Source organism: Vombatus ursinus, unplaced genomic scaffold (genome assembly GCF_900497805.2).
Source record: "Vombatus ursinus unplaced genomic scaffold, bare-nosed wombat genome assembly UNPS02013950.1, whole genome shotgun sequence".
Classification (NCBI taxonomy): Eukaryota; Metazoa; Chordata; class Mammalia; order Diprotodontia; family Vombatidae; genus Vombatus; species Vombatus ursinus.
The window spans coordinates 2404333-2548511 of NW_020953728.1; the positions used below are offsets into that span (position 1 = coordinate 2404333).

A 144179-nucleotide genomic window follows, 5' to 3' on the forward strand; every position below is an offset into this window, starting at 1 on the left:
CATAGAAAGTAAATATAGTGACAGGGAAGATCAGAATACAAATTCAGAAGAAGACAACAAAGTAAAAAATTCTACTTTCATAGCCTCAAAGAAAAATATGGCCCTAAGGCCTGCTCCTGGTTTGCTGGGGCACCACCTTCACTGGTGAAAACATGCTCCGCTTTCAGTGGCAGGCACCGGGGCAGGCAGTAGTTAAAAGCAAAACACTTTTGAGGATGGACAGGGTAAAAGGAGAAAGAGAGAAAGAGAGAGAGAGAGAGAGAGAGAGAGAGAGAGAACAGAATGGAGTAAAATATAGTTACTAATCATAACTGTGAAAAAAATTACAGCAAGTGTCTCAAGGCCTCATTTCTCAAATATATAGAGAACTGAGTCAAATTTGTAAGAATGTAAGTCATTCCCCAGTGACAAATGGGCAAAAGTTATGAACAGGCAATTTTCAAAGTAATCAAAGCTATCTATAGCCATATGAAAAAAGCTCTAAATCTAAATTAAAGCAATTCAGGGGGTATCATCTCACACCTATCAGATTGGCTAGTATGACAGAAAAAGAAAATGACAAATGTTAGAGAGGATATGGGACAATTGAGACACTAATGCATTGTTGGTGTAGTTGGAACTATTTCTAAAGGACTATAAAATTAAGCATACCTTTTGACCTTGCAGTACTGGTACCAGGTCTATATCCAAAAGAGATAAAAAACGAAAAGGAAAAGGACCTATATGTACAAAAATATTTGTAGTCTCTCTTTTAGTGGTGGCAAAGAATTGGAAATTGGGGGGTTACCCATCAATTGGGGAGTGACTGAGTAAGTTGTGGAATATTATTTTATTGTGCTATAAGAAATGATTAGCAGGAGTCTCTCAGAAAAACCTGTGAAGTGAGCAGAACCAGGAGAACACAATAACAGCAATATTGTATGAAGATTAACTGTGAATGACTTAACTATTCTCAGCAATGCAATGACACAAGACAATTCAGAAGGACGTATGATGAAAAATGCTATCCATCTCCAGAGAAAGAACTGATGGAGTCTTAATGCAAATTGAAGCATTTATTTTTTACTTTTTTTGGTCTCTATTTTCTTTTATAACATGACTAATATAATAATATGTTTTGCATGACTGCACACATATAACCTATATCAAATTGCTTGCCTTCTCAATGAGAGGGACATGGAGGGAAGGACAGAATTTGGAAATCTGAATGTTAAAATTGTTTTTATTTGTAATTGGGGAAAAAATGAAATACTAAAACAGAAAAGACTCCAATTGGAGGTCCACACAAAATCAACAGGTATCTGCTTCTACAAAAGGAACAGTCATCTCAAATTTCTCCAATTGATACCTCCCACTGCAAGGCTAATCAAATAAAATTTCAAACTCACCTAAAAACATAATAGACTCAGTTAAAGAGGCAAGAAAAGAGAATCAAGTGAGCCCAGAAAACATATGAATTTCCCAAAAAGGGATTTTGCATGTAGGGTTTATTCAGGGTTTTTAGGTCAGCAGGCAAACTTTACCCTATGGACTTGCAGTTCATAAGGATCTCATAGTTAAGTCAAAAGTCTAAGTATTTTTAAAAGTTTAAGAAGGCATATAAAGAACGGCGACAGCTGGAAGCAGTCAGCTGATAGAAAGCTTCAACTAAGTTTTTCCTGATTGCTTGGAGAGAACTGATTTCATTGCCTGAGTTCCAACGATGTCTATTGTCCTGAAGGGCCAAAATTGTAGCTTTTTTGCAGGCTGTTTGACTTTGGATGTCAATTCTGGCTTGAAAAATAAAAGCAAAAGATTTTGAAACTGCTATGATTTACTGGGTTCTGGCTTATAGAAAGAACCTGAAATCTGTCCACATATTTCTATGCTTATGTAAAGGGCTGAAACTTCTGTTCTGATTGGACAGCGTATCTTCTAGGTAAGTGAATAACTGGTTGGACTAGTCTTCATAGCCCAGAGATAGCCAGTTCAATGACTTTTTGTGGTTCTTTAAGACAGAGACAGCTACCATTCACATTAAGAGCTAACAATTTCTAATATGCTCTTAAGGATGATAGCTAATTGACACTACACAAGATTTTCTCTCCAAAATCCCAAAATTCCTGTCTAAATTCTATCTAAAAGCTGTTTTTTCATATACATATATTAGCAATGTATAATAAAACAAAGTTCTTTTTCTATTTGTATTAGGTATCAAAATGTCTATCCATAACAATGATAACATCTCACATTATTAGAAAATTAATATCAATTTCTTCCATTATACAAAAATACTTTTTCTGCCCTTTTCATCATTTACTGTTCTTCAGGGAAAAGGCCTTAAAGAAACAGTATTTTATACCTCTCTGCTTTTAATCATCTTTGGCCCTTCACTCTTAACTGATGTGTTGCATTAATATAAATTTCCCTTCCTTTGCTTCTGTTGCCCACATTGGAGAAAAGGATTCTGGGCCAGTAGAGGGTGAGTATTTTTTATCAGGAGGAATTTTTTTCTATGTTTATATGTTCCAGCAGTGGTTGTTCTGTCTGCAAAGTAGAGATAATTTTGGGCAGATCAGAGTTGTGCATCATATTTCTTCATACTTGTTGTAGCACAACCAAGTCAGTTTTCTGAGGCCCCAATGCACCTCTATGCTGAAATTTTGCTAAATGAATGTCTACTATTATGGAAATTTTTTATTGCGGTAAGACGAGAGATATCTTTAGTCTCTTCAGGTTGTCCAGTCTCTTTGCATTCTTCTAGTCTCCAGCTTTGAGAGAAGAGATGGACAATGTCAACCCTATTTCAGTTTGCTGAAGGAAATGAGACTCAAGAAAGAAGCTGACCAGGAACTAATAGTCTCCTTCGTGTCTCTATACCCAACTTACTACACTTAGAGACGTCAGAGAATTTCTGCTTTGTTTTAAATCTGAGGCTTTCTCTTTCTTAGTTGAACTGAGTAACTTGCTTTCATTGAGAAAGTTCTTTTATTTTGTATTGTTTGGTATATGTTCTCCTCTATGTACTTTCTCTGATTTCTATTTTGCTATCAACTTGGCTAAATGTGTTTCTTTGCCATCTGCTATGTGTGCTCATTGTGGAACTGGTGTGTGGTGAGAAAGGGATCAAGTTTTGGATAAAATGCTTGGTGCTCTCCTTCTCTATGAAGAAATAGAGATTAGGAGTAGATCTTGAACATGAAAACTACATTCCCATTACTAATATTTAAGTGAGCAGAGAATTTTAGCCTGGTACCATTCCTTCTGAGGAGAGCAGAATGATTGATCAGCTTCTGCCCTCCCCTTCCTGCTTCCTCTATGGCAGGAATTAATCTCCATTGTGAGAGAAGGGGGAGGGGGATGGAGATACTAAAGATATATCTACACTTGCCTCCCTGTGAGCCAAATCAAGATAGCTTTGCTACATGTATCTTCATTATATTAGGAGTTTTCTTCTGTTTACATAAGAGTAAACAGCCTCACTTCTTGCATTAGAACTTTGTGCCAGGCCTAAACTCTACCTCCTCCCTGTCTCCTGTTCTACTTGGTCCTATGCCTTTTGTGGTCTGAAGGCTACCAATTATACCCTGCCTCAGTTTTAGATGATGTGGCTAGGGCCAGATCCTGCTTTACCTCTCTCTCTCCTGGTAGCCCACCACAGATTCTGGCCATGGCTCACTCTCTGTATCCTTTTCCTTGGGCAATCATTAACTGGAGGTTGGCTTTGTCCCTTGGTGAAGATCTCATGAAGTATCAGAGATAACAATGGTTTCAGGCCTTCTGGAACACCCCCTCTCTTAGTGTCGTATAGACTGCCTGGAAGCTTTAGCTCTTCTTTTCTGGGGGAATTTCCCTTGGGCTTTGTCACCTGTTGCAGAGAGTATGTTGACTTCAGGCATTGACTTCAGGAGGACCCTGAGATACACTGCCTCAAGTAAAGCCATCTTTGTCTTCATGGGAAATCCCTTCATGTTCTAGCTTCATTCTCTGCTCTGGCTCTAACAGGCCAAAGTTGAGGTCCTTTTGGCTTCAAGTTCCATTTACCAGAGATCATACTAGATTCGGCCTTCCTCCTCAACTCCCCTCACCTTCACCCAGACATCTCCTTCCACAGCAGTAGCAGGAATTTTGTCCATCTTCTTGAGGAACTTACTGGTGTTCCTTTCGGTTTTGTTGATCTTTGCTTTATCTGGCAATCAAGGGCAGTTCACGTCATTCTCTATCTTAATCAGAACTTCTTCCCTTGAAATATTGCAGAGCCTCCTAAGAAGTCTCCCTGCCTCAAGTCTTTCACGTTTCCTCTGCTCACATACCAATGTAATAATTCTAAAAAGCAGAATTGGCTATATTACTTCCCTATTCAATAAACTCCAGTAATTCCATTTTACTTCTAGAATCTAAAGCAAATACTAGGAAGAGAATATGACAATTAGAGAGCTCAGGAGACTTGAAGATTCAGGAGCTAGCAAGCAGGGTGGAATCTAGTTCTTCATTTTTTGTGGAGTAGGAGGAACTTTTTCTTTCTTCCATCCCACTGGCTATGATATCTAAAAAAAGAAATCTAAAGGAAGAAATCTCATCCAGCAGTAGAGAGTCTGAGTTTGAGGTGAAATTGAGGGAACAAAGACATACATTTCTTTCTTTGCAGGATTAATGTATCTTCCCTCTACAATTTCCATTATGCTTTTTTCTAAAGTTGAAAGTCCAAAAAGTGCTAATTTTCCTGCTTGAAAAAATGACTAAATGCCTATTTATTTACAGAAATTGTATATGTAAATACTCATCAAAAATGAACTTTTCATGTTTTTTCTAATCTGATTTTAGTTGTAGTGATCAGTAGATGGCAGTACATCATTACTTGATTACAACAGAGAAAAATAATTAATCTATTTTTGAAATGTAATGTGAACCAGGGCATTTAAAAATGTTCCATGATTGTCTTACTTATTTCACAAATATAGTGATTTAGTTCTACCAACTTGTAATCCTAGATTTGATAACTTCAATTACAGTGATAATCTCACCTCACATTCAGATCTGTGAATCATCAGTATTTACAGTATATACCAACTTAATTGTAGTTAGGTCTTGACCAATCTAATCTGATCATCTTTTATAAATTAAAATCCAGTTAGGATATTATAGCCTAGGTTATTTCAGTGTGTATAGCTGGACTTAGCATTGGGTTCAAGTTACCACATTTTAGATTTTCAGTTTACAGGCTTTATGGTTTTGGGAAAGTTCACTGGACCAGAGTATACTAATCTGAAAAATGAGGCAGTGGATTAGCCATGCTTTTAGAAAGAAATGTCGGAAGAATGGACTTCCAGGAGCAAAGATGGCAGAGTAAGCAGGAAATCACCTGAATGCTCTGCCTCCAACTAACTATAAAAAATACTCCAAAATAAATTCTGGAATGGCAAAACCAGCAAAAACAAAAACAAAACTGTGGTAGAAGAATCTTCTAGCCCAAGAAACTTGGAAGGCTGGTAGGAAAAGACTATCTCACTTGGGTGAAAGGAGAGCATAGTCTAGGATAGAAAGTGTCCTGGCAAGCCAGCAGCAGGCTCTGCCTCAACAAGCCAGTGGGAGGCCCTGAGCCCCAGTGTGGCTCCAGGTAAGCAGGTAAACACCAATACCTCCCACATGCCTCAATGTAGCACCAGACAGATACCAGTGCTACCCCTCCCCACATCACATGCCTCAGTGTAGCTCCTGGCAAATGGGAAGGCACCAGTGCCAAGATGATCCCTCCCCCGAATTTCTGCCGCATGCACAGCACCAGGTGAATTGCTGGAGCCTTGCAGTATAGCAGCACAAGAGTCCCCCATGGGCCTCAGGGCAGCACCAGTGTGGCACCATGCAAACTGTTATGGCCTGCAGCATCTCACACAAGAAGTTTGGGACAGTGCCCCTTCCACCCCAGGAGCACAGTTCAAATTTAAAAGTAAGGAAAAAGGCAGGAAAAAAGCAAAGAAAGATATTCTAATCATAGAAAGTTAAGGCGGCAAGAAAGATTAAGACACAAATTCAGAAGAGGACAAAAATGTCAAAATGCCTATATGCAAAGCCCTCCAAAGAAAAATGTGAATCGAACTCAAGCCAAAAAAGAACTCTCGGAAGAGCTCAAAAAAGACCTTAAAAATCAAATAAGAGAGGTAGAAGAAAAATTCAGAAAAGAAATGAGAATGATGCAAGAGAATCATGAAAGAAACAGTCAAGAGCTTTGGAAAAGAAAACAACTCCTTAAAAAGTAGAATTGGCCAAATGGAAAAGGAGGTGAAAAAGGCTTACTGAAGAACATAACTCCTTAAAGATTAGAATTGGACAAATAGAAGCTAAAGACTGTGCAAGACATTAAGAATCAATGAAACAAAATCAAAAGAATGAAAAAATAGAAGAAAATGTAAAGTACTCATTGGAAAAACAACTGACCTGAATAACAGACCCAGGAAATATAATTTAAGAATCACTGGACTACCTGAAAGCCATGATCAAAAAGAGGACCTGGACATCATACTTCAAGAAAGTATCAAAGAAAATTGCCTTGATGTCCTAGAACCAGAGGGTAAAATAGATATTGAAAGAATCCACTGGTCACCTCTGGAAAGATCCCAAAATGACAACTCCCAGGAACATTATAGTCAAATTCAACAACTCCCAGGTCAAGGAAAAAATATTGCAAGCAACCAGATAGAAACAATTCAAATATTGAGAAACGATAGTCAGGATTACACAGGACTTAGCAGCTGCAACATTAAGGTGTCAGAGATCATGAAATATGATATTCTGGAAGGCAAAGGAGCTAGGATTACAACCGAGAATCACCTACCCAGAGCATTTTAATTTCCTCATTAGCAAGGAATCTGTCTACCCCTAATGCCCTATAACATGGGTTTTTAACCTAAACTTTTATTTTGAATATTTTTATAACTATTTCAATATAGTTTCCTTTGTAATCCTATGTCTTTTATGTTATGCATGTAAAAATATTATTCTGAGAAGGAATCAGTAGGCTTCATCAGACCGCTGAGTCCATGACGCAAAGAGTTAAGAATCCCTGCCCAACATATCTTTGAAGGTCTCTCAAGAATACTAGCTATTTGATCCTTGGCAATACTACTGTGTTATGGTAGTAAACAAAGGCAAACTGAGGTATAGAGTTTCCAGCACTATTAGTTTATTAATAAACTGTGAATTTATTAATAAAGAGGGTTAATGGATACTTCAATTATGCCAGAGACAAAAATGAGGAGGGCTCATTTTTTTTGGCTAGAGGTAGAGTTTAGGTAGAGTAGAGGTAGAGTTTAGGCCTGGCACAAAGCTCTAATGCAAGAAGTGAGGCTGTTTACTCTCATGTGGGTTAGTACCTGTTGGGTTAGTGACCACTTCACTCTGTCATTAAAAAACGCTGACTGATTTATGAGATCCATCTGTATCCTGTAATTTTTGCTGGTGGATCAAAGTTAGCCACTCCTCGGCACCAAGAAAGGTTTGTTAGGAAGGTACAGCTTTCCTTAGTGTTCAGGGACAACATATTTCTTTCTTTCTTTCTTTTTTTTTTTTACAAGATTGACGTCAGGTATTTCATTAAACATGAACATCTTATTCAACCTAAAAAGACAGGTTGATTAAGAATTTAAAATGCAGTAAAAATACACTCATGAAAATTTAGCACTATGGACAGATGCATGCAGAAGGTGAACAAAGGTAAAGTTATATACATTTATTAACTATGGTGCCAAGGTCAAGTAATATTATTTTTCTCCATGAGAGTAAATTATTTTCGCTAACAGGACAACATATTTCTTAGAGTTAGCTAATATAGAGATAACAATGGATGTTTTGGTAGAGAAGATGATAATCCTTTTCTTTTAATTATAGTGACTTAGGGTCAGGCTGATCTTTAAACTAGCTCTGAGGGGAAAGCTAAATTTCTGAACTTAATTAAAAGACATAGAGAGGGGACCTAAGTAGATACAGAAACAAATATGAAATCAATACAACATAGAATCAATTACAAAGTAGAATTAATTTGAATTTCTCAACTGATTAGGTTGTGTGATGAGTTAGTGTGATGAAACTGCTTCTACGAATCTACAAATTAAATGGGGCAACATAACGTTGCTGGCCCTGCTCAAAGCTGTTGTGATAGGAAATTGGACCTAAAGACTGGTGAAATAAATAGTTTTTATTTTCATGTTTTGGACCGCCAAGAAGTAGTACACATTGAAATCAGAGATGACAAAAATTCCCATCTGCATTAAAAACTTTTAATATAAATGGTACTGACTACTAAGGCAGGAAAATTATGAGGAGAATAAAACATTTGAACATTTTTATTATGTGCCAGTAGTGCATCACAATAAAATTGGAAACAGATCTTACTACTATAGCAAAAATTTGAATAGCTATTCAGGAGGACACGCACTAGTAACTCCCCAGGAAACTTCAAGGACATAGGCATTTGGCTTATCAGAAATGAATTTCCTTGCTGCCTCCAGTAATGTGATGGCTTAGTGCTGAAGGACATGAGTGCTTTCTTTTTTTAATTTTTCATTAATTAATTAATTAATTTTAAGTTTTCAACATTCACTTCCACAAGATTTTGAGTTCCAAATTTTCTTCCCATCTCATCCCTCCCCCACCCCAAGATGGCATGCATTCTGCATACCCCTTCCCCTAATCTGCCCTCCCTTCTATCTCTCCTCCCCTTCTCTTATCCCCTTCCTCTTCAACTTCTCTGTAGGGCAGGATAGATTTCTATCCCCATTTCCTATATATTTTATTTCCCAGTTGCATGTGAAAATTTTTTTTAAACATTTGTTTTTAAAACTTTGGGTTCCAAATTTTCTCCCTTCTTCCCTCCCCACCCACCCTCATTGAGAAGGCAAGTAACTCGATTTAAGTTATACATGTGCAGTCATGCAAAACACTTCCAATAGTGGTTGTGTTGTGAAAAACTAAGTATATTTCCTTTAATTCTATACTGCCCCCCATTTATTTTATTCTCTCTTTTGACCCTGTCCCTCCTTAGAAGCGTTTTCTTCTGATTATCCCCTCCCCAAATCTGCCCTCCCCTCTATCATCCCCCTGTTCTCTTGTCCCCTTCTCCCCCTACTTTCCTGAAGGGTAAGATAGATTTCCATACCCAATTGAGTGTGTATGTTATTCCCTCCATAAGCCAAATTTGATGAGAATAAGATTCACTTGACGTGAGTGCTTTCAAATGACAAAGTGACTCCCCACACTGTGTGCTGAGCCAGAGAAGCAGATGACTCCATGGATTTTTTTTTTAAAGGAGAGTTAGCTTCTGGCTATATTTGCTATCTTGTTCCCTCTTTCAATTTTCTCCCACTCCCACCTCGTTTGCAAAAAGTATACCCTCTGAATTCCCTGTGAGGTGATGAGGTGGGTAGGTAGCTATGCTCCTTCATCCTACTGCACCTCTGTACCTATAGACTTATCTAAGCGATCTTGTGTTTAGGATTCTGGATGCCTTTTCTGTTTTGTGTTTCCTTTCTTAAGTAGCCTAGAGGTGGTAATGTCTAGGCTTGGAGGTGACCTCATGAGTTTGAGAGGTTCAGAGGTTCTGGGCCCAGTGAGTAAAACAGCCTGGTAGTAAGGGAAGTTTATTTGCATTAGAAAGGAATGGTGAGGATTGGTCAAGTCTGGCTGCTTTACCAGTAGATATGTATTAGGACTTATTTGGACAAGGAAGAGTAAAGTGAAATCTAAAATACCTAATGAGTAATCCCAGAAACTACTCTATGTTCTGCTAAGGTTTAAGTATTAACTTCCCAAGGGATATAACTGTAGTTACAAGATGTTACTGAATCTTGTTTTAAATTTTATTATCAGTGAGTATTTATGAGATTTTTTTTCTGCTCTTCACTGGTGTGCAGGAAATTAAAAAACAAAACAAAACAAAACACTCTCATACCTAATTCATATTGTACTTTGACAACCTTTTCTTATTCCTTTAAGAAAACCATAGGGATAAAACTAAACTCAAGCTGTAATCAAATCATCTCCAAGGCACTATGATAGGGGTTTAATGAACTGAGACTTAAAATAAAGTATTACAGCAGAATTTATTATGCTTCATTGGAAGTAAAAAATGCAAGGATAACAATCATGATCTCAGACAAAGCAAAAGTAAAAATAAACCTAATTAAAAGAGATTAATAAGAGAAACTACATTTTGCTAAAAAGTACCATAGACAATGAGTATAAAAATGTTTACATCAAATGTCTCTGATAAAGGCCCCATTTCTCAAATATTTAGGGAACTGAGTCAACTTTATAAAAATAAGAGCCATTCCCCAAGTAATAAATGGTCAAAGAATAGGAACAAGTGGTTTTTAGAAGAAGGAATCAAAGCTATCTATAGCCATATGAAAAAAATGCTCTAAATCACTAATGGTGGTTATTTAGCTGTTTTAGTCATAGCCAACTCTTCATCATTCTATTTAGGTTCTCTTGACAAAGATATTAGAGTGGCTTGCTATTTCCTTCTCCAACCCATTTTACAGATGAGGAAATGAGGCAAACAGAGTTAAGTGACTTTTCTAGGGTCATATAGCTAGTAAGTGCCTGAGATCAGATTTGAACTCAGAAAGATGTGTCTTCCTGACTTCAGGCCCATCAGTCTATCCACTCTGCCATCTAGCTGCTCCCACTAATGATTAGAGAAAGACAAATTGAGACAGATTGCTTAGAATTCTATCCCCCAACTAACTATTAGAGAAAGACAAATTGATTAGAGAAAAACAACTCTGAGAAACTATCTCACACCTATCAGAAATGACAAATGATGGAAGGAATGAGGGAAAATAGGTACACTAATGAATAGGGAACCAGTCCAACCATTTTGGAGAACAATTTGGAACTACGCCCAAAGGGTAATAAAAATGTGCATACCCTTTGACCCAGCAATACTACCAAAGAGATCTGCGCTTCAAAGTAATCAAAGAAAAAGGAAAGGGACCTACATGTACAAAAATATTTATAACAGCCTTTTTTTTAGTGGCAGATTGAGAGGATGCCTGTCAATTGGAAAATGGCTGAACAAATTGTGGCATATGATTGTGATGGAGTAGTATTATTGTGCCCTAAGAAATGACAAAGGGGATGGTTTCAGAAAAATATGGGAAGACCTAATATGAACTGATACAAAGTGAAGTGAGCAGAACCAGGAGATCGTTGCATAAGGTAGTAACAATATTTTGATGATGAACAACTGTGGAAGACTTAGTAACTTTCATCAAGACAATGATCTAAGACAGTTCCAAAGGACTGATGATAAAAAAATGTTATCCACCTCCAGAGAAAGAACTGATGAACTCTGAGTACAAATTGAAGGATAATCTTCTCTCTTTTTCTCCCCTTTTTGTGATATGGCTATGTTTTACATGATTCATATGTGTAACTGATATATTATTTGCCTTCTCAGTAAGTTGGGTTAGGGGTAAGAAAGCGATAGAATTTGGAACTCAAAAAAAATTTTTTTAAAAGAATGTTAAAAATAAATAATTTAAAAAAGGAAAAGAAAACACACGCTAACATCTCAGATTTTCATGGTGTTTTTTTATATATAATGATAAAATTACCACTATGCATAAAAAAATAAAGTATTCAGCACAGTTGGGTCAAGGTTTTACTATAATCTTTGTGAGACTTAGAACATAAAATTATTATTTATATGGGCTTTGTATTTTCCTAGGGAGTCTAAGTGAAAAAAGAAAGGTGGAAGGGAAAGCATAGTATACCCGTAAAAAAAACATCCTTAGGAAACCTAAGAGGTGTGTATCTGTGTGTGTGTGTGTGTGTGTGTGTGTGTGTGTGTGTGTGTGCTTCATAGACCAGAGCACAAAATTCTTGTAAAACTGTATTTTGTTCTTACAGAAAAGGAGAAAAAAAAAGGCAGCAGGAAGCCAATTTTGCTTTGATTCTAAGGAAAAAAAGAAAGGGAATTGCCTAGAGAGTCAACCTGTTATAAGAAATGCCCTTAAGGCATCAAAAGCCCACTGAAGACTATTACTCTTGACTTGCACATACAAATACTAGGTACCCCCAGAAATCCTCTCTCTTCCTTTCAATTTCTATAAATTGTAGCAGGTGTTGCTGAGTGAGGGGAATGGAGAAATGGAATGTGTGGATAGATAGCTGCTTAAATACAGGAAGACCTGGATTCGTGTCCTGCCTCTGATACACACTGGTTTGTGTGTGGCCCTGAGTAAGACACTTAACTTCCTAGTGCTCTAGGCAGTCCTCTAAAGATTATAAATTGCAGAGAAGGTACAGTAATTATAAAGGAGTTCTAAATTTGAATTGTGAGACTTATGTTGTTCACAGGAGTGGACAACATATCAACTAAAGGAAATCATGCCACCTATTACTAAGATACAGTACTTCTGTCCCTAGAATCTATTTAATTTAGGAAAGGAACTTGCATAAAACTTTACTGTGTTAGGTTCTAGTCATCTGTGACATGCATTTTTGATTACATGTTTGCTATTTTGAATAAAAATAATATACCAGTATACTTTATAGCTAGTCCAGCACAATAATGCTATTCATCAGTGATATTTGACAAATTCACTGTTGTTGTTTAGTCATTTTCAGTTGTGTTTGACTCCTCATGACCCAGTTTGAAGTTTTCTTGGCAAAGATACTGGAATGGTTTGCCAACTTATTTTACAGATAAAGAACTGAGGCAAATGGGATTAAAAGACTTGCCCAGGGTCATACAACTAGTAAGTGTCTGAGGCTAGATTTGAACTCAGGAAGATGAGTCTTTTTTACTTCAGGCCTGGCACTCTATCCACTATCTATGCCATCTAGCTGCTCAAATATACTAAATTACATTGTGGTATATTAATTGTGCTAAGAGTAAATAAAGAAACACAGAAAGCAGATTAAAAATATTGCAGCATAGATCAACAAACTCAAACTTCTTGCTAAATAAATATTTTAAATCATTTTTAATATTTTTATTATTTTTAAACACTTACTTATTTTTAGTTTTCAACATTCACTTCCACAAGATTTTAAGTTCCAAATTTTCTTCCCATCTCTCCCTTCCCCCTACCCCAAGATGGCATGCATTCTGGGTATTCCCTTTCCCCTAATCTGCCCTCCCTTCTATCACCCCCTCCCTTCTCTTATGCACTTCCCCTTCTATTTTCCTGTAGGGCAGGATAGATTTCTATACCTCATTGCCTGTATTATTTCCCAGTTGCACGTGAAAACAATTTTTTAATATTTATTTTTAAAACTTTGGGTTCCAAATTTTCTCCCTTCCTTCCTCCCCACCCACCCTCATTGAGAAGGCAAGCAACCTGATACAGGTTATACATGTGTAGTCATGTGAAACACTTCCATAGTAGTTATGTTGTGAAAGATTAACTATATTTCTCTTCATCCTATCCCACCTACCCATTTATTCTATTCTCTCTTTAAACCCTGTCTTTTAACCCTCAGAAGTATTTGCTTCTGATTACCCCCTTCTCCAATCTGCCCGTCTTTCTATCATCCCCCCAGTCTCTTATCCCTTTCCCCCTTATTTTCCTGTAGGGTAAGATAGATTTCTGTGCCCAATTAAGTGTGTTTTTCCCTCCTTAAGCCAAATCTGATGAGAATAAGATTCACTCATTCCCTCTCACCTACCCCCACTTCCCCTCCACTGTAAAAGCTTTTTATTGTCTGTTTTATGTGAGATAATTTACCCCATTCTATCTCTCTCTTTCTCCTTCTCCCAGTATAATCCTCTCTCACCCTTTCATGTTATTTTTAGGTATCACCCCTTCATCTTCAACTCACCCTGTGCCCTCTATTTATCTCTCTATATATACATACATATAATTTTTTCCCTCCAACTACTCTAATACTGACAAAGGTCTCATGGGTTATAAATACCATCTTTCCATGTAGGAATGTAAATAGTTCAATTTTAATAAGTCCCTTATGATTTCTCTTTCCTGTTTACCTTTTCATGCTTCTCTTGAGTCTTGTATTTGAAAGTCAAAGTCTTCTATTTCACTGAATGTCCATTTTTTCCCCTGAAGGTTTATACTCAGTTTTGTTGGGTAAGTGATTCTTGGTTGTAATCTTATCTCCTTTGACCCCCAGAATATTATATTCCAAGCCCTCTGGTTCTTTAATGTAGAATCTGCTAAAACTTATGTGATCCTGATGGTGTTTCCACAATACTTGAATTGTTTCTTTCTGGTTGCTTGCAATATTTTCTCTTTGACCTGGGAGTTCAGGGATTTGGCTATAATATTCCTGGGACTTTTCCTTTTGGGATCTCTTTCAGGAGGTGATTCTTTCCATTTCCATTTTATCTTCTGGTTCTAAAATATCAGGGCAGTTTTCCTTGATGATTTCTTGCAAGATGATGTTTAGGCTCTTTTTTTGATTGTGACTTTCAGGTAGTCCAATAATTTTTAAATTATCTCTCCCAGATCTATTTTCCAGGTCAGTTGTTTTTCCAATGAAATATTCCACATTGTTTTCTATTTTTTCATTCTTTTGGTTTTGTTTTACAATTTGATTTCTCAAAAAGTCATTAGCTTCCATTTGCTCCATTCTAATTTTTAAGGAAGTATTTTCTTCAGTGAGGTTTTGGACTTCCTTTTCCATTTGGCCAGTTTTGTTTTTTAAGACATTCTTCTCCTCAATAGCGTTTTGGACCTCTTTTGTCATTTGGGTTAGTCTATTTTTTAAGGTGTTATTTTCTTCAGTATTTTTTGGGTCTCCTTTAGCAAGTTGATGATTTTCTTGGATCGTTCTCATTTCTCTTCCCAGCTTTTCCTCTACTTCTCTTACTTGTTTCTCAAAATCCTTTTTGAGCTCTTCCATGGCCTGGGACTGATTCCCATTTTTCTTGGAGGCTTTGAATGTAGAAGCTTTGACTTTGTTGTCTTCTTCTGGTTGTATGTTTTGATCTTCTTTGTCATCAAAGTAAGATTCTATGGTCTGACTTTTTTTTTTTGCACTGTTTGCTCATGATCTTAGCCAATTACCTGACTTTTAAACTCTTTGTTAAGGTAGGGATCTGCTTCCAGTGTGGAGAATGCACTGTCCCAAGCTTCGGGGGTTTTGTGCTGCTGTTTTCAGAGATACTTCTAGGGACCTGTAAATTTTCAGTTCTTCCAAGGTGGTATGATCAAGGGTGAGGTGTTTATTCCTTTCCTGGCCTGTGCTCTGGTCTATGAGTGACCACAAGCACTCTTTTCTGCCTTGGAACTATGAGGAGGATTCCCTCTCCACTGCCACCACAAGTTGCACCATGCCAGTGCTCCTCCTTGCCCCAGGACCACCACCCAGAACTTCGACCCAGATCCAAGCATGGGCAAAGCAAGAGAATCCTTCCTCAGCAGCAGCAAACAGATCCCTGCAATCCCTCTCTGATCAGCCCCTCAATCCCCCCTCTGTCCTTGGGCTGAGAGCTCTGGAAGCAGCCACAACCCCAGGGCTGCACCAGGACTAGAATGGGACCAAGCTCCTCTGTCACCGAGGTCCAACAGATATTTCCTACTGACCTTCTAAATTGTCTTTGACATTTGTGGGTTGAGAAGTCTGAAAACTGCCATAACTCCCCTTGATTCAGTCCCCTGAGGACTGTTTCAGGTTTGCTGAGGCCCAGTCTTTGCCAATGTGGCCCACACTAACTGTGCTCTTCTCCCAGCCTGGCACAATAGACCTTTCCAATCAACCATTCAGGTTGTTTTGGGCTGGAAATTTGTTTCACTCTTTTTTTAGGTTCTGCTGCTTTAGAATTTGTTTAGTCATTTTTTACAGGTATTTGGAGGGCTTTAGGGGACAGCTCAAGCAAGTCACTGCTTGGTGATGTAGTGAATAGAGTGCTGGACTTGGAATCAGGCAGATTCATTTTCATGATGACATTTCATACATTGTACAGTACAAAAGCTAGGGGGTATGAATAAAGCTTTAGGGCTTATATTTTAATCAGTGTTTACTTTTTTTCCTTTCTCTCTTTAACAACATAGTTGTAGCAAGGTAGATCACTTTGCATCAACATAATATTTTCTAGACATCCTAGAAAAAAGGTTAAATGACTCTTTATCTGTGCATCACTGCAAAGGCACATAAGCAGATAAAAGTGTTATATTTTGTCATTTGTGAGGAAATGACACCAAATTTGAAGTTTAAGATATGTTCCAAAATTATCTTTCCTGATTTAAGAGATCACTTGCCACAGAACATGCCTGTGTATAGGAGTGTGATAATGTATTTATTATCAGCTAAGTTACTGGGCTGGCCATCCTCACTATTTTCCAGAAGAGTCTCAAGTATTGGGCACAATCTGGTACTGGCACTTTCCTTGTAGAAAAAGTATTTCATAACCTGGATGTGTAATAAATAAAATTCCTGGCTTAGTGATTGAGAATTGTTTTCAAAGTCCTAAGAGACTATGAAATCTCAAAATCTAGAGATGGACAAATTAAAAGTAATTGGTTATGAAAAATAATAAGCAGGATTATAAAGAAATATGAAAAACTAATGACAAAATCCTTAAAGTGATTCCAAACAACTGAGAGATATAACTGTATTTCAAATGAGTATCTGGTTATACATTCTTAACTGTTTACAATTTTTTTTCACTGTGTAAACTGGTAAACAAAGCAATGGAGGAGATGATTTGATTGAAGTCAAGTTGGATAAGCAACAAACAAGAATATATTGTTTTTCCAAATCCAGTGTGCTCTCATCCTGTTTCAGGTAGATCTGCAGAAGTTGCCCAATCATAGATGACCAAAGGAATGCTGATGGTGGAGAATATGATTCCTAATCCTAAGAGAGACATAGCCTGGGAGGAAAATAAAGTACATGTTTTTAGGTAATTTTATTTTTTAATTTAATTTAACTTAATTTATTTTTTAATTTTAGGCATTTTCTTAAAAGAAATATTTTTGATAAAGTAAGAATACTTTCCCTGTTCCCTGATCTTGCTTTTTCCTTGTTAAAATGAAAAGCTGGAAAAAGGATGAGAGCAATTCTGGTCAGGGAAGAAGGAAGGGTGAATAAAGTCAAAAAATACAAAGCAATCAGCTTTTATTGGAAAAGGAAGGTGGCTTGATTAACAGGATTTATGGATAACACGCCTTCACCATTTTAAAATTTAATCTCCACACAATTTGATGCTAAATCAATTGATCAATCTATAAGCATTTATAAATGTTCTAGGTACTATGCTAGGCACTGGGGATACAAATACGAAAAGATAAAACAATTCCTACTCTGAAGGAGCTTACATCCTATAGAGGAGACAACATTTATATAGCTAAATATACACAGAATAAACAAAATAAATACAGGGGAGATGAGGAGGGAGGTCACTAGTAGTTAAAGAAGATCAGGGATGGATTCTATTAGAACTCTTGCATTTTCCCCACTAACTCCTACTGGTCATCTTTAGTAAATCGTTAGCAGCTAGGGGCAGCTAGGTAGCACAGTGGATAGAACACTGGGTCTGGAGTCAGGATGATCTTAATTCAAACTGGGGCTTAGACACTTACTAGTTCTTTGTGACTCTGGGCTAGTCACTTAACCCTTATTTTCCCCATCTGTAAAATGGGGATACATTAGAAAAAGAGATGGAAAACCACTTCATTATATTTGCCAAGAAAAACCCCATTATCTATGGGGTCACAAAGAGTGGGACATGACTGAAAGACCCAACAACAAGAAGTCGCTTGGGATCTAGCTACAAGTCTCTTATTTTATCAAGTGCAGATAATGTTTTTCAAATCCATGTGAAAATATGTACTATTAATTTATTTTGAATAGCAGTATAGATTCATTCAAAGAAGCTAGCCCTGTGCTCATTTTGTGACAACTATTGTCTCAGGTAACACATGTAGTCACCATGTTTACACTAGTTGGAAAAGAACCTGAGAAACCTTTCTCAGGATAACAAAAATGGTGCTCTAGAAGCTATTCATTGTAGCAGCCACTGCACACTTGCTGTCCTTACTGTCTAGTCCCCAAGTATAAGAAATTCAAGATGCCATTGAACTTAATCAGATTTGGAAACAAGCTTCCCGAATATAGAAAAGTAGTTTCAGAATCCAGGCCTGGATTCACACAAAGCACTTTTGTCAATCTACTTCCTTAAATTTTTAAGGATCTGTAGTCTTATCAGCGTGGGCATTTCTTCTACCGATGAAGATCATAATATCTTTGCACTTTAGTGGACAGTTTCCTTAAGTTGCCATGGCTAGAATAAAAACATAATGGCCAATCATCTGAATTTACAAGCCTGTCCTTAGACAACAATCATTCATTCCTTTACTTGTCTGTATTTACATTCTTTCCAGATTGGCAGCACCTGCCTGTCAGAACTTGTGCTCTCCTAGCAGAGCCTTTTAATAGCCAGTGTCATCTTCATGCCACAATCAGGCATCAAAGTATGGATTTACTGATAGTTGTCTTATTTATTTACCATAGGAAGATTGTTTTAACTAATTAATATATTTCATTTAAGTCATATAACTTTATGTTCTTTTGGCTGTATGAGGTATCCTTATGGAGATAGCTTGGCCTAAAGTTTGTTTAGAACTATTTATTGCCCTATAGATACACAAAGAGTTGTAACTAACGTGGATGCTTTCCCTATAATGTAAGTTAAATCTGATAAACATTTTCTGAGGGAACTGAGAAGAATAATGTTCTATTTTAACTTGACTAATCAGTGCTGTGCATCCCATCAAGGCAATAGTAATTTACAACGTATTTGCAGTATGACTATATATTTTCCAAACTAATTGTTTGGTAAGTTTTAATGATGTACAAAATGAAAATATAAATAAATAGCAGCCATAAAACATACCCCAAGTCTTTCATTTTTTTTGTCACTATCCTGGCTTGTGATTTTTAAAAACAGAATTGTAGGAATAATGAAGATCAACATATTGGCAGTTGTTGTCCCTATAAAGTGATAAAAAAAAAAACCAGTTTTCTGTTATTATGGAATGTAAACTCCCTAGAAGTTGCTATTGAACAATTAATATAAAATTGCCATATTGTACCCAGGACTCCAAAAATGTCTTTCATGGTGGGTACGCAGATTACCAAAAGGTCAACCAAACCTAAGATTACCACAGCAATCACAATACGTTCACCTAAATTGAAATATGCTTTCTTAAGTAGTTCAGCCAGAGATTCACGAGACTGTAGGAAAAGAAAGCAAAGAATTCTGTCAGTACATAGCATACAACATTCAAATATTTTCTACAATGCATAAACTGTTACACTTGTGGAATCTCAGAATTATGGAATATCAGAGTTAGAAGGGACCTCAGAAGTCATCTGAGCCTATGTCTGAACAGATCTCTCCTTTATAGCATCTTTTACAAGTGATCATTTGGCCTTTTCTATTTTTTCCTTTTTTATTAATTAATTTTAGTTTTCAATATTCACTTCTATAAGATTTTGAGTTCTAAATTTTTCCCCTTTCCAAGACAGCATCCAATCTGATATAGCCTATATATGTACAATCGTATTAAGCATATTTCCACATCAGTCATGTTGTGAAAGAAGAATCAGGGGAAAAACACAAGAAAGAAAAAACAAAAAAAAGAGAAAATAGTATGCTTCAATCTGCATTTAGACTCTGTAGTTCTTTCTCTGAATGTGGATAGCATTTTCTAACATGAGTCTTTTGGAATTGTCTTAGATCATTGCATTGCTCAGAAGAGCTATCTATGAATGTAGCTCATCACACAATGTTGCTGTTACTGTATACAATGTTCTTCTGGTTCTGCTCACTTCACTCAACATCAGTTCACACAAGTCTTTCCAGGTTTTTCTGAAGTACATCTACTCATTTCTTATGGAACAATAGTACTCCATTACATTTATATACTACAACTTGTTCAGCCATTCTCCAATTGATGGGCATCCCCTCAATTTCCAATTCTTGGCCACCACAAAAAGAGCTGCTGTAAATATTTTTATACATGTGAGTCCTTTCCCCTTTTTTATCATCTCTTTGGGATATAGAACTAGTAGTAGCATTGCTGGATCAAACGGCAGTCACAGTTTTATAGCCCTTTGGGCATAGTTTTTTCCTGTTTTCTCATGTTAGCCAATCTAATGAGTGTGATGTGGTATCTCAGAGTTGTTTTAATTTGCATTTCTCCAATCAAAAATGATTTGATTTGACTATATTTGATTTGACTTCCTATGACTCTAGATAGCTTTAATTTCTTCAACTGAAAATTGCTTGTTCATATCCTTTGACCATTTATAAATTGAGGAATGACTTATACTCTTACAAATTTGACTCAGTTTTCTATATATTTTAGAAATGAAGCCTTTATCTGAGACACTGGATATAAAAATTATTTCTCAGTTTTCTGCCTCCCTTCTCTTGTGTGCATTGGTTTTGTTTGTGCAAAATCTTTTTAATTTAATGTAATCAATATTATCCATTTTGTATTTCATAATGTTCTCTGTCTCTTGTTTGGTCATAAATTCTTCCCTTATCCATAGATCCGACAGGTAAACTATTCCTTGATCTCCTAATAGTATCACCCTTTTTGTCTAAATCATGCACCCTTTTTGATCTTATCTTGGTATATGGTGTGAGATGTTGGTCTGTGCCTACTTTATGCCATACTATTTTCCATTTTTCCCAGCATTTTCACCAAATAGTGAGTTCTTATCCCAGAAGCTGGAGTCTGAGGGTTTATCAAACTGTAGATTACTGTATCTTGTGTACCTAACCTATTCCATTGATCCACTGCTCTATTTCTTAGCCAGTACCAATTAGTTTTGATGACTGCTGCTTTATGATACAGTTTTAGATCTGGTACATCTAGGCATTTGGCCTTTTCTTGATAACCTCCAGTGATAGAGAAGGGGAGTCCATTTCATTTTGGATTCTATTTGTTAGGAAGTTTTAATAGACATTGAGCCAAAATTTATCTCTTTTTGTATCTTTTCCATATGACAATCATTTAAATTCATGAAGAATAGCTGTCATGTTTCCCCTAAGTTTTTTATTCTCTAGGCAACATATCCTTAGGTCCTTCAATCAATCCTCATATGGCATAGTGTCTAGTCTTGCCACTCTAGCTGATAGGACAAATTTCACTTTTCAGGATAACACTCTGACTTGTCTGACTTGTCCTCCTAAAATGTAGTATTCAAAATTGAACACTAATCTTTAGATTTGGTTTGCCTAGATCATAATATAATAAAACTACCACCTCTCTAGAAATAATATTGCTCTGTAACTTACAATCATTTTCACTTTCTTTTGGCTGCCCTTAACTCTGCTGACTTGCATTGAGTTTGCAGTACACTAAAACACCTATATATCTTACTAACCATACTCTTATTCTTATGAATTTGATCTTTTGAATCTAAGTCTGGAACTTTGCTTATATCTCTATTGAATGTCATCTTATTGGTGAATAGGATTCTGCCTATCATTATAGCCAAAAATATCCTTTTGGGTCCTGATTGCCATTCAATATGTTAATTATCCATACATCTTTTTTCATCATTAAATAAATGAACACAGTGTCTTTGCTTTCATCCAAACTTTTGGTAAAAATATTGACGAGCATCACACCAGATGCCAGATGGACAGACTCACTGAAAGAGTGCAACAGAGAATTTCTCCTCTAGATTTAAAGCAAGCAATTAACCATTTATTTTGTTAACTTTAATCTAATCTTATTTCATAGTAGTTGTGAAGGTTGTTAACAATTTCATATTAGTTGTTATGTCTTTTAAGATAATCTTATAAGTTATTTTTTTTAATGTCCATGGATACTCAAAGAAGGTAGGAAATGTACATTTATTTTCAAAATCTTTCCATTATTTTGAAGGTCATAGCCTAGTTTTTCAATCTGTGAAATAATAGTGATAACAACCACAATAACAATTTCAACAGATTTTAGAGTCCTAAAGAGTCTCTAGAACAAAGGATATCTAATAAACTATGAATCAAAATATTCTTGAGTTGGGCATAAAAAAATTAAGTATGTTTTGTTCCAAGTTTTTTACTATTTATTTACTATTATTACTATTTTACTATTTATTTACTATTTTACTATTTATAAAGTTAACAAGTCTACAAGCATTATTAAGCACTTATTAATTATTTTAATTAAGTGATGAAGACACAAATACGAAAAAGATAGTCCCTCATGCCTTTAAAATATTTTTATTATTTATTTCTTAAATTTAATTTTTTAATCAATGAAGTCCTGCTTTCTCTCCACTCTATCTCCTTTTTTTCCCTCACCATTGAAAAAAGCAAGAAAAACAAAACACTGATAATAAACATGTATAGCCAAGGAGAACAAATTATTGCATAGGTGATTTCCAAAAGAAAGTATGTCTCATTCTGCACTCTGGGTCCATCACCTCTGTATTTGGAGATGGGTAGCATATTTCATCATGAGTCTTCTGGAATAGTAGTTGGTTATTGCATTGATCAGAGTCCCTAAGTCTTTCAAGGTTGCTTGTCTTTACAATATTGTTGTTTTTTAAAATTATTTTTATTTCATTAAATATTTCCTAATAGTACATAATTTTTTTAGGAATTTCCAGGAATGGAGCTAAGAGGGTAGAGTAGAGAATGTGCTCAGCTGATCTGAACTCTCTCTACATTCCCCTCCAAACAACTTTAAAATAATGCCTCAAATTGAATTCTGGAGTGGCAGAGTTAACAAAAGGTCAGAGGGAAACATTCTTCCAGCCCAAGACAACATAGGAGATTAGAAAGAAAGATCTGTGACGTGGAGGAGGAGGCTGACCTGGAGCCCAAGTGGATGATACACCAGTGGTGGAACTAGGTGTTGGCAACAGAAGCAGCAGCAGATTCAGGTCTTCTCAGGCCAGAGATGGTAAGGAGACCTGGCAACTGCTCAGAGATGACAGGGGACTTCTGTCTCCTGGACATAGACCAGATGCTATTTGGCAACTCCATTGTTTATATCCACTTCTAGGTCATTGTTGAAGGGTGGAGAGAAGCATTTTCTGTCAAGAGGGAGCAGGAATCCTGAAGGGCAATTGTTTGGCAACTCCATTGCTTACTTCTGAGTCATAACTTGAGGGTAGAGATGAGCACTTTTGGTAAAGAGGGAGCAGAAGTCCCTGGGGGCCCTAAAGAACAGCATCATTTCCAGTCCCAATGGAGGGGAGACCTGGAGTAGTAGTATTGATTGCGATCCTGACATGATAGAGACCCTTTGTGGGTAAGGTCCACAGTGCATACCAGACAAGCAGGACTACATTTCTCCCTAGATCACATCACCTTGGAAGGACCAAAAATTTTCAACCTCCCAAAACTAACTCTGAAAATTGCAAAAAAAAGTCTAGAGCTTGGAGCAGTGCTCCTACTCCTGCCCATATGCAGAGAACAGAGTTAAACTTTAAGATAAAGTTTAAAGTTAAGAAATAGGCTGGAAAAATGCACAAACGACAACAAGAACTTGACTTTACTGTAAAAAACTACCGTGGTGACAGGGAAGATCAAGATACAAATTCAGAAGACAATGAAATCAAAACAGCTACAAGCTAAGTCTCAAAAAATGTGAATTGGATACAAGCCCAAAAAGAATTCTTGGAAGGGCTTAAAAATTTTGATTTTCAAAAGGAAATAAGAGTGGTAGAGGAAAACATGGGTAAAAAATTACAGCAAAGGAATAAAATTATGAAAAGATAATTAACAGCTTGATAAAGAGGACACAAAAATACTGAAGAAAATAACATCTTAAAAACAGAACTGGCTGAATAGAAAAAGAAGTCCAAAAATTTACTGAAGATGAGATCTCTTTAAAAAGCAAAATTGGTCAAGTGGAAAAAGAGATACAAAATTTCATAGAAGAAAATGATTAGAATTGGGCAATTGAAAGCTAATGAATCTGTGAGATACCTAGCAAGAATAAAACAAAACCAAAAGAATGAAAAAATAGAATAAAATGTAAAATATCTCACTGGAAAACATCTGAACCAGAAAATAGAACAAGGAGAGAGAATTTCAGAATTATTGGATCAACTGAAAGCCGTGATCAAAGAAAGATGCTAGACATCATATTTCAAGAAATTGTTAAGGAAAATTGCCCTGATATCCTCAAACTAAGAGGTTAAAAAATCAAAGAATCTGCTGATTACCTCCTGAAAGAGATCCCAAAATGAAAACCCCCAGCAATATTATAGCCAAATTTCAGAGCTCCCAGGTCAAAGAGAAAATACTTCAAGTAGCCAGGAAAATAAAACTTTCTAACAATGTGGAGCCATAGTTAGACTTATACAAGATTTAGCAGCTACCACATTAAAGAAGTGAAGGGCTTGGAATCTGATGATCTGGAAGGCAAAAGAGCTGGGATTACAATCCAGTATAATCCTTCAAGGGAAAAATGAATATTTGATGATGAAAAGAACAGAGCTATATAGAAATTTGACTTTGAAATACAAGACTCAAGAGAAGCATAAAAAGATAAACATGAAAGAGAAATCATAAAGGACTCAAAATATTAAACTTTGCCTTTATATAAGGGAGTATGAAACTTGTATCTTCTAAGAACCTTACTATTCTTAGGGCAATTAGGAGGATTCTACACAGAAGGATGATGCAAGAATGAATAGATTATGTTTGGATGATGTAAAAAAATGGATGGGTGAGAAAGAGGGATGCCCTGGAAGAAGGAGGAAGAGAGAGAAAAAATGGGGGAAAATTATCTCATATAAAAGAGGTGCACAAGGAAGAGTTTTTACATTGGAGAGGAAAATAGGATGGGCCTCATTTGCATTTAAATTGGTTCAAAGAGAGAAAATATATATACATTCTCAACTCATAATAGAAATCTATCTTACTCAGTACCCTGCTGGGGTAGGGAGGAAAGGTAAGGAGATGAGAAAAAAGAGGGGAGGGGATTGATAAAAGAGAGGGTAGATAAAAGAAAGTAGTGGTCAGAATCAAAACAGACTTGAGAGAAAGGACAAGACAAAAAGAGAAAGATAAACAGAAAAAAACAGGATGGAAGGAAATGCACAATTAGTAATCACAACTGTAAAAGTGAATGGGATGAACTCACCCATAAAATGGAAGCAGAGAGCAGAATGGATTAAGAAACAAGAATCCAACAATATGTTGTTTACAAGAAACACTTGAAAACAGAGAGACACATGGAGAGTAAAAATAAGGGGCTGGCGCAGAATCTATTATGCATCAGCTGAAGTGAAAAAAGGTAAGGGTAGTAATCATGATCTCAGATAAAGCAAAAGCAAAAATATACCTAATTAAAAGAGATAATCAGGGAAACTATATTTTGCTAAAAGGAAATATGTAATATCAATTCTGAACATATACACACCAAATTAAAAATTAATTGAATTACAGGAGGAAATAAACAATAAAACTATACCAGTGGGGAACCTCAACCTTCCCCTATTAGAGCTAGATAAATCTAAAACCATAAAATAAATAAGAAAAGTCAAATAGATGAATAGAATTTTAGAAAAGTTTTACATGATAGGCCTCTGGAAAATATCTCTCCTTGATCTATTTTCCAGATCAATTGTTCTTCTGATGAGATATTTCATATTTTCTTCCTTTTTTGTTTTTTTCCCTTTGCTTTATTGTTTCTTGATGTCTCATGGAGTCATTAGCTTCCACTTGCCCAATTCTAATTTTTAAGGAATGTTTTTGTTCATTGAGGTTTTTAACCTGTTTTTCCATTTGGCCAATTCTACTTCTTAAGGAATTATTTTCTTCAGCGAATTTTTGTATATCTTTTTCCATTTTGCCAATTCTGCTTTTTAAGGCATTCTTCTCTTCAGTGGATGTTTGTACCTCTTTTACCATTTGGCCAATTCTGTTTTTTTACAATGTTATTTTTTTTTTCAGTATTTTTTGTGCCTCTTTTTATCAAGCTGTTGACTCTCTTTTCATAATTTTGTTGAATCATTCTCATTTCTTTTCCCAATTTTTCCTCTACCTCTCTTATTTGATTTTTAAAATCCATTTTGAGCTCTTCTAGGAATTTTTGTTGGGGTTGTATCCAATTTAGATTTTTCTTTGAGGCTTTGCATGTAGCTACTTTGATATAGTTGTTTTCTTTTGGGTTTGTGTCTTGATCTTCACTGTCATCTTTAATAACTTGTTATGGTCAGGTTCTTTTTTGTTGTTGTTTGCTCATTTCCCCAGCCTCTTTCTTGACTTTTAACTCTATGTTCAAGTTGAGGTCTGCTCCCAGGGTGAAGGGGCCATTGTACCAAAGTTCAGATCTTTCTTGCTGCTGTTTTCAGTGTTAGCTCAGGGCGTCTATAGCTTTTCAGTGCTTCCAAAGTGGTATGATCTAAGGAGAGGTGTGATTAGTTATCTCCTGGCTTGTGCTCTGGGCTTTACCCAGGAAGGGATCTTGTTGCCCTATATCCACCAGCACTAGCACTCCTCCTGGCCCTGAGTCTACGACCAGGGACCCTGCTTTGCTGCAACCAGAATTGCTAGTGCTCCTCTCTATCTTGCATTGAGGCCAGAGCTCCTATGCCCCTGTGAGTGACCACAAGCACTCCTCTCTCACCTGGAACTATGCCTGGGGTCCCTGCTCCCTTATGGCCACAAGTGCTATCACTCCTTTTGGCCCTGGGACTGGAATGGGAACTGTGTATGGGCAAATGCAACAAGTCCTGAACCCAGTGCCAGCAAAAAGTCCCTTGCAATCTCCTTCCAATCACTTGTCCAACCCCACCCCCTTTCATGTCCATGGGCTGAGAGCTACCAAAGCTGCTGTTGCTGCTTAGTATTTCTCATTGTTTCATGGAGTCAACAGCTTTATTTGCTCCATTCTAATCTTTAGGGAGTGTGCTTCTTGGATAAAATTTTTGCCAAGCTATTAATTCTTTTTCCAACTCTTTTTTCCATAAAACTTTCACTTCTTTTTCAATTTTTTTCCCTCTAGCACTCTCATTTGATTTTGAAAATTATTTTTAACACCTATTTTAAATCCTTGTTTCATTTCTTCTGAGAATTCTGGTTAAACTTGTAACAAAGCTATGTTTTTATTTGGGGTTTTATTTGCAGATATTTTGGGGTCCTTCTCTTCTTCTGGATTTACGGTTGTCATAATCACTCTTTAAGGTAGAATTCTCCTTCTCCCCCCCAATTTGGTAATTCTTTCCGTCAGCCTGATTTCTGACTTCAGATTTTATGTTAGGGCTAAGCACTTCAACCAGGGTTGGGGAATCTGTGGCTTTGAGGCCACACGTGGCCACTTCTGTGAAGTCTAGATTCAGTCAAATGGCCACATTTGAGGAGCTAGAGAGCCATATGTGGCCTTGATGCTGTAGGTTCCCCATCCCTGCACACAGTTCTGGAGGGAATATCTAGGTTAAGTTTTTATCCTATTGGATCCTTGCTGCTTTCTTAAGAGTATTAAGTGTCACATTATTCTAGGATCTCAGGGACAGCTGGGGACCTACAAGCTTTCAGTCTTCCCAAAGTAGTCTAATCTTAGGCATAGTATGATCACTGCTCTCATAGTTGGACCTCTGCAAGTCTCTGACCTAGTTTTGGGTCTGAGGAGCACAACTGTGGGCTCGTCTTTCATCGGATTTCCGTTAGACTAATTGCTGGATTAAGTCAGTATCAGCCAGCTGGAAAATTCTGCTGGTTCTGAGTTGCAGAACTGAAGGCTTTTGTGATTCCTTTCCTGGTTATTCCGTTTAAGGCTTCAGACTTGACTGGAAACTGGAACTGAGACCTCTCTCCACTCCTGGGATCAGAGTTATACAATTGTTACTTGTTTTTGAACCTCCTTTTTTCTTAGCACTCAACCTAAAGCCTACAACCAATCCTGTTCTTGGAACTGTACCCCAAGGAGTATATCCCTTCTTTAATCTGCTCTGCATAAATAACCAAAATGAGTAGTGATCAACCAAGCTGCCAATTGCCACCCCTTCTTCATCTCACAGAGCTGTGTCTCTTCATGTTGATTTGGAACCTTTTCTTGCCCTAGCGCTCTGCATGATGTGCTCCTGGTTAGTCCCCTGTCCTCAGTGTCTGCAGCCCTTTCTATCTGTCTCCATGTGCCAACCTGGGCTGGAAAAATTACAATGATTTTTTTCCTTTGATTTCCTGGTCAGAACTTAGTCTGGAATATTTTCTAAATCTTTGTAGAATTGTGTTAAAGTTGACTATACTTTTTCTAGCTACTCCAATGTCTTGGCTCTGCTCCTATTAATTATTGTTATATATAGCTCAAAATTAGTGATTTGAGAGTGGATTGTCTTAAGACTAAAGGCATCTTTGTTTATAAATGTTTGTGGGAGTAGGTAAATAGATATTTATTTTCCCTGAATACCAAATTTAAAACTTATTTCTCTTTTATTCTTTCCATTTTTGTCTTATTATTTGTGACCTTGGATCTAATTACTTTATGCAATAAAGTTACTATTAAATAGAGAATAGACAGAATATTAGAACTATCATCTATTATAGAGCAAACTTATTATCTACCACTTTTGTTTTCCCAAATAGACTTAAACGCCCTTAGGACCCTTTATCTGTTATAGTTTCAATGGCCTAGGAACCTTACCCAATGTGGCTTCTCTTGGCAATTTCCTAAATATAGATGGAAAGGTAATACCTTTGCTTTTCCCAGATTGCACACGACTTTAACTTACTGTGAGAAATAATACTGGAATTGTGAGGGTGACTGCCATCATTACTGACAATCGAACTATTAGGATGAGAATATCGTCATCTGGGTATTTATGAAGCAGACTTGAATGTACCTTACCTAAAAAGGAAAAAATGAGACAAATATTTTTAAAAGAGACAAGTCATTCACATCACTTTATACCTTTTCCTGAAAAACTAGTGATTTAGAAGCAAACAACAGGGCAGGGAATTAAACAATTTGAACTTGGAAGATAATTTTTAACCCTATGAAGACTAATTATCAATGAAAGAGACTCTATTATTTAAACAAATAAGATTTTAAGGGCTATTTGGAAATTTACTTCCATTTAAAGTAATCACTGAAAGAAATCACATAGAGGTGGGAATATACGAACTGAGGATTATAAAGAAAAGTTTTACTAAAAAACAATAAACTGGTATTTTTAAGTGGGTATTTCCTCTTGTCCACGGGTTTTTCTTGGAAAAGATACTAGAGTGGTTTGCCATTTCCTTTCCAGTGTGCCTCTATTTCAGAGTTGAGGAACTAAAGCAAAGAGGGTTAAGTTATTTGCCCAGGGTCACACAGATAGTGAGCATCTGAGGCTAGATTTGAATTCAGAAAGATGAGTCTTTCTGACTTCAGGCCCGGCATTCTATATGCTGTGCCACCTACTTGCCCAATGACTACCTCAGTTTAGATCAAAAGACTCTAAGATGGAGATGCTGACACAGTCCCATCTTAGCCCATCTTTGCCCAATTAAAAGTGGTCTTATCTCGTTTCCAGGAGCTAGTAAATCTACTCTCCCTGGTGCACTATCAATAGCCTCATGAAGCATCTGGGTCCCATAAATCAATAAAGTATTCCTCTAAGACAGAGAGGGATGATCTTGTCTTCACATGTGTTTGCCCATTTTCCTTAATGTAACCAATCAGTTGTCCTTATCTCCTTGATACTGCCGAACCTGTAACCAATTATATTATTTCTTTTCTTATCCTGCTCTGTTCTTTGTTCTATGGGTATAGATGGTAAGGGGGTTGAACAGCTGGTCAGAAGGAGATTACAGGGGTGTCTTTGCTAGCACTGTGGCAAGACTCTGTTGCTTTGCCCATACTTGGATCTGGGTTGCAGTCTTGAGTGGCAGTCCCAGGGTGAGAAGGAGCACACCACATTAGAGTTTGCAACTGCAGTGGAGTGGAGACCATCCTCACAGTTCTAAGGCAAAAAACAATTCTGAGGTACTACCTCATACCTCTTAGATTGGCTAATAGGACAGAAAAGGAAAACGACAAATGTTGGAGGGGATGTGGGGAAAAATGAGACATTAATGAATTATTGGTGGAGTGAGCTCATTCAGCCATCCTGTAGAGCGATTTGGAAGTATGCCTAAAGGGCTATAAAACCACAAAACCCTTTGGCCTGGCAATACCACTGCTAGGTCTGTATCCCAAAAGAAATTTTACAAAAAGGAAAAGCACCTATATGTGCAAAAATATTTATAACAGCTCTTTCCTGGTGGCAAAGAATTGGAAATTGAGAGGATGCTCACCAATTGAGGAGTTGCTGAACAAATTTTGGTATGTGATTATGATGAAATATTATTGTGCTATAAGAAATGATGTGCAAGATTCTCTCAGAAAAACCTGGAAAGATTTACATGAGTTGATGGAAAGTGAATGTACTGTGTACAAAATAACAGCAATACTTGAGGATATCAGCTGTGAATGAATTAGTTATTCTCAGCAATACAATGATCCAAGATAACCCCAAAGGGCTTGTGATGAAAAATGCTATCCATCCCCAGAGAAAGAAGTTACGGTGTCTAAATACAGATCAAAACATATTTTTAACTTCATTTTTCTCGAAGTTTTTTTTTTGTTCTATGTTTTCTTTCACAACTAATATGGAAATATTTTGTATGATTAAATATGTATAACCTATATAGAATTGCTTGCCTTCTTAAGAAGGGAGGGGGGATGGGGAAGGAGGAAGGGAGAGTATTTGGAACTCAAAGTTTCAAAAACGAATGTTAAAAATTGTTTTTGCATGTAACTAGTGAACAATAAAATACTAAATAAAATTTTTTCACAAAATTCCTTTTGTGAAAGGAATCGAGTTTATAGTAAATCCTTAGTGATATTGAGATGATGTTGACCTGTGTTCAGAATTCATCGTCACTTAGAAATTCATGCAGATGTATTAAGGAAATAAATCATGTAAACAAGAATAAATATTTAAACAATTTTTAAGCTCTCATACCAAACTTTACAAGCAATTTTGAAGGAACACCACAATAAAATAAAATAAATGTGTTAATTACCAACCAATCTTGTTATGCTATGTGATTAAAAATAATACACTTAAAATATAATGTACTTAAAAGCATTTTTCTTAAAACATTCTAAAATGCAGACTATTGAGTAGTCCATGCAGGCCTGCTTTCATCTTTATTGATGGAAGCTTTATTCTATAATACTGAGGAATATTCAAGTTTTACTGAAAAATTATAATTTCTTTGACCTAATAAAAAAAATAAGTCTTCAACATTAAATAAGCCAAAGAACAGAAGGCACTAATGATTGCCTGAATAGCTAGAGTAGTGAAAAGAGAAGTAAGACAAGTGGGCCTAGGTTCAATGGAGCCAATAAAATGAAAATATTTTATTTTCTTTTCCAAAGAACATTTCTTTTAACTTCCTATTTCCTTCTTCAAAGCATTTGTGATGTTTTCATTTCCAGTGAACAATTAGGAATTTTATTTTTAATTGAAGTATAGTATCTTAAGTATTGTCACTGGTCTTTCTAGCTTTCAACACATATTTCAGCACTGCTTTTCTATTAAAGTGGTTTGTTCTAATTTGCAAGTATCAATTAAGGGAGTCTTCCTTTATATTTTTCAACATATTAGCAAGTTTTCTCAGTAAAGATATCTATTAAAAAACCCAATTTGTGTCTATGGAAATTCCTAAGAAAAAATAGTATAGCGTATAAATATTCAGCTTAATGCATATATAAAAATTGTCACCTCTTTTCTTTAAGAAGAAGAAAAATCACAATCAAGTAACACTTAATTACTTTCTTTGACTTAAATGGTGCTGATTCTTTTGTTTACTATTCCTTACTAAATTAAATACATAGAAATTTATATAATTTAAATAAAAATAAATGTATTTATTTAAATACATAGGTAATATACATATCTAAATGTTTAAAAAAGTTACTTGCTTACCATAGAATGTCAGGTAGCCAAAAAATGCAGTCATGAGATACAGAAAACACATGGACAAAATGGAAACATTGGTAACAATCTTCATATTTTTCAATGAACGTCTGTTAAAAAATTTTTGAAGCATTAAAAAGTATGTGCATGGTATTTGTTCAATGGTATTAACATTGTAGAACATGTACTTAAATTCCAGAAAAAGTAATTAATGTTTTTCCATAAACTTAGAGTAAAGATTCACAGATGGAATCACCTAGGTATTTATTTGCAAATTCAGGTAAATGCAAAAACTTATATCTGATTTCCCATAGTGTATCTATATTGATTAGATATTTTAAAATGTCTAGTGTGGTTATTGTGAGAAAAAGAACCCATGATACTAGCAATCTCCTATGTGAACTTTTCCTTTTTTTTTAAAGGGCTTTATTTGGGGATCTGAAAGTACTGTTTTAATATTTATATTTGATAGTAATTTTTTGTGTAAAAAACTGGCATAATACATTCAAAATGTTCTTCTACAATTCCCAGTAGAGATCAATGAGAGTTGGAACTCCTTTTTTTTTTTTTTTTTTTGAAGATTCTTGTAAAAAGATATTCCTGGTACTCCAGATAGTCTCCACAACAATGGCTAGAAAGCTTTAAAGTTTCCCTAATGATTCAGGGCAATTTCTACTGCAAATATGACTCTGTTGTTGTTGTGTGCCCTAAAATTTACTAGACTGCCCAAATACACATTTCTGTCTTTTGAGAAAATGGCAAACTTGGCAAATTGGTAAGTCACAAATATTTGGAGGACAATTACAAAGGATGTGCCAAAATCAAAGTCCACATTGAAGAAAAACAGAAGAAACTAAAATTTTTAGTTTGAGCATTTTTTTTTGAAAGTCAAGGGCACACCTGAATTTAAATCACAGAAAAAAAGTAGGGTTGTTCCATATATGTTTCAAAAGTTGAAAGAAAAATTTCATTGAAAAATATCAGAGTACATTTTCTGCCAAATTTATGGCAACTTATTTTTTTACTTTCTTGAGAACTTATAATGAAGAAAAGATTCATGTGTAATATTGCTGCCACAACACTATAATACCTAGGTACTTTTACATATCAAACTAGAAAAAGAATATATGAGAACTCATAATTCTCAAATGGAAAGGCAATTGGTGATAGTAGCATGGCAGAATCTGTTATACAGTTCAGGGTTGGAAATATTATTTTTTCTATTGCTATGCCTTATGTTTATTGTTCAGTTGGTGAAGTACTGGAAAATAGTTCTAATTATATTAGCATATTTAGACATTAAGTTTAATAAATACCTCTGCAGATTTATGAAACAAACATGAGTAACTTACAGAATCACAATCCCTTAGCATTGGAAGGGACCTTAGAGGTTATTTATTTTTTTTCCTTAAAGGCTATTTAATCTATCTCCTTACCAACTAGATCAATGTTTAAAATAACATCCTTGACAACGACCATTTAGTATCTGTTAGAACTCCTTGATGTGTAGCAATACAAGGAACTTAATTCTCCAAAATCAATATAATTAAAACAAAAACCAAAAAACCTATGACCTACACACTTCAAATTTTTCCTATAGCCTCAACTCATGCATCCTACAGATTTTTTATTATTTTCATTTTCACATTTCACTGAAACAGTAGCAAGGGGAAGTAGCACTGCAAAGAAATTGTATTTCCAAGGAAAACTATTTAGTCATAAAAATTAAATTACATGTCTTACTCTTTAAGATCTTTGTAAACTGGAAGGACTGCTTGATGGCACACATATGCAAAGGCAATAGTGGGTAAAGCATAAACACTCTGAGAGAAAAGAAGTTAATATATTAGGTAAAGTCATTTTTTTCCCACACAAATTATGTAGCTTTGATTTTCTGGGGTTCTCATTTTATTTCTCACCCTTTCCAAGGCTCTTAAGTTATTATTCGGAAGTATTTGATCTACTTAACATCAGTATCTCTTTCAAGAAAGTTAATCTATCATGAAGTTTTTTTCATATAGACTTTGATGTTAAAATTGAGCAAGGTAATTTCTGTGCAGGTGTATATTTGTGTATAAATATGCACATAGATTTTATCTTGTACTATTTTAACACTAAAGTCTATATGAAAAAATATGTACTAACTAAAGGAAATTTTTAGAATAAAACATTTCAAGATATTATGACATTCTTTCATTCCTTTTATGTCTTATGGCTCTTATCCTATTATTATCTTTTTTTTTAATTTTTGACCATGTAGCATTTCACCGAATAAAAACTCAAGATTTCTCAGTCTACCTTTCTGTTTAAAAAAAAAAAGAACATCCAGCATTTAACAAAAGATATTACTAAGAATTCAGTTTGGAATCCACTTTCTAGTTACATAGGAGGAAATTAAAACTGTGCCTATACACTAACAAAACAATTTGTAGATTTGGCTAATTCATGGAAGCAACAAATCAACTCAATGAAAAAATTAGTCAAATTGAGTTTCATCCTGAATTGCTGATTGGTTGATGAAATTCAGACACCTCAAACAGTCGTATCTTGAATGATAAATACAACCCAAATCATGGATAATTTAAATTAAGACTGTAGAGACACCAGTTCTAAGGGTTTAGAAAAACAAAAAGGGCAAACATAAGAAACAAAAACATGAAGAATTAATTCAGAAAAGTACATGAAGACTTACATGAACTAATGCCAGAGGACCCAAAAAGCAGTATACAAAATAATTACCACAATGTGAATGAAAATAACACAAAAAGAAGGAAAAGAAAAAGAGAGGAAAGAAGAAAGAAAACACTACACAATTTTCATGGCTGCAAGACATTGCATATACTATTTGACTCAGTTGATTTATTGATTACACTTACTGAACTGCCTTTTTTTCTCTTTCTTTTTTATTCTTTATTGCAAGGGATAGCTAAATTTAGATTAAGAAACACTGGGTAGGGAAACAGGGAGATATATATATGGAAACAAAAGATAAAATTTTTCTAAACAAAACAATGGCACATCACAGACGTTGGTCATCTGTCATTATTCTCATGGGATTTATCTTCAAAATGCTGCTGCTCAGGTTCCTTATCACACAACACCAAAATGCTTCGTCTGTGTTAGCTCTGATGATTTCATTGAGCACCTTCTGAATGCCACACATACTCATTCAATTCTTCACTCTGATATAATTGAGTTTGTAGTTTTTAGGTTGAAAATCCTTTAGTAATAATCACTCATTGTTAGATGATACTCAAAATTTGTACACCACTTTCCTTAAAACAGCTCTGTGAGATTAGGAATTCAAATACTGCTATCCCTATTTTATAGATGATGAAACAACTTCAGAGAGATCAAGCAACTTGCCCATCCACCAATGTCACCATTTAGATTGCAGAATAAATCTTTTGACATTAGGACAATTGTGCTCACCACCACACCCTGAATCTTTCCAGTATCCTTTCTCCATCAACCTAAGTGCTTAGCAGAAAGAGAGGAAAAGGGAACTGCCCACACCTCCAAACAATTTTACAAGGAGTTGATTAATAATGTTAATAATAATTAATACAAAATAAATTTTATATTAAAAAACATACCTTAAAGTTGAGCACAATGTATCTTGATGTACACATTTCCTTAATTGTTGCATTAGAAAGTGTTGATTCATCTATTCCTGGCATGGGGCAACTTAATTTAAATTTCTCATAGATAATCTTTAATTACATAAAACAAGAAATGTGGTAGATTATATTTTATAAAGCAAGAATAGTTATTAAATGGAACTGTCATGGAAACTTCAATCCAATTCTTTCAACAAAAACTTACCACTATGAGAAAGAAAAGCATGCATGTTAAAGAAAGTCCACTGGTATATCCAATAATCCCTAAATGAAACAATAGTTAAAAAATTACTATTATGTCATTTCTCACCTTTCTTCATGCACTTTTTAGTTCAGAATTCCAAAATGTAGCTGAAGTTCTAACGTTACACATGTCTGCCAAATAATCACAGGAACTATCAAATGTATTATTTCATAATACTACCTTATTAAGCAGAAATTAAGACACTAATCTCAAACATTGAAATATGGGTTTATAATGAATCCAATTCTTCCTCTACACTGAGGAGCATGGATTTCCAAACCTATATGAGAAAGAAAGTCCCTAAAGATTGGGCCAAAGATCTTGGTTATTTGTCCTGTAGTTGAAGATCTATGTTCAGATCAATCTGTCTAAGAAATTTTTGTTAAGACACTTATTTGCCAATCCGGGTTACATTCAAAGAGAAAGAGCAAATTGTTAGGGACCAACCTGATCACAGTGGACTGCCTGGTTATTTCTAGACATTTTTTTTTCTTTTGAGAGCAGTTTCAGCTATCAAGAAGCATTATCAGTTATCATTTGGAAGTTACTCCACTCTCTCCAACTTCAGGAAGAAAAATTCCCTCTGCTGGTCCCTCAGCCCCAACACATAAATGCATAAAAAAGAACCCTGAGGATTGGAGACCTGGGCAGCACTAAGTTTTATCTTCTTGAAGATATTTTGACATAATAGATATGGGAAATATTTCTCAGTAAAACAAGTCATAAAATTTTTTAGCAACTTTGGACAGATAGTCAAGAATTAAAAAAAATTAAAAGTTATCTATAGTCATATGAAAAAATGCTCTAAATCACTATTGATTAGAGGAATACAAATCAAAACAACTCTGAGGTACCACATCACACTTATCAGATTGGCCAATATGACAAAACAGGAAAATGATAAATGTTGGAGAAGATGTGGGAAAATTGGAACACTAATGCATTGTTGGTGGAGTTGTGAAATGATCCAACCATTTTGGAGAGCAATTTGGAACTATGCTCAAAGGGCTATAAAAATGTGCCTACCCTTTGATCCAGCAATAGCACTTCTAGGGCTGTATCCCAAAGAGATCATAACAATGGGAAAAGGACCCACATGTACAAAAATATTTATAGCAGCTCTTTTGTGGTGACAAAGAATTGGAAATTGAGGGAATGTCCATCAATTAGGGAATGGTTGAACAAGTTGTGGTATATAAACGTAATGGAATACTATTGTACTATAATATAAGAAATGATGAGCAGGCAGACTTCAGAAAAACCTGGAAAGACTTCTATGGACTGATGCTGAGTGAAGTGAACAGAACCAGAAGAATGTTGTACACAGTAACAGCAACACTGTGTGATGACTAAATTTCATAGACTTGGCTGTTCTCAGCAATACAAGGATCTAAGACATCTACAAAAGTCTCATGATGGAAAATGCTATCCATGTGCAAAGAAAGAACAAAGGAGTTTGAATGCATACTATTTGCTTTTTTTTCTTTCTGTTTTGTTTTGTTTCCTCTTACTTGTGGTTCTTCCTATTGGTTCTAGTTCTTTCTTACAACATGACTAATATGAAAATATGTTTAATAGGAATGTATATGTATAGCCTATATCAGATTATGCACCGTCTTGGGGATGGAGAGGGGGAAGGAAGGGGAGAAAAATTTAAAACTCAAAAGCTTATGGAAGTGATTGTTGATAACTCAAAATAAATTAATAAAAAATAAAAAAATAAAAAACAAACAAAAACCAATTTGAGAAGATGAATCTTAAATACCACAACTCAGACATTGATTGCACAGCTTTTGTGCTACCTGACTTTGCCTGCCTGAGTGATATGTGAAATCAGAATATAATGGAGAGGATTTCTGGGAAGATGGCAGATTAGGTCAGAAAATTGCTAGCACTCAAGATTTTTCCCCAAAAAAAGAAATGAAATAGAGCTTCAGGGAGAATGTAGAATGGTAAAAATAAATAAGAGTAAGGGCAGAACAAAGGTCCTCCTGGGACAATTGGAGAAGATCTGAAGAAAAGGTTCAGGATGAGGTTTGGTTCCTGTGAAGAGTGAATACCTCCAGCCTAGGTCATAAATCCACTTAAACAATAAGCAGCAAGCCCTGGGGTTAACTGGGTTGGGAGGCTAACTCAGCCCCAACCACAGGAACTTTCACCCCTGGGACAGTGAAGGGAGTTGGGCATCTGAGCTGGGGAAAATTGAGAGAACCTCTGCTGACAAGGAACACCAGACCCAGCTGTGCTGCGGAGATGCAGACTGGGGTGAGAAGGAACCAGCTCACACCTGGTGAGTGCAGAAGCTTTGGGGCAGGAGGCCATTTGCTGTGGGCACTTACTTACTGTGGGCTGGAGGTCTTGATTTGGGTTCAAGGTTAGAGGGGAGAACTGAAAGAGGATCTTAGGCCAGGGGTATCATCCCCTATATCCCAGAACTAGAGGTGATTACAAAAACTAAACTATTACCAAAAAATGTACAAGCAAAAGAGAAAGAATACAACTATAGAGAGTTACTATGAGAATAGAGAAAATCAGGGTTCATCTTCAGAGGAGGATACTGAAACAAAGAAACCCTCTTCTACCCCAAAGAGTACTGTCAAATGGTCACGTGTCCAAAAAGAATTCATAGAAGAACTTAAAAAAAAGACTTTAAAAATCAAATGAGAGAGATTGAGGAAAAACTTTTTAAAAAATCCAAGAAAAACAAGATTATGAAAAGAAAGTCGACCAATTAGAAAAGGAGATCCAGAATCTTAAGGAAGAAAATGACTCCTTGAAAATTAGAATTGGACAAAGGGAAGCCAGTGAAGTTATAAGAGATCAAGAAATAATAAAACAAAACACAAAGAATGAAAAAAATAGAAGAGAATGTGAAACATCTCATAAGGGGTCTCAATAAGGACAGACCATTTACCTTTTACATATGTAAAATGTAAAACGTGTATCTAAGATTGTTATTGGTAATTGGGTGGTTCATAAGAAATATTGGGGTAGACCTGAGCATGATATAACTTCAAAAAGTAAAACTGTTAAGGAAGAGCTAAACGAGTCATTATCTTATACAAATGAGGTGTGAGAAGAAGAATGGATACAGAGGAATTAGATGGGGGACTAAGGCTGTTAGTTCTGGAAACCTACTTTCATTGGGAATAGATTCAAGAGGGAGCAATATATATATACATCTAGAGGAATATAAAAGTCTTCTAAATTTAGAAAGAATAAAATGCTAAAGGGATAGAGAGCGGGGAGAAGATAAAGGAGGGATCTGTAGAGGAGAGAGCGAAGGAATTGGTCAAAGGAGCATATAAAAGGGTATTTAGATTCATGGGAATAGGTGGATAAGGGAGGAATCCTTGGAGGTGGGGTAAGTTAAGTAATAGGAGGGCAAGGTATGGGTAGAAGTAAAGTAGAGGAGTCAGGAAGGACAGGAAATAAGAGATGCACACAAACATAAAAATAAAGATTAGGAGTAGAATCTGTTAGGGACAGTATATGTTTATATATGTATGTATGTATGTGTATGTATACATTTATGTGTATTTCTGTATTTATATATAAACATATTCATGCTTAATGCTTGGGGGAAGGAAGAAGGGAAAAGAACAAAGTAAAAAGCATACAGCAGAGAACAAAAGAATACAAGGAAACAAAGAAAAGATGAACAGCTCTCATCACAATGTGTAGTATTTATTATATAGGCTTTATTGAAATGGAAATTTATTGCTGTATATTTTGAATACTCTGTTATGGTCTGCTGTATACATGATGTTTTTTCTTTTCTTATTTTATATTTAAGTTTTAATATTTAAGTTTATAATATGTTTCTTTTTTTCTCATTATGTATTAAAGTTTTAGTATGTAAGTCTAAAATAAAAAAAGATAAAAAAGAAATCAGAACAGAATGCTGCTGCCCCTCTAAGGGGCTTCAAATCACAACTGCTCATTACCTGGTGCTCTTCTCACTGCCTCTGAAAGCAATAACTAGAACTTAGTCTCTCTTCTGGACAAAATTCTACCCCTCTGCCCAGTATTCTACTGAGCAATTGTTATCAAACTTAAGATATGCTTAAGGCCCTTTATTCCATACTCTAGTGGAGGCAGCAATGGGAGGGAGGAAGGTAGAGTGGGGAGAGTGCAAAGTGTCTACCTGTCTTTGTCTCTGTTGAGTTTGGCCAATGACAGTTGATTAATATTGATCACTTTTTTAAATAGAATGCTACTTCTCTCCTCTAAAATCCCTCTCAATAAACAGTGCAATTACAACTGGAAAAAATGGGGAAAAATAAAATAAATGAGTGCTTTAAAGGTAAGTCATAGAAGGAGATTTAATAGAGTAGTATAAGAGATACAAAACCTTACCCAAGCAAGAGACTGTTTGAATATTTGAATGGACCTAAGAGAAGTTAATGACTCCATGAGAAAACAAGTCAATGAGTCAGTTAAGTAAGAAATATTAAAAACAAAGTCAAAAGACTGAAAAAAGGAGAATATGAAAGGCATCTCATGTAAGAAACATCTGACCTGAAAATAAAAAAAATCAACTAAAGATAATTTAAGAATCATTGGACTACCTGAAAGCCAGGGTCAAAAAGAACTTGGACATTATATTTCAAGAGAACAAGAAAGAAAACTGCCAAGAGCTATTAGAACTAGAGGGAAAAGTAAAAACAGAAAAAATACACTGGTCACTTCCTGAAAGAAAATCCAAAATGAAAACTCCCAGAAACTTCACAGTCACAATCCAGAGCTTCCAGGTCAAAGAAGAAGCACTATGATCAGATCCAAGCTCTGAGGAGCTATTGAGTATCACAGAAGATTTAATAAAAAAAAAGGGGGGGTGCAGCTGGGTGATGCAGTGGATAGAGCACTGGCCTTGGAGTCGGGAGGACCTGAGTTCAAATCCAGCCTCAGACCAAACACTTGACACTTACTAGCTGTGTGACCCTGGGCAAGTCACTTAACACCAATTGCCTAAAAATTTTTTAAAAATTTAAAAAAAAGACAATAAAAAAGGAGTGAAGAGCTTGGAATATGAAATTCCAAAAGGCAAAAGATATGGGTTCACAACCAAGAAAATCTTACCTAGTGAAACTAAATATAATCCTACAGGGAGAAATGGATTTTTAATGAAATAGAAGTCCAAGCATTCCTGATGAAAATACCATAGCTGAGTAAGAACTTTCAAATACAAACAAATGCAGGAGCAGAGAAATACAAACAGGTAAATACAGTAAGCAATTAGAAAAAACTAAACAACGAATTAGGGATTGCATTCTAATAATTACATTACATATTTAGTGCTTACATTTTAATAGAATGAAGTATTTGTCCACTAAGAATCCTAATGCCATCATGAGTCATAGACAGTTAACTAAGACAGAAGGCCCAAGAGTGGTTTTGGTGTGTTTCAATGATGTTTAAAAAAGAGGAAAGAGGAATACAGTAAAGAAGAAATGGGGAGGAAGGATGGAGAAAAATATCTAAGATAATCAGGTTACTTAAGCCTATGCAAGTAAGGATGATCAGCAGAGGAGGAATGGGCAACATTTGAACCTCACTTTCATCTGAACTGGTCAAAGAAAGGTAGAAGTGTGAGGGATTGTCTGATGTTGGCTACTGCCACGTGAAGGTTATGGCAAGATGGGGCAGGGACAGGATATTAGGAAGTAACCGGAGCTCACGCTCCCGAGGCAGGGGGCTGTACTATGTGGAGTTGTGGTGAACTGGAATGGGAACTGGATACGGGGAAGTAACCAGAGCTCACGCTCCCGAGGCAGGGGGCGGTGCCATGTGGAGTTGTGGTGAACTGGGGTAGGAACAGGATACAAGGAAGTAGCCAGAGCATGTGCTCTTGAGGCAGGGGGCTATGCCACGTGGGAGTGGGATGGCAGAGAACGAGCTCCCTTTGTCTAGTCCTCTCCCTAGGTGCAGCGCTAACCCCAGACGTCTCCTTCCGGTATCTGGGCCTAGCTTCCTTTGTCACGTCCTCTCCCTTGGTGCAGTGCTAACCCCAGACATCCCCTTCCAGTATCTGATCCTACAATCAATGACTAGTAGACGGGCTGAGGAGGAGGGGCTAGGAAGGTATATAAGGGGCGGTAGGGGTCAGAGCTCGCTCTCTCTCTCTCTTGCCTGCTCTCTTGCTCCTTGCTCGTGCTTTCCTGCTTGGCCTTGCTGTGATGGCCTCTGAATAAAGTTCGAGTGCTTGCACCTCCCAATCGGCTCATCTCTATGTTTATCCGGGTGGGCTCTGAAGACTGGTAAGTATGACCCTGGCAGCCTGCTCCTGTTAGGAGGAGAGTGCACGGCCCGACCGGCACATGGAAGAGACACACAGAATTGTGTGGCAGAAAGGTTTTCACTCAACAGAGGAAAAAGAGAAAACAGGGAGAGATGAGAGTAAAGGATAAAAGATAGGACAGTTTCAAGGCAACTGAATCAAAGCAAACTGACACTGGAAGGGTGGATTGAGCAGAGGGATTTAAAAGGAAAGAAATAAAGGTTATGAATTTGTGATTAGGTTCTGGTCAAGGGAAAGAGAGGAGGGAAAGAAGCAGATTGAGTCTAGCAGAGACCACTGTTACTGAACACACTGTCCTTCACACCACTCTTTTCTTGTGAAGAGATGGCAGAAAATAAAGATAAGAAAAAGTACAAAAGAAAAGGATGGAGGGAAGTACACTCCCTTCATCCCATTTTGTGGGATAAACTCACTCATAAAATAAATCATAATGAATTAGAAAATGGAATTCATCACGTTATTTACATGAAACACATTCAAAACACAAATTCACAAAGAGTAGAAATAAGGGGCTGAAACAAAATCTATTATGCTTTAGCTGAACTCAAAATGGTAGTGAAAGTGATCATGATCTTAGACAAAGCAAAAACAGACTCAGTTAAAAATAAACAGAGAAACTAAACTTTGCTGAAAAGCAATATCAATGCTAAACACATATGCATCAAGAGTTAAAACATCTAAATATTTAATGGAAAAGTTCAATGAGAAATAGACAAAAAACTGTAATAGTGGAGGAACTCAATGAATCACTTACATACCTAGAAAACTCGAACAAAAAAGGACAAAGAATTTAAGAATCTGAAGAGAATTTGACAAATTTTTGGTGATTACTGAATGGAAACAGAAAGGAGTGCACATATTTCTCAACTATCCATGGAACTTTTACAAAAATTGACTCACAAGCTTATGGTGAAAAGCAGAAACATTGCACACATTCTTATTGACAACAATGAAATAAAATTATATTAAAATAATGGTCATACAGCTAATGCCTTATCAATTTTATTGTTTTTTTAAAATAAAAACAGCTCTTGGTGTATTAACTATTTAATTAATTGGGTTTCTTGTTTTCAATTTTGTAAATCTGTTGAGTTCCAGAATTTTTATACAGAGGGCACAGGGTAAGTTGAATATGAAGGGATGATGTCTAAAACATAAAATTAAGGGGTGAGAGAGGATTGTACTGGGAGAAAGAGAAAGGGAGAGGTAGAATGGGGTGAATTATCTCACATAAAAGAGGCAAGAAAAAGCTTTTACAATGGAGGGAAAGAGGGGGGAGGTGAGAGGGAATGAGTGAATCTTACTCTTATTTTGGTTTGGAAATCTATCTTACCCTACAGGAAAATAGAGGAGAAGGGGATAAGGGCAGGGAATGATAGAAGGGAGGACAGATTGGGGGGAGGAGGTAATCAGAAGCAAACACTTTTGAGGAGGGACAGGGACAAAGGAGAGAATAGAATAAGTGGGGACCAGGATAGGATGGAGGGAAATATAGTCTTTCACAACATGACTATTATGGAAGTGTTTTGCATGACTACACATGTATAACCTATATTGAATTGCTTGCCTTCTCAATGAGGATGGGTGGGGAGGGAGAAGAGAGAGAATTTGAAATTCAAAGTTTAAAAATGAACATTAAAAATTGTTTTAACATGCAACTGGGAAATAAGATATACAGGCAAAGGGGTATAGAAATCTATCCTGCCCTAAAGAAAAATAGAAGGGGAAAGCTATAAGAGAAGGGGGGGAAGTGATAGAAGGGAGGGCAGATTTGGGAAAGGAATATTCAGAATGTATGCCACCTTGGGGTGAGGGAAGGAGAGAGATGGAGAGAAATTTTGGAACTCAAAATCTTGTGGAAGTGAATGTTTAAAACTAAAAATAAATAAATTAATAAAAAATTAGAATTGGGCAAGAGGAAGCTAATGACTTTATGAGATATCAAGAAACAATAAAATCAAATCAAAAGAATGAAAAAAATTGAATAAAATGTGAAGTATCTCATTGGAAAAACAACTGACCTGGAAAATAGATCCAAGAGAGATAATTTAAGAATTATTGGACTACCTGAAAGCCATGATCAAAAAAAGAGCCTAGGCATCATCTTTCAAGAAATTATCGAGGTAAACTGCCCTGATACTCCAAAACCAGAGGGTAAAATAGAAATGGAAAGAATCCACTGATCATCTCCTGAAAGAGATCTCAAAATGAAATCTCACAGGAATATTATAGCCAAATTCCAGAGTTCCAAGGTCAAGGAGAAAATATTGCAAGTAACCAGAAAGAAAAAAATTCAAACATCATGGAGTTACCTTGTCAAGGTAACACAAGATTTAGCAGCTTTTACACTAAAGGATCAGAGGGCTTGGAATATTACATTCTGGAGGGCAAAGGAGGTAGGATTGCAACCAAGAATTACCTACCCATTAACACTGAGTATAATCCTTCAGGGGGAAAAATTAATATTAAATTAAATTGAGGACTTTTAAGCATTCTTGATGAAAAGACTAGAGCTGAATAGAAAATTTGACTTTCAAATATAAGACTCAAAAGAAGCATAAAAAGGCAAACAGGAAAGAGAAATCATAAGGGATTCAACAAGTTTAAACTGTTTTGATACTTGTGAATCTTAAAAACTTTCTCATTATTAGAGCAGTTAGAAGGAGTACACACAAACAGGAGGCATGGGTATGAGCTGAATATAATTGGATAGTTACCTAAAAAATAAAATTAAGTGGTGAGAAGGAAGAATGCACTGGGAGAAGGGGGAAGGGAGAGATAGAATGGGGTAAATTATCTGACATTAAAGAGGCATGAAAGAGATTTTACAGTGGATGGGGAAGAAAGAGGAAGTGGTGGAGGTGGGGGGAGCACATGAACCTTACTCTCATCAGAATTGGCTCAAAGTGGGAATAACATACACACTCAGGGGGTTATACAAATCTATCTTATCATATAGGAAAGTAGGAGGGGAAGGGGAGAAGAGAAGGATAGGGATGATAGAAGAGAGGTCAGATTAAGGGAGGTAAAAGTCAGAAGCAACATATTTTTGAGAATGTATAGGGTGAAAGGAGACAGAGAGAGTAGGATAAACAGGGGGAAATAGCATGGAGGGAAATACATAGTTAGTCATCATTACTGTGAAAAACATTTTTACAGAAAGTTTTGCAGATAAAGACCTCATTTGTCAAACAGATAGAAAACTGAGTCAAATGTATAGAAATAAGAGCCATTTCTCAATTGATAAATGGTCAAAGGATGTGAACAGGCAGTTTTCAGAAGAAGAAATCAAAGCTATCCATAGTCATATGAAAAATTCCTCTAAATTTATTGATTAGAGAAAAGCAAATTAAAACAATTCTGAGCTACCACCACACACTTATCAGATTGGCTAACATGACAGAAATGGAAAATAATAAATGTTGGAGAGGATGTGGGAAAATTAAAACCCTAATACACTGTTGGTAAGTATGTATATTAATTCACCCATTCTGGAAAGTAATTTGGAACTATACCTAAAGAGCTATAAAACCATGCATATCCTTTGACCCAGCAATACTAGCAATACTATCCCAAAGGGATAAAAACCAAAAATATATTAAAAAAACATTTATAGCAGCTCTTTTAGTGGTGACAAAAATTTGGAAATTGAGGGTAGATCCATCAATTGAGGAATGGCTGAACAAGTTGTTGTATATTGTTGTGATGGAATACTATTGTGCTATAAAAAATGACGAGCAGGATGTTCGCAGAAAAATCTGGAAAGACTTACATGAACTGATGTAAAGTGAAAGGAGTAGGGCCAGGAGAACATTGTACATGGTAACAGCAATATTGTATGATGATCTATTGTGAATAACTTAGCTATTCTCAGCAATACAATGATCAAAGACAATTCTGAAGGACTTAAGATAAAAGGTGTTGTCCATCTCCAGAGAAAGAACTGGTGGAGCCTGAACACAGTTTGAAGATACTTTTTCTTTACTTCCTTTATTTTTGGTTATAAAAATTTTCTGTGTTTTCTTTCATGGCATGACTTACATGGAAATATGGTTTGCATGACTAAACATGTATAATCTATATGAAATTGCTTGTTTTCTCAATGGGTGAAGGAGAGAGAGGGAGAGAATTTTGAACTCAAAATATTTAAAAAAGATTGTTAAAATTGTTTTTATGTGTAATTGGGGAAAAATAAATTATTACATTTTTTAAAAGATGAAATGGGCAATTTAATTACATAAAATTAAAATTTTACACAAACAAAATCAAAGAAGTTAAAATTGGGAGGGAAGCAGGTAACTGGGGAAAAGCTTTGCAGTGAATGTCTTGATTAGGAGTTCATTTCCAACCTTGTAAGAATAGGAACCATTCCCAAGTTAATAAATGATCAAGAATGTGTATAAACAGTGTTCTAAAGAAGAAATCCAACTTACCAAGAGTCATAAACGAAAACACTCCAAACTACTAATAATCAGAGAAATGTAAATTAAACCAACTCTAGGTTTCCACCTCACACCCATGGGGATCGGCAACTTGAAAAAAGGGGGGGCACATTTCAAATGCTAGAGGGTATGTGGAAAAACAGGCATATTAATGCACTACTGGTAGACTTGTGAATTGGCTCAGTTATACTAGGAAGCAATTTGCAGCTATAACCAAAAAGTTATTAAATTGCATACAACTACTATGTCAGCATACCAGAGATCAAGAAAGAAGGAAATATGTACAACATAATAACTATTTGGGTGTAGCAAAGAACTAGAAATTAAGGGGATACCTATCAATTGATGAATGTATGAAAAATAATGGTATATGAATATATGGAATAATGTTCTGCTGTAAGAAACTATGAAAAGGGCAGTTTCAGAAAAATCTGAGAAGATTTGTATGAAATGACACAGTGAAGTGAGTAGAACCAGGAAAACCATAATAACAACACTGTATAGACAAAGAACTTTGAAAGATTTAAGAACTTTGTTCCCACGTAATGACCAACCACAATTCCAGATGAAGCATGTTACTTTAACTCCTAAGGGTACAGATTGAGACATATATTTTTTTAACATGACCAATGTGAGAATTTGTTTTGCTTAACTATGCACATTTGTTAAGTGTTTTGTTTTTGGTTTTGGTTTTGTTTTTGTTTTCCAATGGTGGGAGGGAGATAGAAGGCAGACAAAGTAGATTTTTGTTATTTGAAAAAATAAAATTATATTAAAAAAGAAACTAAGAGGCCCAATTGAGGAAGGAGAGCATTCTAAGCATGTGTGACAACTAGTTCAAGGCACAGAGATAGGAAATAAAGTGAACTGTTAGAGGAAATGCAAGTAGACCAATGTAACTGGATCATAAGTGTGCATGAGAAATATAGTAATATATAGGCTGAAAAGATAGGAAAAGTACAGGTTAGATAGTGCTTTAGATGCCAAATAGAGGAGTTTATATTTGATCCTAAAGATAATAGGAATATACTCAAGACAGTTCCCTGAAGGGGGGCAGAGCAGTAATGTGGTCTAGACCTACATTTTAGGGAGAAAAAAAAACCACCTTGGTGGCTGACTGGAGAATGGACTGGAATGGGGAGAGACTTGAGGAAGAGAAAACTTTAGAAGGCTATTGTAGTCGTATCAGAGAGAAGTGATCAAGGTGTGACCTAGGGGTTTGGTTGTTTCATCAGAAAAGAAGAGATGCATATGACAGATGTTGTGAAGGTAGAAGTAAGATTTTTCTGTGAATTAGATATTTGGGGTCAGAGTGAGGAGTCAACAATGAACTAAATTTGTGAGCCTAGGAGACTGGGAGGATGATGGTTCCCTCCAAAGTAAAAGGAAAGTTCAGAAGATGGAAGAGTATAGGTGCAGAAAGATAATAATTTTTGTTTTAGACATGTTGATTTTGAGATATTCAAGAAGCAGCTGGAAATGGGTGACCTTAGCTTAGTAGAGAGACTAAGGATGGATACATAGATCTGGAAATCATCTACACAGAGATGATAATTGAACCTATGGGAGCCAATAAGAACTCCAACTGAGATATTATATATCATAACATGAAGGGAGGCCAGGACAAAACCTTCAGAGAAACTCACTGTTAGTGGGTATGGCATGGATGAAGAAACAGCAAAGACTAAAGAATAGTCAGAAAGAGAACCAGAAGAGAGCACTGTCATGAAAATCTGGAGAGGAGAGAATATCTAGAAGGAGGTGTTCAACAGTACCACGAGTGATCAGGATAAAATAAAAAAAGCTATTAGATATGACAATTAAGATAAGACTATAACTCTAAAGAAGACATTTTCAGTTGTGAAGAACAGAAACGAGATTGCAGAAGGAATAGAACAGAGAGAGAGGAAAGGAATTGAGGCACCAATTGTAAACAATTTTCTTGAGGAATTTAACCATGAAGGGAAGGAAAAATGTGGGAGGGTAGTTATTGTGAATGATCAGATCAGGTGAGGGTTTTTAAGGGATGAAGAAAACAAGGCATGTTTTTATTTAGCAGAAAGGAGACAGTACAAATGAAGGTACTGAAAATAAGGGAGAGGAGAAATGATAGTGAGAACAACTTGCTAGAGAAGTCATGCAAGAATGAGATCAAGGGCACATGCAGAGGCATTTCTTTCTCAAGCAGAGGGCCACTTCTCCATCTAAGAGGAGATAGTGGAGGAAGATGTCTTAGTAATGAAAAATGAAGGAGCAGCGAGGTGGTGCAGTGTATAGACCTTCGGCCTTGGAGTCAGGAGGACCTCGGTTCAAATCTGGCCTCAGACACATGACACTTACTAGCTGTGTGACCCTAGACAAGTCACTTAACCCCATTGCCTCACCAAAAAAAAAAAAGTAATGAGAAATGAGAAAGAGTGGGCATAAAAGATGTATTATAGCAGAGGGCACAAATTTCAAGATTTTCAAGATTGAATCTGACATGCATGTTTCCTCTTTTTACTACTAATAACAGACATGAAAGTAGCTGCATTTTTCTAGGTCTTTAATTCACTTAGGCACAATTAAAAGTAGTATAATACAGAATCTTTCCTTACCTAAGTGCTTCATGAGACAGAGAGGAAAAATAATAGCAATGGTAATTAATATAATAAGTATTCGACCATCCAAATACCATATTCTGTAAGATATTTTAAATTAAAAAAAAACATTTTGTTAGAAACTTATTTTCACTCAAAACAATTTTATAGTATATTTCCTATTCCTTTTCCATGATTTAAGATTTTATATAATTCTACCTTTCTAATACTCTATTTTTCTTACCTACTGTTTGAAATATGGCATCCATTTTGAATTATTGAAATGACTTCAAAATTGAATGCACACATCAAATTCAGTCAGATTATAAGACATGCATACTATCAATTATTAAAGGAAAATGCTTTTTTTGTGTGTGTGTTTTGTAAAGTAAATGTCAGCAAGTAAAAATTCATGAGAGGTATTTTTTTCCCACTGCTTCCTTATGTTTAGCATGTTACTATAAGAATGAGTGGTTTGGAATTATGGGCTTCTATAATTTTCCCTTGAAGGAAAATAGGAAAAAAATAACAATGAAAGGGAATTGCTAAACAAAATGGAATCAAAGTATGACTTGTAGGTCAGATGTGTCTAAGATTATTTGAATCTTTTGTGGGAAGGTCCAGATCACATAAAACACTCATTCCTAGAATGTCCTTTCTTCAACAATGTGGTTTTACCTTTCCATTGAAAATACTTCAATAAATTTCATTCCATGTAAACTAGATACAGGCTTCAGTTTAGGGTCCTATAAAATTCCAACAGCATTTCTTTGTTGCATGTTAAATGAGTTTTCATATACCAAACCTTTTAAGTTTTCTACCTGTGTGACTTGCTTTTTTCCCTTTATTTTTCTCATCCCAAATCAGTCTACCAAAAGTTCAGTCAACTAGAATTTTATTAAGATCAAAACTTTGATTAGTCTACATATAAATTTAAAGTTAGAACATAAAAAAATAGCCTTTTAACTTACGGAAATTCTTCTTCCTTTCCTATAAGAACTTTTATGACACCAGGCAGTTCACTTTTTATTATAAAAAGGTAGCTCAGAATGGCTAAGGAGGAAAATAAAAATATTTTTTAGAAAGGAGACACTATAGTTCATATTGCAAGTCATACAAAAGGTTATAAAGCCTTGTCCTTAGGTTAAGGCATTAAGATAGAAAGCCAGCATTGCCAAATCCTAGCAATTTAATTGGCTATAAGCAAAAGATGAGACTAGTCTATTCTGCACATCACACACCATTTTAGCTATAAGGGCAGGTAATGACCATGGTTTTGTCACCATGAGGCCACCAAAACACAACTACTAAAAGGAAAAATATTTTTAGTCACACTGTTTTAAAGTGTGTACAGAGACATGCTTGTTAGGGAGTGGGTTAGGGCAGGGAGACAAGGGGAGAAGATTGTGTTGCATTTACCTCCCATGTTCTGGAGAAAGGTGGTTCCAAATATGATATACTTCCCTTTGATGCTATAGATTTTCTCACCCATCTTTTCAAAATTCAAACATCCTGAATGAATTTAAAGGAACATAAAAAGTGACAAAAGTCATAAAATCAAAACAACCAAAATCCAGTGATCATTCTTCAACCCTGTTATTCCTATCCTGCCAAAATCAAGCAGTGTTCTAAGCTGTCATAAGGATGAAGGAAATATTATTTCAAAACTTATTAAAAATATTTAAGTGTCAAGAATGATCACTATTTCTCCTTTTTGATTTGACTGTAAAAGCATAAAAAGTGATCTAATGGCTTATTTTTAATTGTTTCAAATAAGCAGAGCTCTATTTTGGACATTCTTACTGTTTAAATCTTATTCCTAGGCCCAGTCTACCTAGTAAAAATGAAATAGAGGACTGACGCAATTACACTGATGCCCTTCCCCTCCCCCCACCACAAAAAAAGTATTTTGCTTTAGGTTGCTCAAATTGTCAAGCTTAGACTGAATTTTTTGCCTTGACTAAAGTAATTGAAGTTGTATGGAATTGGATCTTTTTCCTATTATTTTTGGGTTGACTTGTTTTTTCTTATTTTCATTCTATCAAGGACTATGCTTGATAAATACAAAAATTTATTTGGGGTGTTCATAGAAGTCATGACACTAGGAATCATGCAATTTTGATAATGGTCTCAATTAAAATCAAGCTATCAAAATACTGAGGAAGACAAAATGAGAATGACAGATAATGTCTGCTAGAGCACAATGCAGACAAACTGAAATTCGAAGCATTTAAGGTACTGATCTAAATGGTTATGGGAAGACAAATTCGTTCTTTTTTTTTATCTTGTTTACATTTCTTTATGACTTATGCTCAAAATGTTTATGTTTTCCAAACCTAGTGCTCAAAGAAAAAAAACAGCTAGATCCTCTATTTAGAACCAAATGTTCCAGGTTTTTGTAATATAATGCTCTGGCTAACATAGGAAATATATTGCAAATATAATTCAGTATGAAACAAAACTAGAAAATAAACCTTCAGGAATTACAATCTTAAGGTAATTTAATAGTAGATACTTTGAGGTTAGCTCAGAAGTAATGTTTTCTCTTTGGAACTTGCCCAAGAGAGAATGAATAAATACGTTTCCTTTTAAAACCTGGAAATTACAACTTGAAGACATAGGACACTTGTTCTTAAATATAGTATGAACTGAGGGATAAAGTAGAACTCAAGAGTAAGATAATCAACTGAAAAAAATAAACCCTAATTGAAAGTTCTCTTTAAATTGCACTTCTCACTTGCTTTATGTACCACTGAAAAAATGCAATTGATATTGCATTTTGCCTTGGCCCCAGGTGAGCACCAAAGACATTCCTTTACTGCTGTTCCAGTTGCTGTTTCTATATAATCAGGCTGCTGAAAGAGCAAAAGGAAATTCAGCTAATAAAATCATTATGAAAATCTTTCCCTCTGACCTTCTTCCACTTAACTAAATTGGATCTTGTCTCAACTTACCTGTTTTCTCTGAACAAGCCAACATAAGATTGATTGAATAACCAGTCAGGATTGTTACTAAAATAAAAAGGAACCTAAAACAAAGGAAAAAATATTTTGTTATAATTAGCTAAAAAGAAAAATGTCTTTGGAATTGGACTTTTAGACAGGCAAAGGTTAATTTAAATGGGCAAAATCATTCTGCTAAGAGAATCCAAAGTTTACAGTCTATTACTCATTCCCTCTTTAAAAATCTATATTAAGAGGAGTGGAGCCAAGATGGCAGAGGGAAAGCAGTGACTTGCTAGAGCTCTCCCCCAAACCCCTACACATACCTACCAAAAATGGCTCTAAACAAATTCTAAAGCAGCAGAACCCACAAAAAAACAGAGTAAAACAAATTTCTAGCCCAAGACAACCTGGATGGCTGATTGGAAAGGTATATCGCGCCGGGCTGGGAGAAGAGCACAGTTCGGTGTGGGTGCGCAGGCCGCAGCGACCCTGGAGCAGGCCTCAGAGGGCTGAATCGCAGGCAGCTGTGGCGGTTTCCAGAGTTCTCAACCCATGAATGCCAAAGACAACTTAGGTCAGTGGGAAGACAACTTAGAAGGTCAGTGGGAAAAGTCTGTTTCTGCGGTGAGAGAAGAAGCTAGATCTCAGCCGCCCCTAGGGCAGCGGCTGCGTTCTGAGCTTCTGGCCCACAGACTGAAAGGGAATAGAGTGGCTGATCAGGGGGGGATTGCAGGAATCTCTTTGCCAGGGCTGAGGCAGGAATCTCTTGCTTTACTGGTGCTTGGATCTGGGTCACAGTTCTGAGGGGCGGTCCTGGGGCGAGGAGGAGAGCTAGCATGGTGGAGCTTGTTGTGGCGGTGGAGAGGAAACACCTCGCCCCTTATCATAGCACCTTGGAAGAACTGACACTTTTCAGGTCCCTAGAAGTATCTCTGAAAACAGCTGTACAAACCCCCAAAGCTTGGAACAGTACATTCTCCACACTGGAAACAGACTCTTGCCTTAACAAAGAGTTTAAAACTCAAGTAATTGGTTGGGATCATGAGCAAGCAGCGTAAAAAGAGTCAGACTATATTATCTTACTTTGGTGACAAAGAAGATCAAAACATACAACCAGAAGAAGAAAACAAAGTCAAAGCTCCTACATCCAAAACTTCCAAGAAAAATATGAATCAGTCCCAGGCCTTGGAAGAGCTCAAAACGGATTTTGAGAAGCAAGTTAAGACAAGTAGAGGAAAAACTGGGAAGAGAAATGAGAGTGATGCAAGAAAATCATGAAAAGTAAGTTAACAGCTTGCTAAAGGAGACCCCCAAAAATACTGAAGAAAATAACACCTTAAAAAATAGCCTAACCCAAATAGCAAAAGAGGTCCAAAAAGCCAATGAAGAAAAGAATGCCCTAAAGAGCAAAATTGGCCAAATGGAAAAGGAAGTCCAAAAGATTACTGAAGAAAATACTTCCTTAAAAATTAGAATAGAGCAATTGGAAGCTAGTGACTTTATGAGAAATCAAGACACTGTAAAACAAATCCAAAAGAATGAAAAATTAGAAAACAATGTGAAATATCTCATTGGAAAAACAACTGCTGGAAAATAGATCCAGGAGAGATCATTTAAAAATTATTGTACTTTGAAAGCCATGATCAAAAAAAGAGCCTAGACATCATCTTTCAAGAAATGATCAAGGAAAATTGCCCTGATATTTTAGAACCAGAGAGCAAAATAGAAATGGAAAGAATCCACCGATCTCCTCCTGAAAGAGATCCCCAAAGGAAAACTCCTAGGAATATTGTAGCCAAATTCCAGAGTTCCCAGGTCAAGGAGAAAATATTACAAGCAGCCAGAAAGAAACAATTCAAGTATTGTGGAAACACAATCAGGATAACACAAGATTTAGCTGCTTCTACATTAAGGGACCACAGGGCATGGAATATAATATTCTGGAGGGCAAAGGAGATAGGATTACAACCAAGAATCACCTACCCATCCCCTTCAGGGGAAAAAATTGTCATTCAGTGAAATAGAGGACTTTCAAGCATTCTTGATGAAAAGACCAGAGCTGAATAGAAAATTTGACTTTCCAATACAAGACTCAAGTGGAACATGAAGAGGTAAACAGAAAAGAGAAATCATAAGAGACTTATTAAGATTGAACTGTTTACATTCCTGCATGGAAAGATGATATTTGTAACTCATGAGACCTTTGTCAGTATTAGGGTAGTTGGAGGGAAAAAATTATATGTATGTATAGATAGATAGATAGATAGATAGATAGATAGATAGATAGAGGGCACAGGGTGAGTTGAAGATGAAGGGGTCATATCTGGAGAATAAAATTAAGGATGTGAGAGAGGATTACACTAGGAGAAGGAGAAAGGGAAAGGTAGAACAGGGTAAATTATCTCACAAAAAAACAGAAAAGAAAAGGCTCTTACAGTGGAGAGGAACTGGGGGAAGGTGAGAGGGAATGAGTGAATCTTATTCTCATAGAATTTGACTTAAGGAGGGAATAACATACACACTCAATTGGGGTATGGAAATCTGTCTTACCCTACAGGAAAATAGGAGGGGGAAGGGGACAAGAGAGTAGGGGGATTATAGAAAAGAGGGCAGATTGGGAAAGGGGGTAATCAGAAGCAAATACTTCTGAGGAGGGACAGGGTCAAAAGAAAGAATAGAATAAATGGGGGGGCAGGATAGGATTAAGGGAAATAGAGTTAGTTTTTCAGAGCATGTCTACTATGGAAGTGTTTTGCATAACTGCAAAAGTATAGTCTATATTGAGTTGCTTGCCTTTTCAATGAGGGTGGGTGGGGAGGGAGGAAGGGAGAAAATTTGGAACCCAAAGTTTAAAAAAACACATGTTTAAAAAAAATTTTCACATGCAACTGGGAAATAAGAAATACAGGAAATGGGGGTACAGAAATCTATCCTGCCCTATGAGAAAATAGAAGGGGAAGGGGGGGAGAGATAGCAGGGATAGCAGACTAGGGGAAGGGGTATTCAGAATGCATGTCATCTTGGGGTGGAGGGAGGGGTGAGATGGGATGAAAATTTGGAACTCAAAATCTTGTGGAAATAAATGTTGAAAACTAAAAATAAAAAAAAATTAAAAATTTTAAAAAATAAATAAATAAAAAATCTATATTAAGAACATATTAAAAAAATTGCTAATCAGAACCCACAAAACTATAAAAACCTTTGGCTGGTTCAAAGCCTCAATTTTTTCCTTGGATCTTAAATAACATTATGAATTTTTTTTCACATTTTAAATATATATTTATGGATCATCTTTTAAACAGGATGTGGGAGCAAAGGGGAATGAGAACTCTTAAAACCAGTGATATGTTGTGTTAACTGGGAGGAAAAACAAACAAACAAACAAACAAACCAAAAACCAACAACAAACTACTATTCTGAGCCTTGGTTTTCACAATTTGTAAAATGAGGGGCTTAGACTTGATCATTTAATGCTAGTTTCTTCCAGCTATAAAATTCTGTAACTCTTTTTTGAATATGTATACTTGGAACATAGAGATGTTTGTTGTTTTTAAACCTCTAGTTCCTTTATAATAACAATTAGTCATCTCCTAACTGGTGTTAGAATCCTAATATGCAAAATAAAAAAGATGATCTGAACAGTTACATTAATGTTCTTGTAATGTTTATATTAATTATTAAATTATAATTATATATAATATACTACATATAAAATTATAATTATAATTAATTATCCTCTTTTAAAAAAAGGTCTTTTACTTGAAATACTTGGTAATCAAGTCAAAGTTGAGATAAGAAAAAGATCAACAAGACGTGTGTGTGTGTGTGTGTGTATGTGTGTGTGTGTGTTTGTGTGTGTATGTGTCTGTGTCTGTGAGATATTCTTCTATTTCTGATTTCTTTTTTCCAAAATAGACATGCTAAGCTCAGGAAAATCTATTTATTCAAGAGAGTAAAAGAAACTTTGACAAAGCATTGTTTCAGAGTCCACCTGTTTCCTGACTTAACAGAAACAAATACTCAAAGCACAACTTATCACTGTCTCCAATCTGTTTTAAGTAATTAAAAATGTCTTTATTATTTTAACAAAAAATATCTTCTTTTCATAAGAGTTTGTACTTGACATCGTCACTGAATATGCTCACCTTGCTTCGTAGCTTTGAGTTCTATAGCAATAAGGGACAGGGCTTCTATCCCCAAAGACTGTTCAGGTTGCTGATGCATAAGTTTGCTAGTAGAATGGGAAAGGTGCAAAAGATATCTTTGCTGTCTATTTCTCCCCATAATTTGGTTACTTTTCCCTTTATATATTTAGATGCCATTTGGTTTATATACATTAAATACTAATATTAATTCATTGCCTATGGTATCTTTCAGTATAAATTAAGTTTCCTTGTAATTTTCTTTTAATCAAATCTATTTTTATTGTTGTCTTGTTTGACATCATTAATCATGTGCCACCTCCTGCTTCCCCCACTCTCCAACTTTGCTCCCTGTCATTCAGAGTTCAGCTAATGCTCCTTATTACTTAAATTCTTTCTTTCTGGCTGTCTGTAGCATTTTTTTTCCCTTGACCTAGAAGCTCTGGATTTTGGCTATCATATTTTGGAGAGTTTTCATTTCGGGGCTTCTTTTTGAGGGTGACCAGTGAATTCTTTCCATTTTTACTTTGCCTTCTGGTTCTAATAACTCTTGGTAGCTTCCGAAATGATATCCATACTTTCTTTTGGTCCTGGGTTTCAGGAGTCCAATGATTCTTTTTTTTCCTCTTTTTTTTAGGCAACTGGGGTTAAGTGACTTGCCCAGGGTCACACAGGTAGTAAGTGTCAAGTGTTTGGTTGGAGGTTGGATTTGAACTCAGGTCCTCCTGACTTGAGGGCTAGTGCTCTATCCACTGCACCACCTAGTTGCTCTCCCAAATGATTCTTAAATTGTCTCTAGCTGATTTTTTTTCCAGGTGAGTTGTTTTTGAGATATATTATATTTTCTCCTATTTCTTCAGTCTTCTTACTTTTAAAAAATATTTCTTGTTGTTTCATGGAGTCATTAACTTGGTCCATTCAAATTTTCAAGTATTCTCTTACTCAGATAAGGTTTTATACTGTTTGTACTACACTATTTTTTTTCACATTATACACTTTCCTTCAAAGCTTTCATTTCTTTTCTAGTTTTTTCCTCCAGAAATCTCATTTTGGTTTTAAAATCATGAACATATTTGTAGGCAGCAGGGAAGTAGTTGGTGGAAAGAGAAGCACAGTTGGCTTCCTGCATATCACCAGGCTCATTCCTGCTAGATCCAGGCCCTCTTCTTTCCTTGGTGAACAACCATAGACTCCAATTCAGTCCCTGTACTGTCTGTATCCCTCTGCTGATCTGGGATGGAAAAAATGATCAACTCTGATTTTCCTTAAATTTCTTTGGTTTGGTGCTCTTTGTTGGAGTAGTTGTGGGAGAGACCTGGGTCACAGTGCTTCCTCCTACTCCACCTTTGCTGGTCTGCTGTCAAGAACTATCTTGGGATTAGCTTATGTTTGCAATTCTCTCCCATAGTCATACTTGTAGGTCACTTATCTTCATGATTAAACAAGCACCATCATATTTTAAGAGTGAAGTTTTCTTCTAAGAGAAAAAGATCCAAACACATTCATTTTCATCAACTAACACTTCAAATTAATCTTCGCTAGTTTATTCAACCTTAAGACTTTTTTTGTCCCTCTGGGACTGCGACAATTCTTTTGAAACTAAACATCACTCAAATCACTGCCATCACAAAATGAAAGGTTGGACCCCCAAAATTAGTCATCAGTGGGCAAAATCAACTTAGAAATAGGTCTCCAGTTGAGTGCCTTCATAATAACTCTGTGAATTGATGTTACTATTTTTCCCATTTTTACAGATGGAGAAACTAAGGTAAAAGTTCAAGTGACTTGTCCAGAATCATACAGCTAAGTGTCTGAGGCAGGATTTGAACTTAGGTCTTTCTGATTCTAAGTCCATCTCTATATCCACTTGTGCCTTGTAGCTGAATAGGTAATGAATAAATATGCACAGAAGCTCTTTTTGTGATGGCAAGGAATCAGAAACTAAAGTGGTGACCATTAATTGTGGAATGGCTGAACAAATTATGGTATATAAATGCAATGAAATATTGTTGTGCCATGAAAAATTACGAAAAAAGATGGTTTCAGAGAAACAGAGCAGACCTGTAAATGGAACAAATAGAGCCAGGAGAAAAATTTATGTAATGACATTATTGTAGAAAAAAAAACTTTGAAAGACTTAAGAACTCTGATCAATGCAATGACCTACCACAATTCTAGAGGCCTAATAGTAAATCATGCTACACATCTCTTAACAGAGAGGTAATAGATTCAAAACTCAGAGTAAGACACATTCTCAGACATGGTCAGTGTGGGAATTTGTTTCACTTGACTAGAGTATTTGTAACAAAGCTTTTGTTTTCAGTGGTTGGGGGTGGGGAAAAGGGAGCTAGGGATAGGTTAGCAAAATAAAAAGAAAACAAGAGAAAGAAAACTGAGTCATTGAATTCTTTAATGCAAAGAAGAAAAGAGAAAGGACAAAATCACAAACAAGTAGGATAGCTTTGCAAGATACATATTGAAAAGACCAGCCAAGACAGTAGAGTAGCATGTAGTAGGCCAGCTTTGTCTCACAATTACTCCTCTATGATCTAAAAAACTGCACAATTGGGAAACCCAAGGAAAAATCCCAGTGAATGATTTCTTTTGGCCTAGATTGGCATAAAAAGACAGAGAGGTCTGTGGAGAAGGGACCGGATTTAGCAAGGAAAGCACAATGTGAAACTTTCCAAAGCACAGAGTGAACTGGGGGTTGTAACTATGCATTAGTGCAAGAAGAGGTCCCAGATACACTATGCGGAGTAGGCCTAACATTATCTAGGGAGCAAGAATAGGTGTCAAGTGGCATCTCTGTCCTTGGTACCCCAAAGTGGGGTTGCAAATCCAGTGCAGAAGGCTAGGGGTAAGGGCCCAAAGCAAGAAATAATCAGGGGCCCAAAACTGTGTACTGATCAAGGAACAGCAACAGAACTGAGAAGTCCTCAGGTTAGTCTGAATAATCAGGACGTGGAGCTCAGACCAAAGCAGACCCTTCAGTTCCATTTCCTCGGAGCTGCAGAATCTTCCAGGTAGCTAATAGCGGTCGGATCTAGCTGCAGCCTATTGGAACTCCAAGCAGAGGCAAAACCCACAGGTGTGTTGTTCAGATCCAAATCCAGGTGAGGACTTTTCAGAATTCATAGCAGGAAAGCAATTTTCTTGCTTTGACCTGAATCAAACCACTTTGGGAACAAAAAAATAATAACTTGCAGGAACCCCAGCTTGGGTTCCCTGAGATTCCTGAAGAACCCAGTATTCAATAGCGGCATGACCATTCTGTTTGGGGGAGAACAGGTGACATGTGAACTTCAAATGAAGGAAGAATATTGTTGCGAGTGAAATCTGTGATAAAGAGAAACTGAGGCAATAAAGTTTTGAGCACATTCAATTTATTAGTAAGGATAGCAAGCGTCAGTAAAAGGGATACAAGTTTCCTCAGTAGCCAAGGATGCATCTGACAATCAAGGTAGCTTGTTTATAGTCATACAAATAAACCTTAAAGATAGACAGGGACATCAATCTGACATATCAAAGGTACAGGTTAGCAACCACAAGTTACATCAGTTTATCACCAGATGGATATCCTCTGGAAAGTCCCATGGTTGGCAATTTCTGAGGGAGAGCAAAGAACTTGTGGTTTACATATTACTGATTTCTAATAAATTAGAATATAGATCAGAATTCTGTGGCTGGAGAGTACTGAGGAAGGGAACTTAATGGGTGGAGGGTGACTTGTGTTATAAATGGGGAACTAACACCGGCAGGTTTAAGGTGTTCAGAGGGAGTTCAAGTTCACATATTAAGGGAGATTAACTAATACAGAGGGGACACCTAGATGGTGCTGTACCAGGAGTCAGAAGGACACGAGTTCAACTCTGGCCTCAGATACTTACTAGCTGTGTGAGCCTGGGCAAATCATTTAGCCTTGTTTGTCTCAGTTTCCTCATCTGTAAAATGAGCTAGAGAAGGAAATGGCAAGCCACAACAGTATCTTTGCCAAGAAAACTCTAAATGGGGTCATGAAGAGTCAGATATGACTGAAACAACTGAACAATAACAACCCATAGCAACTTGATTATTGAAATGAAATGATTATTAATAAATAGTAATTTAAAACTCAATAAAATAATACAAGATGAAGTGAGATATGAATTTTCAATTTCACAATACACATGCATACAGAGTTTAGTGCAAAATACACTTTACTCAACAGGGAAACAGGGAGGGATTAGTCATAACCAAAATAAACTATCCTTGGAGGGTAGTTTGAAAAGAGGTGTTTAAAAGCAAAAAAAAGAAAAGGTAGAAACCATAACTGGGTTCTGGGCAAGAAAAGTAGGAGTAGATTGCACCAGGCATAAAACACTGATCCCAAGTCCACACTTTCTTTCTCATCACCTTCTTTGTTGTAAAGAGGAGGCAGGAAACAAAGAAAGGAAAAATTATAAGAGAATGGAATGAAAAGAAATTAATATAGTTAACCATCATAACTGTGAATGTGAATAGGTTGACTCATCCACAAAATGGAAGAGGATAAAGAATGGATTAGAATAATTGGAATAAAATATTTGGAAAAACTTTAGTTGCTCATGGGTAGGCCAAGCTAATATAACAAAAATGACAATTCTACCTAAGCTAATTTGCTTATTCAGTGCCATACCCATCAAACTACCAAAAATTATTTTATAGAGCTAGAAAAAATAATAACAAGATTCATCTGGAATAACAAAAAGTCCAGAATATCAAGGGAATAATGAAAAGAAATGTAGGGGAAGGTGGCCTAGCCATTCCAGATCTTAAACTGTATTAGAAAGCAGGAATCATCAAAACTATTTGGTACTGGCTAAGAAATAGAGTGATGGATCAGTGTAATAGGTTAAAGTGTGCAAGACACAGTAGTCAATAACTATTGTAATCTACTATTTGAGAAACCCAAAGACCCCAGGTTCTGGGATAAGAACTCACTATTTGACAAAAACTGCTGGGAAAACTGGAAAAGAGTATGGCAGAAACTAGGCATAGACCAAAATCTCACACCATATACCAAAATAAAGTCAAAATGGGTACATGATTTAGATATAAAGGCTGATACAATAAGCAAACTGGGAGAGCAAGGAATGGTTTACCTCTCAGATTTATGAAGAACAGAAGAATTCATGACCAAACAGGAGATAGAGAACATTACAAAATGCAAAGTGGACAATTTTGATTATATTAAATTGAAAAGTTTTTGCACAAACAAAGCCAATGCAACCAAGATTAGAAGGAAGATAGAAAATTGGGAAAGAATTTTTACAACCAGTCTCTGCTAAGGGCCTCATTTCTAAAATACATAGAGAATTAAGTCGAATTTATAAGAATACAAGTCATTCCTCAACTGATAAATGGTCAAAGGATATGAACAGGCAGTTCTCAGATGAAGAAATTAAAGCCATCTATAACCACATGAAAAATTCCTCTAAATTTATTGATTAGAGAAAAGCAAACTCTTTTTGGGATATAGATTTACTAGCACTATTGCTGAGTCAAAAGGGTAGGCATAGTTTAATAACTTTTTGGGCATACTTCCAAATTGTTTTCCCAATGATTAGAACAGTTCACAGCTGCACCAACAGTACATTAGTATACTGACTTTCCCACAACTTCTCCAGCTTTTGTCACTTTCTTTTCTGTCATCTTAGCTAATCTGATGGGTTTGAGACAATACTTCAGAGTTGTTTTAACTTGCATAATTATCAGTGATTTAAAGCATTTTCCCCTGAAAACTGCCTATTCGTAACCTTTGGCCATTTATCAATAGGGGATTGGCTCTTCTTGTTATTTGACTTAGTTCCTTATGTATTTAAGAAGTGAGACCTTTATCAGAGAAATGTGCTGCTAGGGTTTCTCTCCCCTCCCCACTCCCCAGTTTCTTGCTTTTCTTCCAATTTTAGCTTCATTGTTTTTGTTTGTGTAAAAGCATTTTAACTTTATGCTATCAAAATTATTCATTTTACTTCATATGAAGCTATCTCTTGTTTAGTCATAAACTCTTCTTTACATAGATATAAAAAGCAATTTCTTCTATGCTCCAAAGATTTGTTTAAATCTTTTTTAATTGTGTTTTCTTTTGCAATATAGTTAATATGGAAACTTTTTTAATGACTACACATATATAAACTAACAAATTGCTTGTTTTCTTAAGCAAGAGGAGAGGGTAGTAAGGGAGGGAGAAAATTAGAAAAAAGATAAAATAAATCAATATATAAAATAATTGGATGGTATAAAACACTCAGGAGTTAATGTGAGATGTTAGTCTATGCCATTTTCAGCCAGACCACTTTTTAGTTCTCCCCAGTCTTGGTTGTGAATTCATATCCCAATAGCTGATATCTTTTGCTTTGATAAACATTAGGTTACTATACTCATTTTTCAATTGTGTGTCTTTGATAAACGTTAGGTTACTATACTCATTTTTCAATTGTGTGTCTAATTGGTTCCATGGATCAAACTCTCAATATCTTATTCAGTTCCAAATTGTTTTGACAATTTTAGCTTTATAGTAAAGTTTGAGATTTCATAATCATTTTCTTCTCATTTTTTCATTAATTTCCTTGATATTCTGGACATATTTTTCCTCTAGATAAATATTTTAAATTTCCCAGCTCTATAAAGTAATTCTTTTGTATTTTGATTGGTAAGGCAATTAATAAATTAATTTAGGTAGTATTATAATTTTAAATTATGTTGAGTGAATATTTGTCAAGGTATTTAAATCTGTCTTTGAGAAATGTTTTGTAATTTTGTTCTTTAGTTCATTAGTTCCTGTTTGTGTCTTGCCAAGTAAACTCCTGAGTGTTTTATACCATCCAATTATTTTATATATTGATTTATTTTACCTTTTTTCTAATTTTCTCCCTCCCTTACTGCCCTCTCCTCTTGCTTAAGAAAATAAACAATTTGTTAGTTTATATATGTGTAGTCATTAAAAAATATTTCCATATTAACCATATTGCAAAAGAAAACACAATTAAAAAACTCTATAAAAATAAAATTTTAAAAATTATGCTTCCATTTGCATTCAAACTCCATTAGTGTCTCTGGAGGTGGATATAATTTTATATCATAAATCCTTCAGGGGCAGGTAGGTGGCACAGTGGCTAGAGCACCAGCTCTGTAGTCAGGAGGACCTGAGTTCAAATCTGGGCTCAGACACATAATACTCACTAGTTGTGTGATTCTGGGCAAGTCACTTACTCCCATTGCCTAGCCAAAATAAATAAATAAATAAATCAATCAATCTTTCAGCATGGTCTTGGATCATTGTATTGCTGAGAATAGATAAATCATTCACAGTTGATTATCATACAATATTGCTATTAATAGACTTCACTTTATATCAGTTCATATTGGTCTTTCCAGGTTTCTCTGAAAGCTCAACATTTCTTACAGCACAATAATATTCCAGCACAACTGGTTCAACTGTTCCCTGAATGATGGGCATGCACTCAAATCCCAATTCTTTGCCACCACAAAAAAAACAGCTGTAAATATTTTTGTACATATAAGTCCTTTTCTTTTATCTCTTTGGGTTACAGACCTAGTAGTCTTTTAACTTTGACCTGGGTCAAAGAGTATGTACAGTTTGATAGCCCTTTGGACACAGTTCCAAATTGCTCTCCAAAATGGTTGGATCTGTTCACAACTCCACCAACAGTGTTCCAATTTTCCCATATCCCTTCCAACATTTATCATTTTTCTTTTCTGTCACAGTAACCAATCTGACAGGTATGAAATGGTACCTCAGAGTTGTTTTAATTTACATTTCTCTAATCAATAGTGATTTTGAGCATTTTTATATGACTATAGATAGCTTTGATTTCTTCATCTGAAACTTGCCTGTTCATATCCTTTGACCATTTATCAATTGGGGAATAACTGGTATTCTTATAAATTTGGCTCCATTCTCTATATATTTGAGGAATGAGGCCTTTATCAAGAGAAACTTGGTATGAATTTTTTTCACAGTTATGATTACTGTGTATTTCCAACCTACTTTCCCCGTTTATTCTTCTCTCTCTCATTTCATCCTGTCCTTTCTCAAAAGTGTTTTGTTTCTGACCACCACTTCCCCCAGTCAGTCATACCTTCTATCAGCTCTTCCCTTCTCTTATCCCCTTCCCCTCCTACTTCCCCATAGGGTAAGACAAGTTTCTTTACCCAACTGAATGTGTATGTTATTCCCTCTTTGAGCCAATTCCTATGAGAGTAAGGTTCAAGAATTGCCCACCAACCACCCTCACCCATCTTCTCTTCCACTGTAATAGTTCTTTGATTTATTCTGAAAATTACCTGTCTATATCCTTTGACCATTAATCAATTGAGGAATGTCTTGTATTCTTATAAATTTGACTCAGTTCTCTATATATTTGAGAAATAAGGCCGTTATGAGAAACTTGTCATAATCCACTCCCCCCTGCCCACTAGTTTCCTGCTTTTCTTCTAATCTTGGCAGCATTGTTTTTCTTCATGTAAAAACTTTTAATTTAATATAATAAAAATTACTCAATTTACCTCTTGTAATGCTCTATATCTCTTGTTTGGTCACAAATTCTTCCCTTATCTAGATCTGATAGGTAAAATTTTCCATGCTCCCCTAATTTGCTTATGATATCACTTTTTATGTCTAAATCGTGTACACATTTTAACCTTATCTTGGTATATGGGGTGAGGTGTTAGTCTATACCTAGTTTCTGCCAAACTTTTTTCTAGTTTTTACAGCAATTTTTGTCAAATAGTGATTTGTTGTTCCAAAAGTTTGGATTTTACAATTTATCAAACACTAGATTACTATGGTCATTTACTACTGTTTATTTTTAAAAATAGTTTATATAGTATTGAAATTAATTGTTCTTTAAATGTTTGGGTAGAATTCACTTGTGAATCCATCTGGCCCTGGGGATTTTTTCTTAAGGAATTTATTGATGGCTTGTTCAACTTCTTTTTTTTAAATGAGGTTATTTAAGCATTCTACTTCCTCTTCTGTTAATCTGAGCAATTTATATTTTTGTAAATATTTATTTTACTTAGATTGTCAGATTTATTGGCATATAATTGAGAAAAGTATCTCCTAATAATTGCTTTATTTTCCTCTTCATTGGTGGTGAATTCAGCCTTTTTATTTTCGATACTGGTAATTTGGTTTCCTCTCTTTTTTTAAATCAAATTAACCAATGGTTTATTTAATTATTTTTTTCCATAAAACCACCTCCCAGTTTTATTTATTAGTTTGCTTTCAATTGTATTAATCTCTCCTTTAATCTTCAGGATTTCCATTTTGGTGCTTAATTGGGGGTTTTTAATTTGTTCTTTTTCTAGTTTTTTTTTAGTTGCATGCCCAATTCATTGATCTGCTCTTTCCCCATTTTCTTGATGTAAGGGTTTAGATATATAAATTTTCCCATAAGTATTTCTGTGGCTGTATCCCCAAAATTTTGGTATGTTGTCTCATTTTCATCACTCTCTTTAATGAAATTATTGTTTCTAGGATTTGTTATTTACCCTACTCATTCTTTAGGATTAGCTCATTTAGGTTCCAATTAAATTTTCATCTATCTTTCCATGGCCATTTGTTGAAAATAATTTTATTGCATTATGGGCTGAAAAGGATGCAGTTAATATTTCTGCCTTTCTGCATTTGCTTATGAGATTTTTATGACCTAATACATACTCAATTTTTGTGTAACTGCCATGTGTCACTGAGAAAAAGATATATTCCTTTCTATCTCTATTCAATTTTCCCCAGAGGTCTATCATATCTAACTTTTCTATAATTCTAGTCATCTCCTTAATTTCTTCTTGTTTATTTTATGGTTAGATTTATCTAGTTCTTAGAGGGGAAAGTTGAGGTCCCTTACTAGCATAGTTTTACTGTCTATTTCCTCTTATAACTTGTTTAACTTCTCCTTTAAAAAACTGGATGCTATACCATTGAGTGCATATATGTTCTGTACTGATATGTTACTTCATTGTCTGTGGTACCTTTTAGCAAGATGTTGTTTCCTTCCTTAACTCTTTTAGGTCTATTTTTGCTTTCGCTTGTCTAAGGTTATTATTGCTACCCCTGCTTTGTTTTTATTTCAGCTGAAACAGATTCTGTTCCAGCCCCTTTCCTTTACTCTGTTTCTCCCTCCTTCAAATGTGTTTCTTGTAAATATATTGTAGGATTCTGGTTTTTAATCCATTCTGATATCCACTTCCATTTTGTCAGTAAGTTACTCACATTCACAGTTATGATGACTGTGTATTTGTGTATTTCCCTCCATCTTATTTTCCCCATTTCTCTCTCTTCCTCCCTCCTCTCTCTTCCTCTTCCTCTCTCTCTCCTTCTCTCCTTTCACTCTATCCCTCCTCCTAGCATTTTTCTTTTGACCACCATCTCCCCCAATCTGTCCTCCCTTCTGTCAGTTTCCCCCGTCTCCTTAAATCCCTAACTTCCTACTTCTCTTTAGGTAAGATAGATTTCTATACCCAAATGAGTATGTATGTTATTCTCTCTTTGAGCCAATTCCAATGAGAATAAAGTTCAAGAAATGCCCACCCCCCCATTTTCCCTCCACTATAATAGGTCTTTTGCACTTTTTCATATAAGATAATTTATCCTATTGTACTTCTCCCTTCCCTCCTCTCCCAGTGAAATCCTCTTTCTCATCCCTCAATTTTTGTTTTTTTGGATATCATCCCATCAAAGTCAATTTATACCCACACCTGTTGATGTATACCCCTTCTGACTGCCCTAGTAGTGATACAATTCTGAAGAGTTACAAGTATCATTTCCCTATGTAGAGTTTATGTAGAGCTCCTATAAAAAGTTTAACCTTATTGTATCCCTTACATTTTTTTCTTTCCTCTTTATCTTTTTATGTTTTTCTTGAGTGTTGTATTTGAAAATAAAATTTTCTGTTCAGCTCTGGTCTTTTCATCAGGAATGCTTGAAAGTCCTCTATTTCATTGAATCTCTATTTTCTTCCTGAAGTACTGGGTAGGTGATTCTTGGTTGTGATGATAGCTCCTTTGCCTTCTTGAATATCATATTTCAAGCTCTCTGATCCTTTAATGTAGAAGCTTTTAAATCTTGTGTAATACTGACTGTGACTCCACAATATTTGAATTATTTCTTGCTGGCTGCTAGCAGTATTTTCTTCTTGACTTGGGAGTTCTAATATTCCTAGGAGTTTTCTTTTAGGAGGTGATCAGTTTCAGGTGACCAATTTCTATTTTACCCTCTAGTTCTAGGCTATCAGAGAAGTTTTCCTTGATAATTTCTTGAAAGATGATATGTAAGGTCTTTTTTTTTATCATAGCTTTCAGGTAGTCCAGTAATTCTTAAATGATCTATCCTGGATCTATTTTCCAGGTTAGTTTTTTTTTTTTCAATGAGATAGTTCACATTTTCTTCTATTTTTTCATTCTTTTGATTTTACTGTTTCTTGATGTCTCACTGAGTCATTAGCTTCCACTTGCCCAATTCTAATTTTTAAGGAATTATTTTCTTCAGTGAGCTTTTGTAACTCCTTTTCCATTTGGCCTGTTCTGCTTTTTATTTATTTATTTTGTTGTTGTTCATTCATGCCTGACTCTTAGTGACTCCATGGACTTGTCTATGAGGTTTTCTTGGTGAAGATACTGGAATGCTACTTCCTTCTTCAGTGTGTCCTCATTTTACAGTTGAAAAACTGAGGCAAATAGGTATTTAGTGTCTTGCACAGGGTCACACAGTTACTAAATATCTGAGGTCAGATTTGAATTCAGGTCTTCCTGATTCCAAGCCAAGTGCTCTATCCACTACACTATCTTGCCTTTTTTTCAAGGAGTTCTTTCTTCAGTGAGTTTTTGTGCCTCTTTTACCTTTTACCTTTCTGGTTTTTTAAGGTCTTATTTTCTTTAGTACTTTTGTTCCTCTTTTACTATATTATTACTTCTCTTTTCAGGGTTTTCTTGCATCACTCTTCTTTACCTAATTTTTTTCTTTAACTCTTCTAGGAATTCTTGTTGGACGTGGGCTTAATTTGCATTTTTCTTTGAGGATTTACTTGTAGTTGTTTCCATGTTGTTGTCTTCTTCTGAGTTTATGTTTTGGTCTTCCCCGCCACTGTAGTAGCTTTTTATGGTCAAGTTCTTTTTCATTGTTGTTGTTTGCTCATTTTTCCAACTTATTTCTTGACTTTGGACTTTATGTTAGAGTTGAGCTGTGTTTCCCTGGGAAGGTGAAAAAGTAGCACTGTCCCAAACTTCAGGTTTTTTCATGCTGTTATTTTCAGAGCTAGTTCTGGGGGTCTGTAAGTTGTAGGTGCTTCCAAGGTGAAGTGATCTGGGGAGAGGTGTGGTCTCTGCTCCCCTGATCTGCTCTCTGGTTTCTACCCAGGAAGGGCCTTTGTTCTCCTACAACCTCTCTTCTTAACTCTGAAACAGTACCCAGGCCCTCTATTCCCCTGAAGCTGCAATTTCAAGTACTCCTCTGTGTCTTGGAACTGTGATCACATCCATTTTTCCCTTGTGATTGACCACAAATGCTCCTCTGTGTACTGGAACTGTGACTCAGAACTGCATATGGGCAATAGAGTTGCCACACTGAACCAGGTCCTGCACCCAGTGACAGGAAAGAGTCACCCATAATCTCTTTTTGATCTTCTTATCCTGTCTGGGCTGTGAACTCTGAGTACTTCCACTACCACTATTGTAGGCACTGCCAAGGCCTGCAGCTGGCATTCTCCAGGCCTAGCCCCCAATCCAGCATTACAGACTTTTCCTGTTCATCTCCTAAATTCCATTAGTCCAGAAAAGTGTCTCACTCTGCACTTTTGTTGGCTCTGCCACTCCATAATTTGATTTGAGGCATTATTTTAAAGTTGCTTGAGGGAATTTTTGAGAGAGTTCATCTGGGTTGCTGCCTCTACTCCATCATCTTGGCTCCTGATGCAAAAATTTTAAATGAAATGGTAGCAAGGAGGAAATAGCAACATGTCACAAAGAAAATAGGCTACAAATAGTTTGTATTTAAATGAGAACTCAGGGCTGTTTTAGCAGAAAATAGCAAAAAAACATAAATATAACTCAAAACATATCAATAACAATAAGAAATATGAATATTAATAACCATATTGATAAAAAACAAATACAAATCACATGATCATATCAACAGATAAATAAAGGGTTTTGAAAGATATAATACTCATTTCTGTTTTTAAAAATAATAAAGGGTTAAACAAGGATAAACTGCTTACATTCAAATATGGGGAGATGATATGTGTTCTCTGTGTACCTATCATCATCAGGGTTCATAGGAAGAGTCCAATTACACATGGCCTAGCAGTGGTTCTGTTATGTCTTGAAGATCTTAAGAATGGAAATAGGGAGATGAAGAAATACGCTGTAGAGTGCATGTAAAAGGAAGGTTGGGGAAAATTAACTCATGTAGTTAGCCTTGTGGGTACCAATGGCTAAAGGGCATGATCTAGATGGGGATCCAGTAAAGAAGAGTCAGAAGGAGTGGTCTGATAAGTAGGAGGAGAACCAGGAGTGGTGTTCCAAAAACCTCGAGAGAAGAGAATACCAAGGAAAAGATGGTAATTAACAATATCAAAGACTACAGAGAGGTCAAGAAGAATGAGGATTGACTACTAGATTTAATAATTAAGAGATCACCGGTAACTTTAGAGAGAGAAGTTTTGGTGTAATGATGAGATCAGAAGCCAGATTGTAAGAGGTTAAGAAAAGAGTATGAGGAGAGAAAACAGAGGTACCTATTGTAGATGGACTTCTCAAGGAGTTTAGTCACAAATGGCAGAATATAGTATAGCAGGAGGGATGAAAGGATAAAGTGGGAGTTTTTTGAGGATGGGGGAGATATGGGCTTATTTGTGGGTTGTAGAGAAGAAGCCAATAGACAGCGAAAGATTGAAGATCATTGAAATAATGGGAATGGCAGAGGGGAAAATCTGTTGGAGGAGATTATATGAAATAAACAGTAGGGAGTAGGGAGAGGGGTAAGCCTTGGTAGGGAATAAGGCCCCCACATCATGTGAGATGAGAGTGAAGGAGAAGAGAGTGGCAGAAAGCACCTAAGTGATGATAGATGAGGAAGAGGGGAGAAGAAGTTCATAGCAGATGGCTTCATTTTTTTTCTGTAAAATATTAGGTGAGGTTCTCAGCTGAGAAGATGAGGAGGAGGAGCATTTGAGATGGGATGAGGAGGTTTGGAAGAGCTGTTGTGAAGAGTAGGAAAGTGAATTGATAAGACGTGAAGGTTTGCCTAGAAGCAATGAGGAATCTGTTGATGTTGTGTAACATAGATTTGTAGTGGACTCAGAACAATTGCATGACTTTTTCCACTTTTGTTCAGCAGCATGTGTGTAAGCATCAGATAGTGGGAATGATCCAAGACTGAGGCTTGGCAGGGAGCAATGAGTGATATGATAAGTGGGCCAGGGACTCAGGAGAAGATGGTGCAGTTATGAGGTGGTTCACCAATGGGTCAAGATCAGGAAAATAGGAGATAGTACAGGAGTGATGGCCTGGGACATAACCTGATGGGCAGAGGGATTGGACATCATGGTGTAGATGAAGAATAAGGTTTGGTAAGAGAAGGTAGAAGGAGATATGGAAAGTCAATAGATTATGCTCAGATAAGAGGATTTCAGACTTCTTGAAAATGGAGAGAGACGGCAAGATCAAGGGTATGACCATTTTTGTTGTGACTGAGGTGGGATGGAGGAGTAGATCATGGGAAATGAGCGGTTTTTGAGTCCATATGTATGCTAAAGACCCCTAGTATGAGGGCAGGAGTTGGACAGGAGAGAAAAATTGTGAGCCAGACACTGAATTCATTGAGGGTAAGGTCACTTCTGTAGACCTAGAGGTCTACAGAAACCAGGATTTTGATTGTTGGTAAATATGGATTGCATGAACCTCAAGAGGAGAGGTTACTGAGTGGTAGAAGTAGAGATAAAACCCAGAAGTGGCAGTAAAGATCAAGGAGTATTCCAGTTCACCTGCCTGAACCAGTGAGCTGAGAAAAATGAATGAAGGTGTACCTAAGACTGGAAAGGGTAGCCAGGACAATTGTGTCAATAGGGAGGAGCCAGGTCTTGGTAAGTGCTACAAAATGGAAGAAATGGGAGAGAAAACGATTTAAGATGTAGGGAAGTCTGTTGCCCATGGAAAAGGCATTCTAACATAGTGGAAGTAGTAGGTTGTGTTTGGTTGGGAATGTGCAGCGAGAGGATTGAGGGGGATGCAAATAAGGAATTGGGTGATGGGACATGGGGAATGGGGTTTGGATGATGACCTACAGGAGTTCAGAGTCACTGAAATGTTTAGGGTATGACTAAGTGTGAGAATATTCATCACTGAATATAAGGTGCCACTGTACTTCCCAGAAGATGAGGAGATCACTTAGGAGACAAGTAGAGCAAAAGATGGAAGGTATGAGGTCAGATGGAAGCTGCTGTTTCACTTTATCTTTTTCCTCAGAAGGCAGGAGACAGTGTAGTAAGAGATGGAAGTCCTGCTTCCCACCAATTTTCCTCTTCTTCTATCAGGGCCACATGCAGCAAGAGATAGAAGTCAAGCCTGGACAGCAGGAAATGCAAGTCCCACTCCCCACTAAGTTTCTTCTTCCTCTTCCATCAGGGGCCATGTGCAGCAGGAGATGGAGGGGGAATGGTCGCTTCTCTTCTCACCTGAGGCTAGAGATCAGGTGGGAGTCAAGGGAGGTAGAAGTCTCATTGATACAGATGAAAATGATTCTTCCAAGGTACCACAAGAAATCAATAACAGAGCTGATCAAACCTCCATATCCCTTTCAAACATACTGAAAATCAGTATCATTCCTACATGACTCATTTCCTGGGGTTTTTAAGGGACAAGGTCCCATGAATAGAACAATAATAATGAACAACAAAGAAAAGGCAAAACTATTCAAACTTTTTTAAATTTTGTCTTCTCTTATAATGAAAACAAAATGACTAATGGAGAGTTGAAAGTTCCCTGTTAGAGAGTTAATAGTAAAGAGATAATAAGAGAGCACATAACAATTGCTAACAGTTCTTGCTAAGCTCAAATGACCAGGTTCACATGAACTAGTTTTGAAATAACAAAGAAAACACACGTATTAAATTTCTATTTTCAAATGTCATTATGATGCATGGCACAGTACTCTTTTAAAAATGATTTTCCCTTTTACTTTTAACTAGGTGAACTCTAAGTAATCAAATAACAGTCATTTTGAGATTGACACACTCAATTGTCAAACGTTGACTTTGGAATTTTTGGGGAAAGAACTAGTGAATTAGCTAAGTGAGTGAGAAGCAGCTATGATAACACAAAAAGCAGAAGATTTGAAGTCAGAAAACATGATTTTGTTTTCTTTTTTTTAAAAATTAATTTATTTATTTTTAGTTTTCAACTTTCACTTCCACAAGATTTTGAGTTCCAAATTTTCTCCCCATCTCATCCCTCCCCCACCCCAAGATGGCATACATTCTTCTCCTAATCTGCCCTCCCTTCTGTCTCTCCCCTCCTCTTATCTCCTTCCCTTTCAATTTTCCTGTAGGGCAGGATAAATTTCTATACCCCATTTCCTGTATATTTTATTTCCCAGCTGCACGGGAAAACAATTTTTTTTAACTTCTGTTTTTAAAAGTTTGGATTCCAAATTTTCTCCCTTTCTCCCTCGTTGAGAAGGCAGGCAACTTGATACAGGTTATTTATGTATAGTCATGCAAAACACTTCCATAGTAGTCATGTTGTGAAAAACTGTATTTCCCTTGAACCTATCCCGCCCCCCATTTATTCTATTGTCTCTTTTGACCCTGTCCCTCCTTAGAAGTGTTTGCTTCTGACTACTCCTCCCCCAATCTGCCCTCCCCTCTATCATCCTCCTGCTCTCTTGACCCATTCCCCCCCTATTTTCCTTTAGGGTAAGATAGATTCTCATACCCAATTGAGTGTGTATGTTATTCTCTCCTTACGCCAAATCTGATGAGAATAAGATTCACTCATTCCCTCTTACCTTTCCCCATTTCCCTTCCACTGTAAAAGCCTTTTCTTGTCTGTTTTATGTGAGATAATTTACCCCATTTTACCTCTCTCTTTCTCCTTCTCTCCGTATAATCCTCTCACCCCTTAATTTTATTCTCCAGATATCATCTTCATCTTCAACTCACCCTGTGCCCTCTCTCTCTCTCTCTCTCTCTCTATATATATATATATACATATATATATACATATATATGTATATATATATATACATATATAAAGTTTTCCCTCCAACTCCTCTAATACTGACAAAGGACTCATGAGTTATAAATACCATCTTTCCATAAAGAATGTAAACAGTTCAACCTTAATAAGTCCCTTATGATTTCTCCTTCCTGTTTACCTCTTCATGTTTCTCTTGAGTCTTGTATCTGAAAGTCAATTTTCTCTTCAGCTCTGGTCTTTTCATCAGGAATGCTTGAAAGTCCTCTATTTCACTGAATGACCATTTTTTCCCCTGAAGGATTATGCTTATTTTGCTGGGTAGGTGATTTTTGGTTGTAATCCTATCTCCTTTGCTCTTTGGAATATTATATCCTATGCTCTGTGGTCCCTTAATGTAGAAGCAGCTAAATCTTGTGTTATCCTGATTGTGTTTCCACAATACTTGAATTGTTTCTTTCTGGCTACTTGCAATATTTTCTCCTTGGCCTGGGAACTCTGGAATTTGGCTACAATATTCCTAGGAGTTTTCCTTTGGGGATCTCTTTCAAGAGGTGATTGGTGGATTCTTTCCATTTCTATTTTGCTCTCTGGTTCTAAAATATCAGGGCAGTTTTCCTTGATAATTTCTTGAAAGATGATGTCTAGGTGCTTTTTTTTTTATCACGGCTTTCAGAGAGTCCAATAATTTTTAAATGATCTCTCCTGGATCTATTTTCCAGGTCAGTTGTTTTTCCAATGAGATATTTCACATTGTTTTCTATTTTTTCATTCTTTTGAATTTGTTTTACAGTATCTTGATTTCTCATAAAGTCACTAGCTTCCAATTGCTCCATTCTAATTTTTAAGGAAGTATTTTCTTCAGTAATCTTTTGGACTTCCTTTTCCATTTGGCCAATTTTGCTTTTTAGGGCATTCTTCTCCTCATTGGCTTTTTGGACCTCTTTTGCCATTTGGGTTAGGCTATTTTTTAAGGTGTTATTTTCTTCAGTATTTTTTTGGGTTTCCTTTAGCAAGCTGTTGACTTGTTTTTCATGATTTCTTGCATCACTCTCATTTCTCTTCCCTATTTTTCCTCTACTTCTCTTACTTGCTTCTCAAAATCCTTTTTGAGATCTTCCATAGCCTGGACCAATTCATATTTTTCTTAGAGGCTTTGGATGTAGGAGCTTTGACTTTGTTGTCTTCTTTTGGTTGTTGATCTTCTTTGTCACTAAAGAAAGATTCTATGATCTGACTTTTTTTTTGCACTGTTTGCTCATGATCCCAGCCAATTACTTGAGTTATAAACTCTTTGTTAAGGTAAGGGTCTGCTTCCAGTGCAGATAATGTACTATCCCTAGCCTCAGGGGTTTTGTGCAGCTGTTTTCTGAGATACTTCTAGGGACCTGTAAATTTTCAGTTCTTCCAAGGTGGTAAGATCAAAAGTGAGGTGTTTATTCTTTTCCTGGCCTGTGCTCTGGTCTGTGAGTGACACAAGCACTCTTTTTTGTCTTGGAACTATGAGAAGGATTCTCTCTCCATAGTCACTAAAAGCTCCACCACACCAGCACTCTTCCTTGCCCCAGGACCGCCACCCAGAACTGTGACCCAGATCCAAGCAGGGGCAAAGCAAGAGAATCCTGCACCAGCAAAGAGATCCCTGCAATCCCCCTCTGATCAGCCACTTGATTCCCCCTCAGTCTGTGGGCCTGAAGCTCCAGAGGCAGCCACCACCCTGGGGCCATGCTCGGGGAGTAGGGCTGGGACAGTGACCGCACTTTTCTCTCATCTCAGACACAGACTTTTCCTACTGACCTTCTAAGTTGTCTTTGGCGTTCATGGGTTGAGAGATCTGGAAACTGCCACAGCTGCCTGTGATTCAGTCCTCTGAGGCCTGCTCCAGGTTTGCTGAGGCCTGCGCGCCCTTGCCGAACTGTGATATACCTTTCTGATCAACCATCCAGGTTGTCTTGGGCTGGAAATTTCTTTCACTCTGTCTTTTTGTGGGTTCTGCTGCTTTAGAATTTGTTTAGAGCTATTTTTTACAGGTATTTGGAGGGGTTTGGGGGAGAGCTGAAGTAAGTCACTGCTTTTACTCCACCATGTTGGCTCCACCAGAAAACATGAATTTTGACACTTACTAGCTCTGTAACCTTGGGCAAGTCAACCTCTCTATAGCTGAGTTTCCACATTCACAAAATGAGGGTAATTATACTTTTACTACTAATACCTCATAGGGTCATTGTGAGGATCAAATGAAATAATATAAATGTACAGCTATATATAGATGTGTATACACATCTATATATTCACACACATACACACATACACACACACACACACACACACACACACATATATAATGTTTAAATATATAGTGCTACCTATCTGTTAGTAATAGCAAGAAAATCAGAAAATTCTCAACTACCTAAAAACATTTTCCAAATCTTATTCTAAAAATGCCAACACTTTGGAATGTATGTCAAAGCCAAATCACTTCATTGTTGATACTTACAAAAATGGTATTAATCCTGTGTTTGCTAGAGCATAGGAAAGTCCTAAAATTCCACTGCCTACAATGGAGTTGGCTAGATTAAAAATAGATAAACTCATTGAGGCTGTTCCTTGGATCTGCATAAAGAAAAAAAAAAGTAAGAAAATAAATAAATAAAATCTAAATTACATTTTACAGTACAATATGGAGACAAGATCATTTTGGGGGGAGTTTATTTTGCTCTATATTTAAGTGGCTTCAAGCTGAGAAACAGATAAAATAACACTCGTGACAAAAAACATAGGTTTGGGCATTGGTATAAATAATATATAATATATAATAAATATAGCACAGTATAAAATAGTGGACGTGATGGCAGGAAGGCCTAGTTTGAATCCTGTCTCAGATTCTGAGCAAGTTACTTCATTTCTCTGAGCTGCTTCTTCATATATAAAATGTGGATAATAATAGCACCTACTCTTTAGTAGGATCCAATGAGATAACAAACCACTTTACAAACCTCAAACTTCTATATAAGTGTTAGCTGTTATTATTACTCAGAGTGTTGTTATGAAAGTCAAATGAGACAATGTATACAAATTGCTTTATATACCTAAACATACTATACAAATACAAGCTATTATTTATGAAAGACCTTGGGATCGAAACTAAGATTAGGGGAACTTAAGGAATGTCGAAGTAAAATAGAGGAAATTAAGTCCATTATTTTATATTTATTATTTTTAGATGGTAAAATATCACTAGTATGGTAAATTGCTAATTAATTTATGAAATTATCAAATGAGGCAGATGCCCAATTCTTTGGGCACTTGCCAAAGAACACAATGACAGTGAAAAAGGAGTCTTCAATCACATTTTAATAAAGCACAGAGGGTGCGAGGGTAAACAGCACAGAAAACACAAGTAATGGAAAGTGGGGAGGAGTATAGAGGCCAGCAGTGTGGGGGTGGAGAAGGGGTGTTGAAGGAAGGCAGGTAGTGTGAGGAAGAGAGCAGGGAGGGAAGAGGCACAGAGTAACCCATGGATTACCTGTTGGAAGCACTTGGTAGCATGGACCCAGATGAAGATGGAAGAGTGCTAAGGGCAGGGAAAGAGTTTGGGGTTTCATTTTTACAGTCTTTGGCAGGGGATTAACTCTTATCCATACCACTTTGAAGTTAGCTCATTAATATATCTAAATTAAGGGGCAGCTAGGTGGCGCAGTGGATAGAGCACTGGCCCTGAAGTCAGGAAGACCTGAGTTCAAATCCGGCCTCGGACCAAACACTTGACATGTACTAGCTGTGTGACCTTGGGCAAGTCACTTCACCCCAATTGCCTCGCCAAAAAATATATATATATATATATATATATATATATATATAAACATATATCTAAATTATCTCAAAGTTGTCAGTAAAACATTAAAGTTAACGTATCCACATCATCTCAGAATTATCAGCATCATTTGGCATTCTGCTGTTTTTACTATGGATGTCTAGACTACAGTTTATCTGAGGTTCGTATATCATAGGACAAAAAGGCTCTGACAACAAACACTAGATGGCTTCCCCTGATTTAGCCCATAGTCTCAGGATGTGATTTTTGGTCTATATACTATAGTTTGCAAATTATGTTCCTCTGATCCTTGGGAAGGCCAAGTGTGACTTCCATGTGACTTCCAGGTTTCTTAGAACAACATTATAGTGTTGAAATTTGACTACTGGGGTCACATATCTTTATCTGAAGACATCTTATGGGGGCAGTATCTGAACAATTTGTGACACACACTATGTTGTCAGAAATGCTACAGAGTCCTGTGCTGTTGGGCTGAAGTAGTCCAGGGACAGTGGATGGCTGAAAGGTGTTTTTACCTCATCTGGTTGCAAAGCTTTAGTGAGGTTAAGAGTGCAGGAGTTAGCTGTGTTGGTGAATCATCCTCCCCCAAATTCCGGTGGGTTATAACATGCTCAGCATTGAGTAAGGTTCTGTGTGGAGGCAGGAGCTTTGGCCATTGCCATATGGAGAATGCTCTTTGATAGGGAGCCTCTATACTGGGCCAGCCAGATAAGGGGTAGTCCAGCCTTTTCAGGAAATTGTTGTAAGACAGGTCAGCAAATTTCAAGAGATTTACAGAGTTTGGAGTTTCACATACTCTGGTTTGTGCTTTGGGGTGCTTGTGGAATTCTCCTAGATTAGGGAGTTATAAGAATTGTGTGAACCACACTGACTCCATATTGCAAAACTGACTCTATTCTGAGACCTAAGTTTCATTTTCTTGTAAATCTACCTGTTTGTCAATTGTGGGAATTGAGTGACATCCTATTTCATATCCAGAAAAGTCCACCTACTTGCTCTCCCCCCTCCCAACTCTTGAAATTCACTCATTCCCCTCCCAACTCAGAAAGTTCCTAATCTTTCCTCCTAATTTTGTATCCTGGTTTATATCCTGTTGTTTTCTTTTAATGCATAAAAGGGCAGGCTAGGTGGTACAGTGGATAGAGCACTGGGCTTGGAGTCAGGAAGATCTGAATGCAATCCCAGGCTCAGACACTTACTAGCTGTGTGGCCCTGGGCAAATCCTTAACCTCTACTTGCCTCAGTTCCTCATGGGTAAAATGGGGACACACTGGAGAAGAAAGTGGCAAACCACTCCAGTATCATTGTCAAGAAAAGTGTCACAAAGAGTTGGACACAACTGAACAACAATGTATATATCTCTCCTTGTATTTGGGGTCCAGTGCCAAGCTAAGAAGGTAAGGTCCCAATTTGTTATGCAATTGGCATGCATGGCTTAATAAATCAATATGCCCAGAAGTTCAAACCTTTGTTTCCTCAGTTACTTCAGATTTCACCAATCACAATTTTAGGTGAAGCCAGCCAGGTTGAGGATACAGACCCCCAGAATAGGCTTTCAGAAACTTCACAGACTTCTCCCAGAGGTAGACTCCCCTCCTCAATCTCAAATTCTTCCAAACTAAGGTAAGCCCACACATTGTTGGGGCAGGTGTTTCCTGGGACAATTCACCCCTACACTGTTGGGGAAGAGATACTCCTTTGAAGGGAATGATGGAGTCCAGTAATAGTAAAATACCAAAGGATTTCACCTTGGAAAAAATTTCTTTTGGCATGAGACCACAGGAAGTATCAGCTGTTAAATTGATACCCCTTAAGGGAAATTCTTATTGACTTGGAACTTCCCATACAGAAGTGGAGGAGGCAACTAAAAGATAGAACTCTCAGATTATGCTAAAATACATAAAAATACAAATGGGTCCCAAAATTGGCCTGAGGAAGGGACTTTTAATTATGCAAAACTCTGAGATTAGACTTTCAGTAGGAAATAAGGAGGTTAGAAAGTATGTTTGTCTTATCATTCTGTTTGTGTTTTTTTTTAATTTTTTTAATTTAACTTTTTTTTTTAGGCAATTGGGGTTAAATGACTTGCCCAGGGTCACACAACTAGTGTCAAGTGTTTGGTCTGAGGCTGGATTTGAACTCAGGTGCTCCTGATTTCAGGGTCGGTGTTCTATCCACTGCGCCACCTAGCTGCCCTTTTGTTCATGTTTTTGTTTCTTTGTAAAATGCTCAGAAAATCTTTCTCTTGTGTTATGGTGTTGTTTGTAGATTCTGCTACCTTGAAAGATTTCTAAGGGGAAAATGTAGTCAGCTTTAAAGACTGCTATAAAAAGTTGAAGCCAGAGAGATAACACGTATGCTGGGAAGATTAATGATGTTTCATAATTTCCTATTTGAAAAAGTGATGCCAAAGTCTCTGTTCCAGTAAGAGGGACTAACCCTCATTTTAGGCTTTCAGCAGATTAGGTTAAAGAGGAAAAAAACCCAAACCCTGCAAGATAGTTATTCTCTGTCATTTCAGCCCTGGCTATGTTGGAATTATAGAGATAAAATCAGATAATCAAAGAAAGGAAAATTTTTTCCTGCTTTGTAGGAATTTGTGGCATTATAAATGAATTAGAGATTCCAAATTATGATAACTACTAAAAATATCTAAGCAGATTTTGGACGTTTGGAGATTAAGGAGATTGAAGATTAATCATTTTAAAATTATAGGGGAGAATTCTTAGGACCTTGGGTAATTCTAGGAACTCACCCTCTTTGTTCTATCTGATAAGGCACTTAGCAGAAGTTTAACATACACTGAAATATCTTAGTGAATCTTGGGGATGCCACTTTGTGGAATTTGCTTTAAGGAAAAATAAGAATTAAATTCTGTGAAAGTTTCAAGAGTAAAAAGCACATAGATCACTTTTCTCTGAAGACTGATAGAGTTATTGTTTTAGTATAATGAAGGAAAGCAGATAGTTTGAAAGTAATCCCAGAGAGAAAAAAAATAGTATGTGGTTTCCTTTTTTAAATTTATCTGGAATTTAATAGCTGTCCCTTGGGGCAGCTAGATGGCACAGTGGATAGAGCACTGGCCCTGGATTCAGGAAGACCTAGGTTCAAATCTGGCCTCAGACACATGACTAGCTGTGTGACCCTGGGCAAGTCATTTCACTCCATTGCCTCTCAAAGAAAAAAAAGCAAAAAAAAAAATTAATAGCCGCCTCTTGTTAACCCCCCCACTTTTTTTTTGTTTGTTTGACTAGGCAATGGGGTTAAGTGACTTGCCCAGGGTCACACAGCTAGTAAGTGTTATGTGTCTGAGGCGGGATTTGAACTCAGGTCCTCCTGACTTCAGGGCCGGTGCTCTATCCACTGTGCCACCTAGCTGCCCCTTGTTAACTCTTTCTTGACCATGAAAAGAGAAAAGCCTGTTTAAATCAGGGAGAAACTTTAAAATGAGTAAAATTTAATTAAAGAGTTTTAAACTGAAGAGGGGTCTATAAGGAGGGATTGCCAGCCCCACCCCCACTGTCACCATTGACTGCTAGACCCTGGATAGGTACTCACAATGCTGGGAAGGTGGGAAGTGATCAGGAACTTTTGGGAAGGCTAAAATAAAACTTTTTTTTTTTGGCTGGGCAATGGGGTTAAGTGACTTGCCCAGAGTCACACAGTTAGTAAGTGTTATGTGTCTGAAGCCCAATTTGAATTCAGGTACTCCTGACTCCAGGGCCCAGTGCTCTATCCACTGTAACACCTAGCTGCCCCTTTTTTTTTTTGGCTAAGCAATGGGGTTAAGTGACTTGACCAGGGTCACACAGCTAGTAAGTGTTAAGTGTCTGAGGCCAGATTTGAACTCAGGTCCTCCTGACTCCACGGCTGGTGCTCTATCCACTGTGCCATCTAGCTGCCCCTAAATTTTTTTTCTTTTTCTTTTCTTTTCTTTTTTTTTTTTTAGGTAATTGGGATTAAGTAACTTGCCCAGGGTCACACAGCTAGTGTCAAGTGTTTGGTCTGAGGCCAGATTTGAACTCAGATCCTCCTGACTTCAGGGCCAGTGTGCTATCCACTGCACCACCTAGCTGCTCTCTTCCAAAACAACTTGGAAGCTCGACAGGAAAGGTCTAATGCACCTGAGTGAGAGTGGAGCACAGTCCAGCACAGGCCATGCCAACATAGCCCCAGCCCCAGCAAACCAGGATCAGGTCTTGGGAGTGACTAAATCAGCAGCAGCAGTGGCAGTAGCTGCTCCTGGAGCTCTCAACTCACATTGAACAACTGGTTATAAGGAGATTACAGGGGCCTTTTTGCTAGCCCTGAGGCAGGACTCTGTTGCTTTGCCCATACTAAGATCTGGGTCCTGGATGGCCGTCCCAGTGCAAGGAGGAGCACTAGCATAGCAGAGCTTGGAGCAGCTATGGGAGGGGGGGACCCTCCTCACACAGCAGAAAAGAGTGCTTGTGGTCACTCACAGAGCAGAGCACAGGCCAGGAGAGTAGCAAACACCTCTCCTTAGATCATACATACCACCTTGGAAGAACTGAAAACTTAAAGGTCCCTAGAAGTATCTCTGAAAACAACTGCACAAAACCTCTGAAGTTTGGGACAATGCACCCTCCACCCTGGAAGCAGAGACCTATTTTAACAAAGAGTTAAAAGTCAACTAATAGGCTGGGAAAATTAGCAAACAACAGACAAAAGTTACCATGGTGACAAAGAAGATTTAAAACATACAACCAGAAGAAGACAACAAAGTCAAAATCCTATGTCCAAAGTCTCCAGGAAAAATGTGAATTGGTCTCAGGCCATGGAAGAGTTCAAAAAGGATTTTGAAAATCAAGTAAGAGAGGCAGAGGGAAAACTGGGAAGAGAAATGAGAGTGATGCAAGAAAATCATGAAAAACAAATCAACAGCTTGCTAAAGGAGACCCCAAAAAATACTGAAGAAAGTACCTTGAAAGACTAGGCCAAATGGGAAAAGAGGTCCAAAAAGCCAATGAGGAGAAAAATACCTTAAAAAGCAGAACTGGCCAAATGGAAAAGAGAGTCCAAAAGCTCACTGAAGAAAATAATTTCTTAAAAGTTATAGTGGAGCAAATGAAAACTAATGACTTCATGAGAAATCAAGAAACAATAAAACAAAACCAAAAGAATGAAGAAATAGAAGACAATATGAAAAACTCAATGGAAAAAAAATAGACCTAGAAAATAGATTCAGGAGACATCTTTTAAAAATTATTAAACTTCTTGAAAGCCATGATCAAAAGAGAACCTATACATCATCTTTCAAGAAATTATCAAGAAAAACTGCCTGGATATTGTAGAACCAGAGGGTAAAATAGACATTGAAAGAATCTACTGATCACCTCCTGGAAAAGATCCCAAAATGAAAGCTGCCAGGAATATTATAGCCAAATTCCAGAGTTCCCAGGTCAAGGAGAAAATATTGCAAACAGCCAGAAAGAAACAATTCAAGTATCATGGAACCACAGTCAGGATAACACAAGATGTAGCAGCTTCTATATTAAAGGATCAGAGGGCTTGCGATATAATCTGGAGGGCAAAGAAGCTAGGATTAAAACGAAGAATCACCTCCCTAGCAAAAATGAGTATAATTCTTCAGGGGAAAAAAAATAGACATTCAATGAGATAGAGAACTTTCAAGCATTCCTGATGAAAAGACCTGAGCTGAATAGAAAATTTGACTTTCAAATACAAGACACCAGAGAAGCATAAAAAAGGTAAATAGGAAAGAGAAATCATAAAGGACTTAATAAGCTTAAACTGCTTACATTCCTACATGGGAAGATGATATTTGTAACTCATAAGACCTTTCTCATTATTAGAATAGTTAGGAGTATGTATAGACAGAGAGCACAGTGTGAGTTGAAATATGAAGGGGTGATATCTAAAAAAATGAAATTAAGGGGTGAGAGAGGAATGTATTGGGAGAAAGAGAAAATAAGAGGTAGAATTGAATAAATTGTCTCACATAAAAGAGGCAAGAGAAAGCTTTTATAGTGGAGGGGAAGAGGGGGAGGTGAAGGGGAGTGAGTGAACCTTACTGTCATCAGAATTGACTCAAAGAAGGAATAACATACATATTCAATTGGGGATAGAAGTCCATCTTACCCTATAGGAAAGTAGGAGGGGAAGGAGATAAGGGTGTGTGTGTGTGTGTGTGTGTGACAGAGAGAGAGATAGGGCAGGGCAGATTGATGGAAGGGATAGTCAGAAGCAAAACACTTTTGAGAAAGGACAGAGTGAAAGGAGAGAGAATAGAATAAAAAGAGAATAGAATAAACGGGTGGGGGAAATAGGATGAAGGGAAATACAGTTAGCAATAGTAGCTGTGAAAAAAATTTTGAAGCAGGTTTCTCTATAAAGGCCTCATTTTTCAAACATATAGAGAACTGAGTCAAATTTATAAAAATAAGAGCCATTCCCCAATTGATGATTGATCAAAAATATGATCAGTTTTCAGATGAAAGTAATCAAAGCTATCTACAGCCATATGAAAAAATAGTCTAACTCACTATTGATTGGAAAAATGCAAATTAGAACAATTCTGAGGAACTACCTCACACCTATTAGATTGGCTAATGGGATAGAAAAGGTAAATGACAAATGTTGGAGGGGATGTGGAAAAATGAGACTTTAATGCACTGCTGGTAGAGTTGTGAACTGATTTGACCATTCTGTAGAACAATTTGTGACTATGCCAAAAGGGCTATAAAACCATACATACCCTTTGACCTAGCAATACCACTGCTATGTCTGTATCCCAAAAGAGATAAAAAACAAAAAGGAAAGTACAAAAATATTTATAGCTGCTCTTTTCTAGGGGTAAAGAATTAGAAGTTGAGAGGAAACCCATCAATTGGGGAATGGCCAAACAAAATGTGGTATATGATTATGATGGAATATTATTGTACTATAAGACATGATGAGTAGGATGCTTTCAGAAAAACCTGAAAAGATTTGCATGGGCTAATGCAAAGTGAAATGTACTGTGTACAAAGTAACAGCATATTGTAAGATGATCAGCTGTGAATGACTTAGTTATTCTCAGCAATACAATGATTCAAGACAACTCTGAAGATTTATGATGAAAAATGCTATCCATCCCCAGAGAAAGAACTAATGGTGTCTGAATAGAGACTGAAGCATACTTTTTAAACTTTCTTTATTTTTCTTGATTTTTTTGTCTGTTTTCTTTCACAACATGACTATTATGGATATGTTTTGCACGACTACACACGATTAACCTACATTGAATTGCTTACCTTCTCAATAAGGAGGGGCAATAAGAAGGGAAGAAAGGTGAAAATTTGGAACTCAAAGTTTTAAAACCAAATGTTACAAATTGTGTTTACATGGAACTGGGAAAATAAAATACTAAATAAAAGCTAAAAAAAGATATCTTTATCAATGAGGTCCCTTGAGACTTTATATTCACGCAGAGTCATAAGATCTTATCCCCCCTACTGACCACATATTGCAAAATCTAAAGCACTGACGTTTGAGAATTTTACTGAAAAAATAGGATCCCCTCTTCCACTCCTTGTCAAAAGGCAAGAAATTTATTTATAAGTTTACTATATCAGTGAGTTCTTATTTAAAAATTTTTGGCTATCACTTATAAAATTATAAAAATATATGGGGTAGTTTAAAGATACAGCTTCATTACATTAATTGAGTCAACCTTTATGTATTCCATGTATATCTGAAACCTCAGAATGTGGTTAATTTTCATTTATAAGTAAAAGATAAATGACATGTAATAGTTGGAGAAACATGAGAAAATTAATAATGTTCAAACCCTACATCATGGTTTGTGAAATTTTTCTATTTGAGGTAAAAATGCTTGGGACTGTAATTTCCTTTTGATTATAGGAATGATTGTCTGAACTGTCATGAAGCTAATAGTAGAAAATGGCATGTACCCCAGTCTGAGAATTGCTATGGGTCAATGTCTGTCCCTGGGAAAAGTTGAGGGGACAACTTTGAAGTGCCCTAAGGTAGATACTCAGTTTCCCCATTGTGCTATTTCCTTTCTGGATAGGAGATTTTCCCATTTGGTTAATCTTGAGTCTGGCTTTTGATATGCTGTGAATAACATAGAGTTTTATTACATGAATAGCTGTCAGATATGATGTGCTTGGAATCAAACACAGCTAAGGGAGTTTTTCCTCTGTTATGGTTTGTGTCAGGTCAGTCTGTGTCCTTGAGAGAAAAAGTCTTGACGTTATTATAGCTATGTCCTTTCTTTTCCTTTCATAGCAAATTTCTATAATAAGGACAGGTAAGCAGTAGAAGGTTTATAAGTGCATAAACTAAATATATTAATTAACATATTGATGCTGAGTTCCTATAATAGGGGGCAAGTATGAAAAAATTTTAATCTGTATTTGTGGTCAAATAATATAGGAATAATATCCTCCTATTGTTATTGTTGTCCTTTGTACTTGAAGAGGACCAAAATGACATCATGATGCTGAGATCAGCATACAATGCTTCTGGCTGTGCCTGATCAGGTCAATACGACCTTGGAAGGCTCTATCACAAGTCAGGCACAAAGAACAGTTGAAGTGAAGGTCTCTAAATTTGCATATCTCATGTTTCTTTTTAGTTACTGCATTTCTGCTCTGCTCATAGAACACAGCTCCTTCTTTGATACATGTCTGCCATGCGGATGGTGCTGTGCCAGTGTCTCTGATGTATCACAATCAATATCAAAGTTCTTCAGAGAGACCTTGAGAATGTCTCTGTACTGTTTGTTCTGACTATGAGTTCTCTGCAAAATAGTCTTTTAGGCAAATGTATGTTTGGCTTTAGAACAATGTGGCCAGTCCACTGGAGTTGCCCATACATGGAACCATCAGTTACAGCAAATGGAGAAATTTTGAATGCTGTGGATAAGTTCACTTGTCTTGGCAGTATACTTTCCAGGGATGTACACATAGATGATGAGGTTGATGCATACATTGCCAGAGCTAGCTCAGTGATTGGTAGATTCTGAAAGAAAGTGTAAGAAAGAGGAGGTATTAGGCTGCCTACCAAATTGAAGATCTACAGAGCCATTGTGATGACCTCATTGTTGTATACCTGTGAAACTTGGACAGTCTACCAGTGCCATGCCAGAAGATTAAACTGCTTTCATTTGAATTGCCTTAGGAAAATTCTGAATATCACCTGGCAAGATAAAGTGCTGGACACTGAGGTCCTTTCAAACTCTACTGCAGAGAGAACAACTCCAGTGGGCTGGCCATGTTGTTCAAATGACAAATATATGTTTGTCTAAAAGATATCATTCTCAGTGGAGGAATTAGACAAAGTAACAAGATGAAAATGTAATATAAAAGTTTTCCAATTAAATGGAATAGTAAATTTTGAGAAAGCAACAGGGTTGGACTATTTTCTCTGATAACTATATATATATATATATATATATACATGTATATATGTATATGATTGACTTCCAAATGTATTTAATATGGAAACTCAGTCTTTGAGAATGTTTTAGTAATAAGTTTTCAAAATTGGATTAAGGATTTTACATATAAAATTACATTCATAATTTTTAAAAAGGAAATTATTTTCCCATTTTAAAGTATCTGGTAATTCTAAAAGACAGAAGGGTTCATTTTACAAGTCAGACCCTCATAAATTTTCTTTTTTTAAGATTCTTATATCAGGTATAGGGTTTAGGCAAAGAAACAAACAATAAGCAGTATATAAAAACTGAAATTCTCTGAAGGTTTATATTTAAAGAATCAAATTTAAGAGATTATACTTAATTGTATTATTTTTCTATTAGCAGATTTTAGTAGAATTATCTAGGAATCTCTACAAGTGGCTCTGAACCAAAGGAGCAGAGCTCCCTTCAGAGCTGTCCTAAGGATGAAGCCTATTCCAGAATGTCCAAATGAAGATATTTCCAGGGACCAGATTTCCCAGACATGGGACATCTGAGACTCAAAATGTGATGATTAAATAGACATTGGGAGTGGGTTACTAGGATACAAGAAGATTTGGTGTTATTAATATTGATGATCATCATTGTATTTCTCTGGCCTTTTGTTTCAGGTTGTTTGTGTTTGCTGAGTTTTTTTGGTCACCTTGGTGACATGTAAATCTTCTCTCTCAAAATTAGTCCATTGTGAGTGCTCTAAGTAGTTTGATCTGTAGCCTGACTTAGTTTACCTATAGAGTCTATTTAACAAGGTTTGTTTATCATTATCATTGTTCTTAGACTCCGTGGCTGTTGTAGTAAGCTATTTGAGAGGATGCTTCCCAGCGGTCTTTTCTTGGTACATAATGTTGATGGTGAGCATGAGCACATGAAAAATCTTATAGATAATTGATACATAGGGTGAGTGAGCTGACCATTCCCTTAGGAATCAAAGTGGGGAACTGAAGGAATTACATGAACTAAACTGACTCTATTTTGTAAAACTGACTCCATTTTAAGACCTTAGCTTCATTTTTCTGTAAATCCTCTTGCATTTCGGGTTCAGTGACAAATTTAAGAGGACTGGTTCTGATTTGTTATGTAATTGGCATGCAATGCTTCATAAATTGATCTGCTTGGAACCTTGAACCTTTTTTCCTCAGTTATTTCAGATTTCATCTGAAATCTGATACACGAAGGTCGCCAGGATGTGGGAGCAGGTGCAGGGATCTCAATGGTCCCCACTTGCACCTGGACAGAATGTTGAGCTAACTGGTTAAGACAGGTCCGTTCAGATAGAATAGACCCAGTGGCTATCACTGAATGTCTCCATGTTCCCAAGATTGAGATGATTAGAGGAATGGACATAGTGTGAAGGCTGTATTTGTCAATGTTTAGGGTTCTGGAAAAGATAGCACCTAGGCCAGCAGTCTTGGAGGCTGGTCCCATACAGACTAGTGGGGCTTGGGGCCTGACCCTGGGTTCTAGCTATCTCTTGGCCCTGTACCTAGGGGAGTTCTGGGTTGGTCAAAGCTTCTGGAGTTTCTTGGGGGTCCTCCTGAGGAGTTTCCTATTTAATCACCCAGGGGGCTCCAATGCTGTACACCAAGTTGCTGTACCTTTAGTTGATCCCTCTCCTCCTGCTGTACCTCCTGGTCCTAATGAAAAAGGAAAAAGAAAGTCAGTGGGTTCCTCTCCAGCTGGTGCTGATGGCAAGTAGATTATTAAAGAGGGGATGGATGGGGACTCTGTGGAGGGCAGAGGGGGTCTGGGGGCACCATAGCAGTGGTGCGGCAAGCACATTACCAGGAGTCATTGCCCCTTGAGTCGTGAGTCTGTCAGTTCTGAGTGCACAAGTTTCCTGCACTACCAGTGAAGTAATTTCTTTGGCACTCCCTGTGTTGTGCTGCTTGCTGCCTTCTTGAAGGTTGGGATACATGCTCTAATTTCCTTCTGATACCATCTCAGTGCCCCTTGTTGGAGCTGAGACTATCACCTTGGTATTGTTGGGTGAAGGGATTTCCTGGTCTTATGGTTTATTCATTCTGCTCCCCCCTCCCCGCTGCCGCTGCCACCATGGTTTGGCAGTTAAATGGAAGATGGGGGTGGGGAGGAGAAATCATGCCATCAGTGCTCAGGGTTGCCCTTATCATCCCACCTGTTATGATCTTGGTGGCCTGAGATGACCTGGTCCCTGGTACTACAGGTGTTTCCTTTTCTTCTATGGTTAGGGGATTCCATGGCCACCCATACCAATTCACCCTTCTCCATCCTCTGGTCCATGACCATTATGAGGGGAAAGCAAAGTAGGTTCCCCTTAAAGTTGGTGGTTGGAAGGTCTAGGATTCCCTAAGGTCTAGGAAACCCTAAGTTTCATTTAAGGCTATTGGCCTTGCCCTGTAGAATGAGGCAAGGACAAGGAGGTGGGTTGTAGGTGCTAGATTGGGAGCTAAAGGAGCCATGGGCTGGGGAGGGAAGCATTCGGTGTACAGAATGCTTCAGGCATCTATACCCACTAAGGGTCTGGTTTCCCCCTAGAAGCTTGAGCAGGGTGATTTTTAAAAGTCCTTATGTTTTTCTTTTCTTTTCTTTTTGGCTAGGCAATGGGATTAAGTGACTTGACCAGGGTCACACTGCTAGTAAGTGTCAAGTGGCTGAGGCTTTATTTGAACTCAGGTCCTCCTGACTTCAGGGCCGGTGCTCTATCCACTGTGCCACCTACTTACCCCATGTTTTTCAATAAGTTCAGCAAACTGGGGCCTATAAGCAGGTGGAAAGACTGCAAAATACCAGTGTCCTCTGCCTCTTGCTGCTCTAAAATGCATGCCCCGGTTACTATGGGTGGCTATGGGAGGGTCAAAAGTTGAAAGAATTTCCTTTGACAGTCTAGTTGTGACATTATTGGCTATGGGTCTCCTACATGAGTGATACAGCAAAAGCTCCATATAATTGTCTACTATTTTTGTTGTTCAGTCATTTCAGTTATGTCCAACTCTTTGTGACCCTATTTGGAGGTTTTCTTAGCAAGCACACTGGAGTGGTTTGCCATTTCCTTCTCCAGCTCATTTTTAACAGATGAGGAACCGAGGGAAACAAGGTTATATGATTTTCCCAGGGTGACACAGCTAGTGAGTGTCTGAGGCCAGATTTGAACTTAGGAAGATGAGTCTTCCTGAATTCAGGCCCCGTGCTATCCACTGCACCACCTTACCCCTCCCCCCAAGCGTCTACTATGGTGAGGGCATATTTAATAGCTCCAGCTTAAAAGGGCAAAGATCCTATAAAGTCCAGCTGATGTCCTAGGGCATCCATGCCAATTATGGGCAAGGGGGTGAAATGCTCAGGAACTCTAACTACTGAAGTGGTATACTCTGATTTCTCCCACAATGAGATTCATGGTGGTCTGGGTGCCTTGGATAGTGGCATCCATCATTGCCTATATGGGGTTAGTGGGGCCTCATCGTATATGAGTTGCCTGGGACTAGGGTGACCTGAAATCCAGGGTTTAGCAACATACTACAATACTGCTGGTTTCCAGGGTCCCACGGCACTGTGAGTGTCATGAACAGGTGATTGTCCTGAGGTGGCCCGGTGTCCTTAGAGCTGGCAGGCTCCTACGGGATCCTTCAAAGACTTTGCCAAACACACATGCCTCTGACATGTGTTGGAACTTCCCTGTATTTTTCCATGTACTATATCTATAAGGGCCTGATTTTTTTTTTTTTTTTGGTGAGGCAATTGGAGTTAAGTGACTTGCCCAGGGTCACATAGCTAGTAAGTATCAAGGGTCTGGTCTGAGACCATATTTGAACTCAGTTCCTCCTGATTCCAGGCCCAGTGCTCTATTCACTATGCCACCTACCTGCCCCAGGGCCTGAATTTCTTTGGAGGCTATGGTACAAGACTGCCAAGTTAGAGAAGTCCAAATCCCTTGCTCTCCAGTACAGGGTACCTTGAACTGTCAGATGTCAATCTTTTTCTCCTCTGTCTCAAGGACCCTTTACATGTCTTTTGCTATGCTCAGTTTGGGACTTGAGCCCCTGATCAGTGTTCTCTATTATTACTCCACTTACCTCCCTCTTGTCTGTGATCCCCATTCCCTTGGATGGCAAATACCTGAGACTCAGGCTTACTTTAGTGTCTCTCTACGAGGTCTGTCTAACAGGGACTGCATGGTCTCAGTGCTTGTCATCATGAGAAAGAGGATGGCACAGAGGTTCTCTGGGGCTCTTTTCAGGAGCACGGCCTTGGCTTCCTCAGTACTGTGATAAACCCACAGCATAGGGCCTGCCCATGACCTGAGCCAAAGCCTGGCCTTCCTTAAAGTAGTCCGTTGGGTCTGTGCCTTAGCTGTGATTGACAACAGGGAGGGTTATAGCCCTCCAGGCCCAGAAAACCTTCCTCTGGGCATTGGTGTAATTATTTTCATAAGTTCCCCAGGGTTTTTCAGGTGTGCATTCAGTCACTCTGCACACCTACACATAGAGGCTAATTGTGTCATTTCTCTGGCCTTCAGGGTCAAGTCCTCACTGATCTGTATCTCAAGCTAACTTCATCACTCAGTTCCAATTTGTCATCAGCTTTCTTTCCTAGCTGTCTTTCTACTGGTGAGAAGGAAAGCTTGGTCCAGGGACAGGGGGTTGGATGCCTTACCTCTTAGATCTTCTTCTGTTTCCTCAACTCTGTCTGCCTTAAAGGGGAAGGGGGATGGGTGGGTGGAGATAAGGTGGATATTCAGCCTACCTGCCCAGAAGACATTCTCCTGATATCCTTTATCATTGTGACAAGCAGTGGTAAGGAAATGCAATCACATTTCTCTAGGATCCCGATAGGTATCCAAAATTGGTGATTTCTTAAGGGTTCCTAGTGAATGAGGGAACAAGGGATTCCTCAAACAAAACTCGTCCAGTTTTCAGGACAAAACTCAGACTGGGACCTTCTAAGAATTCAGCAGAAGGCAGAATCCATCAGACTAAGGAAAATAACTCCAATAACAACAATAACAAATACAGGACAGTGACACCTCAAGCCATCTTCTTTGCCTCTGTCATGTCAGTAACTGTGTTGGTTACCAGGGTAACCAGTAACCAGGAATGAGATACATAATCCTTAGAATAGCTGGAGACTCTGGAATGAGAGAGGTGGGACTTCTGTTGACAGTTTTCTCATCCCCTAAAGTCCACTACAGACATGTGGCTTGTGCTTGCATTTTCCCCAAAACTACCTCATGCAGGCTTATTCTTGCACGTGTGTAGGTTATTCCCACTGTTGCCAGCTTTGGAGGGGTGCCAAGCAGTCCACCTGTGACCGTGCTTCTGTGGGGAAGAAGTAATGTCTTCCCTGCCCCAACTAGCCAAAAAACAGCTTAGCACTCAAGACTCATGTTGTTGTTGTTGTTCAGTCGCGTCTGACTCTCTGTAACCCCATGTGAAGTTTTCTTGGCAAAGATACTGAAGCGGTTTGGCATTTCCTTTTCCAGCTCATTTTACAGATAAGGAAACTGAGACAAACAGGGTTAAGTGACTTGCCCAGGTTTACACAGATAGTAAATATCAAAGGCCAGATTTGAACTTAGGAAGATGAGTTTTCCTGACTGTAAGCCTGTCCTATCCCTTTTTCAAGGACTTCTCCATGAGTACAAAAATGGTGCCCTTCTCTTAGACTAAAAGGCCTTACCCTTTAACCAATATTTCCATGTATTAAGGGGAGGTGGGAGAATACAGCCAGGGAATAGTTATGGAGTTGCTTCAGCTTGCTGTGGACGTGGGACTGCAGAAAAAGGGAAAGGACAATCTCTGGTGTGAAGGAGGAGGGGTTGGGGTGATTTAGAGGATGAGGGCTACAGCTTGTGAAGGCAGGTAAGAATTTACTGTGGACAAGAAACGAGCGGTTTGGGGTGAAAATGAGGGAGAGGAGAGGTGGAGTACGAAGACACCAGGTACACAGAATAGAAAAAAAAAACCCTGCCCCTTTAAAGTTGCTTGTAACAGCTTTAACCCTTTATACACACTTCAATTGAGAGGGGGCATACATTCCCCTGGTAGGTTGGGGAATGTGAATGACCTCTGCTTCCTCCAGAAGCAGACAGTACAACATGCAGGCAATAAATACAAGGTAAAGAATGTGATTGCTGGCCCTCTACACCTTTTGGCTAAAATTCCAAATAGTTGGATCCACTTGGCTAATTAGCTGGCCAATACTGTTTCCCTTACAGCACCACTTGCTGTGCCAATTTGACTGAATTGCTAGTTAATCTAAAATTATTAAATGAGGCAGGCAGTCCAGTTCTTCGAGTACTCCTGGGAAAGATCATAGTGGCAGCGGGATGCTAGGTGGCAATCATACTTCAATAAGACGGAGTGTAGGGGAAAAAAAGCACAGAAAGTACAGGGACAAGCATACAAATGGTATACAGAGGCAGATGCTGTGGGGATTGAATAAGGGTGGTGAAGGAAGGAAGGCAGCCTTAGGGTTAGCTCATTAACACACTGCTTCATCTTAAAGTTGTCAGTAAAATTTTGAATTTAACATATCCATGTCATGTCAAAGTTATCAGTACTACTTGGTGTTGACTTGTCTGTGTCTGGAGCTTATTTGAGATATACACATCATAGGACCAAAAATCTCTGATAGCAAAGCCTAGATGGCTTTTCCTGATTTAGCCCATAGTCTCAGGATGTGATTTCTGGTTGATATATGATACACTTCGCAAATTATGCTTCTTTGATCTTTGGAAAGTTTGTACATGATTTCTAGGTTCCCACTTGCAATCTTACATCCTGCTACTGACACTTTATACTATACTAACTAGAAAGGGGGCGGGGGAGATCAGGGGAACCAGAACAAGTTAAAATTTTAACACATGTGGAAATTCTACTAAAAGTCCTATATACATTGTATGGAGCACCAGGACTGTGCAGATCAGTTTGAGCAATGCAACTTTATATATACTGTGTATTATTTTATGCATCTTGTGTTCTGGAAATTAAAACTATACATCCCAGTTTGTATATAAAATTGTTTTTAAAAATAAGCTAGAAGCAGTGTATATGATAAAACCTACACATTCAATGGCATTTCTTTGTTTCCAATGACTATTTTAAAAACTTATTTTGCTTTCACAATCTGAAGTAAATTTGCTAATCAGACAATATATTTTATCTACTTAAGAACATATCAATATTGTACTAACCAAAACATATTGTTCATGAAAAGGTGCATAGGCAAATATCTGTGATAGATGAAATATTATATATAAGATCATCAGCAATTCCATAAAAGCTGTCTGTAGCAGCCTGCTGTGGGAAACATACTACCTACAATATGGGACGAATCATTTTTTCCCCTAACTGGAAGAGTACTTTTTGGTTGTTTTTCAGAATTGTGCACAACAGTAGCTGTACACAGATCTGATCTAATGAAGGCCTTAATGCAGATTTTTATCTGAGCTCTCATTTTTGAGATTTAAAAAAATCTTAAAAAAAGAATTTTTTCAAAAGAACTAAGTAAATTAATTTTGAAAAATTATTGAGCATCTCCTGTGTAAGTTATTGTGCTGGATGTTGTAAGAGATACAAAGAATTACAAAACATATTCCCTACTCTTAATGATAAAAACAAAGGTGACAAGGAAACAAATAGCAAATGAATGATATAGAAATGGTACAGGCTACATGAAAGCAGCTAGGAGGCTCAGTGGATAGAGCACTGGACCTGGAAGCAGATAGATTCATCTTCTTGAATCCAAATCTGGCCTCAGATGCTTACTCTGTGTGACCCTGAGTAAGTCACTTAACCCTGTTTGCCTCGATTTCCTCATCTGCAAAATGAGCTGGAGAAGGAAATGGTAAACATTCTAGTATCTTTGCCAAGAAGACCCCAAAAAGGGTCATGAAGAGTCAGACACAACTCAACAACATAGTGAGAGAAATTATTATTTTTCTCTTATATTAACAATTATTAAATTAAGATTAAGGTTTTCCCTTACTCTTTCCTCATTTAGAAACTAGACCCTGTAGGTTATTCAGTCAATCTCTGAAGGACATTGCTGATAGATGAGATTGGCCAAATCCTCAGGGCACATGCTTTTAGATCTTGGGTGGGACCCTACCCAATTAGAAGACCTTACAAAAAGAAACCAGTCTAGGTGAGATCTTGCCCTTAGGAAATAAGCCCATGTCCTTGGAACCTTCCATTAGAATTTAAGGTGACCCAGTTTATGAAGGGGAAAACTAGTCAGAATGGACTGGGTAGAGATGGATTCTTTTGGCTGGACTGCTGGAAGCAACTGAGTCTCATGATTAAGTCATATTCTCAGCAGGAGCTGAAGACTTTTTGCTCATTCCCTCATTAATATGTCTACCCCCTCATTGATTGTTAACCAGAGTTGTTTTCTATTCTCAGGTACACCCCCTGTTTCTAAAGGCATTTTAAGCATTCGATGTTTTTCAGGGGATATCTTTAGTTTATGAGAGGAAGCCAATGACCTCATTCTGTTATGTATTTGTTAGCCATAATTAATAAATTTATTATAAATTACCCAGAAATTATATCTCTCAGACTTTTCATTCATCACAATATGAAGAAAGTGAACCTTGAATTGGACCCTGAAGGATAAATCAGGAGAGGTTCAAAAAATCAGAAAGAAGAGACAAAGCAAGGCAGGGAGAATGCATTAAAATCTATAAGCTATAAATAAAGTTAATTCAGCATTGCCAGACACTTGGGTTTTACCTTTATTTTAAATAATTAATTAATTTTTAGTTTTCAACATTCACTTCCATAAGATTTTGAATTTTAAATTTTCTCCACTTCCCTCCTCCTCTCCTTTCCCAACACAGCAAGCAATCTGATAAAGGCTCTGCTTATACATTCATATTAAACATATTTTCACATTAGTCATGATGTATGGAATAATTAGAACTAGTGGGAGGAACCACGAGAAAGAAGAAATAAAACAAAACTACAAAAGAAAAAGAGAACAAATAGTATGTTTCCATCTGCATTTGGACTCCATAGTTCTTTCTCTGGATATGGATACCATTTTCCATCATGAGTCTTTTGGAGTTGTCTTAAATCCTTGCAATGTTGTGAAGAGCTAAGTCTTTCAAAGTCAGTCATGACACAATGTGGCTGTTACTGTGTACAATGCTCTCCTGGTTCTGCCCATTTCACTCAACATCAGTTCACATAAGTCTTTCCATGTTGTTCTGAAGTCTACGTTCTCATCATTTTTTATTGCATGATAGTATTCCATTACATTCATATGCCACAACTTGGTCAGCCATCCCCCAATTGATGGGCAGCCCCTCAATTTCCAATTCTTGGCCACCACAGAAAGAGCTGCTATAAATATTTTTGTATATGTGGGTTCTTTTCCCATTTTATGATCTCTTTGGGATACAGACCTATAAGTGGTATTGTTGGGTCAAAAGGTCACAATTTTGTAGCTCTTCGGGTATAGTCCCAAATTGCTCTCCAGAATAGTTGGATCACTTCACAACTCCACCAATACATTAGTGCTCCAATTTTCCCACATCTCCAACATTTATCATTGTCCTGTTTTGTCATGTTAGACAATGATAGATGTGATGTGGTACCTCAGAGTTGTTTTGATTTGCATTTCTCTAATCAATAGTGATTTAGAGCATTTTTTCATATGACTACAGAAAACTTTAATTTCTTGCTCTGAAAACTGCCTGTTCATATCCTTTGACTTTTTATCAGTTGAGGAATGACTTGTATTCTCATAAATTTGACTCAGTTCTCTATATGTTTTAGGAATGAGAATTTTATCAAAGACTCTGGCTGTAAAAATTGTTTCCCAGCTTTCTGCTTTTCTTCTGATCTTGATTGCATTGTCTTTGTTTGTGCAGAAACTTTTCAATTTAATGTAATCAAAATCATCCATTTTGCATTTCATAATGTTCTCTATCTCTTGTTTGGTCATAAATTCTTCCCTTCTCCACAGATCTGATAGGTAAACTATTCCTTGCTCTCTTAGTTCGCTTATAGGATCAGTTTTTATATTTAAATCATGTACCCATTTTAACTTTATCTTAGTATAGGATGTAAGATGTTGGTCTATGCCTAGTTTCTGCCATACTATTTTCCAGTTTTCCCAGCAGTTTTTGTTAAATAGTGAGGTCTTATCCCAGAAGCTGGAGTCTTTGGATTTATCAAATAGTAAATTACTATAGTCATTGACTATTGCATCTTGCATACCTAAATTGTTCCAATGATCCACCACTCTATTTCTTAGTCAGTACCATGTAGTTTTGATGATTGCTGCTTTATAATACAATTTAAAATTTGGTACAGCTAGGCCACCTTCCCTTGCATTTCTTTTTCTGGACTTTTTGTTCTTCCAGATGAATTTTGTTGTTGTTTTTTCTAGCTCTATAAAATAATTTTTTTGGTAACTTGATTGGTATGGAACAGAATAAGTAATTTATTTTAGGCAGAATTGTCATTTTTATTATACTAGCTTGTCCTACCTTTGAGCAACTGATATATTTCCAATTATTTAGATGTCACATTATTTGTGTGAAAAGTGTTTTGTAATTGTGTTCATATAGTTCCTGAGTTTGTTTTGGCAGGTAGACATCCAAATTTTTTATAATGTTTACAGTAAATTTAAATGGAATTTTTCTTTTTATCTCGTGTTATTGGGCTTTGTTGGTAATATATAGAAAGCCAATGATTTATGTCAGTTTATTTTATTTTCTGCAATTTTGCTAAAGTTGTTTATTATTTCAAGTAGTTTTTTATTTGCTTCTCTAGGATTCTCTAAGTATACCATCATATCATCTGCAAAGAGTGATAGCTTTGTTTCTTCTTTGCCTATTCTAATTCCTTCAATTTCTTTTTCTTTTCTTGTTGCTAAAGCTAACATTTCTAATACAATAGTGAATAACAGTGGTGATAATGGACATCTTTGTTTCATCCCTGGTCTTACTGGAAGTGTTTCTAGTTTATCTGCATTACATATGATGCTTGCTAAAGATTATAGGTAGATGCTACCTATCATTTTAAAGAATTCTCCATTTATTCATATGCTGTCTAGTGTTTTTAATAGGAATGGATGTTGTATTTTGTCAAATGGTTTTTCTGCATCTATTCAGATAATCATATAATTTTTGTTAATTTTGTTGTTGATATGGTCAATTATGCAGATAGTTTTCCTAATATTAAATAGCCCTAAATTCCTGGTATAAATCCTACCTGGTATAGTGTATTATCCTTGAGATTAGTTGCTATAATCTCTTTGTTAATATTTTATTTAAAGTTTTAAAATTTTATTTAAAATTTAAAATATATTCATTAGGGAAATTGGTCTATAATTTTTTTCTCTGTTTTGACTCTTCCTGTGTTAGGTATCTGCACCATATTTGCATCATAAAAAGAATCTGATAGGACTCCTTCTTTGCCCATTTTCCCAAATACTTTATGTAGTGTTGGATTAATTTTTCTTTAAATGTTTGATAGAATTACCTTGTAAATCCATCTGACCCTGAAGATTTTTTCTTAGGGAGTTCATTGATGGCTTGTTCAATTTCTTTTTCTGAAATGGGGTTATTTAAGTATTTTATTTCCTCTTCTGTTAATCTGGGCAATTTATATTTTTGTAAATATTCATCCATTTCACTAAGACTGTTAAATTTATTGGCATACAGTTGGGCAAAATAGTTCCTAATTACTGTTTTGATTTGCTCTTCATCGGTGGTGAGTTCACCCTTTTCATTATTGATCCTGGTAATTTGGTTATCTTCTTTCTTTTTTTTTAAACTAATTAACCAAAAGTTTATCTATTTTATTGGTTTTTCATAAAACCAACTCTTAGTTTTATTTATTAGTTCAATAATTTTCTTAATTTCAATTTTATTAATCTCTTCCTTAGTTTTCAGAATTTCTAATTTGGTATTTAATTAGAGATTTTGAATTTGTTCTTTTTCTAGCTTTTTTAGCTGTAAGCCCAATTCATTGATCTCTTCTTTCTCTATTTTATTCATGTTAGCATTGAGAGATATAAAACTTTTCTTAAGAACCACTTTTGCTGCATTCCATAAGTTTTGGTATGTTGTCTCATTATTGTTATTCTCTGAGATGAAGTCATTGATTGTTTCTATGATTTGTTGTTTGATCCACTCATTCTTTAGGATTAGATTATTTAGTTTCCAATTAATTTTTAGTCTATCTTTCAATGGCCCTTGTTGCATCATGAGCCTAAAAGGATGCATTTAATATTTCTGCCTTTCTGCATTGGATTGTGAGGTTTTTATGTCCTAATACATGGTCAGTTTTTGTGCAGGTGCCATGTACCACTGAGAAAAAGCTATATTCCTCTCTATTCCCATTCAATTTTCTTCAGAGGTCAACCATATCTAATTTTTCTAAACTTCTATTCATCTTAACTTCTTTCTTGTTTATTTTGTGGTTAGATTTATCTACTTCAAAGAGGGGGAGGTTGAAGTTCCCCAGTAGCATAGTTTTGCTGTCTATGTCTTCCTGTACCTCCCTTAACTTCTCTAAGAATTTGTATGCTATACAACTTGGTACATATATGTTTAATAATTATATTACTTCATTGTCTATGGTGCCTTTTAGCAGGATGTAGCTTCCTTCTTTATCTCTTTTAATAAGATCTAATTTTGCTTTTGCTTTGTCTGAGATCAGGATTGCTACCCCTGCTTTTTTTACTTCAGCTGAAGCATAATATATTCTCCTACAGTCTTTTACTTTTTTTTTTTTTATCTTTTACCTCTGTGTGTATCGCTCTGCTTCAAATGTGTTTCTTATAAACAACATATAGTAGGATTATGGTTCCTAATCCACTCTGCTATCTACCTCCATTTTATGGGAGAGTTCATCACATTCACATTCACAGTTATGATTACTATCTGTTTCTCTCCATCCTATTTTCCCCCATTTATGCTTTTCTCCCTCCTTTCTCCCTTTCTTTATCCACTGGAGTTTTGCTTTCAACCATGGCCTCCCTTAGTCTGCCCTCCCTTCTATTCACCCCCTCCCTTTTTTTCCCTTTCCCCTCCTACTTCCTATATGGTAAGTTAGATTTTTATACCTAACTGATTATGTTGTTCCCTCTTTGAACCAAATGTGACGAGAGTAAGGTTCAAACAATGCTCATCTTTCTCATTTCTTTCCCTCTACCATAATAGGTTTCATATGATGTCATTTACCCTTGTCTACCTCCTCCTTTCCCCTTCTCCCAGCACAGCTCATTTTCACTACCTAATTAGATTTTTTTTATCATTACATAAAAGTCAACTTATACCCACACCCTCTATCTATGTATATCCCTTTTAAATGGTGCAATAACAATACAGTTTTCAAGAGTTACAAGTGTCATCTTTTCTTGTAGGGATGTAAACAGTTTGCCCTTATTAATAACCTGGTTTCCACTGGTTCCCCTGCTCATACTGAGGCACTCAGGGGTGCTGGTGTTGGTGCTTGCCTGCTCCACCGCCCTGGGGTTCAGGATCTGCCCTTAGTGTGCTGAGGTGGGGCTTTCCACAGGCTTGCTGGGATGCCTCCCATTCTGTGCTACTGTTCCTCCCCCAGAGTAAGAGGGGCCTTTCCTGTTAATCTCCCAAGCTTCCTGGGCTATAGGACTGCTGCAACCATCTTTCGGCTGGTTCAGCTGTTCCAGGGTTTTTCCTGGGTGATATTTTCTGGGCTTTCAGATGTTATTTAGGGAGGGTGAGGGTGACTTACTTCTTACTCCGCCATCTTGGTTCCCAGAAGCAGAACTCCTTGCACTCGTTTCTTTGGCTCTTGCTCACCCAGGCCTTTTACTCCTTTATTTGGCTACTGAAGGATGTCTGTCAGCCTGGAGCTTTGTGTCCTGGAGTTGTGCTTCCTGGAATTGTGCTGAGGCACTGGGACATTTGGCTGCTGGAGAATGCTGTTCAAGTGGTGGTTTTCTGAGCTGGTGTCTACCAGTTCCCCTGCCTCTACTGAGGCACTGGGGTGGGGAGCTAGTGTTGGCACTTGCCTGCTCCACTACCCTGGGGCTCACAATCTCCCCTTGGTATGCTGAGGTAGGGCCTGCCACTGGCTTGCTGGGACGTCTTCTGCCTATACTGCTCCCCTTCCCACAGAACAAGAAGGGCCTTTCCCATTAATCTCCCAAGCTTCCTGGGCTACAAGACTACTGCACCCTGCCTTTCTGCTGGTTCAGCTGTTCCAATATTTCTCCTGGGGCAATATTTTCTGGACTGTCAGAGGCCAATAAGGGAGGGTGAGAGCAACTTACTTCTTACTCTGCCATGTTGGCTGCCGGAAGTGGAAGTTGGTTTCATTTTTTCTTAGACTCAACGGCACTAAATTATCTAACATATTAATGCTTGGTCAATTTGAAACAGAAAATGTGAAGCTATCGCATGCCAATCATACAATACCTTTTGACATATAATTATCACATGTCTGGGAAGCATGAATTTCCATTGAGAAAAGAAATATGTAAAACAAGTAAGAAGCCTAAAAGTTATAATGTTTCTAGTTGGGTTTTTTTTTTGCCACTACAATAAGATCTGCTAAAGACAAGATTCTAAAAGCTGACTTGAAGCTTAACATAAAAACAAACAAACTAAGATCTTGGCAACTGGCCCCATCACTTCCCAGCCAACAGAGAGAAAAGAAATGGAAGCAGTGTCAGATTTCCTATTTTTGGGCTCAAAGATCACGGCAGATTGTGACTGAAGCTAGAAAATTAAAAGATGTTTTCTCCTTGGAATGAAAGCTATGGCAAATCCAGACAACATACTAAAAAGCAGAGAAATTACATTGCTGATAAAGGTCCATATAGTCAAAATGATCATTCAGTAGCAATGTATGGTTGTGAGAGTTGGACTAAAAGGAAAGCTGAGCATTACAGAATCAACACTTTGAATTATAGTGCTAGAGAAGTCTTTTGAGAGTTCCTTGGATAGCAAGGAGATCAAATCAGTCAATATTTAAAGAAATTAATTTAGGCTACTCACTGGAAGGTCAAACACTGAAACTGAAGCTTAACTACTTTGGCTACATAATGAGGAGACAGGACTCATTGGAAAAGACCCTGATGTTGGGAAAGATAGAAGACAAAAGTAAAAGGGGATGGCAGGGATGAGATGGATTGATAGTGTGATGCAAGCAAGGAACATGAACTTGGACAGACTTTGAGAAATAGTAGAGAATAGAAGAGCCTGGAGTGCTAAGACATGGGGTCACAAAGAGTTGGACATGGCTGAGCAAATAAGCAAGAAGAAGATACATTTTTAGAGTGTATATTATTCCCTCTTTGAACTGATTCCAATGACATTAAGGTTATAGCACCCTCTCTACATTTCCTATCTTCCCCTTAACTGTAAAAGCTCTTTCATGCCTCTTTTATGTGAGATAATTTATCCCATTCTACCTCTCTCCCCTTCTTCCAGTGCATTTGTCTTTCTCATTCTTTAATTTTACTTTTTTAGGTATCATCCCACCATATTCAACTCATACCTGTGCCCTCTGTCTATATATGCTCCTTCTAACTACCCTAATAAAAAGAAAGTTCTTAGAAGTAACAAGTATCATCTTCCCATGCAGGAATGTAAACAGTCTAACCTTATTGAACCCCTTATGAGTTCTCTTTCTTGTTTCTGTTTTTATGCTTCTCTTGTGCCTTGTATTTGAAAGTCAGATTTTCTATTCAGCTCTGGCATTTCCATCGAAAATGTTTGAAAGTCCTCTATCTCATTGAATATCCATTTTTCCCCCTGAAAAAAAATATTTTGCTGGGGAGGTGATTCTTGGTTGTAATTTTAGTTTCTTTGTCCTCCAGAGTATCATATTCCAAACCCTCTGATTCTTTAATGTAGAAGCTGCTATATCTTGTGTTATCCTGACTGTGGCTACATGATGTTTTAGTGGTTTCTTTCTGGCTGCTTGCAATATTTTCTCCTTGACCTGGGAAATCTGGAATTTGGTGATAGTGTTGCTGGCAGTTTTCATTTCTGGATCTCTTTCAGGAGCTGATCGGTAGATTCTTTCCATTTCTATTTTACCCTCTGGTTCTAGAATATCAGGGCAGTTTTCCTTGATAATTTCTTCAAATGTGATATCCAGGTTTTTTTAAATCATGGTTTTCAAGTGGTCCAATAATTCTTAAATTATCTCTCCTGAATCTATTTTCCAGGTCAGTTGTATTTCTGATGACAGAAATAAAATTTTCTTCTATTTTTTCATTCTTTTGATTTTGTTTTATTGTTTCTTGATGTCTCATGGAATCATTAGCTTCCACTTGCCTAATTCTAATTTTGTACCTCCTTTTCCATTTGGCCAATTCTGCCTTTTGTTTATTTGTTTGTTTCAGATTTTATTAATTTATTTATTTTTAGTTTTCAACATTCACTTCCACAGGATTTTGAGTTCCAAATTTTCTCCCTATCTCATCCCTTCCCCACCCCAAGATGGCATGGATTCTGATCTGCCCTCCCTTCTATCTCCCCCTCCTTCTCTTATCCCCTTTCCCTTCAATTTTCCTATAGGGAAGGATAGATTTCTATACTCCATTGCCTGTACATCTTATTTCCCAGTTGCATGTGAAAACAATTTTTAACATTTGTTTTTAAAAATTTGTGTTCCAAATTTTCTCCCTTCCTCCCTCTCCATTCACCCTCATTGAGAAGGCACGCAACTCAATATAGGTTATACATGTGTAGTCATGTGAAAGTTTTCATAGTAGTCATATTGTGAAAAACTAAGTATATTTCCCTTAATCCTATGCCAACCCTCATTTATTCTATTCTCTCTTTTGACCCTGTCCCTCCTTAGAAGTGTTTGCTTCTGATTATCCCCTCCCTCAATCTGCCTTGCCCTCTATCATCTACTTGCTCTCTTGTCCCTTTCTCCCCTATTTTCCTGTAGGGTAAGATAGATTTCCATACCCAATTGAGTGTGTATGTTATTCCCTCCTTAAGCCAAATCCTATGAGAATAAGATTCACTCATTCCCTCTCACTTTCCCCCTCTTCTTCTCCACTGTAAAAACCTTTTCTTGTCTGTTTTATGTGAGATAATTTACCCCATTCTACCTCTCCCTTTCTCCTTCTCTTAGTATAACCCTCTCTTACCCCTTAATTTTATTCTCCAGATATTACCTCTTCATCTTCAACTCACCCCGTGCCTCTATTTATCTATCTATGTATATATACATACATATAATTTTTCCCTCCAACTACCCTAATACTGACAAAGATCTAATGAGTTACAAATATCATCTTTCCATGTAAGAATGTAAACAGTTCAACCTTAATTAGTCCCTTATGATTTCTATTTCCTGTTTACCTCTTCATGTTTCACTTGAGTTTTGTATTTGAAAGTCAAATTTTCTATTCAGCTCTGGTCTTTTCATCAAGAATGCTTGAAAGTCCTCTATTTCACTGAATATCCATTTTTCCCCCTGAAGGATTATACTCAGTTTTGCTGGGTAGGTGATTCTTGGTTGTAATCCTATCTCCTTTGTCCTCCGGAATATTACATTCCAAGTCTTCTGGTCCCTTAATGTAGAAGCTGCTAAATCCTGTGTTATTCTGATTGTGTTTCCACAATACTTGAATTGTTTCTTTCTGGATGCTTTCAATATTTTCTCCTTGACCTGGGAACTCTGGAATTTGGCTACAATATTCCTAGGAGTTTTCCTTTGGAGATCTCTTTCAGGAGGTAATCAGTGGATTCTTTCAATTTCTATTTTGCCCTCTGGTTCTAAAATATCAGGGCAGTTTTCCTCGATAAATTCTTGAAAGATGATGTCTAGGCTCTTTTTTTTGATCATGACTTTCAGGTAGTGCAATAATTTTTAAATTATCTCTCCTGGATCTATTTTCCAGGTCAATTGCTTTTCCAATGAGATATTTCACATTGTTTTCTATTTTTTCATTCTTTTGCTTTTGTTTTACAATGTCTTGATTTCTCATAAAGTCACTAGCTTCCAATTGCTCCATTCTAATTTTTAAGGATATATTTTCTTCAGTGAGCTTTTGAACTTCCTTTTCCATTTGACCAATTCTGCTTTTGAAGGCATTCTTCTCCTCATTGGCTTTTTGGACCTCTTTTGTCATTTGGGTTAGGCTATTTTTTAAGGTGTTATTTCATTCAGCATTTTTGGTCTCCTTTAGCAAGCTGTTGACTTGTTTTTCATTATTTTCTTGCATCACTCTCATTTCTCTTCCCTATTTTTCCTCTACTTCTCTTACTTGCTTCTCAAAATCCTGAGCTCTTCCATGGCCTGGGACTGATTCATATTTTTCTTGGAGGCTTTGGATGTAGGAGCTTTGACTTTGTTGTCTTCTTCTGGTTGTATGTTTTGATCTTCTTTGTCAGTAAAGAAAGATTCTATGATCTGACTTTTTTTTTGCACTGTTTGCTCATGATCCCAGACAATTACTTGAGTTATAAACTCTTTGTTAAGGTAAGGGTCTGCTTCCAGTGTAGATAATGTACTATCCCTAGCCTTGGGGGTTTTGTGCAGCTGTTTTCTGAGATACTTCTAGGGACCTGTAAATTTTCAGTTCTTCCAAGGTGGTAAGATCAAAAGTGAGGTGTTTATTCTTTTCCTGGCCTGTGCTCTGGTCTGTGAGTGACCACAAGCACTCTTTTCTGCCTTGGAAGTGTGAGGCAGATTCCCTCTCCATTGCCATTACAAGTTCCACCATGCCAGCACTCCTCCTCGCCCAGGACCACCACCCAGAACTGTGACCCAGATCCAAGTAGGGACAAAGCAAGAGATTCCTGCCTCAGCACCAGCAATGATATCCCTGAAATCCTGCTCTGATCAGCCACTCAATTCCCCCTCTGTCTGTGGGCCTAAAGCTCTGGAAGCAGCTGCTGCCCTGGGGCTGAACTGTGTTCCTCTCTGAGCCTGGTGTGATAGACCTTTCCAATCAACCATCCAGGTTGTCTTGGGCTGGAAATTTCTTTCACTCTTTTTGTGGATTCTGTTGCTTTAGAATTTGTTCGCAGCCATTTTTTACAGGTATTTGGAGGGTTTGGAGGGAGAGCTCAAGCAAGTCACTGCTTTTACTCTGCCATCTTGACTCTGCCCCAATTCTACTTTTTAAGGAGTTCTTATCTTCATTGTGTTTTTATGCCTCTTTTGTCATTTGGCCTATTCTGTTATTTTTTTTTTCAGTATTTTTGGTGACTCCTTTACCAAGCTGTTGATCCATTTTTCATGATTTTCTTGCATCACTCTCATTTCTTTTCCCAATTTTTCCTCTACCTCTCTTATTTGATTTTTAAAATCCTTTTTGAGCTCTTCCAGGAATTCATTTTGGGTCTGAGACCAATTTACATTTTTTCTTTGAGACTTTGGATATAGCAGTTTTGACTTTGTTGTCTTCTGAATTTGTGTTTTCATCTTCCCTGTCACCATAGCAATTTTTATGGTCAGTTTTTTTTTTTGTTTGTTTGTTTGTTTGTGTTTATTGTTGTTGTTGTTTGTTCATTTATCCAGCCTATTTCTTGGCTAATAACCTTATGTTAAAGTTGGACTCTGCTCCTGGGGTAAAGTGGGCACCACCTCAAGCTTTAGGATTTTTGTGCAGCTATATTCACAACTAGTTCTGTGGGTCTGTAAGTTTTCAGTTCTTCCAAAGTGGTAAGATCTAGGGAGAGGTATGTTTACTACTCTCATGACTTGCCCTCTGGTCTATGAGGAACAACAAGCACTCTTTTCCACCTTGCAACTGTGACCAGGTTCCCATCCTGCTGTGGCTACAAGCTCTGCGTTCTTGACTTGGGACTGGGACCCAGGACTGTAACCTGGATCTGCTTTTGAACAATGCAACAAAGTCCTGCACCCAGTGCCAGCAAAGGGACCTCATAGTCATTTTCTGACCAGATGTCCAACCCTTTACCATCTGTGCACTGACAGTTCCCAAAGCCACTTCTGCTAATTTAGTTACCCCAAAGGCCTGCTGCTGGCTTACCAATAAGTGGTTTGCTGCAGTCTTGTTTCTGTCTTGCCAGGGTTGCCTGTGCTAAACCAAACTCTGCTCTCACCCCAGTGGCAAAGACCTTTCCTGCCACCTTTTTAACTTGTCTTGGGCTGGAAAAGTTTCACCGTGTCCTTTTGTGGGTTCTTCTGCTCCAGAATTTATCTAGTATTTTATTTTCCCCCAGTTTTATGTAAAAACTATTTTTAACATTTGTTTTTAAAACTTTGAGTTCCAAGTTCTCTCCCTTCCTCCGTCACCCCCACATTGAGAAGGCAAGCAGTTTGATTTGGTTATACATCTGTAGTCATGTAAAACATATCCATAATAGTCATGCTGTGAAAGGAAACACAGACAAAAAATCTCAAGAAAAATATAGAAAGTAAAAAAAATATTTTTCAATCTGTATTCAGACACCAATCAGTTCTTTCTCTGGGGATGGATAGCATTTTTCATCATAAGTCCTTCAGAGTTGTCTTGGATCATTGTATTACTGAGAACAGCTAAGTCATTCACAGCTGATCTACCTCCAGTATTGCTGCTACTTTGTACAAAGTACATTTCACTTTGCATGAGCCCATGCAAGTCTTTTTAGGTTTTTCTGAAAGCAACTTGCTCATCATTTCTTATAGTACAACAGTATCCCATAACAATCACATAACACAACTTATTCAGCCATTCTCTAATTAATGGGCGTCCCCTCAACTTCTAATTCTTTGCCCTCAGAAAAGAGCTGTTATAAATATTTTTGTACATATAGGTCCTTTTCCTTTTGTTTATTGTCTCTTTTGGAATACAGACCTAGTAGTGATATTGCTAGCTCAAAGGGTATGCAGGGATTTATAGTCCTTTGGGCATAGTTCCAAATTGTTCTACAGAATGGTTGAATCAGTTCACAACTCCACCGATTGTACATTAATGTCTCATTTCCCCCACATCCTCTCCAACATTTATAATTTTCCTTTTCTGTCCTATTAGACAATCTAATAGGTATGAGGCAGTTCCCCTGAATTGTCTGAATTTGCATTTTGCCAATCAAGAGTGAGTCAGAATATTTTTTTTCATATGGCTAGAAATAGCTTTGATTACTTCATCTGAAAACTAATCATATCTTTTCATTATTTATCAATTGAGCAATGGCTCTTACTATTATAAATTTGACTCACTTCTCTATGTTTGAGAAATGAAGCCTTTATCAGAGAAACTTCCATCAGATTTTTTCACAGTTACTATTACTAACTGTATTTCCCTCCATCATATTCCTCCCCCCACCAGTTTATTCTATTCTCTCTCTCCTTTCACCTTGTCTCTCCTTAAAAATGTTTTGCTTCTGACTTCCCCCTCCCCCAATCTGCCCTCTTTTCTATCAATTCCCCTTCTCTTATCCCCTTCCCTTCCTACTTTCCTGTAGGATAAGATAGATTTCTATACCCAATTGGGTGTGTATATTATTTTCTCCTTGAGCCAGTTCTGATAAGAATAAGGTTCACTCATTCCCTCTTACCTCCCCCTCTTCCCTCCACTGTAAAAGCTTTTTCTTGCTTCTTTTATGTGAAATAATTTATCCCATTCTACCTCTCCCTTTCCCTTTCTCCCAGTATATTCCTTTCTCACTAATTTTATGTTTTAGATATAATCCCTTCACTTTCAACTCACACCTGTGCCCTCTGTTTATATATACTCCTTCTAACTACCCTAATAATGAGAAAGGTCTCATGAGTTACAAATATTATCTTCCCATGTAGGAATGTAAACAGTTTAACCTTGTTAAGTCTCTTATGATTTCCCTTTCCTGTTTACCTTTTTATGCTTCTCTTGTGTCCTGTATTTGAAAGTCAAATTTTCTATTCAGCTCAGGTCTTTTCATCAAGAATGCTTGAGAGTCCTCTATTTCATTGAATATCCATTTTTTCCCCCGAAGGATTATACTCAGTTTTGCTGGGGAGGTAATTCTTAGTTGTAATTCTGGCTTCTTTGCCCTCTGGAATATCATATTCCAATCTCTATGATTCTTTAATGTAGAGCTGCTATATCTTGTGTTATCCTGACTGTGGCTACATGATATTTGAGTTGTTTCTTTCTGGCTGCTTACAATATTTTTTCCTTGACCTGGAAACTCTGAAATTTGACTATAATAATCCTGGCAGTTTTCATTTTTTGATCTCTCAATAGGTGATCAGTGGATTCTTTTTTTAAAAAAAAATTTTTTTAAATTTTTAGGCAATTGTGGTTAAGTGACTTGCCCAGGTCACACAGTTAGTTAAATGTCAAGTGTTTGGTCAGAGGCCGGATTTGAACTCAGACCCTCCTGACTTCAGGGCCAGTGTTCTATCCACTGCGCCACCTATCTGCCCCGTTAGGCTCATTTTTTTTAATCATGGCTTTCAGGTAGTCCAATAATTTTTAAATGATCTCTCCTGCATCTATTTTCCCCATCTGTTTTTTTTTCCATTGAGATATTTCACATTGTCTTCTATTTTTTCATTCTTTTGATTTTGTTTCATAATTTCTTGATTTTTCATTAAGTCATTAGTTTCTATTTGCTCCATTCTAATTTTCAAGGAATTATTTTCTTCAGTGAGCTTTTGGACTTCCTTCTACATTTGGCCAATTTTGCTTCTTAGGGTATTCTCCTCATTGGTTTTTTGGATCATTTCTCTTCCCAGTTTTTCCTCTACTTCTCTTACTTGCTTCTCAAAATCTTTTTTGAGCTCTTCCATGTCCTGAGACCAATTCACATTTTTCTTGGTGGCTTTGGATGTAGGAGCTTTGACTTTATTATCTTCTTCTGAGTGTGTGTTTCGATCTTTCTTGTCACTATAGTAACTTTCTATAATCAGAGGTTTTTTTTTTTTTCTGTTGTTTGCTCATTTTCCCAGCCTATTAGTTGATTTTTAAGTCTTTGTTAAAGTAGGGATCTGCTTCCAGAGTGGAGGGCACAGTGCTCCAAGCTTCAGAGGTTTTGTGCAGCTATTTTCAGAGATACTTTTAAGGACCTGTAAGTTTTCAGTTCTTCCAAGATGGTATGTTTTAATGAGAGGTGTTTACTACTCTCCTGGCCTGTGCTCTGGTTTGTGAGTGACTACAAGCACTCTTTTTTGTCCTGGAACTGTGAGGAGGGTCCCTGCTTCTTGTGTGCTAGTGCTCCTTCTCACCCTTAGCCTGCCACCTAGGACTGCAACTCAGATGTGAGAATGAGCAAAGCAATAGGGTCCTGCCTCAGTGCTAGCAAAAAGACCCCTGTAATCTCTATCTGACCAGTTGCTCAACCCCCTTACTGGGCTGAGAGCTCCAGAAGCAGCCACTGCTGCTGCTGCTCCTGATTCAGTCACTCCCAAGGTCTATACCTGGTTTGCTGGGTCATGGGCTTTGATGGCATGGTCTGCACTCCACCCTCACCCAGGTGCATTAGATTTTTCCAGTCAACCTTCTAAGTTGGCATCTGTGGGCTGAGAGGGCTGGAAACTGCCACTGCTGACACTGATTCAGTCACCCCAAAGCCTGCTCTGGGTTTGCTGGGGCCTGGTCTGCACTGGCGCAGCCTGCACTGGACCGTGCTCCTCTCTCATCCTGGTGTAACAGATCTCTCTTGCCAATCTTCCAAGTTGTCTTTGGCTGGAAATTTATTTCACTCCATCTTTTTGTGGGTTCTGCTGGTCTAGAATTTGTTCAGAGTCATTTTTAAAGGTATTTGGAGGGGTTTGGGGGAGAGCTCAGGTGAAACCCTGCCTTTACTCTGTCATCTTTGCTCTACCTCCCTGCTCCAGAATTTATTTTGAGACATTATTTAAAGTTGTTTGCAAGGGAATTTGGGAAAGCTCAGGGGAGTCCACGTACTTTCTCTCTTATCTTGGCTCTGCCACTCTGATGGTCTTTCTTTTTGCTTACATTTGTATTCCCAGAACTTAACATTGTGCCTGACACTTTGTAAGGGCTTAATAAATGTTCATGGACTTGACTATTGGTACGGGCTAATCTGGAGTAATTTGGATGGTGATTTTTACAAAATGAACTAAGTATTGTTTCAGAGTTACTCTAAAAAAGTTTTGAAATGCTATATTATGGCCCTACTTTACTTAAATGCTAAATTGTCACTTAAAAGGATATAATATATTGTCCTTAAGGTTGTAAATTTAGAGACAGTTTGGGATCTTCTGTACTAGACCAGTGGTTTCATTTTTACCAGTGAGAAACATATCTCTACCAAAGCAAATCAGTGCCTCATTTGCAACTTATCATTCTAGAGAGCTGTGTAGGACACTGAGAAGTTAAGTGACTTCTTTAGGGTTATGGGCAAGACTTGAACCCAAGACTTCCAGATTTGGTGGTTCTCTATCTACTATATCACACTTTCTACAAGGGTGGTACATTTTAAAAGAGAAACAGAGCCAGGACACTTTTAGGAAAAGTATGAATGATAAACTCATAGATTATTAAGGGAAGCTAAATGTTTTGGTAGGACATCCTTAACTTTCTGAGGTTGACATTATAAAGGATACTTAAATAATTTTCTTTTGTAGGAGTATGCAACAAGGAGATAATTGATAAGAAAAGCCTTCACATACACTAAAATATTATTAGTAGCACTTTTTCATGCAGCAAAGAATTAGAAGCAAAGCAGATGCCTATCAATTGAGGAATGGCTAAAGAAAATGTGATACACAAATATAATGTAATATTACTGTGCCATAATAATAGCTAATATTTATATAGAGCTTGCTATGTGCCAGGCATTGTGCTAAGTGCTTTATATTTATTATTTCATTGGATTCTCATAACAAACCTGGGAGGTTGGTGCTATTATCCTCATCTTTGTTCAGTTGTTTCAGTCGTGTTTGACTCTTTGTGACCCCATTTGGGATTTTCTTTGCTAAGATACCAGAGTAGTTTGCCATTTCCTTCTCCAGCTCATTTTACAGATGAGGAACTGCAGCATATAGGGTTAAGTGAGGCAAACAGGGTTAAGTGACTTGCCCAGGGACACGCAGCTAGTAAGTGTCTCAGGCCAGATTTGAACTCAGGAAGAAGAGTCTTCCTGACTCCAGGTCTGGAGCTTTATCCACTGCACCACCTACTAAAAAAAATACCCCCAATTTAAAGATGAGGAAACTGAGGCAAATGGGTTAAATGACTTGACTAGGGTCATACAATCAGTGTCTGAGGTTGGATTTGAACTCAGGTCTTCCTGATTTCAGGCCCAACATCATTGTACCACCTTGCTGCCCCTATAAGAAATGTTAATGAATGAATGAATTATTAAGATCTTACTATATGCAAAGATTGTGCTAAATGCTGGGAATACTAATAGAAAAGTGAGACAATCCCTACTCAAAAAACTAACATTCTAATGGGAAAGACAAACACATATGTATGATTTCAACTGAAAGTCAGATGGAAAGGATTCATAGTCCTAAAGCTATAATGACAAAACAGATGGCAATTATTCTTCTTTAATGTCATTTCCACTGATAAAATCACATTGATCTCTGATACTGAACCACAGGCTTTGTAACAATGGGGATGGATATTGACATCAATAAAAACATCAATAAAATTTATTTTTAAAAATATCCATATTTACCTTATTAGATAGCCTTTCTAAGTTTTTGTTTCTGAAAAATTCATTACTTCATTGCCAACTTGGCGAAAAACTTCTCCAAACTTAGCTGAACTGTTCCTCTTGTGATGGATTTACATTTTGTCACCAGGTCTGTACTCCATTGGCATTACTTTTAAAAAACAAAAGAATTGCTTCACATAATGAGTTCTATCAGAGTAATTCTTCTTTGAAGATATAAGGGATACTCTCTCACCAAATGTCTCTTATTGTTACTCTGCCTAGGTCAATTTGTCAGGCTGTTGTTATTTATAGGGTTCTGTTTCAATGAGTGAACTGATGTACACTGCAACATAACATAGTTATATTTTTGGTTTTTTTTTTTAAATGTGAACTTACCTGATGAGTTTCTCGTTGAGGAAGGATGTGTCAATGAACAAAAATTATTTTCAGCACCTTAACATTTTTAAAATTTCCTCTGAATTTAACTTTCACATTTTATTTTTAGTTTTATAAGTCTCTTATTGTCTCAATAACATGTTAATTTTTAGAAGTAACTCAGATATTAAGTCACACCTTAAGAATAACTCATTCTGCTTGCCCCAATAAGGTCAAACACTTTTCTTTCCTAAGGTGTTTCATAAATTTCAGTTGTTTACTTCTTTTGTGGAAGTAGCCAGGCCATAGACTGTTTTCTGAAGAATTTTTTTACACTGAAATATAATGAAAAGCTTAAAACTTAAAAGCAAATTGGTACCAAAATATTTAACTACATTTGACAAAAGTTTGGTCGGAGTGCATCTGTAATAACTGTAGTTGGTAAGACAAGAATATGAGACAGAGAGAAGGGGAATGGCAGGTGGACGTTGCACATATCTCAGAAGCTGCACAACATTAGCAACGATGCCAAAATTCTGACATACCTCAAAAGCAAAATGAAAATATCCTACAAAGATGTCATGAATCAATCCACGGTGGAGACTATGAAAGGGTTTATTTAGCCTCCATGATATTTTCTGCTCCAGATTTCCATTCTGGGTTTCACGTTCTGTCTTGCTCTCACTCATACAGTGGATCCGGAAGAGGATGCTCTGATGTACAAGGGGATTGAACATACTCATTCTTAGTTATTTAGCATTAGTTCTATTGGACTTTAGTAATTAGCTGGCAGTGGTTGTTAGATGTTGTCTTTATATGAACTTATACTTTTATTAAATAAAAGTTAAAAGTGAAAACATGTTAATAGGGGTGGTGATATAGTTCACTTTTAGGGTAATGGTCTACTAGAAAAGAAGGTCATGTTTGAAATCAAATAGCAAAGCTTTTTCTTGCTGTTTATCTTATCAGCTCAGCTCAAAAAGTTTAGTTTCTTTGGTTTACCATTTGGAGTTTTAAGTAATTCTTTCAGAGAATTATTTCTGTTCTGGCCAGAAACTCTGAGGGTCTTCCCATCCCAGACTGATTTTTTAATGAAGGCAAAGTAGACCGACCATCTTTTGCCTCAATTCTTACCAAACTTGTAACTACTGAATGGGCTTTGCCTCAGACACACTGAGACCTGGGAAAGACCTTAGCTTAAAAAAGCCAAGGTCTTCCACTGCATTCTTTTTGTTTTGTTTTGTTTGGAGGCAATATATATTCATATTTAAACACTAAAATTTAAATACAAAATAAGAAAAGAAAAAAAAAGGATTGCCATGTGCACAGTAGAATGTAAGTGGATTCAGAATATACAGGAATAAATTTCCATTTCAAGAAAGCATATATAATAAATACTATGCATTGTGTTCAGAGCTGTTCATCTTTTCTTTGCTTCCTTGTAAGTTTTCCTTTGTCCTCTGCTATGTACTTTTTACTTTGTTCTTTTTTTCCCCCTTCCTCCCCCATCCCCCGAGAAGGCTACAATTAAGTAAATATATATATATACACACACATATATATTATACATATATATACACACACACATATATATGAATGCATATATATATGCACACATACACATGTATGTATATATGTATATGTATACACATATTACATACATATACAAAACTGTTATACACACACACTATATATATACACGTGTATATATATATACATATACACATATATATACACTTAGGTATCTATAATCATACTCATATGTAGACATATACATTTAAATGTATCTATGTAAGACCGTACTATAGTTATCTGTCCTCTGTTTCTCTGAGGGTGGATAACCTTTTCTTTCATAAGTCTGAGTCCATCTTTTTAAAATCTGCTAACTTATCATTTCCTACACCACCACAATATTTCAACATGATGAACATGGCTGACATATAATGTAATTTCCCTATTTTTCTCTTTTGATTAAATCTATTTTAGCTTTAACTTTATCTGAGCTTATGATTACTACCCTTGCTTTATTTTTCCCTAAAAATTCTACTCCTGATCTTTATTTTGTATTTGTGTATATCTCTTATTTTGTATCCCTCCTAACTCCTCTACTTTACTTCTAGCCACTACCTTGACCTCCTATTACTTAACCTATCTCCCCCCTCCAAGGATCCCTCCCTTAACCTCCCATTCTTGTTAAACTAAACACTCCACTATACTCACTTCCTTATTCTATTCCCTCATCCTCCCCTCTAAAAATCTCTCCCATATCCTCTCCCCTTCCCTATCCTCTGAGCCTTTTATTTCTTTCTAAATTTAGACTTTTATAACTTCCCAAATATATATGTACTATTCTCTCTTTTTTAAAATAATTAATTAATTTATTTTTAGTTTTCAACATTCACTTCCATAAGATTTTGAGTTTTGAATTTTCTCCTCCATGCTCTCCCCCTGCCCCAAAGGCAGCGTGCAATCTGATATAGGCCCGACTTATACATTCATATTAAACATATTTTCACATTAGTCATGATGTAAAGAAGAATCAGAACTAATGGGAGGAACCACAAGAAAGAAGAAACAAAACAAAACAACAAAAGAAAAGGAGAGCAAATAGTACGCTTCCATCTGCATTCAGACTCCAAAGATCTTTCTCTGGATGTGGCTAGCATTTTCCATCATGAGTCTTTTCGAGTTGTCTTAGATCCTTGCATTGCTGAGAAGAGCTACGTCTATCAGTCAGTGATTGCACAACGTGGCTGTTACTGTGTACAATGTTCTCCTGGTTCTGCTTATTTCACTCAACATCAGTTTATATAAGTCTTTCCAGGTTTTTCTGAAGTCCACCTGTTCATCTTTTCCTATAGCACAATAGTGTTTCATTACATTCGTGTACCACAATTTGTTCAGCCATTCCCCAATTAATGGACATCCCCTCAATTTCCAATTCTTTACCACCAGAAAAAGAGCTGCTATAAATAGTTTTGTACATGTGGGACCATTTCCCATTTCTAAGATCTTTTTGGGATACAGACCTAGAAGTGGTATTGCTGGGTCAAGGGGTATGCATAGTTTTGAATTGGTCTCCAGAATAGTTAGATCAGTTCGCAACTCCACCAATAATGCATTAGTGTTCTAATTTTCCCACATCTTCTCCAACATTTATCAGTGTCTTGTTTTGTCATGTTAGCCAATCTGATAGGTGTGATGTTGTATAAATCATCAGAGTTGTTCTGATTTGCATTTCTTGAATCGATAATGATTTAGAACATTTTTTCATATGACTATAGATAGTTTCAGTTACTTCCTCTGAAAACTGACAATTCATATCTTTTGACCATTTATCAATTGGGGAATGCCTTGTATTCTTACAAATTTGACTCAGTTCTCTACATATTTTAGAAATGAGGCCTTTATCAGAGATGCTGGTTATAAAAATTCTTTCCCAGTTTTCTGCTTCTCCCCAAATCTTGGATGCAATGGCTTTGTTTGTGCAAAAACTTTTCAATTTAATGTAATTAAAATTATCCATTTTACATTTCGAAATGTTCTTTATCTCTTGTTTGGTCATAAATTCTTCCCTTCTCCATAGATCTGACAGGTAAACTATTCCTTGCTCTCCTAATTTACTTATAGTATCATCCTTTATATTTAAATTGTGTACCCATTTTGACTTAATCTTGGTATACAGTTTAACATGTTGGTCTATGCCTGATTTCTGCCATGCTATTTTCCAGTTTTCCCAGGAGTTTTTTGTCAAATAGTGAGTTCTTTTCCCAGAAGTTGGGGTCTTTGGGTTTAGCAAACAGGAGATTACTATAGTCATTGACTATTTTGTCTTGTGTACCTAACCTAGTCCACTGATACACCACTGTATTTCTTAGCCAGTACCAAGTAGTTTTGATGATTGCTGCTTTATAATATAATTTAAAATCTGATATGACTAGGCCACCTTCCCTTGCATTTCTTTTAATTAATTCCATTGATATTCTGGACCTTTTGCTCTTCCACATGAATTTTGTTATTATTTTTTCTACCTCTATAAAATGATTTTTGGTAGTTGGATTGGTATGGCACTAAGTAAATTAATTTAAGTAGAATTGCCATTTTTATTATATTAGCTTGGCCTACCCATGAGCAACTGGTATTTTTCCCATTATTTCGATTTGACTCTATTTGTATGAAAAATGTTTTGTAATTGTGTTCATATAGTTCCTGGGTTTGGCTTGGCAGGTAGACTCCCAAATGTTTTATATTGACTATAGTTATTTTGAATGGAATTTCTCTATCTCTTGCTGTTGGGCTTTGTTAGTAATATATAGAAATGCTGATGATTTATGTGAGTTTATTTTATATCCTGCAACTTTGCTAAAATTATTTGTTATTTCAAGTAGTTTTTTTACTTGATTCTCTAGGATTCTCTAAGTATACTATTATATCATCTGCAAAGCAATAGCTTTGTTTCTTCTTTGACTACTCTAATTCCTTCAATTTCTTTTTCTTCTCATAACTAAAGCTAACATTTCTAGTGTAATACTGAAGAATAGTGGTGATAATGACATCCTTGTTTCATCCCTGATCTTATTGAAAATGTTTCTAGCTTATCCCCATTACATATAATGCTTGTGGATAGTTTTGCATAGATGCTGCCTATTATTTTAAGGAAGAGTCCACTTATTCCTATGCTCTGTCATGTTTTTAATAGGAATAGGTGTTGTATTTTGCCAAATGTTTTTTCTGCATCTGTTGAGATAATCATATGATTTCTGTTAGTTTTGTTGTTGATATGGTCAATTGTGTCGATAATTGTCCTAATATTGAACTAGCCCTGTATTCCTGGTATAAATCCTACCTGGTCAGAGTGTATTATCCTCAAGATAAGTTCCTGCAATCTCTTTGCTAATATTTTATTTAAAATTTTTGCATCTATATTCATTAGTGAAATTGGCCAATACTTTTCTTTCTCTGTTTTTGGCTCTTCTGGGTTTAGGTATCAGCATCATATTTGTGTTATAAAAGGAATTTGGTAGAACTCCTTCACCTATTTTCCCAAGTAGTTTAAATAGTATTGGAATTAATTGTTCTTTACATGTTTGATATAATTTATGTGCATATCTGTCTGGCCCTGGAGATTTTTTGTTAGGGAGTTCATTGATGGCTTGTTCAATTTCATTTTCTGAAATGGGGCTATTTAAGTATTTTATTTCCTCTTCTGTTAACCTAGGCAATTTATATTTTTGTAAATATTCACTCATTTCATTTAGATTGTCAGATTTATTGGCAGTTGGGTAAAATAGCTCCTAATTATTGTTTTAATTTCTTTTTCATTGGTGGTGAATTCAACCTTATAATTTTTGATACTGGTAATTTGATTTTTTCTTTTTTTAAAATCAAATTAACCAAAGGTTTATTTATTTTATTGGGTTTTTTTTTCATAAAACCAGACCTTTTTTTATTTTGCAAAATCTTCACGTGTAAGATGGTGCCTGAAAGAAGAACTGGAGGTAAAGAGGGAATGTATTCCAGGAGAGGGGAATGACTAGTGCAAAAAAAAAAGAGGAAGAAGGGAGATGGAATGTCTAATGTGAATAACAGAAAGAAGGCCAACTTGGCTGCAGCAGAAGAGTAATATGCCTCGAAGCAAGAAAAATTGGTTGGTGCCAATTTTCAATTTCATTTCCCCTCAGATGCAAGCACATGTCTTTTCCGGTCTCTGGGCAGCTCATTAAACCTCACAGTGCCCCCAGGCAAGGCTATAAGTTTCAGAGCATGTTTTTCTCTGGTTGAGGGTATCCAACAGGCCTATCGGGCTACCTCAAGTATGTGAAGTTTTGCCTGGCAGAATAGGAGGATAAGAGGAAAATTTGTTATCAGATCCATGAAGGTGGCTGAAACAGAAATTATAGATTGCTGAGGGCTTAGTCAAATATTGAAGATGCCATGGTCATCCACTACATCCTGGGTCAATCAGTTGTCCTCACTTCTGTCCTGCCACTGGATTTCAATGACTCTGGAAGAGGGAGTGAGGCTGACAAATTCATCACATACAAGACAACACCCTTGATGTCATCGGTCCTCTTTGAAAACAAAGGACAAAAGACAGCCAGAACTGTATCAGTGGAGGGAGTTTCCTCAGGGAAAAAAAAAATTTGTTACCAGGATACACTTGCAAGTTGTTAGTGGCACATATTTGGACATGAATATGATGTCAAAACAAAAGGCATCAAAAACATTTCATTTTTTAAAAAAATGTCTAAAGTGTATGTTCCCATATTTATCTGCAAGATTGTGCAATTCTAAAAATAAACTATATAAAACATAGGAGCACACTGAAGAATGAAGGAACTCACAATTTTGGCACCTTCTTCAACCAGTGAGTTGAATCTTTGAAAATGAACATTATCCACAAAAAGTCACAGCTAGGAGGGACCCTAAAAAATCTCTTTACAATGTCTAACTTCCAAAAGAAATCAAGTCCCAAAGAGAAGAAGTCAATGCTCGGCTAATGGAAAAACCAGAACTAAAACAAAACTAAATCTGCTGATTTCTAGTTTCTATTGGTCTCAGCCCCGCACCTTCCATTTAGAGGACTATAATTCGCCTGTTTTAGTAGAGAATGGTGAAGCTTAAGAGAAAAAAAAAAAAATCCCGAACATTAATGTAGTGCCAAAGAACTTGGTAATTTTTTTTTATATTCATAATCATTTCCTACCTTTTCTAATCGTCACTTAAGGATAATCAATAAAGCAACGAGATTATGCATGAAAGCTAATGCAATCCGAAGTCATGGATAGGTGTAATGGCTGGGAAGAATGGTAAAAAAACAAAAGCAAACAAAACGTCCAATTGAGAAAGGGCTCGTGCCTTCGCTGCAGGAAAATGAGTGTTAAATATCTTTGGTGGTTCACAGAGCAAGGAAACAAACTACAAACTGTGCAAAGAGGTAATCTTTAGTTCTGGCCCAAGGCGTGGATTTTTTTTTTTAAGTGATTTGTAATGATAGTTCAAACTCAGGCAGAGACACACCATTCCCTGAGAAAGGAAGGAACTTCCTTTTTCTTTCCCGACTCCTCCCCATATTGAGAGGAATTCTGAGCAGGAAATGGATAGAGAGTCATTGTCCGTATGTAATCCTGCTCATAATTAATCATACAGAAAAGTGTTAGAGAGTGAGGGAGAGAAAGAAAATGTGCCTCTCTAGACTCGAGGTGGGTGGATCTATGTGTTCTGAGTCCCTTCTGCAGCCAGGGTAGCCAAGGCACCCAGCAACCCAGGGAAGCAGGTGGGCGGCAGGTGGGGAAGAGGAAGGGTGAGCTTCCCCCCCCCCCCCAAGCATGCGAGAATCCACCAGCAAGGGAGCCTGCCAGCTAACCTCTTCCTTTGTTGACCGGCATTAGGGCTGGTCACAGTCACATACACACCCGTTATAAGATAAGGGAGGGAGGGAGGAAGGAGGGAGGGAAAGAACGAAGGAGGGTGGAAAGGAGGAAGGAAAGCAAGGCGGCTCTTGTACTCTGGTGCAACTCTGCCGAGATGCTTGCGAAAATAAAGGGAAGAAAAAAAGCCCAAACCCAAACTCAAGAACAACGAGAGAATACAAGTTTGTTTGCTAGACCCTGCAAAAGCTCAGGGAAAAGTATTTTTTTCCCCCTTTAACAAACAAACAAAAAAGGCGGGGGGGGGGCGCTATTTATTAGACTTAACCTTCCTAACTCCTTTCTCATCACACAGCACAAATGCAACTTCCTACATTGCTTCTTCTACTATACATCTAAATACGTCATTCCCTCCAACATCCTGGGGAAAAAATCCTCAATGAAAAAATTGTTTACCTTAATAACGTAAGAGGTAATCATGTCCTTTATGGAAAAGTCTGGTTATCCTGGTAGGCAGCAGGAAAGCAGCAAATATCCTGCTATAGAAAAGTGGGGAGGAGGGATAATCTATTAATATTGCTCAGCTTTGAAGCATATAGGCAGAAGGTGAACGAAGAAAAGGCGAGCGACCTTCCGAGCAGGAGCAGAGCAAGGCATAGGGCTGGCTCTAAACAGCTCTAAGCTTATCTTCGTCTCAGGGGCAGATTGCACCAGAAATCTCCCCCCTAGCAACGCCAGCACATCAGGCCCGCACCCTCACTCCTCTCACTGGTCCCGCATTTAACATTAACTGACATGGGTGTTAGTCTTCTTGATCTTTTAGATATTCTCTCCCAGGATCAATTGCCAACCTTTCACACGTATGGTTTAGCAGGGTTTGTGCAAGAAAATTCAATCCGTTCTTTCTCTTCCTGGTTTTCATGCACCATCCTTCCGGGCTTGAAATAGACAAAGCACAGTCACTGAATTACACTCATCACATGATGGCACTGCTGCTGAAGCCCCTGTTTCCTTCTCTTCCCAGAGAGGTGCTGCTGCTGCTTCCAGAGACTGAGCATCTGTCAAATGTTTTTTTGCTTTGTATATTTTCAGTCTAACAACGTAGCAAAGGAGGATGCCCTGTTTTCCGCCAGTGATTCTCAGGGAGCCCTGGTAACGTTTTAAGAGAAACTACTGCAACCAGGCTTGGCCACTGCCGGAGCTTGGGAGTTTGATAAAGGGAGGGTGGGGAGTGGAGGGGTGAGGTTGTGGGCGAAAGAAGGAAATGGGAGGAGAAGGAAATTGTACGTTAGGGTGCGGAAGGCTCTTGCTACATTGAAGGGATCTGAGCAGAAGGGCTTGCTAGCCAGTCTGGAAATTGCATTTGTGGGATGAAAGGATGAGGATGGTCAGAGAGGACACCTGCCAGGAACTAAAGGCAGCTGGACCACCAAGAAGTAGGTTTTTGGTGCACCAGCTACAGTAAGACTGCCCAGTGATAATCCTGTCTGATCGCATTTGTCTGCTTAACTGGGATGGCTCACTGTCCTTGGTCACCCTTCTTCCAAATGAAACAGTTAAAGACCTCTCTGCCCGCCAAGAAAACGCCACGGGAAATCAGCGCCTTGGGATTCAGTTGTTTCACTGTCTTCATGGCAGAACCAGTGACAGACTGTGGTCAGCGCTGGGCCTAACACCTCCATCACTGCCCCACCCTTGATCCCTGCGGAGTCTGCATGGTCAGTGACATTGCTTATCCTTGACAGAAGAACCGACAGGAAGTTGGTTCACCTAAGTAGACAGCCTGTGTAAATTACTCAGTTACTTCCTGCCTTCTTACTGCTCTCTTATGTTTCAGGGACCACCCTTTGGAACCTACAAAGTTCACTTACAAGAGCCGGAAAAGATGGAGACAGGAAATTCCAGCTGGATATTATAGACAGCATTTGGAAGAAACCTCTCTGTTTCAGAAGGACCATCTGGTTCAGATCTAGTGTTCCTCAAAAATAGGAAGGAAGGAATATATACAAAGAATAACCTACCTGTTATTTCAAGGAAGCAGGGTTTTTTTTTTTAATAATGTAGCGCCTGTTTGCTGACTGATAGCAAAATGAAAAACTGAAACTGAAATCTCAAATACTCCAGCTAAACTTTGAATTTTGTAGGACCATAAATTTAGAGGAGACCTTAGTCCAACTTCTTCATTTTACAAATGAGGAAACGGGCCAAGACTTGCCCAACCTCACAGAGATGATAAGTAAATCCACCTAGCCCCTTAGACTCTGTATCAGTTCCTCAAAAAGCTACCAGTGTTTCAGATAGAGTCATTTATGTAGCAGCATAGTGTAGTGGGAAAAGCCTGGACTTTGGGTCCACTTGGAACTGGAAGGCCTAGATTTAAGTCCTGGTTCTACCACTTTCCAGTTCTGTGAATTCCACTTTATTAGCCTCAGTTTCCTTATCTACAAAATGAGGGGATTGGTCCAAGTGATTTCTAAGGTCCTTTACAAAGCTCTAACAGTCTGTGGGACCATCCTCCAGTTTTCAAAGTACTTTCAAGTATGTTATTTAGTACTGTACAAATCAAACTACCGCGGGGATACTTTATGAGGCTAAATAAAATAATAGCAAAATTCATTTTGGAAGAACAAAAGATCTAGCATATCAAAGGAATGAAGAGTACCTCCTGTCCTCAAATTATATTATAAAACAATGATCACCAAAATTATTTGGTGCTGGTTAAAAAAATAGAAAAGTAGATCAGTGAAGCAGATTAGAAAAGGAAAAATTAGAAATAACAGAACTCTGCTACCCAGTGTTCTACAAATTAGAAAACATAATTTACCTAGGAAAGAACTCCTTATTTGACAAAAAAAAACCGAACAAACAAAAAAAAGGAAAACTGGAAAGCTTGTTGGTAGAAATTAGATTTAGAGTAACATATTATAACATAAACCAAAATAGACTCATAATGAATACATGACTTGAACATTAAAGGTCACATTATAAAAAATTAGAGGAGAACCAAATCAGCTTCCTTTTATGGCTAACTGCAGCTAGGGGGTAAATTCCTAACCAAACAAGGGAGAGAGATCATTACAAAATGTAAAATAAGTCATTTCAGTTACGTGATACTGAAAAACTTTTTCAGAGACAAAATGCAACTAAGATAAGAAGAGAAGGGGGGGAAATCTATGCATCAAGTATTCAGATAAAAGTATGTAGACAACTAACAAATTTATAAAACCAAAAACCATTCCTTGATAAATAAGTAGTCAAAGGATATGAACAGAGTTCTTATAAGAATGACAGCAGCTCTTGTCTTTTGTCAGTTGGGGTTAAGTGACTTGCCCAAAGTCACCCAGCTAGTAAGTGTCAAGTGTGGAAGGCCAAATTTGCCCCTCTTGACTGTCTTTTGCAAAACAAACGAACCAAAAGATTTGTAAGCTCTTAATAACTATAGAAAAGGATGCCCCAAATCACTAATAGTAAGAGAAATGCAAATCAAAACAACTCTGAGGTTTCACCTCATACCCAGCAAATTAGGAAAAATAACAAAGTATGGGAATAGTAAATGTTGAAAGGGTAGCAGAAAGATAGGCATATAATGCACTATTAGCGAAGCTATGAATTGGTCCACTCATTCTAGAAAGAAATTTGGAATTATGTTAAGAAAGTGACTAAAATGCCCATATTCTTTATCCCAAAGATTTCAGTGCTAGGCATATATCTCAATGATAAAAAGAAAGACCCAACATACACCAAAATATTTTAACAACTCTTTATGGTAGAAAAGAACTAGAAACAAAGTAGATGCCTACACATCAACAGGTGCAAGTTACGGTACATTAATGTAATAAAATATTACTATGTTGTAAGAATTAATAACAAAAACAAATATAGGTAGACATGAAATAGAATCAAGGAAAATATATACGTATACACATATGCATATACATATGTAGGTATGTGTGTGTGTGTGTGTGTGTGTGTGTGTGTAGACTACAACAATGTAATGGGGAAAAACCCAACAAAACAATCAACGCTAAATGCTGTGAAATTATAGTGACCAAGCACAGCCCCAAACAAGAGAGAGATAAGACAAGGCACATCCCCCCTCTTTGCAGAGGTAGGGAATATTAGTATAGAATAGTACATTAAAAGTCAGACTTTTTAATGTGTTATTATTGTTCAGTCATGTCTGACTCTTTGTGACCCCATTTGGCATTTTCTTGGCAAAGATATTGGAGTGGTTTGCCATATCCTTCTCCAGTTCATTTTACAGATGAGGAAACTAAGGCAAATAGGGTTAAGTGACTTGCCCAGAGTCACACAGCTAATAATTGTCTGAGGCCAGACTTGAATTTAGGAAGATGAGTCTTACTGATGGCAGGCCTGGCGCTCTATCCACTGCACCACCTAGCTGTCCTTTTACTGTGTTACTCAACTATATTTCTTCCTTTTTTTAAAAAAAAAAATTCTTTGTCTTAAAGAATAACTAACTCTCCAGGAGGGGGAAGAGAAAAAATATATTGGGAAATCAAGGTGTTATAAGAACACAAGACATGAACTAGAGTTACAGAATGAGGGACATTTTCAGAAAAGGTAAATTTGTGTATTTGCTTTTCTTGACTATATACTTGTTACATGGAAGGGCTTCTATTGGGGGTGGGGTGAAGTGACAGCTGGTGAATAGTGATAATGATACCACCCCCAAAACCACAGAAAGAACATCAATGAAAGATTTTTAGAATTCTCAGAAAAGAACGTGAGGAAGGTCAGAAGAAGACAATCTGGGCAATTACTTTCTTGTTACATTTAATTTGCCTTTTTAAAAAACAAGCTAAGTAGTTCAAATGAAGTTTCATATTCTTTCATTGTTGAACATATTGAAACATTCATGTTGATGTTTCTTATGTTCATAATTAAATTTTTCTGGAGGTCACTTTATTTTTTTTAATTAATTTATTTTTAGTTTTCAACATTCACTTCCATAGGTTTTTGAGTTTTAAATTTTCTCCCCCTCCCTCCTCACCTCCCTGCCCAAGACGGTGTGCAATCTGATAGAGGCTGTACATATACATTCCTATTAAAAATATTTTCAAATTAGTCATGTTGTAAAGAAGAGTTAGAACCAATAAGAGGAACCACAACATAATTAAATTTATTTAAAAGATATCAATAAACTTAAATATTAGATTTTAATAATTAAATTTAATAATTAAAATATGGTCACATATCATATAATACAATAATATGTATTATCATTAAATATTTAAAAACACTTCCACATTACCTCATTTAATTTCCTTTCATTTATGTCACCTCAAAGTAACTCTTTTTGTTTCATTTTCAGCCAGGATGGGGTCAAGAAAGATGCAAGAAAGACAGCCCGTGATCTGAGCCTCAATACATGGTGCTCCCTGGAAACCAGCTGGTAAGCAGGGCACTGTCATGATGGACCTATCCAGATCTCAGAATCAGACGTTTAGATCAAAGCGAGACTCTTCCTGATCACATATACAAAGCAATTAAAAAGACCATCTAAATTTTGAGGGTCTGGGGGTGGGTTTTTCTTCCCCTGACAAGTCCCCACAGCCCTGGTCTCCTCAAGCCTCTGGGGAATAGGGAGCCTGGGCAGCTGTTTCTGACCTGGCTCCAACTCTGCTTCCAAAGAGCTCACCTAGTGGGTCTCTCCCTAAGTGTCCTACTGGGGTAGAGGAAAGAGCATATTACCAAGGGACAAGATTGAAACATCAGAAAACACTAAGAGTCTTGTTGGTCTGGTCACTTTCATGGTTCTGGAGTCTCCATTTTTAAAATAATTTAAAAAATAATATCCATCTCACTTGTCTTCCCACTCAATTTGAACAACAAAAAGATAAAAAGAGGAAGAAAACCTTCATCATAAGCATACATAGTCCAGGAAAACAAATTCTGTGGAAATATATGTATCTCTCGGCATTTTAAGTTAATCACCGCTCTGGAAGGTAGTGAGTGGCATGTTTCATCTTCATTCTTCTGTACTCATGGTTTATCAATGCATCAATCAGAGTTGTGAAGTCTTTCAAAGATGTTTTTCATTATGGTGTTTCTATCATTGTTCTTCCACTTATAACTTCACTCCATCAATTTATAGAAGTCTTTCCAGTTTTCTCTGAAACTGTCCATTTCATCTTTTCTTAATACATACTAATATTCCATTATATTTATAAACTATAATCTAACTATTCCCCAATAGGAAGAAAGTCTCTTAATTTCCAATTTAGAGCTACTATAAAAAGAGCCATTTTAAATACATATAATATATATATATATATATACATATATATGTATGTCCTTTTCCTCTTTCTTTGATCTCATATTGCAGCCCAATCTCTAGCCTCCTTTTGGAAGAAGAGTGTTGACTTTCACTCAGTGATGAACACCTGGCCATACCTTACATATCCCAGTGATTTTGAACTCCTATAGGTCATCATCCAAACTTCATTACCCATTCACCACTATTTGATTCATTATTTCCCATTCCCCTTAACCTTCCCATCCCAAAGTTTCAAACAAACATCAACCTCCCCTTCCACAATGCCCCCTGAATGGCAGTTCCATAGGCAACAAACTTTATCCTAAGTCTTTTCCTCTCCTACTCCTGTCATTTTATAGCTATTACTAAAACCTGGTTCCCCTGGCTGCTATGCCATGCCCCTCCATCCTTTGTGCCTTTGTCCCTATACATGTACTGCTGAAAAAAGGTGTAGAAAATCATGCCACCATTCATTATGTTACATAACTTCAACTGGGTCCTCACTGTTATTAGGTAATCCTATTATACCTCCCTTATCAACTCATATCCCACTCTCCACAGCAGCTCTTCTAAATATTTTGTCCCTCCTCAATTGTTCCATGGTTCCCCCTACTTGTTTCACATTTAACAGAAAAAATTGAGGCCATTTGCCATGAGCTCCCTCTTCTTTCATCTGCCTCATCTCATATCACTTATATGACTTTGGCAACCATTTCCTCCTTTACCACTATCTTATGTGATGAAGTGGTTTTTACTCCTTACCAAAGCTAACTCCTCTACCTGCTCAAGATCTCATTTCATCCCATTTCTTCCAACAGATTTCCCCCACTGTCATTCCTACCCTCACTCTCCTCAATCTTTCCCTGTCTATTGGTTTCTTCCCTGCAGCCTACAAATATGCCCATGTCTCCCTCATCCTCAAAACATCCTCATCTGATTCTTTCATCCTTGCTAACTATTGCCCAACATCTCTTCTGTCCTTTGTGACTAAATTCCTTGAGCCACCAATTGGTGGCTCCACTTTGTCTCCTCTTACTCTCACTCTTAACCCCTTACAATCTTGTTTCCAACCTTATCATTACTCTAAAACTTCTCTCTTCAAAGTTACCATTGATCACTTATTTACCAAATACTTTTCTCAGTCCTCATTCTTTCGACCTCTCTGCAGCCTTTGACGCTGTTGATCACCCTCTCCTTCTTGATACTTTCTTCTCTTTAGGTTTGTAGGACACTACTTTCTCCTGGTTCTTCTCTTCCTACCTGACTACTCCTCAATCCCCTTTGCTAGATCATTCTCCAAAGCATTGCCTCTAACCATAAGTGTCCCCCAGGGGTTGTCTTGGGCCATTTTCTTTTCTTTCTCTATACTACTTCAGCTCCCATGAATTTAATTACCATCTCTATGCTGATGATTCTCAGGTCTACCTATCCTGCCCTAACCATTTGTTGATCTCCAATCTCACATGTTCTACTGCCTTTCAGATATCTTTAACTAATATCTTTAACCTTTAAACTCAACATGTCCAAAACTGAACTCATTATCTTTGTCCTAAATCCTCCCTACCTCCTTCCTTCCCTGTAGAGGGCAATATCATCCTTCTAATCCCTTAGACCCACAAGCTAGATGTCATCCTTGACGCTTTATTAGCTTTCATTTCCAATTTGTTGCCAAGGCCTGTTAATTCTACCTTTCAATATCTCTAGAATAGAATCTATCTCTAGAACCCTTACATCCTCAGTCACTGTCACCACTCAGGAGCAGGCCCTTATCACCTCAAAGCTCTTATTTCTCCCCACTCCAGTCCATCATCCACTTAGCTGACAAATAGCTCTTCCTAAAATGCAGGTCTGACCATGTCATTCTCCTATTCAATAAACTCCAGTGGGCTCACTATTAAATCCAGGATCAAATATAAAATCCTCTGTTTGGCTTTTAAAGCCCTTTAAAACCTGGTCCCTTCTTACTGTAACACCTGTCCCAAAGCCCATTACTATGGGACTCTCTATTTATCAGTGGAGGTGAATGCCCTGTCCTGAAGGGCAGAGTAGGCAAAACTAAGAAGCCTTCTTTAGTTTCCTTTAGGACTCTTCAAGATTCTCTTTGAGCATCAAGTCACTCTGAGTACCTCTGGCTTCCAGCTTCAAGAGAGAAGATGAAAGAAGCCAACCCCACCTTCAGTTCCTGAAGGAAAAGATGCTGGGAAAACATAGGAAGAGCTGGCAGTCACCATCATCTTTGTCATCAGTTTTCAATGCTAGAGACTTCAGGGAGTTTTTCTTGGGTGAGATCTAAAATGCTCTCCCTCTCCCAATGGGAGAGCTGTTTCATGCTATATTGTCTGGTATATATTCTCCTGTGTATACCCTCTCTGATTTCTCTTTAGCTACCAAATTTGAACAAATGGTTTTTTCTCTACTATTTGCTATGTGTGCTCATTGTGGAACTGGTATTAGGTTGGAAGGGGTCAAGTAAGCCTTGGATATCCTCTTGGGAGCTTGGGATTTCCCCTTCTCCCCAATAATGACAAAGTAATCAGACGTTAGCTTGAACCCCATCTTATCCCCAAGACTAAAAATATTTAAGGGAGCAGATATATATAATTCTAGTCTGGTACCCCCTGTCTCTGAGGAGAGCAGAGTAGCATCTAGTTCCAATTTCCTACTTCCCCTCCTGGCAGAAATTAAAGTCTCCCTTGGAGAAGGGCGGGAGGAGAAGTTGGAGATTCTGTTCTGCCTCTGTTCAAGTCACACACATTCAGGCTAGTCTTGTTACACCTTACTTCTCTCCTTGCACTTTGTCATTCAGCAACACTCTGACCTTGCTGTTCCTCATACATAACATTCCATCTCCAAGCTGAGTATTTTCATCAGCTGTCTCCCACGTCAGAAATTCTTTCCATGTTTATTCCTGCCTCCTGCCTTCTCTGGCTTCCTTGAAGTCCCAACTAAAGTCCTACCTGCTGTGAGAAGTCTTTCCCAGGTACAGTGGATAGTGTTCTGAGCCTGGATCAAATCCAGTCTCAGACACTTAATAGCTGTGTGATCCTGGGCCTTAGTTTCTTCATCTGTAAAACAGGGATAATAACAGTATCTCCCTCTCAAGTTTGTTGTGAGGATCTAATGAAATAATAGTTATAAATCACTTAGCACAGTACCTGGAACATAGTAAGCACTATGTAAATGTGATGTAATATAAATTCATTCATTCTAAGGTTATCTGTAATTTGTCCTATATGTAGCTTTTAAATATATAGTTGTTTGCATGTTGTATCTCCCATTAGACTGTGAGCTCCTTGAGAGAAAGAACTGTTGTTGGGGTTTTGTTATCATTGTTTTGTTGTGCTTTGCTTTGTTTCTCTAGTGCTTAACAGAATGCCTGGCAAATAAATGCTAGTTGACTATGACTGGAATACACTAAGACAAATGAAAAACCAGAGAGACAGAGTTTCTGGGTAATTAATAATCAATGTATTAATTAGAGTAGCTGATAATCAGTAAATTGATGGTCAGTGGTTTCTCTCAGCAACCAAAGACAAAACCATGGAGATCACCAAATGCTTAAATACCTTTGGAAAAACAGGTGCCCCTGGATAGGTGGAAATCAAATCTGATTCAAACAAATTAATGAGAGGATAGACTTCAAAATGGGGAAGTGGACTGAAAGCCTTCAGCAATTCTTGCTGAGAACCTGGCTTGAGCATGAGACTTAGCTGCTTTCAGCAACTGAACAAATGAATCTGTACCCAGACCACCTTGATTGTTTTTCTTCTTTATAAAGTGGGTCACCCTAAACTTCAATGGAGGGGTACAATGATATGGGCTTATTTCCTAAGGGCAAGAATTCACCCAGATTAGATTCTGTTTACACTCTAAACAGAAGTAAGGTCTTCTAGTTGAGTAAGATCCCACCCAAGATCACAGAGCATGTAAATGAGATAAGAATCTCATTTATCAGCACTGTCCTGAAACTGACTGGCCTGCAGGGGCTGGTCCCTGAATTGAGGAAATAAAGGGAAAAATCTTTAATCCTAATTTAATAATTGGTTATTAGTATAATAGAAAAATAATTACTTCTCTCAAAACCAAACACAATTATATGACTCAATGAAAGAGCAAGTCATATTTCAATATAATCAAAAGACTGAAAAATTGAAAAAAAATGTAAGCTGATAGTTGGTTGTTGTTTTTTTTTTTAAAAAAAACTCATGTGGAAAACATGTCAAGGAGAAATCATTTAACTTCCTGAAAACCATGATTAAAAAATCCTTAACACTAAATTTAAGGAAATCATAAATAAACTGCTCACATTTATTAGGGCAGCTAGGTGGCACAGTGGTTAGAGTGCTAGGTCTGTAGTCAGGTAAGTTCCTATTCCTGAGTTCACACCCAGCCTCAAACACTTACTAGCTGTGTGACCTTGGGCATGAAAAAAAACTGGAGCTGAATAAAAATTTTGAAATGCAAACACAAGCCTGAAGAGAAATCTAAAAAAGCAAATGTGTTTTAGTAATTGAGAGGAGATATAAAATGACTAAGACCTAACATTCTAATAAAGGAAAAGACTTAACTCTGTTTGCCTCCGTTTCCTCATCTCTAAAATGAGAAGGAAATGGCAAACTGCTCTAATATCTTTGCCAAGAAAAGCCCATAAGGGGTCAAAAAGAGTTGGACATGACTGAAAAATGACTGAGTAACAACAAGATCTATTAGAACCACAGGACAATGAAAAGATAGAAAGAGGGGCAGCTAGGTGGTGCAGTGGATAGAGCACTGGCCCTGAAATCAGGAAGACCTGAGTTCAAATCTGGCCGCAGACCAAACACTTGACATTTACTAACTGTGTGACCCTGGACAAGTCACTTAACCCCAATTGCCTAAAAAAAAAAAAAAGAAAGAAAAAAAAAGAAAAGATAGAAGGAATCCCCTGATCACATCCTTCAAGAAGCCCTAAAAAGAAAATCCCAAGAATGTCAGAGGCAATGTCCAGAGCTCCCATATCAAAGATAAAATATACTGCAAGTGTCCAGGAAAAAGCAATGCAATTATAGTACAGAGGGACTACAGTCATGATCACACAAGAGATGGCAATTTCTACTTAATAAAAAGGAATTCTTGGAATACGGTAACCCACAATACTATAATACATAATACAACCAGGAATAACCCTGCAAAGTTGAAAACCATGTTATTATCTATCTATTGGGGGGTGGAGGCTGGTAGGGGGAAGTGAGTTTGAGGATATGAACCTTCAATGGAATAGAAGGCTTTCAAGAATTTCTGATGAAAAAACCGGAGCTGAATAAGAACTTTAAAATGCGAACACAAACCTGAAGAGAAATCTAGAAAGGTAAATGTATTTTAGTAATTGAGAGGGGATATAAAATGACGGAGACCTAATGTTCTAATAAAGGAAAGAAAACAAATGTCCTTTCAGACCCTTAATATACTCAAAAGGTATTGAGAGGGTTAAAAAAAAAAAAGGCCTGTGGATGGATTACTTCTTTCCTGAGGATTTCAAGAAAGGAAGGTAAATGGAATGCAGTAATGTAGAAAGAAGGAAGAAGGGGGTAGAATTTGTTATATCTTGTAATTGGAGTGTATAAAAAGAAAAACATCAAAACATGTAGAAAGGGGTGGGAGGAGTGAGAATCAGATGAATCTTACTTTTATATGTAACAGTCATAGGATGATTGATACGCTAAAAAACAGTTTGATGTAGAAGTGCATCAAATCTAACAAGGAAATAAGTGGAATTGGGGGAATGGGGGAGGATGTATGAGAGGGAGGATAACACCAGGGAGAAAATAGTTACAAAGAAAAACAAATTTTGTAATCCTGAAGGGGGCAGTTGAAAAAAGAGAGAAAACTCCAAGTAAAGCAAAGAACTGGAATCTAAATAGATGTCCATCAATTGAGCAATAGCTGAACAAATTGTATGTGAATACAGTGAAATATTATTGGATTGTAAAAAAGTGACAAAGTAGACAATTACAGAGAATCTTGGTTAGTATGAAAGCTTTGGAAGACATAAAAAATATGATTTAAAAAATGACTAACCAGGTCTCTAGAGAACCTATGAGGAAAGATGCTACCTTTTGACCAAAGTTAATGGACATAAGAAGCAGAAAGAAGCATGAATTTTTGGAACTGAGTACTGTATAAATCCATGTTCTTGGCTATGCTTATTTGTTACAACTGTTTATTAATGGTATTAAGGGTTAGAAATAGTTATACCAAAAAATAATATGGTCATTCAAACATTTTTTTAAATGATCAAAAAGCAGAAGTTCAGAAGCAAGTACAAACAGGACAGTTTTGAAAATAATGTGAGGAATTTACGATATTTTTTTAATTAAAGAAAAAAAGCAAGCCAAGTAGTATGAAAAGAAGATTTGTGGTGTCACATACAATACTATTTTTGTGTTCTACTGTGTATATGAAAATGCTCTTTTTTTTGTATTTGCTTAGAATAAAAAAAATTTAAAGCATAAAAAAACTCAGCTCAAATCTTACCTTCTGCATCAGGTAGTCTCCTCCTTTCCCCTCCTCCATTAGTCCCTTCTCTCTGAGATTACCTTCTATTTACTGCAGCTCTTGTTATTAGTTGTTTGCATGTTGTCTCCCCCACTAAATTGTGAGGTACTTGAGAGTAAGGGACCTTGTTTTTCCTTCCTTTGAATTCTTAGCACTTAACATGATACCTGATAGGTTGAGTAATAAATGTTTGTTGAGTTACTGGTTGAATTTTGGTTGCTGAAAGCTTAGGCATGGTGTAGTTTTTTTGCTGGGTTGCTCGATGTCATGAAATTGCCTTTCCTCATTGTTTCTGCTTTATCTTGGATTCATGCAGACATTGCTTCTATTCCCCTCTCCTCTAAGGATGCTGCTATTATGCCAATGAAAAGCAATTTAAATCTTCCAGCCTGCCAAAGTTCACAGTCTTCCTCTGGTCAAGGGAACTGCAGAGTAAGGTGGAAGAGACTGAGACGAAGGCAAATGCTGAGACTTTTCTTCTCCCTGATTCCTCCCTCCCCAAAACAATTCCTTCTCAGGAGCTTGGTGGAAATGGCTTTTGTTACTAAGCCTCCAGACTGCTCCGTTCCAAACTATAGCTTGCTAGCTTTATACAACCTCCACGGGATGTAACCAAGTCTAAATATATTTCGTTTGCAATGTCACTCCATTTTATCCAATATCTTCTAGGAACTTCTAAAATTATTCAAGGACTTTTTAAAGCCTTTGATCGATTGCTTGATTGATTCATTAGAGATGTTCTCACTTGCTTGTTAATTTCAGTAGTGTGGGGTGACTGGATGGTTGATTTAATTGATTCCCATTCTTACATTTAAAATGGGGATAGTAACAGCACCTACCTCACAAAGTTGTTTTAAGGATTAAATGAAAATTTAAACAATATAACATCAGTTTTAATAGCTTCAATAGACTCTCCCAAAGAGACTATAAATATTGTTAGTGTATCTTCAAGAGGCAATTTCCAGGTTAATCGTCATTCTAGAGAACCTAAGATGGCTAAAAAGAGAGAATATTAGGATAAGATCCAAGACAACTTATTTCCTGAAAGTACTAGCTTTGACCTTTTAACTTGCTAAACTGGGCCTGAGGGGCTAGGATGCCCTCTCCTTCTCCACTAAAGTGTCCCTCTTAAATCTGGACCAAGACATGTAGACTCAGTTCAGTTCTGGGGGAGCCTGACTTCTAAGGAGAATTAGACTCTTTTTTCCTGCATTCTTGGCTCTTCACTCTAAACCAGGAGCCCTGGGGGAAATTACTTATATCTTAGGTTTGGTCTAAAGTTGCTCCAAGAATGGGGTAATAGAAAGCTACTTAATGTGCAATGTAAATCAAGTATAGGATAGCTATTTATTTCCTCCACACACAAAAACACCAAAGATTAACAAATGTTCACTGTACATTTTATACATTAATAAGCACAAATTTAAGCAGCAGTAACATAACTATTATTATTGTTATAAGTTATAACTATTATTATATCACATATAACTATTATAGTCTTCCAGGAGGTTAATACTTCTAAAAGGTACAGACTATTTAATATGTATGTGATTTGGTTGTTGAAATTAACAGAAAATAAGTTCTTATCTAAAGAAAAATTATTGAATCAACTTGTACAGTGTAAAATACTACCTCTTTTATTTGGTAACAACTTGGAGTCCAAAAGAAAAAGAATGGTGTACATCAAAAAATGTTAAAATTTTTTGCATTTAAATGTGAAAAGAGATATGGAAAGGATCTGAAGAAAGAGAAATGACAGGTTGCAGGGCATTGTGGATTCCTAACCTTATTTGCACATGACTCTTTGGAGCAGGAAAGGTTAAAACTTAATAAGTAGTCAATTAAACAACTTAAGACTTTGAGGCAATTAATAAGGATTGTTTGTTTCATTACTGAAGGAAAAAAATTGGATTTCATCAAATTTCCTTCCGAAAGGAACCCAGATGGAGAGGAATTAAGAAGACAGATGCAGTAGTAATCAGTCACAGAGATTTCAGCTGTGGTTCATGAGAGGCTGCTGTTTGGAAGAGAAACATTGCTTTGTGAATTGGTTGAGGAAAGGCTGGAAGGCCACCAAGTAAAGGGGAGCTGAACTTTGTTGCAGTCTCAGCTATTTACCTTTGTTACCTACAGTTTAAGAGAGATGAAACCTTCTAGAAGTACCTGCTTCCCTCTCTGGTTTAAAGGGATAAGCAACTAAGAAAAGGCAAATTTGACATGAACACTACTTTGCTGTAATAAGATGCAGAATCCTCTTTACTAATGAGGGGAGCTTGTTTGTATTGCCCAGAGCAGTGGTGTCAAACTAAAATAAAAACAAATCTCTTCAGAGGAGTTTGATACCTCTGGCTCAGAAAGCTAACCTGAGTTTTTTCTTTTCTGAGTTCTTTCTGTCTTTTTTGCTGGAACCAGATGTTATAACCTGATTGGATGTTGCAGAGTCCAGTTGAGTAAAGAGTTGGCTGGACTTGTCTTTATTGCCCAAAGTTATTGTTAATTTTTTAGTTCTCTGTCTTAAAAGAATTGCTTATCATTCTAATAACTAAAATTTTTTCAGAGTGTGTGTGACTTTAAAAGAACTGACCATTTTCATCAAGCAGAGGACAGAGGAGTAGATTTTCCCGTGTAGGAGAGTAGTAAGGACTGGAAGCAGGAAAGTTAGCAGAGAAGCCACTTCTTGTGGGGAAGGTAGCTCCTAAAGGGGACAAGTACATAAATGGTGTCGAGGGCTGCTAGGTGGCACAGTGGATAGAGCACCAGCCCTGGAGTCAGGAGGACCTGAGTTCAAATCTGTCCTCAGACACATAACACTTACTAGCTGTGTGACCCTGGGCAAGTCACTTAACCCCAATTGCTTCCCAAAAAAACAAACAAACAAACAGAAAGAGTAAATGGTGTCACATCCTGATAATAGAAAGGAGGAGGTTATAGCTGTCTACAGAAGAGAGTTTTACAGTTTAGTCCCAACAACTTGATATTTTGTCAGCTTGATGAATTCAGTATCATTGAAAACTTTCCATGTTCATTGCCTTTTTCTAATAATTTGTATAAAAAAGAAAGAAAAGCAAAAAGGAAGAAAGAAGGAAAAGAAAAAGAAAAAAAACTTCAATAAACTTGGTCTTAGCCCAGACCCCTGTGGTACTCTACTATTCCCTGTTCTTAATCTCTCTTCATATCCCTTTCTCCCTACCTTCTCCCCCTCTCCCCCAATAGTGCTCTTACTCCTTTGATATTTCAAGTCCTAAAATAATTGTTGGTGGCAGAGCCAAGGTGGCGGAGCAAAGGTAGGGACCCACCTGAGCTATCCCCCAAACACCTTTAAAAATGATTTTAACCAAATTCTAGAGCAGCAGAACCCACAAAAAGATGGATTGAAACAAATTTCCAGCCCAAGACAACTAAGAAGGTCAGCAGGAAAGGTCTGTTACACCAGGGTGAGAGAGGAGGATGGTCTAGCACAGATCACACCAGCATAGGCCTGGGCCCAGCAAAACCAGGAACAGGCCTTGGGGTGACTGAATCATCATCAGCAGCAGCAGTGGATATTTCTGGAGCTCTCAGCCCACAGATGATAAGGGAGTCAAACAACTGGTCAGAAAGAGATTACAGGGGTCTTTTTCCTAGCACTGAGGCAGTATGCTGTTGCTTTGCCCAGATTCAGATCCAGGTCTTGGGTGGCAGTCCCAAGGTGAGGAGGAGTACTAGCATAGCAGAACTTGCAGCAGCAGCGGAGCTGGGACCCTCCTAACAGTGCCAGGGCAGAAAAGAGTGCTTGTGGTCTCTCCCAGACCAGAACACAGGCAAGGAGTGCATTAAACACCTCTTCTTAAGTCATACCACCTTGGAAGAACTGAAAACTTAAAGGTTCCTAGAAGTATCCCTGAAACTTAGGACAGTGCATCCTCCACCCTGGAAGCAGACCCCCTACTTTAACAAAGACTTAAAGTCAACTAATCAGCTGGAGAAAAGAGCCAACAAAGGAAAAAACTCTGACTATTGAATATTACTTTGGTGACAAGGAAGATCAAAACACACACTCAGAAAAAGACAACAAAGTCAAAGCTCCTACATTCAAAGCCTCCAAGAAAAATATAAATTGGTCTCAGGCCATGGAAGGGCTCAAAAAGGATTTTGAAAACCAAGTAAGAGAAGTATAGGAAAAATTGGGAAGAGAAATGAGAGTGATGCAAAAAAAATCATGAAAAACTAGTCAATAGCTTGGTAAAGGATACAACAAAAAATACTGAAGAAAATAACATCTTAAAAAATTGACTAGAGCAAATGGCAAAAGAGATCCAAAAAGCCAATGAGGAGAAGAATACTTTAAAAAGCAGAATGGGCCAAATGGAAAAAAAGGAGGTAGAAAAGCTCATTGTAGAAAATAATTCCTTGAAAATTAGAATGGAACAAATGGAAACTAATGTCTTTATGAGAAATTAAGAAACAGTAAAACAAAACCAAAAGAAGAAAAAAATAGAAGAAAATATGAAATATCTCATTGGAAAAACAACTGACCTGGAAAATAGATGCAGGAGAAATAATTTTAAAATTATTGGACTATCTGAAAGCCATAATCAAAAAAAGAGCCTAGACAGCATCTTTCAAGAAATTATCAAGGAAAATTGCCGTGATATTCTAGAATCAGAGGGTAAAACAGGCATTGAAAGAATCCACTTATCATCTCCTAAAAGATCCCAAAAGGAAAACTCCTAGGAATATTATAGTCAAATTCCAGACTTCCCAGGTGAAGGAGAAAATATTGCAAGCAGTCAGAAAGAAACAATTCAAGTATCATGGAGCCACAGTCAGGATAACACAAGATTTAGCAGTGTTTACACTAAAGGATCAGAGATCTTGGAATATGGTATTCCTGAGGGCAGGGGAGCTAGAATTGCAACCAAGAATTACCTCCCCAGCAAAACTGAGTATAATTATTTAGGGGAAAAATGGATATTCAATGAGATAGAGGACTCTTAAGCATTCTTGATGAAATAAGACCAGAGCTGAATAGAAAATCTGACTTTCAAATACAAGACTCAAGAGAAGCATAAAAAGGTACAAAAAGGAAATCATAAGGGACTTAATAAGTTTAAAGTGTTTACATTCCTACATGGGAAGATGATGTTTGTAACTCATAAGACCTTTCTCATTATTGGGGTAGTTGGAGCATATATGGACAGAGGGCACAGGTGTAAGTTGAATATGAAAGAATGATATCTAAAAAATAAAATTAAGGGGAGAACAGATGAATATATGGGGAGAAAGTGAAAGGGAGAGGTAGAATGGGGTAAATTATCTCACATAAAAGAGGCAAGAAAAAGCTTTTGCAGTGGAAGGGAAGAGGGAGGAGGTGAGGGGAAGTGAGTGAATCTTACTCTCATCAAAATTGGCTCAAAGAGGGAATAACATAAAACTCAGTTGGGTATAGAAACCTATGTTCCCTACAGGAGAGTAGAGGGGGAAGGGGATAAGAGAAGGGCAGAAGGTGGGGAGTGTGTGATAGAAGGGAGGGCAGATTGGGGGAGGGGTAGTCAGAAGCAAAACACTTTTGAGGAGGGATAGGGTGAAAGGAGAGAGAGACTAGAATAAATGGGTTGGGGGAATAGGCTGGAGGAAAATACAGTAAGCAATAGTAACAGTAAAAAAAATTTTGAAGCAAGTTTATCTGATAAAGGCTTCATTTCTCTAACATATAGAGACCTGAGTCAAATTTATAAAAATAAGAGCCATTCCTCAATTGATAAATGATTAAAAGATATTATCAGTTTTCAGATGAAGTAATCAAAGCTATCTATAGCCATATGAAAAAATACTCTCACTATTGATTGGAGAAACGCAAATTAGAACAATTCTAAGATACTGCCTCATACCTATCAGATTGGTTAATAGGACAGAAAAGCTAAGTGACAAATGTTGGAGGGAACATGGGAAAAAATGAGACTTTAATGCATTGTTGGAGAAGTTGTGAATTGATTCAGCCATTCTGTAGAGCAATTTGGAACTATGCCCAAAGGGCTATAAAACCATGCATAACCTTTGACCTAGCAATACCACTTCTAGGTCTGTATCCCAAAAGACATAAAAAAAAAAAAAAACAAAAAGGAAAAAGATCTGTATGTATAAAAATATTTATGGTGGCTCTTTTCTGGGGGTAAGGAATTAGAATTTGAGGGAATGCCTATCAATTGGGGAATGACTGAACAAATTTTGGTATGTGATTATGATGGAATACTATTGGTACTATAAGAAATGATGAGCAGGATGCTCTCAGAAAAACCTGGAAAGACTTGCATTAGCTGATGCAAAGTGAAATGTACTGTGTACAAAGTAACAGCAATATTGTAAGATGATCAGCCACGAATGACTTAGTTATTCTCAGCAATACAATGATCCAAGACAACTCTGAAGGACTTATGATGAAAAATGCTATCCATACCCAAAGAAAGAATTGTTGGCGTCTGAATACAAATTGAAACCTATTCATAACAGTCATGTTGTGAAAGAAAAGAGATTAGAAAAAAAAACTCAAGAAAAATAAAGTAAAAAAATATGTTTTGTGTGACTACACATGTATAACCTATGTGGAATTGCTTGCCTTCTCAGTGGAGATGGGGGTGGGGAAGGAAGAAGGGAGAGAATTTGGAACTCAAGGTTTTAAAAACGAATGTTAAAACTTGTTTTTACATGTAACTGGGGGAAAAATACTGAATAAAAGCTTAAAAAATTGTTGGCATAGAATTCTTCAAACACTTTTTAATGCTCAAAATTGATCATATTTACTCATTAAAAAAATAAAACATGGGGCAACCAGGTGGTGCAGTGGATAGAGCACCAGCCCTGGAGTCAGGAGGACCTGAGTTCAAATCTGGCCTTATCTCGCTAGCTGTGTGACTCTGGGCAAATCACTTATTTCCAATTGCCTCACCAAAAATAAATAAATAAATAAAAATTTAAAAAAAACATGCTGAATTCCTTTGAGGGAGGGAAAAAGTGAATGTTATCATGGTGATTTACTTTATATAAATTAGAATAACTCATGAGGGTTGAGGAATTACAATGGCAAGTTCTATAGGATAGTATCTCTCCCACATCCTTACCTCAACAGTGTTGCCTTAGGAACCTGGGAAAGTTGAATAGTAACTGCAAAATGGTAGATAATCTCTGGGAAATTCAGACCTGCCAATATTGAAAGTTTAGGGTAAACAAATCAGCCTGGGGAAAAGTGGGAGGCTGGAGAATATTCCAGAGGCTACACTTAAAACATAAAACATGCAGCATTTTTGGTACTTCTAAGCCACAATTTCACATTTCATCTCATTTCGGCACTGTCTGAACAACTCCCCCAAATCCATGTGTTTTGGAAAGCCATGGCAAGGGTGGAACTCCTCCTGACTTGAGGAATTCAGAAGCTCCAATCTTTCACACTCATAAGGCTGCCTCTCAGTGTCACAGATCAGTCACTTATGCTGAGGAAAGAAACAGAAAGAAGAGGAGGCTGCCAGGGACTCCCCTTCTCCCACAGTCCCACAGAATTCTAATGAGGGAGAGCTGCCTCCCACATAGAAAAGTCAAAAGAACAGAGAGTGAGTTACATAAGCTCTCTCTCCTTTTTAACTAATGCATCACCCCTCCTGACTACTACTATCATGGAGCAGAGGAGAGGCCTGACCACTTTGAGGGTACTCCTAAAGCCTTGTCAGAGTTGAACCAAATGCTTCCCCAGAAGAGGTCAGAGAACAGATTCAGCACTCCATATGATTATGTTCTACCCAAAGTCATCCAAAGAGGCCTACTGTTTACCCCTCCCCTCCATTATGTTGGGAAGAAATATAAGAAGAGTTTTTGAGAAAAGAATTTAATTAATATCCCAAAAGGAGTAAATTGTGGGTATGAGAATTGAGAAACCAGCAATGATAGTGAAAGTTAGAAATTATTTTGGCCACAATCTTTCTCACATATGATATATTATAAATAATTTGAATGCTTTTCTTTTATTGTTTTCTGCACTGTTAATAAATACTATACCCAGCAAGTTTGGTGTTTAAGCCTAGGAGATTAGGAGATTTAATATGGTTACAAAGCTGAACAAGTACTTACGGAAAATGAAGTTTCTCCACTTGATTAAAAGAATAATATTTAATTATTGAGAAAAATGTCCCAATTTTAGTTAATGTGGAAATAACAGAAAATATCCTCTTCCCACACCCCCCTTCCAACAAATAGCCTTACAACCCAGAATAAGTAAAGAAAATGGGAGAGAGAGGAGCTCGAGCTCTCCCACAAACTCCTCCAAATACTTGTAAAAAAAATGGCTCCAAACAAAGTCTAGAGCAGCAGAACCCACAGAAAGACACAGTGAAACAAATTTCCAGCCCAAGACAACTTGGATGGTTGATTGGAAAGGTCTGTTGCACTGGGTTGGGAGAGGAATGCAGTTCAGCGTGGGTCACACAGTCAAAGACCAGGCCTCAGCAAACCTGGAACAGTCCTCAGGGGACTGAATTCAAGGGGAGTTGTGGTGGTTTCCAGACTTCTCAACCCATAATCACCAAAGACAACTTAGAAGGTCAATAGGAAAGGTCTATCTGACCATGGTGAGAGAGGAGCTCAGTCCTGCCCCAGTCCCAGCATAGACCCAGGGCAGCAACTGCTTCCAGAGCTCTCAGCCCACAGATAGAGGGGGAATCCAGTGACTAATCAGATGGGGATTGCAGGAATCTCTTTACTGGTGCTGAGGCAGGATTCTCTTGCATTGCCCTTTCCTGGATCTTGGTCACAGTTCTGAGTGGCAGTCCCAAGGTGAGGAGGAGCATGGTGGAGCTTGTGGTGGCTGTAGAGAAGGAATCCTCCTCACAATTTCAAGGCAGAAAAGAGTGCTTGTGATCACTCACAGACCAGAGCCCAGGCCAGAAAAAGAGTAAACACCTTGCCCTTGATCTTACCACCTTGAAAGAACTGAAAATTTACAGCTCCCTGGAAGTATCTCTGAAAACAGCTGCACAAAACCCCTGAAGCTTGGGATAGTACACCCTTCACACTGGAAGCAGACCCCTGCCTTAACAAAGGGTTTAAAATTCAAGTAATTGACTGGGATCATGAGCAAACAGTGCAAAAAAACAAAGATCAAAACATAACAACCAGAAGAAGATAACAAAGTCAAAGCTCCTACATCCAAAACCTCCAAGAAAAATATGAATCAGCCCCAGGCCACAGAAGAGCTCAAAAAGGATTTTGAGAAGCAAGTAAGAGAAGTAGTGGAAAAATTGGGAAGAGAAATGAGAGTGATGCAAGAAAATCATGAAAAACAAGGCAACAGCTTGCTAAAGAAGACACAAAAAATACCAAAGAAAATAACACCTTAAAAAATACCTAACCCAAATGGCAAAAGAAGTCCAAAAAGCCAATGGGGAGAAGAATGCCTTAAAAAGCAGAACTGGTCAAATGGAAAAGGAAGTCCAAAAGATTACTGAAGAAAATACTTCCTTAAAAATTAGAATGGAACAAATAAAAGCTAGTGACTTTATGAGAAATCAAGAAATTGTAAAACAAAAACAAAAGAATGAAAAATAGAAGAAAATGTGAAATATCTCATTGGGGAAACAGCTGACCTGGAAAATAGATCCAGGAAAGATCATTTAAAAATTATTGGACTAGCTGAAAGGCATGATGAAAAAAAGAGCCTAGAAATCATCTTTCAAGAAATTATCAAGGAAAACTGCCCTGATATTCTAGAACCAGAGGGTAAAATAAAAATTTAAAGAATCTATCAATCACCTCCTGAAAGAGATCCCCAAAGGAGAACTCCTAGGAATATTATAGCCAAATTCCAGAGTTCCCAGGTCAAGGAGAAAATATTGCAAGCAGCCAGAAAGAGACAATTCAAGTATTGTGGAAACACAATCAGGATAACACAAGATTTAGCAGCTTCTACATTAAAGGACCGGAGGGCTTGGAATATGATATCAAGAGGTCAAAGGAATGAGGATTACAACCAAGAATCACCTACCCAGCAAAATTGAGTATAATCCTTCAGGGGAAAAAATGGACATTTAGTGAAATAGAGAATTTTCAAGCATTCTTGATGAAAAGACCAGAGCTGAATAGAAAATTTGACTTTCAAATATAAGACTCAAGAGAAACACGAAAAGGTAAACAGAAAAGAGAAATCATAAGGGACTTATTAAAGTTGAACTGTGTATATTCCTACATGGAAAGATAATATTTATAACTCATGAGACCTTTGTGAGTATTATGGTAGTTGGAGAGGGAAAAAATTATATGGCTAGATAGATAGAAAGATAGATAGATAGATAGATAGATAGATAGATAGATAGATAGATAGATAGATAGATAGATAGAGATAGATAGAGGGCACAGGGTGAGTTGAAGATGAAAGGATGATATCTAAAAAATAAAATTAAGAGTTGAGAGAGGATTATGCTAGGAGAAGGAGAAAAGGAGAGGTAGAATGGGGTAAATTATCTCACATAAAACAGACAAGAAAAAGCTTTTACACTGGAGGGAAAGTGGGGGAAGGTGAGAGAAAATGAATGAATTTTATTCTCATTGGAATTGGCTTAAGGAGGGAATAATATACACACTCATTTGGGTATGAAAATCTATCTTACCCTACAGGAAAATAGGGGGGAAGGGGATAAGAGAGCAAGGGGATGATAGAAAGGAGGGCAGATTTGGGGAGGAAATAATCAGAAGCAAGCACTTTTGAGGAGGGACAGGGTCAAAAAAGAGAATAGAAATGTTTTATATGACTATACATGTATAACATATATTGAGTTGCTTGCCTCTTCAAGGAGGACAGGTGGGGAGGGAGGAAGGGAGAAAATTAGGAACCCAAAGTTTTAAAAACAAATGTTAAAAATTATTTTCACACGCAACTGGGAAATAAGATATACAGGCAATGGGGTACAGAAATCTATCCTGCCCTACAGGAAAATAGAAGGGGAAGGGGATAAGAGAAGGGGGTGGTGATAGAAGGAAGGGCTGATTAGAGGAAGGGGTATTCAGAATCCACACCATCTTGGCATGGAGGGAAGGGAGAGATGGGGAGAAAATTTGGAACTCAAAATCTTATTGAAGTGAATGTAGAAAACTAAAAGTAAATAATTTTTTTATAAAAAGGCAAAAAAGAAACAAGAGAGAAAAGGAGAGAATAAAAGCAGAACTAAAACTTGCAGCCAGATAGGGGGAAGGAACTGACAGCACACACAAGACCTTCAAGACTTAGAAGCTCACTGTCAGAAGGAAGGCTGTAAGAGCCACTCAGAGGTATTTAGTTCTCACTGTGAGTTGCTGGATGGTGCTAATTAGACACAACATGTGAACACCTGAACTCCAACAGCTGAGTAAAAGCAGAAACAGGAAGCCTGGGCCAGAAGGAGGAAAAGATGCTTGGGGCAGGCTGTTTG

At 37.1% G+C, this 144179-nt stretch overlaps 1 protein-coding gene and 1 long non-coding RNA gene across 3 annotated transcripts; one reads left to right on the plus strand and one right to left on the minus strand.

The window, feature by feature from the left end:
• Positions 1–16714: 16714 nt before the first annotated feature.
• SLC38A1 (solute carrier family 38 member 1) lies at positions 16715–88596 on the minus strand. The gene is made up of 15 exons (XM_027858972.1): positions 88405–88596; positions 88262–88315; positions 75875–75990; positions 52010–52083; positions 50475–50567; positions 50027–50108; positions 49074–49156; positions 35695–35753; positions 35466–35582; positions 33613–33692; positions 31879–31979; positions 28654–28769; positions 19038–19179; positions 18839–18936; positions 16715–16816 (listed from the first exon to the last, which is right to left on the minus strand). Exons 1-15 carry the CDS (start codon positions 88594–88596, stop codon positions 16715–16717), a joined length of 1509 nt encoding a protein of 502 aa, XP_027714773.1.
• A 31204-nt stretch (positions 88597–119800) lies between these two features.
• On the plus strand, positions 119801–129264 carry LOC114040756. Of its 2 annotated transcripts, none has more exons than XR_003568831.1 (3): positions 119801–121091; positions 125275–125355; positions 128293–129264. It is a non-coding gene; the product is annotated as an uncharacterized LOC114040756 (long non-coding RNA). The 2 variants fall into 2 exon arrangements; XR_003568830.1 differs by lacking the exon at positions 119801–121091 and adding an exon at positions 124343–124523.
• Positions 129265–144179: the final 14915 nt, after the last annotated feature.

Coding starts and splice junctions, on each gene's coding strand:
- SLC38A1 (XM_027858972.1), bottom strand. CDS start 88,596: ATGTATCCCAACCTTCAAGAAGGCAGCAAGCAGCACAACACAGGGAGT. Junction 50,568..52,009: donor GGCTTGTTCAGAGAAAACAG/GTAAGTTGAGAC, acceptor AAATTCATTCAG/GATGTTTGAATTTTGAAAAG. Junction 18,937..19,037: donor AGACATTTTTGGAGTCCTGG/GTACAATATGGC, acceptor ATCACTTTATAG/GGACAACAACTGCCAATATG.